The sequence below is a fragment of the Nelumbo nucifera genome, chromosome 6 (assembly GCF_055504915.1).
Source record: "Nelumbo nucifera cultivar China Antique chromosome 6, China Antique-T2T, whole genome shotgun sequence".
Classification (NCBI taxonomy): Eukaryota; Viridiplantae; Streptophyta; class Magnoliopsida; order Proteales; family Nelumbonaceae; genus Nelumbo; species Nelumbo nucifera.
Genome location: NC_142654.1, coordinates 67,940,819 through 68,084,997, shown reverse-complemented (window position 1 = coordinate 68,084,997; position 144,179 = coordinate 67,940,819). Strand labels below are relative to the sequence as shown.

Here is a 144,179-nt window from a genome sequence, read left to right as displayed (position 1 = left end):
AATCTAGACACATGGTCATTTATAGAAAAAGATTATATATTATAAAGGATTTAGGGTTCATATTGTCTTTGTAACTTAATTTCCTAATTTAAATAAAAAAGTCATTATAAAGACTTCTGAATTAAAAATTAAGCATAACTTAATTATTTAAATAAAATAAGAAATTCAAATTAGATACATAGGTGTAGCTGCCCATATTTAGTAGGGGGGGGGGTCATTTTCTAGTATATATTAAAACAAAGCCCTCACACACACAGGTTTCTCCTTTAGACAAATGGCATCATATTTTTTCAAGAAAGAGTATCAAAATAGTGGTTATTTCCAATCTCAAATAATAAAAGCATTCTTTTCATATTGTGCTTACCCACTTTCAAAACAAGTATGAGTTTTAAATGGTAGTTACTTTCACTTTCAAAAAGGTTAGTGATAATTAACTCCACTAAAAATTAGAAAAAAAACCAAACTCATTTCAAATGATGTATAATACATAAAAGTGGGTTATTGTTTAGAAATAAGAAAAATCTATTATGATGGAAATACATGATACTAGAAAGGCATTGACCAATCAAAATCCCTTATAAATTTTGATGAAAACCCACTTGATTGGTTATCACTTTTATGCCGCTGGTTGATTGGTTATAATTTTTCCAGTCTCATGTCTTTTCAGCATCATAGTCGAACCCTTATAAATAAAGCTTAATTTAATCTCTTAAATTAAATAACTAATCTATATATCAAAAATATCAAATAAAAATAATCTAAATTTACAAGATAAGTAATGTATATCAAATAAAATTTATCAGAATATTGGTCTCGTATTTAATATAGGATAGTCATTCTGTAGTTGGTTATTAAATTATTGACTGGATTAATAGTTTAGACAAACATAATGTATAATTATGTTTTAGATATGTTATATGTATTTTTATATTTAATTTATGTTTTTATTTCAGTTTTAATATTTTTGTAAAATTGGAACTTCAGGCCAAAAAGAGGTTTTTTCGTGCAAATAGTGAGGCAAGGCACCTATCGCTCCTTGGGACGCATAAGTCTTGAAAAGTTACTCAAAATAAAAAAAAGATCACCCCAATCGAACATCGGAGTGCAAAGTTATGACCTCCAAAAGTTGCATGCATTGATGGTGCAACCTACGACCCGATGATTGGGTCAAACAAGTCAATAGTTAAACCGGCTGGGACAGAAAATTCTTGACCAAGACAATGATTTTTGACCACCTAATGGGTTTTGACTAAACTAGCCCTGGAATCCTGATTGGGTGACGATTTGAACGGTTCAATCATCTGGATCATCAACGAGTTGAAAACATTAGTTCAAAGTTCTTCCACTATCATACCTTTTTGGTATAAATAGATTTACGCTGAGGATAAAATATTGTTATTGAGTGGCTTGCACATTTGCATGTGCAAGAGAAGAGAGGATGTAGTCAAAAGGATAAATGGAGCAAAGTTATGGTGGTTTGGGCTTTGGACATGAGGTAGGGTAAGTATCGACCCACACAAGTTGAACCGTCATTCTCCTATAACTCATCAATTAAGAAGGAAAATATTTAAAACGAGGAAGGGGATGTGTTGTAAAAGAATAAAGAAGGCAGATGGAACTTATTGGTAATTGCTTTCCAAAACCGGAACTTGAAGGAGTGTGTTGTTGCAAAATTGCGGAACTGAGAAGTTGCAGAGAGAAGGAGGGCTGAGTCATGCCACTTGGTCACTCTCCTTAAAACTGCATTTGCCCCCTACGGTGCAACTAGGTGATCGTAAATCGGTTGCCAAGATAAAACAGTCCACAGGCCATTGGTAGGCGTGCACTCGCTTACTAGACCTCCGCGAACCACAGAAGACTGATGCTCAAATTTATAGAGAAGACAGAGAGTCAAAAATGTTGTGTGTTTAGACTAGTCGACCAACACTCCTTTTATAGAGTGTTCTCAGACCCGAAAGGACATAGAGGTGTCCGTTCAGATAGGGCCTCTTTAGAACAGTGCACTTGTTCGAAGAGACACGGAAAAGAAAGGTGACTCAAATATGTTCGAAGAGACACGAAAGGAAAGAGAAAACGTTTTTAAAGAATTAAATTCAAAATTTGAATAGACATGTTTTAATTCGTTTAATCCAATTAAACCAAAAAACTAATTCGGTGCATCGCATACACACAATCACCCTTGCCCTCACCCACAACATGACCCAACCCGGCTTGGCTAGGCGCGTGTGTGTGAAAAGCACCCGCAACCCCCTCACATGCATGAAATATCTATAGTGCTCTCCTCCTATGGGTCCCTACCCATAAAGAGAACAAAGCTATAAATATATTCTACTTCCACTCCTTTCCCAAACAATGTGGGACAAGGAGTCTTCCCATGCACTCAAGAGTGGAAAGAGGAAAAGACAAAAACAAGAGAGGGAGGAGAGAGATTCTTGAAATTTTGAATCTCCCTCCAACAGGATGTTTGTTATCGGAGCTGCAAGGGCTGGTTCTGGAAACCCATTTTTCTCATTGTAATGGAACGGGTGTTGTTGTCATTTGCCCATTTGCCCAACAAGGGAACTTTCCATACAGACACATGCTGTTGCAAAGGAACTTGAATAGATGCTGTCGCAAAGGTTGGTTCAGAGTCATTTTTTAGAGCGATAGCTGTTCTCTGGTTCGTTAGTCTGTGAAAGAGATTATTATTATCTCTTTGTGTCGCCGAGAAGGGCCTAATGGTGGAATGTTCTCTCTTTGGATCGCCTCCTGCTGGGTGGCTATCTATAAGTTTAGAAAAGGATTTGTGCTCTTGTAGTCCAACCAAGGTGGCCTGTTTAATTAGTTCATTGTTTCGTGTCTGTGTTTTTTGTTTTTCTTGTTTGTTTGCTCTCTGTTTTCCCTCTTGTTAAACTTTCTTGTTACAAAAAAAAAAAATCCTTAATTAGTTTTCAAGATTATCTGTGCCTTTATGCCTCTTCATCAGAGGAAAATGCATGTTTTTGTGCATTTTATTTGGACTAGATTAGACTTGGTTTGTATGGATTTGGTCCAGTCCATTTGAAAATGGACAAATAGACTAATATTGGATTAGACCGGATTGAACCAAATCCAGTCCAATTGACAATCCTACCAGTAAACATCTATGCTGATGATTTTGGAGACCTAGGTCAGTGGTTTATGACTATTAACACATTTTTTTTTAAGACTAAAAATGAGCAAAGTAAGGCACTTGTTAGTTTGAAAAGAATTCATTTTTTAGGAAAAAAGTGTTTGATTCATAGCGATATTTTCTCATTTTACCCATTTTTACCTATTCTTGTCCATTGTAGAATTTTATCTTGAACATGAATGAAAAAAATGAGAGTTGAACCAAACATGGTCTATGTTTTTAGATTTCCAAGAACATCACTTTGGATTGCACAACCTGTCAATGATGAAAAGCAGCAAGGGGAGGGAATCATGAAAATGTTGTCTCACACTATACTATTGGAAGATAACCTTTTATTAACTAAAAAGGTTCCTCTTTGTCGAGTGACACTAAGGCTATGTTTGGTTTGAAGGAAAAGGTAGAGAAAGAAAGGGAAAGGCAGGGAAACCTTTACAAGGTTTGTAAAGGTTTCCCTGTCTTTCCCTACTTTTTCCTTCAAACCAAACATAGTTTAAAGGACTTCCACAAACAATTGCAAGTCAAAATCATAGACTAAGTGTGTATTTAGAACTATGGGCGTTTATTGAATAAACACTACCACATAGGTGCCACTTGAACATTTTCCCATTATGTACAATCCGTACGCATAGAGACTTGCAAAAGCAGGCCTTGATTTATGTGCACGTCTATTGTTGGGGGAAGCTTCATTTTAGCGCTTCCCGCAATGGATAGGCATTTATTCACTGTTTTGCTGATGTGGTGCCTAGTGGCACCTAAGTGTTAATAAATGGGTTCATAATTATTTTTCTCAGTTTTGCAAACAAATCAAGTACAAACGTTTAGTGAATAAACGCCCATGGTTCCAAACACATACTAAGGCAGTGTGATTACAGCATTGTTTTCGAGCGAATTTTAAGGGGATGGCACCATTTCCTCCCCCTCTCCTAGGAACGATAATACATTCCAGCGAATTTTGAGTATGATTCCAATTACCAAATAAGTGAGGGAAATAGATAATTCGGGATACCCGATGGTAAGGAATTGAAACAAATTAGGATCCATTTGGTTTACAGTTGGAATTGGAATTTGAATTAAAATTCTTCGGAATTGGAATCAGAATGGTCTATTCCCATAATCTCTTTGGTTTAGACAAAAATGAGAATAGGAATGAGAATTGGAATCAATAGGAATGAGATTTTATTCCCAAGGAAGGGGGTAGGGCAAGGTTCAAAATTTTGTCACATATCAAGGCATATTGGCCGATATGTATCGTATCGGGGCCCCTTCAATACGCCCCTACACAAGGTGTTTTGGGGTCCCACCTATTGTAGGGGGTAGACGGGCCTTAATCTGACCCCGTGAACAAGTTTCGAAGAAAAAACTAAAAGAAAAAGAAGAGTGAGCCAAGATACAACCCGATACGCCCTTATTGACATATCAGGCTATATTGATATTTTGAACCTTGGGGCAGGGAATGGCCATTCCCTCAAATATGGGAATGCCATTCCATTAGGAATGAGGATGAGACTCCAATTCCACCCAATCAAATAGTTAGAATTGCAATAGCTCATTACAATTCCGATTCTAGACTCCTATTCCTGCGAACCAAATAGGGCCTTCTTACAACAATGTGGGAAATAGAATGCCTCTCCTAAATAAGATCAGGTGTAAATGATCTGGTTTTCATAACACACATGCCATGATGACATACAATTTTTTTGGGAGAATGACAGTTCAGCCCAGGGTCAGAATTCTTAGGCTCAAAGTACAATTGGGGTAGGTGCCAACTTGGAATTGATGTCAATTTACGAGCTATCATTGATGTATAGAATGGGGTATTTGACATTTTGAATTTTTATAGGTCTTCAATGGAATTCAGAAAGAAAAATCAAATATTAATAAAATTAGAAAAATTATGAAGGCTTGCAGTATATATATGTATGAAAAATAGGTAATTAATGATGTTAATAATTATATTACATGATTTTTTTTTTGTGGAGATACATAGAGGAGAGAGGAGAGAGGGAACAAAGGGGCAGAATGAAATTGATAAAGCTAGCTAGCACCAATAAACATATATAGATCCTAGTAAAGGCACACAAATGTCTGAGTAAAGCCAAATAGGTCCGCTCCATACACATATGAAACAATTATATATATATCGCAATGACCAGTACTCCACGAGAAATTAATTATCAATTGATAAACCTATCTCATCTCAACAAATTAATTACCGACCGTTGATCCCTGGAGTCTGAGGGATCAATGCAGTTCCAGGATGATCATCAATGGCATGTACATGTGCTGGAGAATTGCTGTTGGATTCGAGCAGCGATCGATTGTCTGGGCTAGAAGGAAGGTCGGGTTGCTGCGAAACCACAACCACCGCCGGCAATGATGATGTAGCAGCGGCCACAGGCATAGCTGCTGCACCTGTTGATGGTTTATAATTATTTTCTTCTTCCATCATCATCATCTTACCCTGAGAAGAAGCCTCTTGCAGCTGTAATGCGTACTCCAAATTCCAAAGCACGTCTCCCATGGTAGGCCTATCAACGCCGTGGTCGGCCAAACACTTCTCTGCAGCTTCGGAAAACTTCTTCATGGATTCAGGATTGATTACTCCGACTAAACTTGGATCAATAATCTTGTCAAGCAATCCCTTCCTCTTCCACTGCAAACCCCACTCCGCCAGATTCACTTGATCTCTTGGAAGAGCAGGGTCAATGGCTGGCCTTGCGCACAGAACCTCCAATAGCACTACACCGAAAGAGTAGACATCCGACTTATCAGTTAGCTGCTGCCTTCTGAAATATTCAGGATCCAAATATCCAAAGCTCCCTTTCACTGCTGTACTTACATGGTTCTGCTCCATGGCATTAGGCGCATTCTTTGATAACCCGAAATCTGCCATTTTTGCAATGAAGTTGTCATCCAATAATATATTGGTGGTCTTCACGTCCCTATGTATGATCCCTTGGGCCGCACCTGTGTGCAAGTAATGTAGCCCACGAGCTGCACCTATACAGATCTCTAGCCTTTGCTTCCACGACAATGGTGGCAAGTTCTTCCCATACAGATGGTCTCTCAAGGGTCCATTTGACATGTACTCGTACACCAAGATCATCTCTGAGTTCTCTTCACAGTATCCGATTAGAGAGACTAGATGTCTGTGCCGAAGCTTGGACAGTATCTGGATTTCCGTCTGAAACTCGTTGATACCTTGTTCAGATTGTGGGTTCCCTCGCTTTACCGCCACCTTGGTCCCATCGTCGAGATTCCCAAGATAGACATTGCCGAACCCTCCCACCCCAATCACCGCATTTTGATCGAAATTCCCTGTTGCCTCCTGCAACTCCGACAACGAGAAGTACCGACCCAACCCAAGTGTCGATGAGTTGAAGTTGCTCCTGTGAGACCCTAACTTGCTCCCCATGATGGTAGATTGTCCTGCATGAAGAGGGAGCAACCACGAAGAGAAGCTGTTCTTCTTCTCCCAGTCTTGTGGCCTCTTATACCACTTAATCACCATTGCACCAAGACCCACAAAGGCTCCGAACATCATAGCGAATCCCACAGCTGCAACAGCCCCTTTGCTAGATGCGTCATCCGCTTTGGTTCCATCAACACCAAATTCTCCGTCCAAACTCCCAACCGAGTTGCTCATCTTCAACACCTCCAAACCATTGAGGATTGCATTAACTGTACCTGTGTTGTGATCATTCAGAGGGCCTATTTGGACTATGAGTGTCTCGGGCGATAGCATGGAAGCATTGAAAACAAAATCTCTGTAGTAAGGTACCGCCAAATTCGATGTAATGGCCGACAGATCCAGCCCGGAGATGGCCGCTTTTTCATTAAGGTACACATTAAAGTAGAGATCATTCAGTGATTTGCTCACGATATCACAGAAATGCATCCGGATGAGGTATCCATATGCCGGGTCGATGTCAAGTTTCCATGTTACATTGAAATTAGGCTTTGAAACACTCGAATCGGCCATCTCAACAGCGGACGCATAGACCCAGTTGGGTGCGATCAAGGGTGACAGGCCTTCAGCGGGATAGTTGATGATGCTGGGAGAGACGGACACGCTTTTCGCCAAGTCTTTGGGATTCAGATATTTCTGGTCGGAATCCCAAGTTCGCCCAAGGGTGTCGTTCTGAGGGGTGATGATGGGTCCACCCATGTTGAGTCGATACAAGGTCTGGTACGACTTATTAGACAGGCCGGAGAATTCACCGGCAGGGAGGATGGAACCCACGTCGGAAATCAAGATGTCCGGAGCCGATACCACCTCAATAGCATTGATAAAGGCAACGGAGTTCTTCATGGGAAGGAAATTGATGCTAAGACGCTCAGTGGTGACATTAAGTAGGTATTCCTTCATGACCCAGCCAGTATCGTCGTTGACACTAAAGCTGTGGAGGAGGACAACATCATCGGTGGAGACAGAAAAGGCTGAGTTTCGGAGGTTGAATTCGGTGTTGTTGACGGGGAAGAAATGGAGACGGATCCAAGTCCAGCCGGGCCTGGACATACGAAAAGCATAGGTGGCTTTCTGGACAAAGATCCTGGCCGTGAAATAAAGAGAGGAAGGGACGCCATCAACAGAAATGACGGAAACTTGGATGTCGTCTTTGGAAGAAAGATAGCTGGCTGACCGTTGGTCGGAGAGGAAGACTCGACCGTCGGGGAGGGTGGTCGTGGTGGAGGAGCCGCAGTCGATAAGGTAGTTGTCGGGGGGAGTGAACTGGACGGGGGCAGAGGAGACAAAGAAGGTTGTGGTAATGCTGGAGATGAAGATGAAGAAAAGAAGCAGGAGGAACTCCATGAACGACTCGATGTGGGGAGGGGAGGGGGTCCTCTCGATTTCTTTTCGGTTTGCAGAGTCTAGCCCCCTCCCTTGTATGGGGGAGGAACCGAAGAAAAAAAGTAGAAAAAAGTGAAAGGAAGGCTAATAAGGATTTAAAAACGGTCACTGAATCAATGGATAAATTTACATAGTTGCCCTCACTTCCATTAATTTGGCTGGTCCTCCTCCTGTAGGCTTGTAAAGTAGAAACGTAACAACTAACAACGCTAGCTATTGGTTTTTTCCTTTTTAATTTAATTTTAATGATTTTACCGAAGAGGAAAAACAAAGGTTATTATCGCAATTTTCAAGCCAATTCGTCTGTGGGTAACTCTGATTTGGGGTAATCTGGTCATTTGGAAGAGATAAAAAATTCAAAATGGAGAAAGTGTAAACAATGAGTAAATGAGCTAGGGTCATTTCTGGTATTACAAGAGAAATGGATGGCGTTGTGAACAACTGCCGCGGACGCGGAGAGTCCCCAGTTTTAACGGGAGTTTTGGTCGGAATTTAGTAAGTTTTTGGTATCTGGTTACCTTGTAAACTATGGAGTTGTTACTTTTTACCGTTGAGAGTTGAAAGAATTGGTCAACCGCCAATCTCCCGGTGTTGATCAACATCTGCCGGAATCTCCTACCCACTGTAACCCGAGTCCGGATTTGCTCCTCACCTCCCCCTTCAATCGGTCATTTGGATTCACACCAACCTCACAGAATTCGAAGCCGCACTGAAACATCACCTATTAATTCCTATGCAGGGCTGTGTGGTTGGTGCGAGGCGTGATTTGTGGGGATCAAATTCGAAGAATAAACATGGACCATTGGATTGGAGAGTGTAGGAGGAAAAAAATATACATGAAAAGTGGAGATTTCGCCGTCATAGGGGGCTATTGGCTCTCTTGGGTCCCCTGGATGCTCCCAATGTGCGACCAATCCAGACCTCTTACCACAAGACACTACGGCTGTATCTTGAGAATATCTCTCCATAAATGGTAATATGCAAATATAGGGTATATTCTCAATGTACATCTAGCCATGTGGATATAGATGTGGGTAGAGTTCTCATGGGCAGGAGATTCTAACAGTGCAACCGTAGTATCTTGGATGAATGTAGGAGATCCAAGCGCATTTGCTATATTGCTTTTCTTCAATGTTTAGATTGATAATGACAAATTAATGGGTTCCACTATGATATGGAAAAGATAGCATATCCTAAAAACAACTGACCAATAAATTGGAATTATAAAGGTGGTAAAGAATAAGGTATTATTTATTAAAATTGGATGAATTTTGATTGGCCAAAATTCTTTCCATACCATATCTTTTCTGCATCATGGATTTTCCCCAAATTAAGTGACTGTACATTGAAAATAGGGTAAAAGATTTATACCTCCCTTCAAAATGGACCAAGTCCTCCCCTATCAAGTGATGTCAATGGATAAAGACCTCTCCCTTCTGTTATCAATCCATTTGAATTTGGCTTTGTGTGCGTGTGAACTTTTTTGGAAAACCTAACCTTGCCCCCTTCCTCTAAACGCATGGTAAAAATTTCCACCAAACATTTCTCAGTTCACTTGGCAAATCGTGAAATGCCTTCTACACTTTTTGCCAAACCTTGGGTCTTCTTTTTTCTGTCATTCTCATCCAAAATTTATTCATGAAATTTACAATTCAGAAAACAAAGTGACGAGACAAAAAAGAGCTATTTTTACTCAAGGGAGGAGGAAGAAAGAACACAACCATGGAGGATCTTCCTGCCTTTTGTTTTTACCCAAGGAAGGAAGAACCCGGTTTATTTTCATCTGTATAACAAGCTTGAATGGATTGGGAAGCTCTAGTTTTACTTAATGGAGGAGGAAGAAAGAGCGCAACCATGGATGATCTTTCACCTAGTTTTCGTTTCTACTCAATGGAGGATGAACTGGTTTCGTTTTATATGTATAGCAAGATTGAAGGGATAGAACCAGATTTGGAATGTGTTAACATTTCAGTCTTCAACATTAACGATCTTGATCCATGAAAACTCCCACATTAAGGCGGAAGAATTTCACTCTGTTTTGTTTAAGAATTGGTTTCGCTTTCTTTGCTGTTTATTTCAAAGACAGATTTCATTCACCTCCTTTGCATCTTAACAAACTAGAATCTTCTATTTTGTTTTTCATGTATCGCCTATTCTTTCAACCATCTAAATAGCGAATCGATGCAGAAGTCGGAGAAGAGGATGAAGGGAGGGTCAAGGTCAAATCAATCCAGAAGTGAGTGTTGTTCTGTTCATCAAACAAGGGTATATTAGAAATTTTAACTCCTTTTTAGAAATAACAACTAATCCATCTAGTAGGGAGGTCTTACTCCATTTTAAACATAGAGGGAAGGTTTCAGTATTTACAACAAACTTCAAGGGAGGTTTAAGCCTTTTTACCCTTGAAAATATCTCTCGATTCTCAAACATCTATATTAGCTACAAAGAGAATGCACATTTTGATATCATTTTGTGTTTGAGATATGGTATATAATCTATCAAAAAAAAAAACATTTTATGTTTGAGATTTGCTATTTATATAATCTGAATTTTTAGTTTTAAAAAATTAAATCAAGTTTAATTTGCAATTGATAACCTATCTCATCTAAAAAATGAGACCCATTCGATTGAAATAATTTATAATGAATGAAATTGAATCACATATTAATATGAGTCCGGGGTCCCACATCTTTTGAAATGGATATTGTTTTGATAATCACATTTTTTCCCTAAAATTAAACTCAATTACTTTCACCACCTTTTATGAGTGGAGGCAATTCACTTCTTTGATGCTCTTTCTTAAGAAAATAGAATGACATTTGTTTGAAGGAAGAGTTCTCTGGTCTGGCTGGATATACACTAGTAGAGATTCATGGCGATGCATGGGCTGGTGTTAAAAAGATGCCCCATGTTACATTCAATTTCTTAATTTAATTGCTTGTGGATGAATTTAAATAGTCTCATATTTTAATTTTTTTATTTTTAGAATTAAAAAAACCCACAAAATTCTATAATTGGATCCTATGCTTGTAGAGTGGTGAGAGCTATTACTTTGAGGAGATGGATATCCCATCTTAGCTACTCAGCTACACTTTTTAAATTGAGGCAATTTCTATGTGAAGTGCCGTTCTTCAAAAAGGCACATATCCTTTTAGAAGCATGGCAACCTTACAGGGATCCTTTGTGTCTTCCCACTCTTTGCTTTATCAAGTTGATTTCACATTTGTCCCCCACAAGCGCCTCATAACACATCCCAATTGTGTATTTGGGAACATCTTCCATTGACAAGTACAGAAAATGTTTCAAATGCACACTAAGATGTACATGGGCACAAGTGTGATCTCATTGGTGACATTGCAGTCCAAACTCTGGTCAATAAAGGCTCCTTACAAATGCCAGCTCTTTGGGTGGAAATTAATAAATGGAATTAAAACAATACAAGCAAATTGGTGCTTAAGACGTAAAGGAGATATTTGCTCTACCTTCTGTAATAATGCCCTAGAAACTCAGCATAATCTTTTCTTTGAATGCAGCCTGGTGAGGGCAATTTGGTTGGAAGCCCAAGTAGGTTTTAGGCCAGAGGATTTTATTTCATCAGGCTTAGTTGTCTTCCTGGATTGGTGGTCGCGTGAAGAGATATTTGGGAACAAAGGAGATGAAAGGTTATTTCATGTCTAGGATTTTATCCATCTTGAGTAGTCTTTGGAATCACAGAAATGATGTGATCTTTAGGGGGTGTTCTTTTATTGGATTTTGAGAGGGGGGAAAGTTGGTCAATGGGATTTTGGTTCTCATTGACCAAGAAAGTTTATTTTCCTAGGTATCACTTACCCGGGTAAGTGATACTCATCTCCTAGGTGGGTAAATAATTTTCCCACCGAGGGGGACAAAAATGCCCCTTTTAAAAATGGATTTTTATGGCTAAAATGGTCATATTACCTTATTTGCCTAACATGGGTAAATGAACTTACTCGGGTAAGTGTTTCCCAGGAAAAAATACCCAACCCAAGTAATTGTATTTACTTGGGTAAGTAGCTTACCGAAAAGCAAACAGAGCCTTAGAGGAAAAACACCAAATCCTCTTGGCATTGCCTTACTAGCAGATAGATATGTTCCACAAATAGGAAATCTTCAATTCGTTGGAATTTATAATCAACAAAATTTTGTAGATTCTCTCTCACCCATTGGTTTTCTTTCAATACCCACTCCCTGGCTATTGTGGATGGATCTTGGGACATTAACACTCACCTAGCTTCTACAAGTCTCTATTTGTTATCTTACTCCTACAATGTTTGCATTGCAGAATAACAGCCATGCAAAGCAATTGACTCCTCAGAAGCTAAACTCTAGGCAATCATCTGAGGTTTAAGAAGATTAGCCCTTCTGGGAATTCTGAAAGCTACTCTAACATCCATGCAAAGGAAGTCTTGTTGAAGCTAAAAGGAACAACTGAAAGCATTGGATGGAATGGACAAGTTCTACTGGATCATACTAAGTATCCTCAGACTTTTTTTTATAGTCCCCAAACATCTGAGTAGATGATCTCAAATGGTTGTGAAGTTGAAGTAGAGCCAATAGGGAATGGAAGCCGGTGGCTTTTCTCTAGCTGACAAGAGTTGTAGAAGTCCTTGTGTTTATTAGAAACTGGTAGCTGAAACTTGTTGAGAATGTGGTTTGTGATCTTGGAACTCGGATAGCTGAGTCTTTGGTACTAAACTGAAGTTGTGGTGCGTTCCCCAACCAGTGCACAACTTTCTTTATTTGAAGATGAACTGGAAAGTGAAAGTTGATAGAGGCCATTTTTAAGTGAGCCTTGAAAGAGTATCTTCCCCGTGAGAGTCTTTGGTACTAAACTGAAGTTGTGGTGCATTCCCCAACCAATGCACAACTATCTTTATTTGAAGATGAACTGGAAAGTGAAAGTTGACAGAGGCCATTTTTAAGTGAGCCTTGAAAGAGTATCTTCCTCGTGAGAGTGTCCTTAACAAGAAAACCACGAGTATTAAACTCAAAGACTGCATTATTGTCATGACAAAACTGACTTACAGAGATAAGGTTCTTGGTAATGTTGGGAACATGAAAAATATTTTGGAGGGGGAATGATCCATTTGAAGTATTTAACACACAAGAGCCAACATGAGAGATATGAAAACCTTCCCCATTTCCTACAACAATTTGATCAGAACCTTGGTATTCATCATAAATCGAGAGATTCTTCATATCATGAATAAGGTGGTTGGTAGCACCAGAATCAGGGTTCCAGTTTAAGTCATTTCTTGATGATTGTGTAGAAGCCATAAATGCAGATCCTTATTGTTGAGATGAAGCATCAGTAAGACTGAGATATTTGCGACAGGTTGCAGCAATATGACTAGTATACCTACAGAGTTGACAGGTAAAACCAGTTTTGCGATATCCCTCCTTATTGTTTGGATGTCACCCATTATTGTTATAGTGGAAGTTAAGTTGTTGCTGTTGTTGTTTTGGGCAAGCATTGCTATTGGTAGGTTGCTTTGATCGGTTTGAAGTGAATCCAAAGTAAGAGGGTCCAAAATAAGAGTCTTTATCTTTATTGTGATTTGCCACATTGGTTAAAAGGGTGAAGGAGGTACTTTGTTCTAGCCGCTTTTCATAAGTAAGAAGAAGACTTTGAATATCATTTGCTGTCAATTCATCTAATTTAGTAGTTACAGTGAGAACAAATGGATCATATTCAGAGGGTAGTCCACCAAGGAGATAATGAGCAAGATCAGAGTCAAAAACAAAATAATTTGAAGTTGTGAGGGAGTCAGAAATACCTTTAATGTGATGAATATATTCAGTCATAGATAAGTTATCCTTCTTTGCATGTACAAGTTCAACTTTAAGATCATGGATTCGGGCTCAGTTTGAAGATGAGAAAAGACGATGAAGCGTCTCCCATAGTGATTGTGACGAAGAGCAACCAACAACTTGAGCCAGTACGGATTCAGAAAGAGAGGATAACAATCAGCTTAAGATTAACTGGTTGTTGGGGAAGTTACACTATAGTAGCAGAAATGAGTGTAAAACCAATCACAGGACAACAAGAACTTTTCCCCTAAGTTTGTGTGTGAAAATGGATATGCCAACAACAATGATAACAAGTAAACAATTCAGCCAAGTAACAGAAAAATAGATAACAATCACCACACAATAGAAAACTAGAATTTTTATGTGGAAAACCCAAAAATCGGGGATAAACCACGGGACCTATGGTCCATAAAAATCTTCCACTAATTCAGAAATTAATGGCTACAATAGTCTTCTCTAGTTGCAATTAGAGGCTTACAAACATCAAGGAAATAATCCTTGGCTCATAAGAACAACATTAACATCACCAAATGCAAGGTGGATACAACACAAACAGATGTTTAGATCTCACTAAGTTGCTGTAAATCTGATTTGAGAAGAAGAAGAATGAAGAATCAAGAAATTTGAATTGGAGAAGGATTCTTAACTCCATCACTTAACCTCATCAAGAACGGGCTTGAAAGACACCTCTGAATTTGGTTTTGAATGGAATAAGAACCAACTTTTCTTCTCTTCTTCACAAAACTCAAAAAACTAGAAAACCCTCGAATATCCTCTATTTGCTTCTCCTTCGCATCTTACAATTAGTGGTTTCAATCCATACAAGCTTTTCTTTAATCTGCACACCAGATGTTCTTTTCCTTTTTCTTTGAATCCCTCTAGTTGCTCCATATAGATTTCTTCTTCCAAATCACCATGAAGGAAGGCAGTCTTCACATCAAGCTGTTCAACTTCCAAATTTAGACTTGTAGCTAGTCCAAGCACAACTTGAATAGAAGACATTTTCACCACAGGAGAGAATATTTTTTCAAAATCAACACCATTTTTCTGACTGAAACCTTTCACAACCAGCCTTGTATTTTAGTTGTGATTCATTCTCATCAGATTTCAATTTATAAACCCATTTGTTTTTGAGTACCCTTTCTCCTTTGGTAATTTCACCAAATCACAGGTGTGATTCTCATGTAAGGATTTTAATTCCTCTTGCATTGCTTTCAGCCACTCATCTTTTTTGTCATGTGACATAGCCTCTTGATAAGTCTCTGGCTCTCCCCCATCTGTCAGCATCACATACTCATGTGGAGGAGACCTAGTGGAAGGTCTTCTCTCTCTAGTTGATCTTCTAAGCTGAACTTGTGGTGAAGGAACTGGAGGTACTTGTTCATTCTGTACTTTCTCTGTATTTTCATTTATAGGAGTTTCATCACTAACTGTATCATCCTGTTCATTTGGTACAGCTCCCCCGTGATCACCATCAATTGTAGGTGGGAAAACCGAATCCAAGTTAATTAGAACATCAACAGAGAATTTTGGCTTCTCAATTTTCTCTATATCTTTAATTGTTTGATCCTCAAGAAATAAAACATCTCTACTTCTGATCACTTTCTTGTCCACTGGATCCCATAACCTATACCTAAACTCTTCGTGCCCATAGCCTAAGAAGAAACACTATTTAGCCTTGTCATCAAGCTTGGATCTTTCATCTCTAGGAATATGAACAAATGCCCTATAGCTAAACACTTTCAAATGACTGTATGATATGACTTTTCCTATCCAAACTCTTTCAGGAGTATCTCTATTCAAAGGAACTGAAGGAGAAATGTTGATGAGGTCAATTGCAATTCTCATAGCCTCACCCCAAAAAGATTTAGGTAACTTAGCATGAGAGAGCATGCATCTGATTCTGTTAGTAATTGTTCTGTTCATTCTCTCTGCTACTCTATTGTGTTGAGGAGTCTTAGGAATACTTTTCTCAAGTCTGATACCACGTATCCTACAATATTCTTCAAAAATACCCCTATATTCACCACCATTATCAGCTCGGATGCACTTCAACTTATTCATTGTTTCTCTCTCAACCTTGGCATGAAAATACTTGAAAACATCTAACACCTGATCCTTAGATTTCAAGGCAAATGTCCACACTTTTTTGAAGCGGTCATCAATAAATGTTACAAAATATAATGCACCCCCAAGAAATCTATCTTTCATGTAACAAACATCAGTGTGAACTAAATCTAAAACATGAGGCTTTCTAGATGGAGGAAAATTATGAAATGCAACTCTACTCTGTTTGCCAGCTAAGCAATGTACACATGTTTCAAGAGGCATACCTTTCACATCAAGAAGAAGATTTTCTCTAGAAAGTATCTGAAACCCTTTTTCACTCAAATGTCCAAGCCTCCGGTGCCAAAGCTCAATGGATGAATCATGAACTGCATTCATCTCTCCTTTGCTCAACCTTGCTTGTATCACATAAAGGATATTGTGCTTCTTTCCCTTTGCCACAATGAGTGAACCCCGACTGAGCTTCCATTTTCCATCACTGAAGGTTTTTGCATTACCTTCATCATCTAACATGCTAGTGGAAATCAGATTTAGGCGGATATCAGGAACATGTCTAACATTCTTCAAAATTAATTTGCAACCAGTATTGCTATCTAGACAAATGTCTCCCATGCCAATAATCTTGGATGCACCAGCATTCCCCATACGAACATGTCCAAAATCACCAGTAGTGTAAGTTGTGAAAAATTCACCATGGGGAGTAACATGAAAAGAAGCACCCGAATCTATGACCCAATCAGTGTCTGGGCATGCAAAGTTGACATAATTATCATTACAAACAATAACAACATCATCATCGACTTTAACAACTGTAGTATCTTTTTGTTTTTCTTGCCTTCACCTTTCCCTTTGGCTTGTTCTCTTTTCTAGATCCTGCATTCATTTTTGTAATGCCCCAGTTTATTACAGTGATGACAAATGATATTTTTCTTGGACCTAAACCTTCCTCTGGATTTATCATATTTGTTACAGGGACCTCTGTTCTTACATTTCCCAGTCTTTCTTTCTTTTCTGCCATAAGAGTTTGAGATTCTGAATAAGTCTCTTGTTCTTTCCTCCTGAACTCTTCATTCAACAAAGCATCTTTGATTGTGTCAATGGTTACTATACCATTAGGGGCTGAATTACTGACTAAAACCACCAAGGTTTCCCAACTGTCAGGCAAGGAACTAAGTAACAACAAGGCCTACACTTCATCATCCAGATTCAATTTCATAGTAGTCAATTGATTTATCAAAGCTTGAAAGTCATTCAAATGTTCAAACATGTTAGTCCCATCTTTATATCTCAAGTGTGCTAGTTTTCTAATCAAGGCAAGATTGTTTAAACCCGTTTTCCTTTCATACATAGATTCTAATTTTTTTCACAAAACATCAACCCTAGTTTCTTGTGCAACATGGTGAAAAATATTGTGGTTGATCCACTATCGAATTTGACCTACAGTTTTCCTATGCATGATTCCCCATTCATCACTTGACTTTGCTTCATCACCTCTTATGGGTAGGTACAAATCTTTGCAATAAAAAATGTCCTCCATTCTAGGTTCCCAAATGTCATAATTCGATGAAGTCAATTTTATCATAACACCCAAGGATTCCTCCATTTGTATCAACACAAAAAATTAATTTCAGCCAACCTGGCTCTGATACCACTATTGGGGAAGTTACACTATAGTAGCAAAAATAAGTGTAAAACCAATCTCAGGACAGCAAGAACTTTTCCCCTAAGTTTGTGTGTGAAAATGGGTATGCCAACAACAATGATAACAAGTAAACAATTCAGCCAAGTAACAGATAACAATCACCACACAATAGCACACCAGAATTTTTACGTGGAAAACCTCAAATTCGAGGAAAAACCACAAGACCTATGGTCCATAAAAGTCTTTCACTAATTCAGAAATTAATAAGTACAACAGTCTTCTCTAATTGCAACTAGAGGCTTACAAACACTAAGGAAATAATTCTTGGCTCATAAGAACAACATTAACATCACCAAATGCAAGGTGAATACAACACAAATAGAGGTTTAGATTTTCACCAAGTTGTTGTAAATCTGAACTGAGAAGAAGAAGAATGAAGAATCAAGAAATTTGAATTGGATAAGGATTCTTAACTCTAACACTTAACCTCATCAAGAACAGGCTTGAAAGACACCTCCGAACTTGGTCTTGAATGGAATAAGAACCAGCTTTTCTTCTTTTTTTCACAAAACTCAAAAAACCAGAAAACCCTCGGATATCCTCTGTTTTCTTCTCCTTCGCGTCTTACAACCGGCGGTTATGAATAGATGATGCCCAAATCAAAAAAGAGGTGGAAGCCTTTTTTTTTTTTGCTTTCACTATGTGACTCATTTTGGGAGCAAATAAAAGTGGGTGGGCCCCTCATATGGGCTGGACCCACACCCAACACTGGTCTTGTTCTTGCGAGAGATCATAAGAGGGATTGATAGTGCACTAGTCATTGTCATCAGTGATATATCGAGCTGGACAAACAAAGGAACCATCAACATACCCAAAAATCCGACGTCCTTTCAACGCATGAATTGTTTGAATGAGTCAAAGCAAAAAATTTGTTCTGTCAAATTTGACGGAGATTAAATTTGTGAGATGAGAAAGTGAGATTCTAGGAAGAGAGGAAGAAGAATTAGGGCTGGAATCATCGTGAGATGAGATAACTTGAGGGAGGGTAGCATCTAAGTTTTAAGAGTTTGCCATGGAGAAGGAGAGAGGACCAAGAAAGGGACGATGGTCTCAAATAGGCTCTAATGCCATGAAAGAAGAGAGTGAAAGAATGGGAAATTCTTTCGAATGGATGGTACATATATAGATACAAAGTTTGATTGTAATAAATATACAAAGATTTTGAATTTTAAATCTTCCATCAATTGTAATAAATATTTTGAACAACTGAGCAAGACCTATATTCTCGAGCATGAAATCTTCCATCAGCAACTGTTACGTGAATTCCAGATTTGACGTTGTTGTTGACTTAACAATAGTGGAGTCTCTATCACTATGTAAATAGAAAAGATGTAGCTATTGCTCATAGTTTAGCAAAAAAAGCTAATGTAAATGGAACTAAGACTTTTTGTACTGGTATACTCCAGTTAACTTCCAATCTTCTTTCTTCCAAAAGGTGGCTTCTTTTGTATCCTTGATGTTTTTAAGTGTATCCTTTTACCAAAAAAAAATAAAAATTCCTGGATTGATATAACTATTAGGTGATAATGCCTATCACATTATCTTTCTGGATTACATATCTTATCTGTACAGTCACAGTATAAATAGAACATGTAACAGCTGATCTAAGTGAGCTGTTACATGTTGATGTGGTTCCGATATCGATGAAAAATATACGTTTCTTGTCAAACTAAAATTAAGGTTGTATTTGGATGTGATGTAAATCAAGAATCGAAGTAAATTTTATATCGGTTCGGTTTTGTATGTGTTTAGAAAGAAGGTGTAATTGTTATCGATGTAAAACTATACTTCAGTTCAGTTTTGTATGCATTTGGAAGGAGTATAGTTTTACATCAATAATAAATGTAAAACTTCATCAGCTTTAAAGTTTTACATCGATAACCAATGTAAGAACTACATTGATTTTATCGATGTAAAACTTTACACTATTCCACCCATCATTATTTTTCAAAAAAACAACAGTCACTTTCTGGTTCAGTGTAAAACGTCATCAGTGTATTTTACATAGGTGACGTTTTACATTGATTCCAAATGCAGCCTAAGTATCCTGATTTCTACATCTATTTACATGGTAAAAAAAGATGAACTGAAAAGAGGATAAAAAAACTACAGAAAAGTACGGACATACCCAATGCAGACTCTATGTACCAATGCCCGCCCATGAATTAACATTAATTCCGATCTGGCACCTACCCCAACAGTACTTTGGGCCTACAAATTCTGACCCTGGGCTGAACTGTCATTCTCCCTAAAAACTATTAATATGATTAATTTAGTGAAATTGCTTGATCCAATAGTAGGGCTTTGTTACTTTATTCAAAGGGCCTATCAGTTGCTTAGAGTTAGAATAAACTATATATGAGTTTGAGAAGAAGCTGCTTCTAGGCCAAAAGTTAAGGCCCGTATTTTGGTATCATAGCATCCCTTTGCTTAGTATGCATGGACTTCCTTGAATTGTAAAGACGCTACAATCTACATGCTGGAGGAGGAGTACTCGTCTTGCAAGAGTTGTGTTTAGGTTATAAGAGCCATCAATCCATAACTGATTACAAATTGAGAATTGGTAATTGACTCATGGTGATTATTAGAATTTAGGCCTCGTTTGTTTGGTGGTAAATTATTTATCCAGGTAAATGCATTTATTGGGATACATATATTTATCCATGTTTTTTTGTCAGATGGGTGGTTGAATTTCCTAAAGCTCAGTTTGAAAAGAGTATGAATACAAATATATATAATACAAATACAAATACATATAAAATAATACAAAATACAAGGTTTTGCACTCTAAAAATTCGTATTTGCACTCATTCCAAATGGAGCCTAAAGGATCACTATTTTTTTTTTGTTCTAACAGGGATATTTTAGTCTTATAACCAAATTCCCCCTATATGGATAAATAAACTATATACTTCCTAGTGTGTAAAAAAAATTTTAGGTAAGTTGCCAAAAACATATATAGGAAAAAGTTTTATTTGTATGGTAAAATTGGTCAAATTTCCCATTGACCAAACCAACTCCCCCCTCCCAAACTTACCCCCAAAGGAATGGGGCCTTAGTTGCATACTATGGATGCTGCTGCTAGGTGACAAGTAAGTCATTGGTTTATGAATTAAGTCTATTGGCATCAATTGAGTCAAGGATCAATTTAGTTCATGCCTTCTAAATTAAATATAATAGAAGGCAGAACTAACCGAAAAAATTTGTATCTCTTGCATGCTACATGCTATGATTCCAGCAGAGGAGTTCAGCCAATCTCGAAGAATTGGATACAGGTTTGTAGTGTTAAGTTGTTAGGGTTAAACTCAATCTGAGTTTCACACACCAAAATTGCTCTAGTAAAATGGCATTTGAAGGATAAATGAAAAAAAAAAATTCTGTTTCTTGCTTACAAAAACAAGAAAGCTAATCCATTTGAAAGAGCCATTTTTTACACTTTCTCTTGTTAAGCATGCGTTTCCAGAGCTTTCCATGTAACGATTAAAAAAAAAAAAAGAGTTAAAGATGTTGATGATTGAATGCTTAGGAAAGACCTATAAGCACATGTTTTTACCTTGCTCCCAGGTTCATGATTTTATCTCTTGCGTCTGTTTGGCATCGATGCTGTTGCTCCAGAAAATGGTGAAACATCAGTGTCATGTTGGAAAAAATGATGCTCTAGAAAATGCCAGTTTGTTTGAAATCATTTTTCTAAAAATGATGCTCTAAGCCACGCCATGGAAATTGGGAAGGTGTGGCTTGAAGCAATGCTGAATTTGGCATTTCCTGGAGCTGAAACTTGTTACTGCCAACAGGGACATGAGGAGGCAGTGACAGGGACATGACGTGGCACTGGATAATAGGACCAGTACTGAAAACATTTCCTAGAGCATTGGTACCAAAAGAAAACGTTGCTGTTACTCCAAAAAACGTCCTACCTGGCAGCAACGTTTTCAAACAAAAAAAAGACACCGTATTCTGAGAAAGTGGTACTTCAAACCCACACACCAGCAGCATGATTTTCTAAGAAAATGGTGCTATATCTGCAGCATCAATGCCAGACATATACAAAAACAATTGTCATGTCGGTAAAATCACCCCCTTAAGTTTGCTTATTGGCATATGAATTTTGAGTCTATTTGGATAATCGTTTGTTAATATGGAGCTTAGGCTGTCATGATGATAGACGTTGACAAAGTATATGTTTGGCATTGATGCTGCAAATACAGCACCGTTTTCTTGCTGATGTGTGGGTCAGAAAACAGTCTTTTTTTTTTTGTTTGGAAACGTTGATGCCAGATAGGACGTTTCCTGGAGCAACAACAACGTTTTCTGTTTGGTACCAGTGCTCTAGGAAATGTTTTCAGCACTGGTACCTATTATCCAGTGCCACATCATGTCCCTGTCACTGTCACCTCATGTCCCTGTTGGCAGCATCAAGCTGTAACTCCAAGAAACGCCAAATTCGACGTTGCTTCAAGCCACACCTTCCTGATTTCCAAGGCATGGCTTGGAGCACCATTTTTTATGGAAAAATGGTTCCAAATAGGCGTTTCCTGTAACATTGTTTTTTTCGACGTAACGCTGATGTATCGCCATTTTCTGGAGCAACGACATTGATAACAAACAAACACAAAGACAGTAAGTTATTAAACAAGGTATTTAGGTTTTTAATGCCTTTAGAAAGTGTTTGGTTACGGTTGGAATCATAATCTGCAGAATTGGAATGATCTATTCCTTTCACCTATTTGATTCAGATTGAAGCGGGAATAAATCAGAATCAGTTGCAATGGATTTTCATTTCCAAAGGGAAGGGGAAAAAATGACCATTCTACCAGAAATGAATGGGATTATGATTCTGCCCAACCAAATGATTAATCCATTCCAGTTCTGATTCCTGTGAACCAAATGGGCTCAACCCGTCCGGTCTGAACTCTTCCCAGTCCCACCAATTGGGCTGACCACGTTAAACCCAAGCCTTCAAGTTGAACCACCGCATTTTTTTTTTATACATAAAAAGAAGAAGAAGAAAAAAAAAAACACTGGTTTACGAATGGTTACATGCATTTTCATTTCTTTTTTATATATAGCAAATATGAATTTCCTTTTCAAGGTCAATCCTCTTGGGACCAGCTTATTGTCAATACATTAATTGCATATAAGGTTACACTGTTTGATCAACCAAATTAACCAAATCATAGCAAAAGCTGCCTTACATAAAATGCATTAGAAAATTTGAGATTGTTATTCCACCCGGCCGGTCAAACACAGTCATTTCATGAATTAGGTAGATATGACGCATATAATTAATATTTCAGGTTGATGATGTTGAAGGTGCAAGACTCAGATGGTACTGATCGACTTAGCTAGCCTTAGCCTGCGTTCACCGGAGAGAAGCTTGGCGAAACGAGTCAAAGATTCTTCATTTGTACCCTCTCCTTTCACCTCTTCATTCAATCCAGTCTCCACGTTGACTCTATACACCGGTTTCTTGAGAAGTTCTTTACCCATCTTGATCAAATTCTCCATATTGTCCTTTGTTGAAATATCTACTGAAACAGCATCTCCAACTAAACTGTCATCCTGACCATCACATTCATATCCATTATCATCATCGTTGTCATGATTATATTGTTGTTGGTTTTTGTTGTAACCGTAGAAAATTAAGCCAAAAGCTGAGACCGTAACCTGTTTGGGACTTTTTTTTTTGTTATTTTATTTTATTTTTGGTGTTGAACCTGTTTATTGTGCCTGGCCTGATCCATGGTATAAAGAATCAATTGGTCGGATATTAGTTGACCCGCTTCCAAACCCGATAAAAACACCCGGGCCCAGTTCTGACACAGATACTATAGGGGTTATAAGAAATATACCTAGCACTGACAATTTGAATTTGAGTAAGAGGCCTTAGGTAAACCGTGTGAAACATAAAATGTTAGAAGGTTTTGTGTGTAAGTGGTGATATATCACATGGTTATATATATCTGTATACACACACATCACAAATGAGATTAAGCATCCGATCTTTCTCTCTCTCTCTCAACTTTTCTAATTTCTGAATTTCTTCCCACTTTTCTATCCCACTTCAAAACTGTATTTCCTTAAAATTATCTTTCCTCCTAATTTCTCTCATTCCATAAATCAGTTCTCTTATATTAATTGCATTTTTCTTAATTAAACTTATGCAACTGCACCAGCTCTGCTACTAGTATATTTACTAAAACAAAGTCCTCAAACAAGAGGTCTTCTTGTTTAGACATGACTGGCCTCAGTGGCAGAGCCAAGAATTTCCTTTTGTTTTTAGAGGTGGGGGAAATAGAGATGACAATTTGATCCGTTCATGTGGGAGCCCACCTTGCCCTGTCCCCGTTGGTGCATTTTTTTCTGAATTTGGGGAAACCCAAAACTCTGGAGATCGGGGATGGGGCGGGGATGAAATTTGTCCACCCGCCCCGACCCCAGCCCTGAACCGGCCCCAATTATATTATATTACATAATATATATAAATATATTAATATATGTTAATACATGCTATATTACATTATATTATTATATTACTTGAGAGTAGTCCTTAGCATTTAAATGGGAATTTCAGTTATTTTTTTGGTTGGGGGGCACCCACTTTATTACATGTCTACCCTTCTTCCACATACTATCCATATATAAGGAATGATGGTTTCTCTGCCCCTGAGTAGCCTCTCACTTAGAAAAGAGTAAATGAATTTTAATTTACATTAAAAATGTCTTTTAGTAACCAACAAAAAGAGGCCATTATCGGTGTTGGTCCTAGCAATTTAGGGTCTTGGAAAGGGTGGACTGGATATAAATCTAATCTTTGACATTTTTGCACAAAATAGCTACTCTTAAACTTGACCTTGTGTTCTCACACTTGTTATTTTGAAATTCTACTATTTTTTTTAGTAACCAATCAAATCTAATTTCATCATCATCATCATCATAGCATTATTCCAATTATATGGGGTTAGAGGTGTAAATCGGGCTGTGCTGCTTGTAGCCCAGCACGAATTTGGACCGGTTTGGCATGATGGTCCGTGTGCTATGACAGGCCCGATACGATCATATGGGCTGTGCTGGGTTTGGGGTTTTAGGTCCACGGGCCAGGCCAATACGGTACGACCGAGCAGGTCGTGCCACCCGCAACCTGCGTGCCGGCACGACTGCATATATATCATTTATACATATTATATATATTTATATATATAATATAATATATTATATAAATTATAATTATATAATAATATATAGTATATAATATATTAATAAAATAAACAATTATTTTCAATTTTATTATACTAATTTATTTAATTATTTATTTAATTATTGTATATATAAGCAATCATGTATACATCAAAATTCATATAAAACTAAAATTTTAAGTTTTTTTTTTCAATTTTTTAAATAAATAGCTTTGACCCAATCCACAGCCTGGCCTGGTCCAAGGCTTGGCCCATGGCACGGGCTCGCATGGGCTTGGGCCAAAGGCCATGTCGGGCTGACCCCCAAGTTATCCTAGGGGAAGGCGGCACGGCCCAAGACGACTTGTGGGCCGACATGACATGGTCTGCACTTTGCGTGGGCTGCCCACAGGGCACAACCCGTTTTACACCTCTATGTAGGGTTAGTTACATGCACGAATCCTATTTTGCCATTTTGTTTTGTTCAAAATTAATTTAGTTTAATTTCTAAAATAAAAAACATAGAACAAATGCTTTCATTCAATATGTTATATTTACTAAAGAATGACCATTTACCAAGTGGGGGGCAACTATACCTCTATATCATTTTATTCTTTTCTGTTTATTTGTAATAATATCATTTTTATTTAAGATCCACTATTTATGTAGTATTTTATCTAATTTGAATTCTTTATTTAATTTAAAATTAAACAAGATTTAATTTGTAATTAAGAATCCTTACAATGAGTCTTTTAAATGAAATAGGAGATTAATTGCAAAGATAATATAGCTACACATCTTTTGAAGTGAAATTAACTATTCTCACTTTTCTATTTCATTTTTTTAACTTGGACTATTTCATTTGACACCCATTATCTATATTGTAAATTTAGGTTATTTTATTTTATTTTTTGATTTTCTGATAGATATATTTTTATTTGATTTAAAAGATTAAATCTGGTAATATTTATAATTAATGCCCCACTTTATTTAGAAGAATGGGTCCCACATATCTTCTCATGGGCTGAGCTCGGGCTTGACTTTTGCCAAATTTCTAATGGGCCCAGCCCGAAGCTTGAGCCCAAGATAGTGTAAAGTTGGGTCCCAAGCCCGACCCATGAACAAGTCTAGTCCCACACCATATAAGTAAGGGGTAAATTACACCTATCATTTTTGTTTGGCATTCATAGTACTATTTGTCTAATATATCTAATTTGAGTTATCTAAAAGAATGTGACACACCATTGAAAGTCTTTATAATGAATATTTCATTTGAATTAGGAAACTTAATTAGAAAGACCAATATGAGTCCCACATCTTTTGAAGTGGGTTCCTTTAGGGGTAGCCACATGTTTTAACTTGACACATTCTAAGATTGGAATTAACTACTATTGTTTCTTTCAGAATGGATAGACACATGTATGAGGAAGAAATTAAGTTTATTTTTATATATAAATATGACTTCGTTCCTCTAAATCTTATATATTTATTTTTGTCAAAGCTATCTAACATGAATTAGAAATCCATTTTCTATCCATGGTTGTTGGCTCCTAAACTCTTCTCTCTTGAAAAGATGCAGGAGAGAAACGGAGTTAAGGAGAATTTTGTCCATGTTAGATAAAATAAATGAAAATGGAGAGGAGAAGATAAAAAACAAACAAAACAAACAAGGCGAACAAGGCTTTCATGTTAGGTCATTGTATTGCTGACCAAATCAACGTTGTTTCTTAATATTCTTCTTTCTCCTTTTTATTACGGATGAAACCTATCCTATTAGAATCATGTTGTCCAAAACTCAAATGAATAGATGATTAATTAAATAAGGTAATTAAAGATGAAGAATGGAATAGAAGAAAAAGAAAATGCATTTTACCTTTCATTTTAGAAACTGACCACTTATAACTGTTCATAAACTGTTCATTTATAACTATTAAAAAATTATCCATGAATTATAAATAGTTTTATCTCAGAGATACTGTCAAATGAAAATGCACATACATATTTATGTATATATTTAAAGATATATTTGTATTTAAAAAAAAAGCATACATGCACTCTTGCCAGAGGGAGCCTAAGATGAAAAGAAATGAAAAGCAAGGAAAAGAAAAGGATGAAAAACGAACCTCGATTCGAAGGTAATTGTTTTGAGAACGGAGTGCTTGGAAAAGAACGGAAGCATGGAGATCAACCAAATCAGCACTTCCGCGGGCATAACAATCAATGAGAGGTTTGGCCCTATGACCATGGTACATCCATCCCACCAATCCCCATTTAGAGGCTACCACAGCGTTATACTTGCCTTCCAGCTTGGGTGCTCCTGTGCCCAGAGAGATGACTAGATATTTTCCATGGTAAGCCAATGGGTTTATGGGGAAGAAATCACGGTTTCCCATAATTATCTCTTTTGTGATTTCACTCATTGCGACTAATGCCTACATATATCATAATAATGGGATACAATTTTAATTAGCATCTTCCTATATAATCAAACATATATGGAATTTGCACATATATATATATTGCAAAGTGGATTGGAACCAGTGAGCAAAATTTGAGTGGTTAGAGTACTTTCTGGCCTATATGGGGAAAGACAGGGATAAATATATGATGTTTGAAAAGATACGATACTAGAAACGATTTGACCAATCAAAAATTCCGTGAATTTTGATGAAAATCTACCTAATTGGTTATCACTTTTATGATACCCTTTAACTGGCTATACATTTTTTAGATATCATGTCTTTTGGTCATCATAGTTGAATCTAAAAGACAGACCACAGAGTATTCAAAACCATGGTCTTACAAATAAAATAACTAGTTCACTGGCCGAGTAGCCCAATTGGATAAAACTTTAGGCCCATAGGCTTGGGGCTTTAAACACCCAGTCCGATTATTTTTTTTTAGGCCAGGTTTAGCCCTTTTTAAACAAGTCTGATCCGAATTCAAGTTTGGCCGATAATATTATATAGGGAAAATTCTTGATTAATACCTTATACTTTGGGCTTAGTGTCACTTTGGTCCCCTAACTTTAAAATAAGACAATTTAGCACCCGAAGTTTTAAAACATAACAATCCAGTACCTACTGTTAACTAGCTGTTAACCAGCCATTAAGTGACATTTGAAAAAGAAACAGATGCCCTTCGAGTGTCATTTAATTTTCTTTTTCAACCATCCAAGCATTTAAAAAAATTAACAGGCTCAAATCCTTGCTTCTTCTATTTAAGAAAGTTGGGGTCACCAAAATATCCATTCAAACATGACCCCAACTTTTTTGAATAGAAAAAGGCAAAGATTTGGGACTGTTAAGTTTTTATCAACGTTTAGATGGTTGTTAAAGAAAATTAAATAACACTTGAAGGGCCTTTGTGTCTTTTTCAAATGCCACTTAACGACTGGCTAACAGCTAGTGGCACTAGATCCAAAATACAAGGTACTAATCCGGAATTTTCCCTATTATATATTAATAATATATAATATATATTAATTTATTAATTATTACTAAATTAATATAATATTAACATATTAAATTACATCATAAATAAGAATTTTTATATCCAAACGGAGCTTTGAGTTTTAAGATCTAAAAGAATAAACTGAATCAATGGGAGTGTAGAATTAATTACGAACAGGGTTATTAGCAGCAACGCCACCGTCGATGAGGTTGAAACTTTTGGTTTTGGCCTGGGCATCCTTTGTTTTGAAGTGGTGAGCGGGGAAATATGTCGGAGCTGCTGATGTGCCTATGCAGATGTCAGAAAGAAGAGCGTCCTTCCCAACATCCCTTTTCGCCTGTGTACAACAAATTATCAAACCCACTCTGCTTGTGTTAGAGTTCAACATACTTTCTCTCTCTGTTTCTGTAATTAAAATTTCGACTTCTCTACATGCAGGTGGAGGATGTGTTTGTCAAGAAAGATCATCAAATTACACAACAATGAGCAATTGTGAACGAGGATAGTAGTTGAAGCATGGCCGCGTATGTACGTACCTCATAGGTGGAAAATATGACAGGCCGAAGAAGCTTGAGGTCGAAAGTAGGAATAACAACGGTAGATAACGTTTGGTGTAGCCTTGTCTCCCCAAGGGTCTCTTGTAACAGAGAACGCAAATATACTCCATCGAACTTGGGTCCCATAACTGCACCCATTAAGCTCATTGCCGAACCCAACGAACCCCTGTTGCCATGTATCATCCACTTCAGCTATCCCCTTTTAATTTGTAATATATATATACTTTGTTTGGACTCGGCCTTTGAAAAGAATTTTATGTTAAGCTCCGTCTTTTCTACGGTTAATGGTTTTTAAAGGCTGTGGCTGCACCATCAAACTGATGGTTAATTAAACTATCAAAACCTTGATCCAATGATCCTAACTGTTTTAGTATATGTTTGGCATCGATGCTGTATATTCAGTACGGTGTTGTTAATGTGTGGGTCAGAAAACAATGTCTTTTGGAAATGTTGCTGTCAGGTAGGACATTTCTTGAAGCAACAACAGCACTGCACTTTCTGTTTGGTAGAAGTGATACATTTCCGTTTTCAGCACAGGTATCATTATAGGAAGTCCACGTCACTGCCGCATCACGTTTTCGTTCTAAATTCGACATTGCTCCAAACCATACATTTTCGATTTCCAAGACATGACTTAAAGCACTGTTTCTTATAGAAAAACGATTCCAAACAGACATTTTCTAGAGCATCGTTTTTCTTATTGAAAAACGATTCCAAACAATGGCATCGATGTCAAACAGACGCTAATATGGTATTTCTTTCATTTTCCAGACATACTGTGCGCAGATAGAATTAATAAAAAAAACTTGCAATTAGTGGGTCCCACGTAAAAAAAAAAAATGCATGGTGAAAAATCATTATCATGCTCCTTGTTCCAAGAAACTTCCTCTTCCAATATGCATCCAAATGAAGACATTGGCACTTCTATGCAGGACAGGAGGGATACGGTTGCACTTTCATTGACACATTTTAGACTTTTATTGGCCATACGATTGCACTTTCTACATGCAGGTAGAGATAATATCTCATTGGCCATAGTAGTATTGATCAATTTATTCGTGTTCTCACTGTTATCATGGGTCTTATGCAAAATGATTTTTTGCATGTGGAGAGTATCTGACTGCTGTTATAATCAATACTCCCTTGAAGGGTGGATAAATTGCTTATCCACCCACCAAAAATGTACTCAGTTCCTTCCTGCATATACCCGAGTAAGTGAGTGATGGCACATTAAGAATACTTGATTTAAAAGCTACTTGGATAATTTTTTCCTGGGAGCCGGAAAAATACATTACCCAGGTATGGAAAAACGAACAAGGCCTCTGAGTCATGAGAAGATCTATGATGTCCAAAAGATATGATATCAGAAAGGCTGTAACCAATCACAATTCCCTGTAAATTTTGATGAAAATCTACATGATTGATTGTAAATATTTCTGCTATCATGTCTTTCCGACATCATGTTGAACCCCTGAATTGGTTAGTCAATAACCTATGATGATTTATGACTGCATGCAGCTATAACCTTTGATTATTCATGATAATATGAAAAACGAAAAAGGTGCCGGAGGACACACCGGCCAGGGTCGGGAGTCAGAGCTCAGAAGGACGTAATTGGCCACTCGGAGGACAAAACTAACCTGTTACGCGGGAATATCTTGGGACAGTGTTGAAGGTAAAAGGCATTGATATCTTTGGCAGCATAGAGGGGCCTGTTGTTGCTGTTAGGAGCTGTAAGCATGGAGGTAATTAGGCCGCCGGTACTCGTTCCTGCTATCACGTCGAAATAATCGGCCAATCTGGCCTCCGCCCCGTCCAGTTTCTATACAAACAACACCAATTAACACAAGTAAGACATACATATATGTAGTATCAGCAGATTGCTACCATTATTTCTTCCTTTTTTTTATTTCACATTTCTTCTTCTTCTTCTTCATTTTCTTCCTTGTTAATAACAAGTGTCGATTGTTCAATCAATTAAGTAATATTCATGACATTCAAAATTAAGGAGTTTGAAAGACCCCCCTCCCCCAACAAATGAAAATAAAAAGAAAAATGAAAAATCAGCTCCTTTAATTTTCACTGTTTTTTCTTTTTATGGTTCATCACTTTACCTGCAACTGGGATTCCAGGAAGGCGAGGATGGTTCCTGGTATTAGGCCTCTCACACCACCTCCATCAATGCTCAGTACTGTAACCATCTTCCCTAGAGAAGGTGGGGGCTTGATTATCCTTGCCATCTCTCTCTCTCTCTCTCTCCTCTCTATCATATTCAATTTATGAAACGAAGTGCATTATAATAGCTATAGATAGGGGCTTGTTGTGAAGCAAGATCAACTGGTGCATTTGGTTTCTTTTGGTTACAGGTTAATGTCATACTATGGTACCTTGATAAGCACATATTACATTTATAATAATCTCAACGAAAACAACAATCAAGGAACATGAGCTTATAATGGACAAATATCCACTGATGATGCTGACTTTATTGTTAGGTTGGGAACTTGGGAGAAAGGTTTGATAATCCGGGTCAGTTGGGGTTCTTTTCAATGCCCTATATTCTATTTTTTCCTGGTGGAAGATTGATGTGGTTGATAAGAAATGTTCATTCAATAAAGGACTGTTGTGATTTTAATAAAGCAGGAATGAAATAAATGGTGCAGTTGGTTAGTAGAGAAACTTTAAAAACACAAAAAACAACAGAGCACACACTCAGATTAATGTGGTTCAGTTTATAGCCTATATTCAGGGGCATAAGAAGAGAAGAAATCCACTATCTAGCTCCCAAAATACCTAACGTTTTGACTCCTCTATTTCTCTCAATCACTCTTGTTGTACTCTTCTCTTGTACCCTAAGATATATGATACAAGATTGATTGCTTTTAGGGTAAGATACAAGGCTATTTATACGAGAAAACCCTAAACCACGGTTGTTCCCACAAAACTGTTATGAATCAGATCTTGAAAATCCTATGAGATCCCGTTAATTACGAGTCTAGATTGCGTACCAGACTACTGTGATCTACGATATCAAGCTACTTTAATATGCGATATCACCCTAATGCGATCTGCGGTACCAACCTAGCTATTGCACATCCATCTGCAATGCGATATCCAAATGTGACTGACTTGGCTACGATTTCCCTGCACTATGAATCCATATCAAGGGGGCTCCGCCCACGTACCCTTGAGGGTGGTTAGCAGTGGGCAACAAGCACATACTACTATGGAATTTTGCCGCCAGCCATTTTTATTTGTAAAATATCCACTCTTAAGGCACCAAATAGGCCTGACAATTTTCTCCATCCCCATTGGGTATCCAACTTCTTCAGGGATGAGATTGCCTTGGTGAGGATGGGACAAGATGAGGGATGGAAATGAATTCGCTGCCCTTACATTGATTATATATATATATATATATATATATTATTTATATCAAAATATATTTAAAACATTTTTATATTTTAAAATTCCCTTATTTTAATTAAAAATATTTTTAAAAGTAATTTTAGTTTTAAAATTTTGAGGATTCAGTTTCTTGATGGAGAACTCGTCTTTGTGGGAAACTGGGGATGGAGAGTCATTTTTATCTTGGATGGGGATAAGGGTCAGAAATAGGGATTTGTTTCAAGCTTGGGATTGGGGACGGGGAATATAGACCCTAACCTGATCTCACCCCGTTGCCAATCCTAACAAGTACCATCTCCATTCGTAAGATATCCGTTATCACTGAGGGGCAAAATGGAATCTTACTGTAGACTAAGGGTGAGCAAAAAAACCGAAAAACCGAACCGAAAAATTGGTTAATCAAACCGGTCAGTTCAATGCTTTCAAAAAATCAAAAGTTTCGATTAACCATTTAAAAAACCGGTAGTTAACCAAACCGACCGAGATATATTTTTATACAATATTATATTTTATTTTTTAAAAAATCTAATAAAAACGTTCGACAGTGTGAGTGTTCAGACTGCCGAACTGAGAGCCTGAGACTTTCAGGTTCGCCAGTCTGGGAGACTGGCGAACAACTTGTCTAACACTAACAGTCTCAGTCGTCTAACTCCCATTGCGCAGATCCCTTTCTTTCCCTCTCTCTCTCTCTCTCTCTCTCGGACTCTCACTCTCTCATACTCCCTCTCTCTCTCGCCTCTCAATCTCTCTAGCTCTCTCTCTCTCTATCTGTCTCGCCTCTCAGTCTCTCTCTGAGCTCTCTCTCTCTCTCGCCTCTTAGTCTCTCTTTGAACTCACTCTCTCTCGCCTCTCAGTCTCTCTCTAGCTCTCTCTTTCTCTCTCTCTCTCTCTCTCTTTCTCTCTCGCCTCTTAGTCTCTCTCTGAACTCACACTCTCTCGCCTCTCAGTCTCTCTCTAGCTCTCTTTCTCTCCCTCTGAACTCTCTCTTTCTCTCGCCTCTCGGATTCTCTCTCTGGGTTCTAGCCTTTGGCGCTCCACCCTTCGACCGATTCATCGGCGGCCTCAGACATTGGCGATCCCTCCTGCTTTGGCGACACTAGAGGCTCGACTACGGGTTAGAGGCTACTACATCTCGGCAACACTGGCGATCCAAGTTCTCTTTGACTGTGTTTTTTCTTTTTTTTTTCTTTTTAATTTTAAGGGCACAAAAAACCCAAAAAACCGAACCGCGGTTAACTGGTCCACCGGTTAACCGGTTGTATCGATTCGGTCCAGAAAATTCCCCCTCGGTTCGGTTTAGCATCCCTACTGTAGACCAGAGCTTCTCCATTGCATGATATCACACGTGTTCATACTTTATATTTTTTCATTGCATAAGGTGACACTTGTCCATACTCCATATTTCTTCCGATTCTTCTTCCTCTTTCCCTCTCTATCTTCCGCCTATCCTCTCTCTTTTTTCCCCTCAATGCGTTGCTGTCGAAGATAGGAGAAACACAGAATGCATCATCAGTCCCAGATTCCGATCCTTTGCCACAATGGCGGGTTGGGACGAAGAATCGCTCCTAATCGCCAGTTTCATCGTCGAAGATACGCCAGAATGAGAACCCAAAGAGAAGAAGCATGGCCATTTTCAGTTTAAGTCCCCAAAAACCAGTTCGAGAAGGTAATCCAATTCTTCTTCCCCTTTTTTTTCCAATTCTCTCATGTGATATTTTCCTTTCAACTTTTGATACATCAGTTGTTCTTTTCATCTTCCCAGAAAGTACATAGCACAGAGACGGAGTCCTGCTTCAATTCCTATTGCTGTCTTTAACCTTGATGATGAAGAGACTGCTGGAGAGGGTAACGTTTCTTATTCTTTTTTGTTCCTCCCCTTTCAATGTTTCTCCTCCATTATAATCTAAACTTTGTTTCTTTTGAAATGGGGACTCCGTTTTCTATTTGGTGTCATATCTAGATGTTGGATTGCTTATTTGCTCGAGGTTCTCTTTTCTTTATGATTATCTGCAGAGAAGAAGATGGATTAAAAAAGTAAAGTTATCGAAGAGAAGCAGAGAAAAGAAGGCAAAGCTTCTTTGCCAGAGGAATTTTCTGATGTTTCTCATTCGGGTTCATCTTTCCCTTGCATGGATAAACTAAGGGAAGAGCTCTCTTGCGCGGTAAGGAACTTCTAAGCTTAATATTGGTTGCCCAGTTTGTAATCTGGACATACAGATTTGTCTTGAGATTTGCTTCAAACAATACATGATTTTCTTGCTCTTCAGTGGATTAATTCCCTCCTTTTGAGTATTTCTTTTGAATTTATTGTCCTGATAGAGATTTTCGTCTCGCAGCTTTTGCAAGAAATGCCTGCAATTGGCTGCTGATAAATGTGGAAAGCGATGCCCAAAATGCAGGCAGCTAATTAGGTGTGACGCTTGTAAGAAATTAGAGATTTGAAGAATTTTCTTTTATTAGGAGTTGTATGGGCTTTAAAAGTAATCTTCCTTTGAGTTTGCAGCAATGGGCGATCTTGCACAGTGAACATAGTTCTTTGGAACACGGTGCAACTTCTGTTTCCAAAAGAAGTTAAAGCAAGAAAGGCATCGGGAATGCTGAATAGCCATGAAGCTGAGCGTCGGAGCCCTGAAGAGGCAAGTCGAAATACCCCAGTTCCCAGAAGAATAGGAACAGTAGTTAGAAGAAGAGAAACATCTACTGAGGTGGAGGAGGAGGAAGAGGAGACATTGGGTTCAAGTTGGAGGAGAAGAGGAGTGAGCAGTCAAGAGCAGAGTGTGAGAAGAGGAAGACGAGTTCCCAGTCAAAAGGAAGATGTCGCATTGGCTTTTAGATTGCAGAGGGAAGAATTCATGGGGGCTCTTGGGGGGGGGGAGCTCATCATGTGCAACCAAGGACAAGGACCTCTTTTTCCTCGGCCAGGGAAGCCTTGAGAGCCATGGCATCCAGAGCCACTGACCTTCGCATCAGAGGCCGCCCTATATAGTCTAATTTTCAGGATTTTTGTTAATCATTCATATTCTGTGAACTGAAATTTATTGTTTCAGATTTCCAGCTACTGGGTTGTTCCAGAATGGATCTATATCTCATACCAATAATAAACAATTCAACCACTAATACAGTCTTACAATGGAATCCACCACCGTTTTTGCTGTAGATGGGTCGTGTGCATATGGAAGACCATCAACAGAAACAACCCGTAAGAGAAATTGATTTGTTAAAGTTGAAGGGAGTAGAAAGATAAGGAAATTAAATGCCATATCAGCAATAGCAACAGCATGTCAGCTTAGTTTTTAGTTTGGGGACTGATATCAGTCCAAGGGATCTCCCAAGATACAATCCAATTTTTGCACCGGCTGCATTCGGGGCTGACCAGTTTTAAATGAGCGAAATCCTGTTTCTTTGTAATAAGCGAAATCTTGTTTGTTTTTAAACTATCTTTGTTTTTTTCTTCTTAATTTTTTACAATTGCAGTAATTCGATATTCATTGCCGGTGCTTAGCACGGGCGCCGCTAATAATACACTAATACAAAATGGGGATGTGTGGATATTCAAGGCGGATGGAGAGTGGGTATAGAATAGTGGACAGGAAATCCGATTTGAAATAATAGTCTCATCCTTACTTTCCTCACGACATTAGTTGTAGATGGTAATAATCTATTCTTATTATTTCAGACATGCTGAACTTTAATAAAATCATTAGACTCAAAGAAGGCATAATTCAGGTTTTGAAAAATATGGGTTTGGAAACTTTTTTATATGTTTTTAAATTTTTAAACATTTATTTATATTATACAAATTAATTTTTAGATACATATTTACATTATAATATGCATTTTTTTTTATTTTATGTATTAAAAACATGTATATTTAACCAATCTTTACTACAGGAAAAAACTATGCTGCCTAAAAGACATGATGACCTTATTGATCCAAAGCGAAAATGCTATATTACTTAAAAGACATGACATCTTGAAAGAGTTTTGACCAATTAAAACCCCATGAATTTGATAAATAATTATTTTGTATTATTTTGTAGAGTGCAAAACTGTATTTTGTATTATTTTGTATGTATTTATATTCCTTCCAAACTGAGCCTTTATTATACCAGTTGGTCACTTGGTTGATTTCCAGTTTTTTCCACTATCACTATCAAGTCTTACTGGTATCATAGTCGAAGTAAGAAAACTATGCTGCGGGAAGGAAAGACATCATCATATCGATCGGAAGGGCTCTGACCAATAAACACCTTCCAAATTGGCAACAATGATCCTCATATCACTATTTATGCCGTAGCACAGGCTGGCCGCCGGCGTAACGATCATTAGATAGAGGTTTTAACTCTTACATACTGTAGTCAGTCAAAGAAACTCACTGACCTCTTTGTGTCAAGCCCAAGTGCCCAACAGCCTCGGTCTGTAATTTGTTATGAAAAAGCGATATTAGGCGATTGATTTTTTCCCCCTGATACAGGCTGTGGAAAACCCTTTGCTTGTGGCCCATTTGGTTGTTAGATCCAAAGGTTTTGCGCCAATGTGGTTGACTGGGTTTGGATCAGTGCCAGAGATGTTAATCTCCTTTCGTCCACCTTTTGCAACTTCACGTTTTAGGTCCTGCGGTGGAGATCAATGGTGTCAAAGGCTATCTGGCAACCTATGCCCTCATCTAGGCCACCGCTTCTAGTAACCGATAGGGTTGGCTCGCCTGAAACCAGAGCTCACTTGAAACAGGGTTGGCAGCATGCATCTCAGACCAAAACTCGCCTGAAACTCACCTAAAACCAGAGCTCACTTGAAACAGGGTTGGCAGCATGCGTCTCAGACCAAAACTCGCCTGAAACTCACCTAAAACCAGCGCTCACTTGAAACAGGGTTCCAAAGCTCGCCTGAAATAGGGTTGGCTGCATGCATCTCGAACCAAAGCTCACCTGAAACTAGAAGCCACGTTGAGATCCAAATTAGCAAGCAGTGATTCCTCCTCCAAGTGCTACCAAAGAGGCTTTGATGGAGAATTGGAAACCTCCGTCTGTGCCACTGCTGACGGCGGGGACTTGTATGTATTACAATTCAATTTCTTCACCTCCGTATCAACCAATATAGGATTATTGTTCATCGGTGACGATTTTGATGACTCAAACGAACCACACATTCTCTTCACAAACCCATCTTGGGCCAGACACAGGTAAGGCTTCTTAGGGGAATCATGCAAATTAGTGGTGCCAGATATAGCTACCGTGAAAATCCCTGGTTATGGCATTCTATCCTCTATACTTGTTGAAACTTTTAGCCACATTGCTGAGGAGAAAATCATCTTCCAAAGGACTTTCTAACTCAACCATGGACCAATCAGTGTTGCATTTCACAACCACCGGCATTCCTTGGTGACTCTACTTGGACCATCCGTTGAACGACGATACCATTTTTCTTTAATTTTGGAGAAAGTGTATTACTGTCATTTTCTCAAAATATAACAGCCACATGGTAACGGAACCCTAACTATAAGGGAGTAATTAGTCAATTGTAACTCAGGCTCGGTTTGGAAGGAGTACAAATGCAAATATGTAAAGTATGCACTTTAAAATAATAGTAAACAATAAGGATAGAATTAATCAATTAACTAAACCATAAAGATAGTTTATAAATTACCCTTTATAGAATTCACTTTTGCTACGATACTGTAGTAATACAGGGCTAAAACAGAAAATCATTGCCTTTGATACAATGACCCCATCAAGAAGTAACTTATCTAATTCAAAGTGGGGCCATGATAACAAATCAAAAGCTTTGATTTACCTGTTTCAGCTTAAGGATATGACACTGTCATAGCAAATGTGGTTGGGCATTTATATAGCCACGGATAAGATTACGTGGGCAATGTGGCCTTCTCTGAAACCCCTTTTTGATATAAATTCAGACATGTTCCCAACACTGTCCCAACAAACCCTTATAATACATGGGGAACATCTCACATGAATGACAAGAGAGGAAGGCAGGAAGCTGCAGTGAACTTCAGATTAGCACCCCACAAAGCACACCCCACAGGTGCCGCACATAAATATGTAAGCGAACATCTTCCATACTTGTCAATGGGAGATAAGAAGTCCCAATATATCGTTCGGATGTGCTGTGCTTGTGGGACACGCTCTGTGCAACACCCACACGAATTTGCAACAGTGGCCTATTGGAACAGTATTGAGAGCATTTTTGTTGGTAACATATCCCTACCCTTTTGGTTTGGCCTTTGGAGGAACTCGGATTATGTCCTCACAGCTACTTGCAAAGAGAATATCTCCCATGAATAAAAAAACACAGAAGTACGAAGATATTTCCAGTATAGGTTGTGAGTTAAGTGTGAGCACGGTCTGAAAATCAACCAATAGCACTTAGGCAAATATAAGAGCAACAGAAAAATTTTGACCGCTTTAAGAACAGAGAATCAGAGGACATCAAACCCTGAACAATCGGAGTGAAAAAAAAAATAGTATCTACTAATACAGTTTCACTGTACGAGGGACAACTGCCTGTTCCAGCCAAAGAATCTGGATTGGACCTCTTCTTAATTCTGGCATTTATCCAGCCACATATTCTGAATAGGATCTCTTTTTATACTCTCTTTGGTGAAATGCTACTTTTAATTCCATGTCTTATTTGGTACATAACCAAAAAAAAAAAGGAAAACAAAGGAAAAGAAAAATATATGGTTAAGGTAAAGGGCTTACTTGGTCGGATAATATTCCTTGCGGACTATATTGCTTTTGAAAGAATAGATTTCGTCAAACAAAAAAACTTTTTAACTTGAAAACAATATGATATTAACAGTTTTGTAGCTCCCATTAGGCGTCCCTGATGATTTCCCCTCTCCACCATGTTCAGAGAATTCCTGCAATTTTAATCGCTTTTACCAAAATGAAAAATAGCTACTACTAATTAAATCAGTCGATAGAATGCATAAATGCAGGCATGCAATGTATAGATGCCATCCCTTTTTCTTTCTTTTTTTTTTTTCAAATTTCTTTTCTTATATAGGCTCACTTTGGAAAGATTGCAAATACAAATATGTACAGTGCAAAACCTTATGTATAGTATTTCTAAACCTTGTATCTGTACGGTACATATTTGTATTTACACTCCTCCCAAACGGAGCCATAAGAACATTAAGTGAAACTCCAACCGAACTCAAATTAGAAAGCTTTGTCACATCTTACTGCCAAAATTTTGAAAATTTCTCAACACAAGTTAGAGGGTTCCACGGGAAGTAAGGAGAAGCCAACGAGAATATCAATTTAGGTATTGAAAAAAAAAATGACCTATAGACCTTTATTTAACAGAGAAGTGAGAGTTTATGAAAAAAATCAACTCAAAATAATTGAAATAATAATATTAAGTTTCCATATATAAACAAGCAAAATAATTATTTGTAACATAATTCAACTTTTATAAATTTAAATTATGAAAAATTCGGAAGCTTATTTTGGCCTAGAATGTCCAACCCTCATTTGGAACAGACAATCAGGTTTCATGCCTCTGTTAATTAAAATAGAAAAGAAGGTGGTGATTTAGTATAAACTGTGCATGTCCCTAAACAAAAAGTTAAAGGTGGTTTACCTTCATTAGGAGTGCGTCCCATTTTATCAAAATTGCTTCTCAAATCACCATGTACACGACCTCCTAGTTTCAAATTAAAGGCAAATGAAAAGAGGGTGATGTAACTGCAATCTTAAAAACTCCATCTATGTGTTCATATATCTCTACCAAGGAAGCCCGCAAGACACATACCTCCTATTGCTCAAGATCCCTTTACTATGGAAGACGACAAGATCACATTAGTTCGAGCTCCAAGAAGATCATGTTGTTGGCCGTGTCATTGTTGATAGACCACGTCCAATGGGGATAACCCCCTGATGCCCTGTATCTAATTCTTCCTCTTCTAAGGATGCTGGAAAGTAGAAACAATTAAGAGAAAAGAAGAATTTATTCAAGGACAGAAGGAATAATTTTGAACGAAAGACATTATAAATCACAGAAAAAAGATCTGGAAGCCATCAGAAAATCTATATCATATCAAAGATTGATGTTGATATTTCAATTCTGAAGCCAAACCAAATAATTCAAGTTTGAAAAAGTTTAAGGCTATCACAAACCACACTAAAAGGTCCTATGAACCAAAGAAAAGATCATGAGAACCATTAATGACTTATCATTAGGTTTAGGGTTTAAGAGTTAAAATTATGATATGCAGCAGAACTATAATACATGTGTACATTAGTAATGGTAGAGTCAGGTTTGCATGAAGGATCAACCCTAACCCAACCCAAAGTGAAGTCAGGTTGCCAAAGGTCAAAGCTAGCCCTACCTGAACATCAACCTGACCCAACCCAACCAGACCTTTTCATGTTGGGTTTGGGCTAACCTGGCCCAAGTTGCAGCCCTGGACCAGAGTATGCTTAAAAGTCAGTGCCAATCGACATAGAATTACTAATGTCTTTATCTTAAGCAGCAACATAGGAGTCTTGAATCAAATTTTACCACATGTTCTGCATGCTACTTTTACTACTGGTTCTTTTCTGAGTATTCGTTTTAGAGAAAGTTCTCACATTCTAAAACAGCTCTTTATCAGCATTACCACATAGGATTATTAACACATGCTTGTACAACAGGTTTTTGAGCATTAAGCAGCCAATAATCTGTAATCCATGGGTGTTTGCCAGTATGAGTCATTCTGATTTCAGCATTTTGAGAAGTCAGAGTCACTCAAGAAAGGCTCAAATGCATTCTCAGGTGATGATTTTAATTTCTCATTGAATGAGTTACAGATTCCTGGAATGTTCACAGATATTCCAAGTTACTTTTTGAAGATTTTTAACTCAGAAAATGATATCAATCTTTGTGGTATTACTAACAAAAGTAAAAATGTTTTGACATTGTTGGGACCCCTTTGCCAGGAGTCACAATGACAAAAACTGATGAGTACAAACATTGACGTAAACACGTGGCATGGGCATATCACTCCATTTCTTGAGAATAAGGACAATGATATGTATACAAGTGTTCGATTTAATATGCTAATACTATGCTTTAAAAGCTTGGTGTTTTAAAGATAAGTACTACCCAATGTTGACCCCAGCCATCTGGAGTCTTGGGATGGGCAGACTGGATACAAACCTAACCTTCAGCATTTTCTTGCACAAATTGGCTGCTCTCAGACTTGAACCCATGTTCTCATGCTTGTTAACCCAAGATTTTACCACTATACCAGGCAGTGGTGCCTTGCTACTATTACTACAAAAACAAGAACAATAATGGTAAAAATGTCTTACCAGAGAGCTCTTCACCAGCCTGAGCCCCAGAAATTCCAATGCATGAAAATAAAGAATGCTCATCCACCTTCAAATGTTTATATGCAAGGTATATGTCCTCAATAGTGGCAGCTTCATACAACAGAGAGAGGTCTTTGATGCAAGATATATCCTGAACTCCAGAATCATAACAGGGCAAATGCCTTATCCAACAATGCTGAATTAAGTAAAAGAAGAATGGTAGCACTATGGTAAGCTTGTTACTGTAGCTGTTATGATGTCACATATAGCACGAACATGATGTGGTGTCTAGTGTGCTATTAATTTTGTTTTGAGCTGTGGACCCAACACAATGTTCCTGTTTAAGGCATTCATAGCAGCTACAGAGAGAAGCTCCACTGTAGCTTTAGCATTCCCCTAAACAAAATGACTAGTGTAACAATTATGACATTGTATTTAAAAAAATGTTCATGGTAATCTAGCATCTGCTATATTCCTGTATTTAAAAAGGAAATATGTATAACTCTCTATACAAAACAGTTGTAAGGCCAGCTATTCTGTATGGAGATTGTTGGGCAACTAAGGACATGTAAAAAAATTGAATGTGGCAGAAATGTGTATGCTCAGATGGATGAGTGGTAAAACTATAAAGGATAGGATCAGAAAATAGACAGGTGGTTTGGTCATGTGCATATTAAGTCATCTATAGAACCCATTAGAAAAAGTGATCTGCTACAAATTTAGGGGGCTAGAAGAGCTAGGGCAGACTGAAAAGGACTTGGGTGGAAGTAGGATTTAAGCGCCCATAATTTGACAATGGATATGGCAAAAGAGTGGCAAAACAGGATTCATGTAGCTAGCCATATAGTTGGGACAGGCTTAGATGATGAAATAGCTTTCTATGTATAAATTCCATATTCATTCAGGAGATTATACTAAGGTTGAGAATATAGTCTCTTCCCAATTTACCTTCCTTGGAACAGAATGAGCTTGCAAGTGAGCAAGTAATCCAAGCCAATATGCATTTGACTTGGTTTCAGCTTCATGCCTCATCAGCAATGTACGTTTTGCCTGCAATAGTTAAATTGTTGCAGTCAATGAACTTAATTACATCCACGTGTGCAGACATAAACCTTTTTTTGCTCTAGAATTGTAGATAATCAATTTCCTGTGAACCTTAACACCAATTATTTAGGTCAACTACATAAGACCTAATTAATTCCATGATATCAAAAAACACATATTCCACCAATTGTCTTCTCACTATCACATTCTTTGAAGCCTTATGCCTGTGTTTAGGGACTTTGATCTGCATCAAACGAATATGAAGCACAAGTCTGCAAAACTAAATGAAGCAAAAGTCTGCAAGAATTTTTAATTTATCCTTCTTATCTGGTCAATCACCCATCTTAACATTTCCCTTTTCTATCTATTCTCTAACATTCTCCTCCATAAAGCATGAATGTTTTCATATCCATCATAAATTTTATAAGATGGCTGTAAGATCAATCCATGCTTTCTGGAGCAACATGGTGGACAAAGGAAAAATAAGACCAACAAGCACATGTCAAGTGAATGTATGTCCACACTGTGAAAGCTAAAAATAAAAACAAAAAACTACTACAGCAGAAAATTGAAAATAGAAAAATTAATTTATCTTTCACAAAATAAAGCTATTGAGCAATTTGTTAAGATGAAATTCTGACCCTTAAACAGCTAAGTTTGGATTCCATTCATCACATAATTCTTCAAAAGAAAGCTTTAGTTTGTACAAATGAACAGGGACAGTACAAAAGAATGAGGTAAGCATTATAGGAATAAAGTGAAGTACTAACCCTGTCCAGTTCTCTTTGGGCAATTCTGTTGTTCTCTAAACCTCTAAGAACACTCTTGCATGCATCAACAGCCTTATAAACCTAAAATTCAGTTTGATATCAGACTAGTTAAGTTAAATAATGGAATCAGAAACTAAGGATAAAATATACAAAGAAATGAACAGAATGCACACCTTGCCAGGAGTTGATGTTACTGATATCACGTACCATCCAAACTTCAGCCGATCAAAAAGGCTTAATTCAAAGGATACATCATACGTTAATCCTAACGAGTCCCTCACCGTTGTAAAAAGCCTGCAGCAAGATAGCAAACCAAAATCCTCAAAGCTGTCATAACCACTTTAACCACTTCACCTTTTGCAGGATGTTAGAAACGTTATAACCATATATCATAGAAATCACAAGGTGAGACCTACACAACCCTAGTGATTACTTGTAGTTATCTTATTAGGACATGTGATGCAGGTGAAAAAGAAGAAAAAAAGGAGACAAGGGGCAATCTGCAATTTAGAGAAGTTAGCAGGAGATTCCAAGTTTTGAATGTGTTGCTCATAGGTCTTCAATGGGTCCCCCAAGTTCAGTGGTCCATAAATGAAAGTTATTAGGGTGGGGGTAGCTGATTGTAGAGCTAAATTTCAGCCCAGTGGAAATTCTTATGTTTAGTAAAATTCGACTCTATTATTTCCAGACTTAACACCAGTGGTAGATCCTAGTCCCCCAAAAATTATCTTTTATTTTTTGATTCTAATGTGAATACAATTAGATGAATACCCTTAGTAGGGCTGCCAGCACTAAATACAATAAGAAAAAGAAGAAAACAGGCCCATAACTAAGGCCCACTACTCACAAACACAAAGCATAAACAGAACTGAATAAAAGAAGGAAACTATGGCACATTCAGCCCATCATCTCTATAACAACAATCTCTTTCCTGTTATAAGAAATGGTATATGTTGTTAGAATTAGTTTTTTTATTTCTGCTGTTAGGGTGCTGTCAGCATGTTCTTTTCTTTGTTTAAGTTCTTATTATTAGGGTGAGCCACTAGGGGCATGCTTGTAATTTCTGTTTCTTTTATTTTACATCATGTTAATACAAATAGGAGGCTGGGAGCTGCCAGCTTCAGTTTTTGACTCTCAAATACTTTTCTCTTCTCTTCTCTTTGTATCTCTCTTCTCTCTTCTCTCCTCTCTCTCCTCTCTCTTCTAGAAAGAAAAGATGGTATCAGAGCATAACTCTGGGGAGTAAAGAGTTGCCTTTAGTTCAAGAAGTTTATGCCCTGGTTCAATCTGAGGAAAGTAGGAGTGTGATGGTTACAACTGAGGGGGAGAAACAGGTGGCATTAGCTGTAATGGGTGGTAACAATATGGGAAAGAAAAATGACTCCAAGAAAACTGGTAATAAGGATAAGTTGTTCTGTAGCCACTGCCGACGTTCAAGACATACACGGGACACATGTTGGGAGCTCCATGGGAGGCCAAAGTGGGCTGTAAAGAACCAAGAACAAGGTAAGGTGTAGGGTTAGAAGAAGCCTAATACAGTACATAATGTGGCAACCCATGATACTCAGTCTGGTGGAGTGTTGACTGGTATTGCTCGGGAGTACTTCACTGGTTCTGATCCCAAGAAAGATATCATGAATTCCTTCCGAAATCACTTGGAATCATAGGGTAGGGCCTTGCGCCAGATGGACAGTTTAGTCACTGGTACCCCTTCTACTTCATTTGCATCTACATCAGGTAATGCAGCCTCTGCCTTCCATGTATCCATTGCCCCTGATTCCCCCTGGATCATTGACTCAGGGGCCTCCAACCACATGACTGGTAAGCCAAACCTTTTCCAATCTTATAACCTTTTGTTAGAAAGGGATAAGATGAGACTTGCAGATGGATCATTCTCCTCCATTGTAGGCCAAGGATCAATATCCCTTCCTCATGGACTTAACTTGAATAATGTTTTGCATGATCCTCAACTTCCCATCAATCTGCTTTCCATTAGTAGTATCACAAACTCTTTAAATTGCAGTGTGACCTTTTTTTCTGGTTCATGTGTTTTTCAGGATCTAACTTCTGGGAGGACGATTGGTAGAGGAAGCTTAGTGGATGGTCTCTACACTCTCGATAACAAGGCTAGTTTCTTGGTGTCATTTTCAGAGTCGCTTAGTCAGTCAAATAAGAGTCATTTTTTTTTTGTGGCATAACCGGTTAGGTCATGTGTCTTTTGAAATAATGAAGTCTTTGTTTCCGCATTTATTTAAGTCATGTTCAGTATTAGATTTCCAGTGTCAAATATGTCAGTTGAGGAAGCGATGTAGAACAACATTTCATTCAAGTAATAAAAGATCAAATTTCCCTTTCCATATTGTGTATTCTGATATGTGGGGGCCTGATAACTCTATATTTTGATGCCTTAAGGGATCATTTTAGGGGTATTTTTGACCTTAGACTGAATAATCTGTACCCTTTTTCCGGTTAAATTCAATGTTGTGACCTCTAAGGGTCCCTTTGCAAATTCTGGGTAAAAACTGGGAAATTTATAGAGTTTTCTACAGATTTTGGGAAGCTGGTGAGAATTCCAGCTGAGAGAGAGGGTGTTTCTATGAAAAACTGAGCACAGAAGGGCGCCTCCTATCTGCTAAACCTAGAAAGGTGCCCCTCCTACTATATTAGCATACTCCCCTCTCCTTAGCAAACCCTAGGGCACCTCCCCACTCATTCTTTTCGCCTCTAACAAACCCTAGCCGCCCCTAACTGCTAAATCTTCACCTTCCACTCCTCCTTAACATCTAATCTCAACCATCCAAGCCTTAGCAACCTCTCATACCCTTAGATCTTCACCTTGCAATCTCCACCCTCCATCCCAGGGCGCCACCTAACTCCTAATCCCCACCATTCAGCCTTTAGCCACTAGATCTCAGCCCTCTATTTCACTCTCTATCTCAGCCACTCACCCTAGGGCACCACCCACTCCTTTTAATCTCCACCTTTTGGCCCTAGGCGCCCAAATCTCCACCATTCAATCCTAGGAGCTTAAATCCCAGCCCTCCATAATTATAGGCGCCCATTTTCTGCATAAACCCACTAGCCACCCCTCTCTTTCTCTCTAATCTCAGTTTTGTCCACCCTTCTCTATAAAAAGGACCCCAAGGGCCTTGGAGAAGGGGTTGGTTAGCCCAGTTCACAAGGCCAAGGCTTCTTGAGGGATTCAAGGGTTACAGGAAGGAGAACACCCAATTCTTGTCAGGAGGGGTTCCTGCAACCAGTTCGTTCAACCTGCAACTACCGCCACTGGAGTTGATCCACCATTTTTATTTTGTTTTATTTTCTTTCTTTTTGTTATTCAGTTTTTCTAGCAATTTAATTTCTACAATTTTCGATTTTGGTTTGATTTAATTTCTGTTTTTCTTTGTCTTTTGCAGATCTGAATTTGCCCAGTTCAAGGCTAAGGTGTTTCGAGGGGTTCGAGGGCTGAACGGAGGAGGGCTTGCAATTTGTCTTCCCAGAAAGCTACCGCCACTGGACCCGAATTTCAGCATATTTTTATTTATTTTCTTGTTAATTTCAGTTTTATTTAATTTTTGAATTTAATTTCGTGTCTTTTTCAATTCTGAATATTTAATTTCAGTTTTAATAAATTTTATTTTCTACAAATCCCAAATCTGTTTTCTTTTTCTTATTTGTCCGGAACAAAATAATAATTTTTAACCTTGCTTCCCTGAGGATTCGACCCCTTCCTCACCACTAAACTACGTTCTTTATTTAGTTTTGAGGATTGGAAAAATATAAATTATTAAACTGGTGTCTCGGGTGTTTGATGACGCATCTCGGGCGCACTAGGGCCTAACTACTATAACTTCGAAGGGCGGGTATAAGTACTTTATCACAATGATTGATGATTTCTCTCGTTATACATGGGTGTTTCCCATGCGTAGTAGAGACAAAGTTCCAAAGGTTTTGCGGGATTTCCAGAGGATGGTGTTTATACAATTTCATGTTGAAATTCAAAATTTTCAATTAGATAATGCAAAGGAGTATTTCCATGGTGAGCTCAATGAGTTCTTTGCTTCCCATGGATCCATTCATAGGAGCTCATGTGCAAGAACACCACAACAAAATGGTGTTGCAGAGAGAAAGAACAGACACCTCCTTGAGGTTGCACGAGGGATGATGTTACAGATAAATGTACCAAAACGTTTTTGGATAGATGTTGTGTTAACTACTGCTTATGTCATCAATCGCATACCTTCCAAAGTGCTGAACTACAAGGCCTCTCATCAGTTGTTGTTTCCCCAATCTCCTTTGTTTTCCATTCCCATGAGAGTTTTAGGTTGTCGTGCTTTTGTCCACGATTTATCTCCGTCTCATGGCAAGTTAGACCCTCGTTCTATTCCATGTATCTTTCTGGGGTATCCCTCTACTCAAAAGGGTTACTGGTGCTTTAATCCCATTGATCATAAGTTCTTTGTCTCTATGGATGTCTCCTTTTTTGAGTTTGAACCATTCTTCCCTGATTCCCCTCAGGGGGAGAGTAGTGTGGAAGAGGAGAAGCATGTCCAGGTCGGTCAAGTCTTTCTTCCTTCTATTCCGGATCCTACTCCTTTTCGTGTCTTCCAACGTATACGCCGTAGAGATCAGCAATGTGACAAAGATGTGGAGCCAGCAAACACTGAGCAACCGACACCTTCAGACTCCTAGGAGGTAAGTCCAAATGAACTAGGTACTATCCCACCTGTTGATACCCCAGCTCCCTCCTTAGTTGTGGATGACCTTGACATCCCTATTGCTCAAAGAAAGGGAGTTAGGATCATGCACTACCAAATACCCCATTACCCAGTATGTCTCCTATGACCACATTTCCCCCTCTTATCGTGCTTTCCTATCTGCAGTTGATAACATACTTATACCCAAAAATGTTGCAAAGGCTTTAAAATACCCTAAATGGACAAATGCTATGAAGGAGGAGATTAATGCTCTCCATAAGAACCAGATTTGGGAGTTGGTAGATCTTCTAAGGGGGAAGGACCTAGTAAGGTGCAAGTGGGTGTTTACAGTGAAACACAAGGCGAACGGAACAGTTGAAAGGTACAAAGCAAGGTTGGTAGCAAAAGGGTACAATCAAGTCTTGACTATGATGAGACACTTGCTCCAGTAGCTAAGATGAACTCAATTCGGGTTCTTCTATCATTGGCTGCAAACCTTGATTGGGAACTAGTTGGATATAAAGAATGCCTTCTTAAATGGTGACTTGGAGGAGGAGGTGTACATGGTTCAACCCCCAGGGTTCTGTGCCAAAGGGAGTGAAAATAAGGTGTGCAAGCTAAGAAAGTCTCTCTATGGTTTAAAACAATCTCCCAGGGCATGGTTCAGTAAATTCCATATGGTGGTCCAACAAATAGGGTTCAAACAATGTCAGTCTGATCACACTCTCTTTGTGAAGAGATGTCAAGAACAGGTTGTTGTATTAATAGTGTATGTGGATGATATCATCATTATAGGAAACTGGAGCTCAAAATACAAAGGTTGAAAACGTCTCTAGCCTCCAAATTTGAAGTGAAAGATCTGGGTCCACTAAAGTACTTTCTTGGAATTGAAGTTTCCCGCTCAAAAAGGGGCATCTTTATTTCTCAAAGTATGTCCTTGATCTGTTACAAGACACAGGCAAGTTAGGAGCAAAGCCAGCAGATACTCCTATGGATGTAGATCATAAACTGGGTGATTGTGATGGTGAACCTCTGAAAGATGTGAAACAGTTTCAAAGGTTAGTGGGAAGGTTACTCTATTTGTTCATGACACGTCCAGACATTGCTTATTCAGTTGGGGTCCTAAGCCAGTTCATGCATTCCCCAAGAGACCACACATGGAGGCAGCAGAGAGGATTCTTAGGTATTTGAAGTATCCAGGAACAAGGTTGCTATTCAATAAACATAATCATCTGAAGGTGGAAGTCTATATAGATGCTGATTGGTTAGGTGTTGTGGATGATAGAAAGTCCACAAGTTGATACTGTACATTTGTGGGAGGAAATCTAGTGACATGGAGAAGCAAAAAACAAAGTGTAGTTGCAAGGTCAACTGCTGAAGCAGAGTATAGGGCTATGGCACATGGGGTCGCTGAAGTACTTTGTCTGAAGAATCTTCTAGGGGAACTTGGGATAACTATTCACAATCCTATGTCTCTTTACTGTGACAACAAGGCAGCTATAAATATTGCTAGCAATCCTATCCTACACGATAGGACCAAGCATATTGAAGTGGACAAGCACTTCATAAGAGAAAAACTGGAGAAGGGAGAAATTTGTACTCCTTATGTCAACTCCAAGGAGCAACTAGCTGATGTTCTCACAAAAGGGCTTCCATACTTGCGGCATAATGAGTTGTGTGACAAGTTGGGCATGATAGATATATTCAGCTCAACTTGAGGGGGAGTGTTGTTAGAATTAGTTTTTTTATTTCTGCTGTTAAGGTGCTGTCAATCTAGGATGCTGTCAGCATGTTCTTTTCTTTGTTTAAGTTCTTATTATTAGAGTGGGTCACTAGGGGCATGCTTGTAATTTCTGTTTCTTTTATTTTACATCGTGTTAATACAAATAGGGGGCTGGGAGCCGCCAGCTTCAGTTTTTGACTCTCAAATACTTTTTCTCCTCATATCTCTCTTCTCTCTCTTCTGGAAAGAAAAGAGTATATTAATGATACACAGGTCCTGTCCCCAAAATGGGGAAACTGACTCCCTAAATGATTATTTAGTTCAGCAATCAGTCAACGCAGAAGGAAGAGAGTGAGAGAAGAGAGAAGGTAAAAGAAATTGGGAGGCAAAAGATTCGGCTGGTGGTGTCCCATATTATATTTATATTAGGGTACAAGTACAACGAGATAAAAGGACACAAATACCCTTACACAGAACAGCCACACATGACAACACTCGCCCTCAAGTTGGGTCATATATATCAAACAAGTCCAACTTGCATCATAACTCATCATGGCAATGAGAATTATGAGTCTTAGTAAGAACATCTGCTAATTGGTCTTTGGTGCCAATATAGGGTGTTCTCAAGTTTCTCTTGAATGAAGTGCTTGTCGATTTCAATATGTTTAGTTTGATTTTGTTAAAAGTCTGTTATTCTTTAAGTTTTGTACTTTCCACATCTTTTATTTTATTTTGTGTCACCCTAGTATAAATACAAAAAAGCTGGCACTGCCAGCGGCTCTTTTGACTCTCAATCTCTCTTCTCTCCTCTCTTCTCTATTCCTTTCTTCTTCTCTTCTGGATACATGGTATCAGAGCGGGACTGTCAGATTTGAAAGGAGAGATCGAGCAAGCTTATTTTCTCTCTTCTCCCTTCGCCAGATACAGTTTGGTTTATTGAAGACCCAGAATACTTTTTCTTCTGCATCGGACTGAAGTACCCTCTCTCCCTTCCTCCTTTTTTCCCTTTTTTGTGGTCGTGTGCCAGGACAGAACCTGTAGTAGATTCACTTGTTTGATATGAGGTGATCAGCACCTCTTTCTTTCCTTTTTTGTGGTATTGGCTGATCCCTGTCATGGACTGTAGGTCGGTGATGACCTTTATATGCTGCGACAGCAGCCTTATGATGGATTTGTAGGTCAGGGGATGACCTGTATATGCTACGACAACAGCCATATCCGATTTGTAGGTTAAGAGATGACTTGTATGTGTTGCGACAGCAGCCATATCTGATTTATTGTAGGCCAGTGATGACCTGTTAGTGCTGTAACAGCAACTATTTTTTGCTTGAAGAACTGAGTTTCAAAAAAGAAAAGGAGGGGAGTGGTTGTCTCTAGTCTCCTGGGGCAAAGAGTTTTTTTTTTTTTTGGGGGGGGGGTGTTAGACTGCTCCTTTTAAGGTTTTTTGTGCTCACTTTGAGTGTAACCTGAAGCTGTGATTATGAGTGGTGAAGATTCTGCCACATCTGGTGTTTCCTCAATGCAGAATGGAATGAGTGAGGGTATGGATTTATCCTTCCCTATGGCTGTCATATCCCTGGATGGCTTAAATTATTTAGAATGGTCGAAGGGGATCAGGTTATACATTACTGCAAGGAGAATTAAAGAACCTAATTCTGGGAGTGCTGTGTATGACAGATGGAACCAGGAAAACAACATAGTTATGTCTTGGCTTTTAGTGTCTATACAACCCCAAATGAGAAGGAACTTTATGTGGGCTGAAACGGCTTATGAGATTTGGGAACAGGCAAAATCGACCTATTCTGAACTGCATCACTAGGCAAAAATCTATCAATTACGGGCGGAATCATCCACTTATGAACAGGGGGATAGGAATCTTTCTATGTACTATTCAGACATGACCTCTGTCTGGAAGGAGTTAAATCACTATCAAAGTTTGGACTTGAAGTGTGATGAAGATGCAAAAGCCTACAAGAAACTTGTTTTTGAACAAAGAGTATTTGCATTTCTCCATGGCTTGAACCCTGTGTATGAATCCATCAGAGTCCAGATCCTAGGCAGCGAGGATCTTCCATCTGTCTAAGAGGTTTATGCATTAGTACAGTTAGAGGAAAGTAGAAGAAATTTAATGAATAGTTCTGGAGGGGATACGGTTGTGTTGGCAGCGAAAGTGAATGTTACTACAAGTGGGGGAAATCTCTTTAAGAAGGGGGGCTTTCAAAAAAGGGTGGATGACAAAGACAAACTATGGTGCACCCATTAACAAAAACCTCGACACACCCGTGATACATGCTTGGAACTTCATGGGAAGCCAAAATGGGCTCAGGAATTGAGTAAGAAGCAAGGTTCAGATCTGAATAAGAAGTCAGGACAGCAAGGTCCAAGAAAGCTTACTATAGCAAACATGGCAACTTAGGAGAATCAACCCCCTACTACTACTGTGACTTAGACACACACCTCTGGTTTTGACCCAAGGGAGGATGTTATTAATTACTTCTGTGACCATTTAGAACTCTATGGTAGAGCAATTCGTCAGATGGATGCTTCTTCTCACTCAATTTCATTCGCGTGTATATTAGATAATTCTGCCACAGCTTTCCATGTATTGTTTCATTCCCCTGACTCTCCTTCGATAGTTGATTCTGGAGCGTCAAAACATGACTGGTAAGTCCACTTATTTTCAGACCTATCACCTCCTCTCTGGAAGAGACAAGGTGAGACTAGCTGATGGTTCATACTCTACCATAGCTGGTCAAGGAACCATTTCTCTTCCCTTTGGCCTTACCCTGTTTAATGTTTTACATGTTCCAAAATTCCCTATTAATTTGTTCTCTGATAGTAGTATCACTAATTCTTTAAATTGCTCAGTGACCTTTTTCCCTTCTTATTGTGTGATCCAGGATTTGGCCTCAGGGAAGACGATTAATAGAGGATGTATGGTGGATGGGCTCTACATGCTGGAGAATAAGGTTAGTCTTACAGTCACAGAGTCTAAGAGTTAGTCTAGTAAGAGTCAAGTCTATTTATGGCACAATCATCTTAGTCAATTGAGTAAGCATTGTAGAACTTGTCAATTGAGTAAGCATTATAGAACTCATTTTTCTTCAAAGAATAATAAATCTGAATTTCATTTCTATATTGTTCATTCTGATGTTTGGGGCCCTGTTACTTTACCATCTGAGAGTGGCTACAAGTATTTTATCACCTATATTGATGATTGCTCCAGATACACATGGGTATATCCCATACGAACCAGGGATGAAGTATTAAAACTTATCCAAGATTTCAACCGAATGATCTTCACCCAATTTCAAACTGAAATCCAAGTTTTTCAATCCGATAATGCCAAAGAGTATTTTCATAATGATCTTATGGAGTTCTTTGCTTCGCGTGGATCACTTCACCGTAGCTCATGTGCCCGAACACCAAAACAAAATGGTGTTGCTGAAAGAAAGAATCGACACCTTCTTGAAGTGGCTCGGGGGTTACTAATTCATATGAATGTCCCGAAACAATTTTGGCTTGAGGTTGTCCTCTGTGCTACTTATCTCATTAATCGTATGCCCTCTCGCTGGTTAGAGTGTAAAGGCCCACATCAACTTCTATTTCCTAAGGCTCCTCTTCTTTCTATTCCTCTTCATGTGTTTGGTTGTCGTTGTTTTGTTCAAAACCTATCACCCACCCATGGAAAATTGGATCCTCGTGCTATTCCTTGCATCTTCTTGGGGTACTTCATCACTTAGAAGGGATACTGGTGCTTTGGTCCCGTCTCTCGGAGGTATTGTGTTTCTATGGATGTCTCTTTCTTTGAGAGTGGGCCTTTCTTCCCTGTTTCTCCTCAGGGGGAGTGTAGGAATGAGGAAAAACCAGTTTGACTCCCTCCTCTTCCTTATCCTCCTCCCTTTCGTGTTTTCTTTCGTCGTCACAAAGGCCATCCATGTTCAAGAGCTATGGAGCACCTAGAAGTTGTACTACCAATGCCATCAAACTCTCCGGGGGTGGATCCTACCCAACCAGGTACCTTGGTTCCCATTGATGTTCCTGACCCTATTGCCATTGATAACTCTATTGCTGGTGACCTTGATCTTCCTATTGCTCATCGAAAGGGTGCTTGGTCTTGCACCACTAAACATCCCATTTCCCATTTTGTTTCCGATGAGAACATTTCACCTTCCTTTTGGGCCTTCCTTTCTTCCATTGACAGTGTTCCCATTCCTAAGAATGTGGCAGAAGCTCTGTTGGTGCCTGAATGGACAAATGATATGAAGGAAGAGATTAATGCTTTGCATAAAAGTGGCACATGGGAATTGGTAGATCTTCCTAAGGGGAAGGAACCAATTGGATGTAAATGGGTTTTCATAGTAAAACATAGGGCTGATGGCACAATGGAGCGGTATAAAGCTCGTTTAGTGGCAAAAGGGTTTACACATGTATGGAGTGGATTATGTAGAAACTTTGCACTTGTTGCTAAGATGAACTCCATTAGAGTCCTTTTCTCTTTAGCAGCTAATCTTGATTTGGACCTTCATCAACTACATATCAAGAATGCCTTTCTAAATGGTGACGTTGAAGAGGAAGTGTACATGGTACAATCCCCTGGTTTCCAAGCTCAAGGTAATGAACAAAAATTGTGCAGGTTAAAAAATCATTATATGGCCTGAAACAATCACCGTGAGCCTAGTTCAATAGGTTTCATGTAGCTATTCAGAAAAAGAGGATACAAGCAGTGTCAATCTAATCACACATTATTTGTGAAAAGAGGGGAAGGGAAAATTGCAACCCTGATAGTATATGTTGATGATATAGTTATCACTGGTGATTAGAAAGATGAAATTCAAAAGTTGAAGAGATTTCCTACTACCCAGTTTGAAGTGAAAGATCTAGGTCCTTTAAGGTACTTCCTTGGGATTGAAGTTGCCCGCTCACAAAAGGGTATCTTCATTTCCTAGAGAAAGTATGTCTAGATCTGCTCCAAGATACGGGAAAATTGGGAGTGAAGCCTGTTGATTCTCCTATTGATCCTAATCACAAATTAGGTGACTGTCAAGGTGAATTAATCAAGGATGTAAAACAATTTCAGAGACTTGTAGGAAGATTGTTATATCTTTCTATGACCCGACCAGACATTGCTTATGCAGTGGGTGTTCTTAGCCAATTCATGCATGCCCCTAAGACCACCCACCTTGAAGCAGCTGAAAGAGCTCTTAGATATATTAAGAAGTTTCCAGGTGCAGGTTTATTGTTTCAAAAGCACGGGCATTTGAAAGTTGAAGTGTATACCAGTGCAGATTGGGTAGGATCCCTGAGTAATAGGAAGTTGACCAGCGGCTGTTGTACCTTTGTGGGAGGGAACCTAGTTACTTGGAGAAGCAAAAAGCATAATGTGGTGGCTAGATCTAGTGCTGAAGCTGAAAATAGGGCAATGTCTTATGGAGTGGCTGAAATTATGTGGCTAAAAAAATTGTTGAGTGAGTTGGGATTTACAGTTGATGGACCTATAACTCTATACTGTGATAACAAAGCAGCCATAAACATTACTGCTAATCCAATGCTGCATGATAGAACTAACTTGCAAACATCTTCACAAGGGAAGTGTGTACTCCCTCCCTATGTCAGATCTAAAGACCAACTTGCAGACATCTTCACAAAAGGTTTACATCACTTGCGACATTATGATTTATGTGGCAAGTTGGGCATGATTGACATCTATGTCCCAACTTGAGGGGGAGTGTTAAAAGTCTGTTATTCTTTAAGTTTAGTATCCACATCTTTCATTTTATGTTGTGTCGCCCTAGTATAAATACAAAAAAGCTGGTGCCGCCAGCAGCTCTTTTGACTCTCAATCTCTCTTCTCTCTTCCTTTCTTCTTCTCTTCTGGATAACAATTATGGAGGAGTGGATTTGCAGCAATATATTTTTTTTGATAAATGAGTGGAATTTTATTAATTATAGAAAAAGTGTACAATCAGCCTAAGAGGAAGCACGAGTTGTTACTGTTAGAATGTTAGAGTGATGTTCGGCTGATAAGAGTTCTTATTAGCCCATTCTTATGTTTAACTTATCTTGTAACTGGGCTTGTGTTAATGGGCCTAATCCTGTTTAATGATTTAAGTCATCTGGGTGTCCCATCACTAATCAGGGGCATCCCAGTAATTTCTTGTACCTTGTACTATATTCATCTATAAATAAAGAACTGGTCGACTGGCTAGTACAGTTCGACATTTTCAGCATCTCTTCTTCTTCTCCTCTTCTCTGCTACTTCGACTACAGTGGTTCAGCTTTCATGGTATCAGAGCATTGAGCACTTTCCTGGTTACTGCCGACGCCATCTCATCTTTCTTGCTGTAGTTCACCTTTTTTTTATCTGGGTTGCTGCTGTGAAACCCTAGGGTTGCAGGAGAACAACACAAGGTTCGACCTAGGGTTTCCCTTGGTTGTAGGGCGCAAGGGAGGTAAGACCCTGAAGCTGGAGTCCTACTAGTTTCTAGTAGTTAGCAGCTATTCGGCTGCTAAGAAGAGGTCTGTATAGGACAGACCTAGTTGAGGACTGATTTCAGCAGTCCTAGTGTTGTCTGTAAGGAGGGGAACTCCCTTTACAGTAGCAGTACTCGAAGTGCAAAGTGGAGTCTACATAGCACAGGTCAGTTACCAGCCCAGAACACTTTTTGCTGCTGTAACAGAGCTGCTTCAGAACTGTGACAGTCTCGGCAAGTCTGAAACTGTGTTGCGAGCTGTCAGGACCTGCTGAGGTTACTTCAGCTAATCAGAACCTGCATCAGAACTGGTTCAGAAAAACCTTTACAAGACTGTGGCGACTTCAGTTACTGATCATTTCCAGGTCGGTTACCAGCCCTACTCCAGCTCTGTGAACTGGTTCAGTTACAGAATTTTTTTCTTGCTGCTGTACCCGAACTGGTTTAGTCCAAGTGAAGCCTATCCGGTGTGCTACCAGCACTGTGAACTCTGAGGTGAAGCCTATCTGTGTGCTATCAGCACTGTGAACTCTGTGACTACTTCGGCCAGCCCTAACCAGAACCACCAACAGTACTGTAAACAACTCCTTGACCGAAGTTAGGATGTCATCACTATCCAGTGAAGTTTCTTCTAAAGATAACAGACCTCTTATAAGGTCTTCAAACCTGGAGAACCCTAATCTGCATAGCTTGTAGATTACAAGTGTGCTATTGGATGAGTATAACTTTAGAGAGTGGTCTGTCTCAGCAAGACTGTTTATTACCTCTCGTGACCTCACTGGCTATTTGGATGGAGACAAGAAACAACCAGAAATTGGCAGTCCTGAATACACCGTGTGGCGTAAGGAAAATGCCACAGTCATGTCTTGGTTGCTGGCCTCTATGACTCCTAGGGTGGCCAGAACTGTTCATCACTTCCCCACAGCTGCTAAAATTTGGGAGAAAGTATCTAAGACATATGGCCAGAAAAAGAACAATGCTAGAATCTACAGGCTGAACCAAAACATTGCAGCCCTAAGGCAAGGAGACATGTCCGTGGCAACCTACTTTGCAACACTGGAAGGCCTCTGGGAAGAGCTTGACCACCATTTGATTTTGGATTGGGAAAATGCTAATGATAAGGGGAGGCATGATAAGCAGATTGAGGAGGGCAGAGCCTTCAAGTTTCTGGCGGGTCTTGACCCTGTATATGAAGGTATAAGGTCACAGATTCTAGGGAGAGATGAATTACCTGAGCTTCACCATGTCTACTACCTGGTGAGGAATGAAGAAGTAAGGAGAAAGGAGATGCAAGTTGACTCCCAGACACAGTCAACAGAACAACCTGGAGAGCATTCAGCCTTAGTCTCCACTAAGGGGAATAGATTTTCAGACAAGAAGTCCCTCAAGTGTACACATTGTGGTGGTGAGAAACACACAAAGGAGAAATGTTGGGTCCTGTACCCTCATCTGAAGCCAGCTGCTCTGAGAAAGGACAAAAGGCAACAGAAGGGCCACACAGCAAGTGGGAATCTTGCCACCAACAACAGTAGTGACAACTCACAGAGTATTCAGACAGTGTCATCTTCCACCGCAAGGCAGGCTGCCGACTCCTCTGGACCAAGTACTTTGGGCTTCACAGCTAGTGAGGTAGAGATTCTCAGTCGGGCATTAGCCCGTCTAAAGAACAATTCTTTAGCTTCCACCTCTCTTGCCAAATCAGGTACAGCCTCTGCATTTAGTGCATCTAGTTCCATTAATTCTACCTCTTGGGTGATTGATTCCGGAGCCACTGACCATATGACACATATGTCCTCCTTATTCTCCACATATCATTTGTTGTCTGGCCAGGATAAGATGAGAGTAGCTGATGGGTCCCTCTCCACCATCTCTGGAAAGGGGGTGGTTGACCTAAGCAAGGATCTCTCTCTTAAATCAGTCCTACGTGTTCCTAGTCTTACCTCAAATCTGTTGTCTGTTTCAAAGCTTACAAAAAACTTGAACTACAGTATAACTTTCTTTCCTTCTCATTGTGTCTTCCAGGACAGATTGACGAGGAGAACGATTGGGAGTGGTCATGAGTATGGGGGCCTCTACTACTTTGATGAAGATGTCAGCTCAGCCATGCAAGCTTCTACTACTAGTCCGGAGAGTGTGGAGTCAATAGCTAGGCTGCACTTGTGGCATGCTAGGCTAGGTCATTTGTCTTTTTCTTCCTTAGCAATGTTGTTTCCCGAATTATGTAATGGCATTTCGAGTCAAAGTTTAATTTGTGATGTGTGTCAAATGTCAAAACAATGTAGATCAATGTATCTAATTTCTAGTAATGAAATTCAAGCCCTTTTTGACTTGGTTCATTCTGATGTTTGGGGTCCTTCACCCATTGTTTCCATTGATGGCTTCCGTTACTTCATCAGTTTTATTGACCATTATTCTCGGTGCACTTGGATTTATCTATTGAAAGGACGTGAAGAAGTTCCCCGGATAACTATGATGTTTTGCAAGATGGTTGAAACACAATTTGATAAAAAGATCAAGCAATTCCGTTCAGACAATGCAGCTGAATACTTTGAAAGATCCCTGAACTCATTCATGGAAGATGCAGGCATGTTACATCAATCATCATGTGCTTACACCCCTCAGCAAAATGGGGTCGCTGAGCGCAAGAACAGACATCTATTGGAGACAGCTCGAGCCCTTCTTTTCCAGCACAATGTGCCCAAGCAATATTGGTCTCAAGTTGTTCGCACTGCATCATACCTGATAAATCGGATGCCATCTAAGGTACTGGGTATGAAGACCCCTTTCTCTGTTTTGTCTCCCACTCTTCCAGAATTTCCTCTTCCCCCGCGGGTTTTTGGTTGTACATGCTTCATACATGTGAAAGATCCAAAGAAGACCAAGCTGGATCCTAAGGCTACAAAGGGAATATTTTTGGGGTACTCTCCTACGCAGAAGGGGTATAAGTGTTATGATCCTGTCTCCAAGAAAAAATATGTCACCAGGGATGTAGTCTTTTTTGAGTTTCAACCCTATTTCGAGTCTTCTCAGAATCCTCTTCAGGGGGAGAGTAGTGGGTTGGAAGAGGATTCTCATTCTCCCTTCCTTTTTGTTCCCATTTCAGCACCTTCCACTACTACTAGCTATAACATTCCGGGTCAACCTAGTGAGACTTCCACTGTGCCAGTTGCTTCTCCAGATTCGGCTGATACTTCTGAAGGTTCCAGTAAACAAGAGAAAGAGATACTTACATACAGTAGAAGGAAGAAGGCCCCTCAACCTCATGATTGCAACCAGTTGAACTCAGATCAATCTGTCTCTGCAATCCAAGGTAATTCTGATTCACTCAATTCAGATTTGGATCTTCCTATTGCTCTCCGTAAGCCTGTTCGTTCTTGTACCACTCGGCATCCCATAGCCGATTATGTTTTTTACTCACACTTATCCCCTGCCTATCATTCCTTTGTGTCTGCTCTTTCCTCTGTATGTGTCCCTTCCAGGTATTCAGAGGCGGCATCTGATCCAAGGTGGAAAGAAGCCATGAATGAGGAGATGAAAGCCCTAATGAAAGCAAGGACATGGGAATTGGTGGACCTGCCAGAAGGGAAAGGCACTGTTGGGTGCAAGTGGGTATTCACAGTAAAGCACAGGGAAGATGGGTCAGTTGAGAGGTACAAGGCCAGACTCGTGGCAAAGGGGTTTACACAAAAGGAAGGAATTGACTACAAGGAAACCTTTGCCCCAGTAGCAAAGCTCAACACAATCAGGGTTCTACTGTCACTAGCAGCAAAATTCTCTTGGGAACTTCATCAGCTGGATGTGAAGAATGCCTTCCTAAATGGTGATCTTCATGAAGAGGTATTCATGGAACCCCCACCTGGATATGATGTTGGAAAGAAGGTATGTAAACTAAGGAAAGCATTATATGGTTTGAAGCAATCTCCCCGGGCATGGTTTGAGAGACTTTGTTTGGCCATGAAGAAAGTAGGGTACACTCAGAGCAGTGCAGATCATACATTGTTTACAAGGAGACAGGATGACAAACTTACAGCACTCATTGTGTATGTGGATGATATGGTGATTACTGGAAATGATGTGAGAGAGATGAAGAGGCTGAAGGAGTTCTTAGCTTCAGAGTTTGAGATCAAAGACCTGGGAAATCTAAGATACTTTCTTGGAATTGAAGTTGCTAGATCAAGAGAGGGAATCTACATATGTCAAAGAAAGTATGTGCTAGATCTCCTAGAGGAAACAGGCATGATGGGGTGTAGGCCAGCAGACACTCCAATAGAACCAAGCCATGGATTACAAGAATCAATGGGTGAGGAATACTGTGATAAAGAAAGGTACCAAAAGTTGGTAGGAAAACTGATATACTTATCCCTTACTCGGCCAGACATTGCCTATGCAGTGCATGTTGTCAGTCAATTCATGCACTCACCAAAGACTCCTCATATGAGAGCAGTGGAAAGAATCCTCAGATACTTGAAGACTTGCCCAGGGAAAGGAATTTTATTCAGAAAAAACAACAGACTTGAAATTGAAGCCTACACTGATGCTGATTGGGCTGGGTCTGTTGGAGACAGACAATCAACCTCAGGTTACTGTACATTCTTGGGAGGAAACCTAGTCACATGGCGTAGTAAGAAGCAGAATGTTGTGGCTAGATCAAGTGCAGAAGCAGAATACCGGGCTATGGCACACGGGGTTGCTGAACTCTTATGGCTCAGGACTCTCCTTAATGAGCTTGGTATCAAGACAGAGGGTCCTCTCAAGCTGTATTGTGATAATAAAGCTGCTATCAACATTGCCAACAATCCTGTGTAGCATGACAGGACAAAACATATTGAAATTGATCGACACTTTGTCAGAGAGAGAATTATTTCAGGAGAACTCTGTGTGCCTTATACTCCATCAGAGATTCAAATTGCAGATGTATTAACTAAAGGGCTGGCATCAACGAAGTTTAGGGACATACTTGGCAAGCTAAACATGATTGATATCTATGCTTAGCTTGAGGGGGAGTGTTAGAATGTTAGAGTGATGTTCGGCTGATAAGAGTTCTTATTAGCCCATTCTTATGTTTAACTTATCTTGTAACTGGGCTTGTGTTAATGGGCCTAATCCTGTTTAATGATTTAAGTCATCTGGGTGTCCCATCACTAATCAGGGGCATCCCAGTAATTTCTTGTACCTTGTACTATATTCATCTATAAATAAAGAACTGGTCGACTGGCTAGTACAGTTCGACATTTTCAGCATCTCTTCTTCTTCTCCTCTTCTCTGCTACTTCGACTACAGTGGTTCAGCTTTCAGTTACCTCCCCTTGGAGATGAGCACTAAAAGCAAATAAACACACACTATAAACAGTTATAGAGTAGTCCACAACAGATCACTCCTTGATATTAGTCAAAGAATCAGCCATGGCATTTGCCGATCTGCTGACCCACTGAAACCTAACTACCATATTTCTTGTCAGCCAGTTAACTTTCTTCAAAGATCCCTGTGACCCAAAAAGACTGTTTCTGAATTTGTCAGCCAACCCACTACTACCTTGGAGTCCCCCTCAGCTATCAAGTTTTCCACTCCAAGTTGACTAGCAACCTGAATACCTTGTAACGCTGCTAGTATCTCAGCCTTATAGAATCGCCAACACCCCTGAGAATAAAGATAGGATGTTGCTGTCTTTATCTCTCAGAATCCCTCCTATATCCGAGGGCCCTAGATTACCTTGACTGCTTCTGTCAAAACTCAGTTTTACCATTCCTTCCAGAGAGGGTTTCCATTCTGTTTGTAGTCTGTTCTTTGTGGAGGCTGTGGATGCCATAGCTGCCCAATTTTTCCTTAAATCATCATAAGAATAATTCACAAACAAGTCTGAAGTTTTCAGCCAAGAAGTTGTCCTTGTCATTATACACTCCTTTACTTCAGCTAGGCTTCTTTCCTTTTCTTGAAATATTCTAGCATTCCTCTCATCCCATAAAGTCTACAAGCTGGCTGCTCTGATACACTTCCACAATAGCTTCCCTCTCTATCAATCTCCCAAAGGCGGACAGAGGAAAAAGGCAGATTTATATTAGAGGGCAAGTCTCACCTGCACCCAAATAATAATAAAACCCAGTTCCAAATATTGGCAGCAAAAGAGCAAGATATCGGCAAATGGTGACAGTCCTCACTCTTCACTTTACACAAAATGTACCAGTTGGGAGACAAGCACAAATAAGGTTTCTTCTTTTGCAAGTTTTCCACAGTATTGATCTTGCCATGAAACCCTTCCCAACAAAATACAGCTATTTTAGGAGGATTTGCAGCAATGTTGATAACAGCTTTATTATCATAATAAAGAGACATTGGTTTGTTGACAACAAATCCAAGCTCCCCTAGAAGACTCTTCATCCACAGAACCTCTGCAACTCCATGAAGAAGAGAAGAGATAGGAGAAAAAAACAAGGGTTGAAGAGCAGAGAGATTTAACTTAGTGTTGACCTCAACTTCCACCCTCTTTAGTGTTTAAAATTACACTTATAACCCTACTTAAATGATAAGAGAAATAAAATAACGATTACAAACATATGTCGACCATAACATTAAATAGAAAATACAACTTCTAACAATTATAACCATCCTAAAACAATTCTCAACTATTTTTCACATCTACATCCCACTATAATCTACAAATTTCATTGTTTTTCCATTCAACCCATCACAAATTTGTAGGATGGTCATTATCCATCCTACATGGACATGATTCAATAAGGCTATGTTTGTTTTGAAGGAAAAGGTAGGGATAGGTAGAGAAACCTATACAAGGTTTGTAAAGGTTTCATTAACTTTCCCTTCCTTTCCCTACTTTTTCCTTCAAACCAAACACAGCTCAATAGAAAAACTAAAGTGCAACATAATGCAGATTCCATCCTAACAACTTGTAGCAACTAATGTCAATAAACAAAGATTTGGTAGTTTAGTACTTGGAAAACAAAGAATACATCCCAAGGAAACACAGACAAAGAATTCCATTCTAAAGTGAAGTCAAAAAAGGCATAATGATATGACTACTGCATTACACCTAACATAAAGTAGTACAAATTGAATAGGTGCAGTAAATGAGAAGCAACTCATAATTTAAAGCCATTTCACAATCAGTGACTTGAACAACAGATATGGAAGAAGGAATGTGAAGGTGAATATCAATTTCATACCACACTCATTTCAATATGTATAATTATAAAATCTTAACAGTTGAATAAGTAAACTCACCTAGAGTTTATGATCTCAGCCAATAGCCCTAGTGTGATGCCAAAGAATAGGGGATGACCTTGGAGTTTTCTTTGTGGATCCTTTTCAGAATTCTTCCACTCCTGGAGTGATTCCTCGGAGTTAGATTCTTCATCTGCAAAGAAACACACACTTTTGAAACCTTAACTGCATAAAAGTATCATTTTGTATCTAGTCCTATGTCCAACATAACCAAAAGCCTGTTACTTTATTTCTTTCCAATTTTTCGTGGATAAGTTAGGATGGAACCTGTGGTGTCATGGTCCATGGTGTTTACCATTTCAACTCACCAAACTTTTCAAGTTATGGAAAACAATAAACTTTGCTATGAATAGTAAAAACGAAATTTATATTTAAGCTAGTGCCTCATAAAAACTGGATCTTGTGCATCCCTTTATCTTCAATTTCTTACAAAAATTGAGATTTTGACACAATTGTCTAGTATCTCCTGCCTTGAATCTCTACTATACAGGGTCTGAGGAGGGATAGGTGTACGCAGTCTTACCCCTGCACACACAGAGAGACTGTTTCCATTTTTTGGTTAGGTTGAAATTCAATTAGCTAGATTATGACGTCTGCTTTGCTTTCCTACATAATTCTCCTCCAGTCTCAAAAACTAATATTTTAAGTACAACCATTGCCATATGTATCATTGAAGTCATATTAGGATAGCTATAATATGAGAGGCATAGGAAAACAATTTAAGAAGTATTAAAAGCTTTAAAGTACACTAAGAAAAATTATTAATAACTTTATGTATAAAATACTTTATAAAGTTATTTAAAATAATTGATTGATTTCATAAAATAATCAACACTAAAAAATAACCAAGCTATGTTAGTAGTTATCATGAGATAACTGAGTCTAGTTGTTTTTGTTGAGGTTTTAGACAAATTGTGTAGTCTATAGTGGCAGCTTTTGATAATTTATTGTTTAGATGGGAAGTGGGGACCATAACACTCTTGTTGGGTCCTTTTTGAGTAGCTATTTTAAATGTTTTATGCTGCTTTAAGTGTTAGCCGCCCTATAAGGGCATATTGGTCTTTGCACTCTTTATTTTTTAGACTATAAATAATAGTGAAGAGGGCAGTCAGCATTATTGCTCTCTTTTCTCTCAAACCTCTTCTCTTCTCTTTCTCCTTTCTTCTCTTCTTTTTTTTTTTTTGATCAATAACACATTTCATTAATTATCAACAATTAGAATTACAAGGAGGAAGACAAGACTTTCTTATCTTCCAATTTCAGCTTAATCCCCAAGAATTACAAGGAGGAGAGAAGGAAAAAAGGAAAAGAGAAAAAAGGAGAATTCAAATTTAAACTACAACTGAGCCCAGAACATTGACTCCCTGTCCACCCCTTGTTTTGCTAACCCATCAGCAAAAGAATTAGCTGATCTTTTAACCCAACTGATTTTAACTTCCATTTCTCGAACCAGCCATATGAGTTTCCTTCTCATATTGCTATATCTCCATAAACCACTCTCGTCTTTCTTCAGCCACCCTACCACCACCTCTGAGTCCCCTTCAATTATGAGTTTTCTGAGATATATCTCCCTAGCTTTTTGGACTCCTTCCAAGACTGAATGGATCTCAGCTCTAAGGGAGTCTCCCACTCCAATGGGCCCAAAAACATGGCAGAAACAGCCCCATTCTCATCCCTAAAGACACCCCCAATCCCTGATTGTGCAGGATTCCCTTTGCTACTTCCATCAAAGTTTAGTTTTATGAACCTCGCAGGTGGGGGAGTCCAAGACACACTCATAACTGCTTTAATCTGGGTACAACTAGCAATCTCACCCCACTTCCTCAGCATGCCATCCACTGTATAGTCTGTAAATAGCTCTAAGGATTTCAACCACTGTACAACCCTTATGTGGATCAGGGCCTTCAGATCTTCAGCACTTCTTTCTTCTTCAGAGAAGATTTCAACCAAGAAATACTCTTTTCTTTTACAGATTTTTTATTTCAGCACTTTTCTACTTGGCATTACAGCTTGGCTAGGGTTTCTTGGAGTTTTTTCCATCCAGTCCTAGATCAGCCGACTGCACGAGGAGATAAAGAGGTGATTGATCTACTTCAGATTGCCCAGTTCTTGGATTTTTTGGTGTGATCTAGTCATTAGGAGGGTGATCTATGTTTTGGTATCAAAATCAGGAAGAACTGGAGTGCGGGGAAGAGTCCTAGTCAAGTTGGACTCTTCAATTTTGATCTGATCTTGGGCGCTCAGGTATTGTTGGACTTCTCTAGGTATTCTATAGGGGGCGGAAAGGTTTCTGGAATTTTTTGGGCCTTCTAGAGTGGCCAATTCACTTTTATCTCCGGTGGGAGACAGTGAGAGGAGAGAGCTTTCTCTCCGGATAGGGTTTTCTTCTTCCAAAAAGATCTGTTACCTTTGTGTGTGATATCGATATAATCTTAGGGGCTCTCTACCTAATTATCCTCTATCTTACATGTCCCTAAACTCCACACTAATCTTCTTTCAGTAAGCTCTCTGATAAAAAATATGAACTATTTAGTGACCTTTCTTCCTGGTAATTGTGTTTTGTAGGACCTAGAATCAAAGAGGACGATTGGGAGTATTCGTGAGGTGTATGGAGTCTACTTTCTGGATGAGATTCCGAGACATCAAGCCATCATGTTAGTAGTAGCAGTAGTAGTGGATCATAGTCAATGAGTCAAACTATGCTCTAGTTGTTAGTTGGGAAAGCATTAGACATTCTTTTAAACCAGGTAATAAAAGAAATTCCTTTGCTTTTGATATTGTTCACACTGATGTATGGGGTCCTTACCACATTTCTTCCATGGGTGGTTACTTTATTTGTGGATGATCATACACAGTATTCTTGGATATATTTGATGAGATTACATGATGAAGTACCCATTTTGGTGCGACAATTCTACCAGATGGTTCTCACACAATTTGGAGTGAGAACTAAAGTCTTCAGATCAGATAATGTTAGAGAATACAGTAGTCGTACAAGACTATAGAGACTCTTTAGGTTTTGAACAGAAAATAAAAGAGAAGGAGAAAAGGAGAAGAGAAGAAGAGAGATAAAGAAGAAGCACTCGTGGGAGAAGCTTTGAAAGAAGAGAATGGTTGGAGTGCTTAAAATAGCCGCCCCACTTCTTAATTTATATACATGGTTTCCTAATTGTAAAAGAACTTTAATGCTTACATGGCAATAAAAGATAAGATTAAAATAAAACTAATCCTAGATAAGATAGAATAACTAATCCTAGATAAGATAGAATAAAACTTATCCTTATCCTACTAGGAAAGCTGATCCTAATCAATTAAATCTAAGTACATCTCAGGGTGTCACACGAATACTCTCAATGTGGGGTCCATAGTTTCCTACACTCCATCTCAAGTTGGGTAGTAGATATTTGTCATTCCCAACTTGCATAGATCTTCTTCTAACTTCTTTCTTGAAACAGCCTTGGTGAGAAGGTCTGCAAGCTGCATGTCGGAGGTGATGTAAGGAAGGCATACTTCTTGAGATGTAACCCTTTCTCTGATAAAATGCTGGTCCACTTCGATATGCTTAGTTCTGTCGTGTTGTACTGGATTATGGGCTATATTGATGGTAGCCTGATTATCACAGTACAACATTAGGGGTTTCTCATAAGCAATACCTAATTCCTCTAGTAATGACCTCAATCATAGAATCTCAGCCACACCATTTGCCATGGACCTATATTCAGCTTCAGCACTTGAACGAGAAACAACACTTTGTTTCTTATTCTTCCAAGAGACCGAATTACCTCCAACAAAGGCACAATATCCAGAGGTAGATCTTCGGTCATCAACACACCAGCCCAATCAGCATCTGTGTAGACTTCTATCTTCATGTGGTCATTTTTCTTGAACAAAATGCCTCTGCTTGGGGACCTCTTCAAATATGCTAGTATCCTTTCAACCGCAAGGAGGTGAGTAGTTCTAGGAGAGTGCATATACTGACTAACTACACTGACTGCACAACTGATGTCAAGACTTGTGAGGCAAAGATAGAGAAGCTTTCCAACTAACCGTTGAAACATAGCTTTATCTTCAATAGGTTCTCCACCCTCTGCACTAATCCTGTGGTTCTGTTCAATATGTGTGTCCGTAAGCTTAACTCCCAACTTTCCTGTTTCTTCTAGCAGATCAAGAACATACTTTCGTTGAGAGACAAAAATCCCATGCTTGGATTTAGCTACCTCAATGCCCAAGAAGTATCGTAGTTCCCCTAGATCTTTTACCTCAAACTCTTGATGAAGGAGCTGCTTAAGAGACTCAATTTCACTAGTATCACTCCCGATTACTACAATATCGTCCACATACACGGCAAGCAAGGTTACGGAGGAACCCACTCTCTTAATAAACAAGGTGTGGTCTAACTGAGCCTACACATATCCGAACCTATCGAGGGTTCGTCTGAATTTATCAAACCATGCTTTGGGGGACTGTTTTAGTCCATATAAAGCTTTGTTCAATCGACAAACCTTTCCTGTCTCCGTACCATAAAATCCTGGAGGCAACTGCATGTAAACTTCTTCCTGCAAGTCTCATTGAGAAAGGCATTTTTAACATCCATCTGATACAACGACCAAGAGTAACTAGCTACAAGAGATAATAGTACTCTGATAGAGGTCATCTTTGCTACTGGTGCAAAAGTTTCTAAGTAGTCAATACCATATGTCTGAGTAAATCATTTTGCAACTAATCAGGCCTTATATCTTTCAATAGAACCATCAGCATTATGTTTCACAGTGAATACCCATTTACATCCAACCGGTTTCTTTCCTTTAGGTTAATCAACTATCTCCCAGGTATTGTTTCTGATGAGGGCATCCATTGCATCTTTCCATTCTAGTACTTCCAATGATTCCTGTATTGTTCTAGGAATGGGAATATCAGCAATGGATGCGAGAAAAGACTTGTAGGAGGGAGACAAATGATCATAGGATAGAAATTGAGAAATGCAGTGAGTTGTGGTGCAACGACGTTTGCCTTTACGGACTGCTATGGGGAGATCAAGGTCACTGAATGAAGGTGAAGGCTCCATGGTTGAATGTCTCTCATTTGTAGTATCTATGGTACCTAGATCTGGATCTGCAGAAGGAACTGGGGCTACTGTGGTACCGGGATCTGGATCTGTAGTGGGGACTGTGACTGGCCTGCATTGCTGGTGTCCAAAATTGACCTGTCTCCATCGTCTGTGATAGACTCTCACATCCTTGCACCTTTGACATCCTTCCCCATTACATCCTTCTTCACTTAATGGGATTGGAAAAGGAACTTCCGATGAGCTACTCCCGGCTTCACTATTCTCCCCCTGAGGAGAAACCCTTGGATAATAGGGTTTATCCTCAAAGAAGGTGACATCCATTGAGACAAATCTTTTTTCAGAAGTCGGTTCATAACAACAATATCCCTTTTGAGTTTGGGCATAACCAAGGAAAATGCATTTGGAGGCCTTGGGATCAAATTTGGAACGATGAGGGCCTAGGATTTGAACAAAACAAGTGCACCCAAAGGTTTTGAGGGGAATGGTAAATAATTCTTTATCAGGGTATAAAAGGGTAAATGGAGTTTTCATGTTAAGAACCTGTACGGGAATCTGATTGATGAGATAAACAGTTGTATGAATAGCATCCCCCCAGAAAAGTATAGGCACATTTGAGGTAAACATAATGCCTCTAGCTACCTCCAATATGTGTCTATTCTTTCTTTCAACAACCCTGTTTTTCATGAGTCTATCTTATGCACTCTCGAGATGAGGTCCCCTCTCTGACCCAAGCTTTCCATCAGATGTTCCTAATTCAATTTGAAACCAAGATCAAGATTCTTAGATTTGATAATGCCAAGGAATACTTTGCAAAACCCTTGGCATCCTATCTCCTTGATCATGGGATCATTCATCAGAGCACCTGTTCTCACACACCTCAGCAAAACGGGATTGCTAAGAGAAAAAATAGACATATTTTAGAGGTAGCCAAAAGCATCATGCTCAACTCCAATGTTCCCATACGCTTCTGGGGAGATGCAATCCGTACAGCCATATACCTCATTAACAGGGTTCCTTCACGAGTCTTAAACATGCAAACCCCGTTCAGTCTTCTATATCTAGATAAGGACTTATTCACTATCACCCTCAAAACTTTTGGGTGTACTTGTTTTGTTCAAATCCTTGGACCTCATCGCTCCAAGTTTGATCCCAAAGCCATTAAGTGTATTTTCCTTGGGTATGCACAAAATCAAAAGGGATATTGCTGTTATGAGCCAGTTTCAGGGAAGCGCTTTGTGTCCATGGATGTCACCTTCTTTGAGGATATGCCCTACTATCATAAGGCTTCTCCTCAAGGGGAGAATAGTGAGGAAGGGATTTCAGTTTCAGCTCCAAGAGTTCCTTTACCTGTCCCAGTTACTGAAGAGGGGAGTTGTGAAGAAGGTTGTCAAAAATGCAAGGAGTTAAGGGTGTATCACAGAAAGTTGTGGAGGCGGGTTGATTCTCGTACTCAACAGTAATCCAGGCTAGTTCCAACATCTTCTACAGCTCCAAATCCAAACACTACTACTGCTCCCACTGTTGATCCCACTATTACAGAGGTTCAGCCTTCACTGACAGATGACCTTGATCTTCGAATTGCTATTCGTAAAGGGAAGCGTCGTTGCACCTCATCCACTGGCCATTGCATCTCCAAGTTCCTTTCCTATAATTGTCTTTCAGAATACTACAGATCTTACTTGGCATCTATTTCTTCTATTCCTATACCCAAAAAAGTGCAAGAAGCTCTTTTGATACCTGAATGGAAGGAAGCAATGCAAGTAGAGATGGATGCTCTTGTCAAGAACAACACATGGGAACTAGTTAACCAGCCTGAAGGGATGAAATCAGTTGGATGCAGATGGGTGTTTACTGTGAAATATAATGCTGATGGTACTATAGAGAGGTATAAGGCCAGATTGGTTGCAAAGGGATTCACACAAACTTATGGCATAGACTATATAGAAACCTTTGCACCAGTTGCAAAAATGAACACTATCAGAGTTCTTCTATCCATTGCTGCAAACTTCTCATGGCCACTATTTCAGCTGGATGTTAAGAATGCCTTCCTCAACGGAGACTTGCAAGAGGAAGTATGCATGGAGTTACCCCCTGGTTTTTATAGTATAGAAGCAGGATAGAAAGTTCGCCTTTTGAAGAAGGCCTTGTACAGGCTAAAACAATCCTCGAAAGCTTGGTTTGATAGGTCTAGACTGGCTTTGGACAAATTCGGATACATACAGGCTCAGTCAAATCACACCCTCTTCTTTAAGAAGACAGGTCATTCCCTGACTCTACCTGCAGTCTATGTAGATGACATTGTGATAACAGGAATTGACACTAGTAAAATTAAAACCCTTAAACAACACCTTCACAAGGAATTTGAAGTGATAGTCCTAGGAAAGTTACACATTTCCTAGGAATTCAGGTAGCTCGATCTAAGCATGGCATTTTCATCTCCCAAAGGAAGTATGTTCTGAACTTATTGAAAGAAATTGGAAAGTTAGGAGTGAAACCTGCTGATACTCCCATTGAGCCTAACCATAAAATAAGTGTAGAAAGTGGAGAACTCCTTGAGGACAGGGCTATGTACCAAAGGCTGGTTGGGAAACTTCTTTATCTCTGTCTAACCCGACCAGATATTTCTTATGCCATTAGTGTTGTCAGTCAATACATGAATTCTCCTAGGACCACCCATCTCCTTGCCTACTTAAAGAGATGTCTAGGGAGAGGTATACTCTTCAAGAATAATGGTCATATGAAAATAGAAGTGTATACAGATGTGGATTGGGCGGGATGTGTTGATGATAGGAGGTCCACCTCTAGATATTGTGCATTTGTGGGGGGAAATCTTGTTTCCTGGAGAAGCAAGAAACAAAATGTTGTTGCTTGCTCCAGTGCAGAAGCGGAATACAGATCCATGGCCAATGGTGTTGCAGAAGTGCTATGGCTGAGATCCTTGCTTAATGAGTTGGAAGTCTAATGTTGTATTGTGATAATCAAGCTGCAATTAATATTGCCCACAACCCAATACAGCGTGACAGGACTAAGCATATCGAGGTTGACAGACATTTTATCCGAGAGCAAGTCGCATCTCAAGAAGTATGCCTTCCTTACATTGCCTCAGACATTTAGTTAGCTGATCTCTTCACCAAAGCAATCACAAAAGGCAAATTGGAGACAGATCTACGCAAGTTGGGCATGACAAATATCTACTCCCAACTTAAGGGGGAGTGAAGAAATAGTTGGTTAGCCACAAGTGTGGGGTTCCATACCCACACTCAAGCTCTAGTGTGTGTGGTTTCATACCCACGCCTAGTTGTTTCTAATTTCTTTTATTAGTAGTTTCTAATTTCTTTTTAGTAGTTCTAATTTCTTTAGTTTCTAGTTCTATTATTAGAAGTTTCTAATTTCTGCTAAGTTGGGCTGGCTGGCCTTATTGTTTCTAATTTTTGTTTATTTCCTATTTTTGTAAGGATCCTAAAAGCTATAAATAAAGGAGTGTATGGGGCAGCAGATCATTCACCACTGAACCCCTTCTTTCTTTTCTCCTCTCTTCACTCTTTTTCTCTCTATTCTTCTCTCTCTTTTTTTTTTTGATCAATAACAGAAACTTTTATTAATTAAAAGGATATGGAAAAGATACAAAAAGAAGGGGGGGGGGGGTAAAATCTCTTACCCCACCCCAAAAAACATCACATTACAATACAGCCCAAAAGAAACTAGTTCTTCCCACCCCTTGTTTAGCTAGATAATCTGCAAAAGAATTGGCACTCCTCTTGGACCACTGAAACTGAATTTGCATGTCTTGAGTGAGCTGAAAAATTTTCTTTTTTTCATTCGAGAACTTCCATAAACTAGCCTCTTCCTTCTGCAGCCAGTTAATAGCCAGTTTAGAATCACCCTCCACCAACAGCTTCCTAATATTCAGTTGTTTGGCTCCTTTAATTCCTTCTAATATTGCTGAAATTTCAACTCTCAGAGAATCCCCCAGCCTATAGGCCTTGAAAACATAGTCATAATTCGACTTTCTTCATCCCTGAACACTCCTCCAATACCTGAATGGCCTGGGCTCCCTTCACTGCTACCATCAAAATTCAATTTAGTGAACCCCATAATTGGAGGAGACCAAGTTGGAACAGTAGCATTAAACAGCCGAGTAGACCAGGCAACTTCTTTCCAATTTCTAATGATGTCTCCTGCTGAGATACCTTCAAAAAGCTCCGTAGACTTGACCCGATGAATCACCCTAATGTAGATTAAATCAATGATGGCTTCTTTGTTCCTTTTTTCCTGGAAGGTTCGTTGATTTCTTTCCTCCCACACTGACCTACATACAGCTGCTCTTACACATCTCCACAAGATCTTACCTCTCTTTTTTAAACCCCTCACTGGAACAGAGTTAAACAAGCTTAGTACACTTGTGGGAGTGGGCCACTTACAACCAAAAAAAGAGAAAAACCAACACCAGATTTCTGAAACAAAAGGACAGGAAACAAATAAGTGATAACAGCTCTCACCATTCCTCTTACATAAGATACACCAGTACGGGGATAAACACCATCTTGGCCTTTTCTTTTAAAGTAAGTCACAAGTGTTAAACTTTCCTAGGATAGCTTCGCAGCATAAAGCACCTACTCTGGGAGGAATTAGTCTACCCCAAATTTCCGGAGCCGGGAAAGGAAGATCAAGGGCCGAATGGGAATGGGTTAATTCCTTGAAGAAGGAAGAGCATGAAAAAATACCCGAAGGAGTAGGAGCCCAAATCCTACTATCCAATCTAGAGGGGTCAACAACTACCTCCTCCAAAATCTTAATCAAATTAGAAATGGAATCCAATTCAGAGTCTCTAAGAGGCCTCCGGAAGCCCAAGTTCCAAACAGGGCCAGAAGTAGAATAGGTTAGGAAAGTAGCAACAGGCTCATTTTTAAACCTTGAGAGAGAGAACAAAGAAGGAAACTGCTCTTTCAAAGGTGAGTTACCCACCCAGATGTGTTTCCAAAATCTTACAGAATTACCAGAGCAAAGGTCATACTTGATAAAAGGAAGGAAGGATAGAAGAATAGTATGAATCGACTTCCAGGGAGAAACTCTTGTAGCCCTAGATGAAACACCTGTGTCCCAGCCATTTGCCTTTTGCCCATGAATACTTAGGACTATTTTAGCCCACGAATTACCCTTTTCCTTCGCCAGTCTCCATAACCATTTCCCCAACAAGGCTTCATTCTTCTTCTGCAAGTTACCTAAGCCAAGACCACCATCCTTTTTAGCTCTATTTACCAAATCCCGCCTAACTCTATGATCCCTTTTCTCCTCCCCAAGTTCCCATCGGAAATCTCTCATGAATTTCTCCAACACCCTACACACTCCCTCAGGAATCTTAAACACAGATAGAAAATATATCGGGAGGTTCGCCAAGGTTGTTTTAATCAATGTTATCCTACCACCCAAAGATAGATAGTTTTTCTTCCATGAAGCTAGCCTTTTTGTGAATTTCTCAATCAATGGATTCCAAAAGTCCCTTCTACTAGGATTATCCCCTAAGGGAAGTCCCAGATATTTCAGAGGCCACTATGCAATCTTGCATCCCAATATTTGGACCCTTTCTTCCACCTCTTCGGCCCTCATATTAACACCAATCACACAACTCCTATCAAAGTTGACTTTGAGGTTGGTCACATGTTCAAAGACATTAATCACCCATTTTAAGTTTCTAACCCACCTTATCTCCTCCCCTCCATAAAACAGAATCGTGTCATCCGCAAACTGTAAATGAGTGATCGGAATTCCATCCCTCCCAACTTTTCAACCACTTACCAGACCCCTAGAATCTGCCCTCTCCATAATCCTCCCCAAAACTTCAGCAACCAGGGTAAAAAGAAAGAGGGATAGGGGGTCCCCTTGCCTAATACCCCGAGTAGCAGGGAAATGGTCCACCACCTTGAGTTAGTGAAGGGATGAGAGATCCATCCCATGGACGCCCAAAGATTGCGGAATAAGGGGCGAATTTCAAAAATTTTTCTCTCCCTTCAATTGGGAATCGCATTCCCTATTTTAGAAAATCATATTTTCAAGGATCATCCTTGAACCATGAACTGAACCAGAAGGAGTAGGAGAGGATTATACCTGATACGGAGAAGTAGTATCTCCCAACGAAGGTGTTCACGCCCAAGGAAGGATCCAAAAACTGCTCCCACTGAAGATGGCGCAGTGCAGGATGGAGCAGAATCAAAAGGATGGCACGTGAGCACAGCTTCCTTTCAATCCTTTCTCAAAGAACTGATGTCAAGATCCAATCTTGACTTCTCCCACAACTGGAGATCGAACTGGCAAAACAGGGCGGCAAGAACAAGGAGGTGGCAAGAAAGAATTCGCAGGGTGCAGAATTCTCTCTTCTTGTGATTTCAGCACTGAAGAAAATTTGATTGTGTATCCTAAAGGCTGCCGCCCCCTCCTTTTGTTAACCTAAAAGATGAGCTCCTAATCCAATTAGGAGTTGTTTATCCAAATCATATTTGGATAAGACCCCTTTTAGGTGATAGGGATAAACCCTTATCTTATCTACAGATTAGATTAGCTTTTTCCTAATCTCATTAGGAGGTTTCTATATCTGAATCACATTCAGATCTGGACTCTATGAGTGGATAGGGTCAAGACCCTATCCTATCTGCTAATCCATCTCAGAATTCGCCCCATTATTAACTAATAAAATAGCCCAATTCGAAATGGGCTTTAGGCTCATTAAGCTTATGTGCTCACTTAACCTTCCTAACTGCTGCCCAGTTGGGCTTCCTTGTATGGCGTGGGACCCAAGCATTGATCTACACATCAGCCACATGGGTTCGGCCCAGCCTTTGTTACAAGGCCTGGCCGAATACACTGTTATGGACAGCGCACCCCCTGAAACCCATCAAATGGGCTCTATGGGCCCAACACATACCCTAAGTGGTCCTTGGGCCAAGCCACCTTGTAACACCCAGGGACTGCGGGCAGATGCAAGATTAGCCCATCAGGTATTATCCTCAATGGTCTTACACTTAACCTCTTAGCCCATAATGATCATACACTGCCCGACAAGAGAGGACCTCTCCCTCGGCTGCAAGGAACAGTGTTGCACTCTCTACTTGTATGGATCCCAGGAATTAAAACCTTCTTGCAAACATTTTAGAAACCATAATATATATACTTTTATATCTCATATAAAATATACTTTGCAAAACAAATCTCAACGATTGAAATCGGCTGTCGGCTGTCTTGGTTTCCATTAGTGAGAGTGCATCCCCGATCATTACCTTTGTCCGACAAAGGGGCTGATCCTGTCACTATGATCACCCACTCAGATGAATTCTCAGACTGTCCCAACATACCCAGGTTTTGACCCCCGCTAAGGATCTCACTGAATGGTACATCAAAGACAACCCAATCCGACACCTAGTGCAGTATCATAATCGAGTCTAGGGGTCGGGTGTAACTTTCCAGTTTTGCCCATCAATCTCCAAGGTCCAGGGCAATATTGGAAATCTAGTACAGTTCAAAGATTCAATTAATCCTACACTGTATGTGCCTAGGGTCTCACCTTGGCAGCTGAGACAGGCCACCCCAACCGACTTGGTGGCACCACAGTGTCAACCTTGTCAGGATAGGTCTCCCCAGACCGATCCACTGGCTGTGAACATTCTAAACTAACACGAGTCTCATTAAGTGTCCAGTTTAAGGGTATTACACAGAAATATACCAAGGGAACATGAATCAAATATGCACTTTTATTCATTTACAATAAACTCATAAAGTACATCATTCTGATTGAAGCTAAGGGCATACAAAACTGTCTAACAGTTAGAACACTTGAAAGAAGAAGAAGAACTGTTTACTGTATTATAGGGGGTCCCCTTCAGGTATTGGAGTGTTCAAGGATGAAGAAGGACAAAATTATTGCCATGTATTCTGGTCCTATTGGATGGGGGATTCTCTAAGAGCTGAAATATTGGCGGTTTGCAAGGGGTAAAGAGAGCCCAGTAACTGAATATCAGAAAACTGATGGTGGAAGGTGATTCTAGGCTTAGTTGGCTACAAGCGAGAGCTCGGTTTGTAGAAGTACTTAAATGAGAAAAAGAAAGTTAAGCAGATATTCTAAAACATGGAAATCAAGTTTCAGTAGACTAAGAGCAGTGCCAATTCTTTGGCAGACTCACTGGCCAAACAACAGGTGAGAAGAGTTAGCCTTTTTTGGGCAATGTTGTAATTTGAAGTTTACTCTTAGGGAGGATTAAGAGATTATACCCCTCCTTTCTCTTATATCTTATTCTCTTATTTTTAATAAAAGTTCCTGTTAATTATCAATAAATAAACGAATATGTAAAGAGGTGAATTTAAATGAGATATAACATCAATGCCCAGGACAGCATATAACATTGAATACACCCTATCCCCTCCATGATGGCATTGCACACAGATGCTTTTGCACATCATACCATACGAAGAAGTTTTACTTGACAAGAAATCATGAACTATAAACAAAGAAATTATATTTTGAAGCTTAGTAGGTATGTGGAATATGTTTCTCAATATATCAATATTGAAGATAATGTTTGCATGTGCAGTCTAAGCAACATGACAAAATATATTCAATACCAAAGGGTTCATGATATGGTACAAAACTTACCATTTGTATTTGAGCTCTCATTAATAGACTCAAAGAGATCTTGCCCCTCAATGGTAAAACCCCAGCGATTTGGTGCTGGGCCTGCAATATATGCACATGCTCTCTCATCAGTGTCTTTCAAGAATACCTGCCAGTAAGCAAATATAAACCTGAGAATTCTGCATTAAACACAAGAAATTATTCTACTTCTGAAATTTTCCTATCCTTTTGGAAGTAAAACATAAGAAAACACAAAATGAACTTGGGCAGCTTAACAAAAGTCCCTTTCCAACGTGGATCTCAAGAAGGTAGGAGGTGGCTCATTCACATTAACACATTATTTAATGCAATATTACAAATGGTAAAACCCCATGACTTGTTTTCATAACCCCTCTTATCACCTATTAATATTATGTATATTGTACATTACAGATCAAATAAAAAGTGTATTGTATATTGTTGTCAAGACTTAAAGTATCTGCAATCATTACAAAGAATCTGTGCATTCCATAACATTTAGCCAGTTATTTAGGAAAAAAAGCACTTGTATGAAATTCCAAGCAAGAGACAATCAAGTTACCATTTGAAATGTAGGGATGAGATTCCAAAGATGCTAATAAATACATTTGATGGTAGAGAATTAACTAGATTTGGTTTCTTACCTGTTGAAACTGCAAATCAGATGGGGATGGTCGAAACATAATTGCGTTAAATCTATGCTCTACTTCAGCACTCCTTGTTGCCCCAACTGTCCCCAAGTAATCAAGAATACAAGACTCGATCTCATCCTTAGTGAAATCCCCAACAATACTAACCTAAGAAGGATTTAAAATCCCCAAATTGGAACAAAAAAAAAACATTAGGATGCAAAACTGAAAGATTAAATTTTTATGGTGTTCATAAGTATCTACTAGCAGGAATATTCACAAACCTCCATATTATCACCAACGAACTGATTCATCACTGCATCCTTTACAGATTGCAATGTCAACTTTTGCAATGAATTTGGTGTAGGTTCAACAAACCTCTCATCTCCATTTAACATTGCTAACATGAGCTTGTGGGCAGTTGACCGTTCTAAGCTTTTAGGAATTGACCTATAATATGACAAGTACAGTTGCTTGGCTCTATCAAAAGCATCCTCTAGCCAGACGCTATGCTGCATACCACAATCAACCATCATTAACTAGGACTCAAAATGAAACATTGAGAATTCCAGCACAAAGTCAAGATATTGAAAATAATATACAAGGTAGGGGTAAGAACATGGAATTACCTCTAGTACCATATGGAGTAACTGAAAAGCTGCACGCATCCCATCATCTCTTAAAGTAAAGCGAAATTCCATACAGATGAACTCCTCTATTGACTCCAAAGAGCAATTTATCAAGTGATTCACACAAAAAAGCTCAACCTGGAATGTGTATCAAGTATACTTAAGAAATCTTAGCACTTGTTTATATGAGATTTAAAATAACCAATCTAGATAGCTGTAACATAAACAGTTCCTAGAAGTGAGAATAATTTTTACAAACTCATTACCAGCTATATTGAAGAATATGCCAAGTAATTTATCATGTTCTTGATTGTTATGTGTCATAAAGATAATAACTGCAATGAAGGTAAAGTTCAATAGTAAATCCATAAATGATAGAAACACCATAATACATGTATTGATACAAAAAGGCATATGAGAGAGAGAGAGAGAGAGCAAAGGCAACAAATAATTAACAATGTATGCTAGCAAAGCTTTTAACAGGGGTAAAGAGTCAGTTCTTAGTTGTCACATTGATTTAAAGTACCTTTCAGTAACCCCAAAAAGCTGGCTGGGTGGTGGACACATGGAGGGCAGAGGTTGGGAGATGAAAAGGTGGAGCAGATGAAAGATATTTTTGGGGTTACTGAGCCGGTTGGGGAAAACCAAACGACAAGCAACCTAATTAAGGAAACTAATTCAAATGGATTTGAATTAAACAAATTAATGGCGGGCTCTTCTTCTTATGCTGATGTGGCAAAGAGGCAAGATGGGTTGGGGAGCCGAAAGGTTTGGTCCGAGCCGTTGAAGGTGGCGGGTGGGTCAGGCAGGGCGAAGGTTGAGCCGGGACAGTGTTGGAAGGGCCCACGTGACAACTTAAAAGGTCACGCGGTCGGGTGGGTGTAACACCGAAAGGAGGCTCCACTTGAAGGACCCACGTGATAACTTAAAATGTCACGTGGGTCGGGGTATGGGGACTCTTCTTGGGTCGCTGATAGACGATGTTAATGGTCTATCATCGTCCCAAGTCGCGAGAAAGGGAGGGGAATGCACGCAGCGGCAGAAAATGGAGAAGAAGCTGGATTTGCAGTGGGTTTCCCGACAAAGTCTGGAGGAGCTTAGCCCCCTGCGACACTCCTCAGAGAGGCCGAATCCAAGATACGCTAGGGAAAGAACTGAAGAGAGGGAAGAGAAGGATGAAGGCTGGGTGCAATGCAGTGAAGGAGATGAAGAATCGGAGGACTTTTCTGTTGATGGTACTAGCGTGGGCAGTGTAAATGACGAAGGTAGTTGTGCTGGAGGTGACATGGATGGGTGGAATATTGCAAGCTTATTTCAGGGTGAAGATTGCAATCGGTTTAACTCATTCCCAAGACTACATAGTGTGCAAGGATTATCAGAAAGGGCAAACCGGGAGAACCGGAAGCAGAGCAGGAACACACCATCTAGGGGTGAACCAGGGGTAGAGTGGAAAGATCACCAGGATGACCAAAGGACAAGAGTACTTCCCAACCAACTCAGGGAGATAGATGGTTACCAACCTCTGGAACAAGAGAGGGAGGCCGGGAGCAGTCCTTTTCTAGCTTGTCCATCAGTCCCAGGTAACCAAGTGATTTCGGTTTGTGCTACTAATGTGTCTCTTGTGTCTTTGGTTCCAGATTCCGTTTCTGTTCTCGGTCCTGTAGCCCATGAATATGCAACCGAGCTAGTAGGCAGGCTCTCCGAGGAGGGGGAGAGGGGAAGGAAGGAAAGTGGGAAGGTGTAAGAAGGAAGGTATAGGAGTGAAAAAGTGTGGGAAATCATTGAAAGAGTGTTTAAGGAAGTGAAAGGAAAGTTGATCTAGAGGAGGGAAGGGGAGGAAGGAAGAGGGGAGGGGTTAGTGGAGAGGAGGGAAAGGAATGAGGGTAAAGATGGAGAGGATTACGGGGAGAGAACAGGGAAGAAGGGAGGTAACAGGAGAGGGAGGATGGATGGAGAGAAAAGAACAGAGGTGGGACCAGAGGAGAGGAAGAAAGGGAAGGTGGACAGAGATGGAGGGGATTCTGTAGGAAGGGTAGGGGTGGAGGACCCGGTGAGAGAAGACATGATAGCAGAATTTATAGGGAAGTTGGGTTGTAGGTTGGAAGATTTGAATGTGTTGAAAGAAAGCTTACAGAAGAGGAAGAAGGAGATTAGAACAAAGAAGAGGAGATTGAGTGAAGTAGAGAGATTGAAGAGAGATGTAGAAGGAGACAAGAAGCTCGGGGTAAAAGGAGATAGAAGGAAAGGGGGAAAGTAGTGGGTAGGTGGCAAGGGGTTTAAAAAAGAAGCGGAATGAAGATTCTTAGTTGGAATGTGAGGGGAATTGGGAGTGCAAGGAAGAGAGCGACAATAAAAGAGGTAATAAGACGGTATGACCCAAACATTGTGCTGTTGCAAGAGTCTAAGAGAATGGAGTTTAATAACAAATGGGCAAGGAGTGTATGGAAAGCCAGGGGAATTAGCTGGGTGGTTGCTCCCTCATGGGGTGCTTCCGGGGGGATTGAAACAATGTGGAAGAGGGATGTGGTTGAAGGTTTGGAGGAGTTGATCGGAAAGTACTCGGTTTCCATGAAGTTTAAGCAGCAAGAGGATGATTATATGTGGGTGCTCACAAATGTTTACGGACCGAATGACTACAGAGAGAGGAAGGTGTTGTGGGAGGAATTGGTTGATGTTAGAGGGTTGTGGGATGGGCCCTGGTGCATGGGTGGGGATTTCAATGTGATCGGATTCTCGGAGGAATCCAATAAGGTTAAACAGAGGGTGACAAAAAGCATGAGGAAGTTTAATAGTTTTGTGGATGCCTTTGATCTTAAAGAGATTCCCCTAGCCCATAAGACATTTACATGGTCAAATCTCCAATCTAGACTCGTTTGCTCTAAGCTGGATAGATTCCTGTTCTCTTTGGATTGGGAAGAACATTGGGGAACCTTGGCTTCTAGAGCTCTCCCAAGGGTGACCTCGGATCACTGGCCCATAGTGTTATGTAAGGAGGAAAGAAGGTGTGGAGGTGCTACCCCCTTTAGATTTGAAAATATGTGGTTACTTCATCCAGGGTTTACTAACAAAGTGAGGGAGTGGTGGTATGAGTGTAACCCACTGGTGGAATGGGAGGGGATGAGATTCCATAAGAAACTACAATTCTTGAAAGCAAAAATCAAGGAGTTGAATTTGGTGGAGTTTGGGAGGATAGAAGAAAGAAAGGGAGATCCGATGGATAAGATTGAAAGCCTTGACTCTAAAGAAGAAAGGGGAGAATTTGGAGAGGAAGACAATGATCTCAGGAGAGATTTGAGAAGACAGTTAGAGGACTGCCTGCACAAGGAGGAAATTAGCTGGAGGCAAAAATCTCGATGTAAATGGTTGCAAGAGGGAGATAGAAACACTAGGTATTTCCACTCTCTAGCAGATGGTAGGATAAGGAAGAACTTTATCTCCAAATTAGTAGTAGATGGATTTGAGTTAGTACAACAAGAGGAGATTGTCGGGGCCTGTGTGGAGCACTTCAAATCTATTCTAAGAAGGCCTGTGAGAAGAAGGGTGTGGGTAGAAGGATTGGATTGGCCAGATGTAAGGGTGGAGAACAAGAGAAGGTTGGAAAGAAGCTTTAATTTAGAAGAGATCAAGGAGGTTGTGTTTTCTATGGATAGAACAAAAGCTCCAGGGCCAGATGGGTTCACAATGGCTTTTTATTAGGACTGTTGGGATATCTTGAAAGATGATCTTTTGCGGGTGTTTGAGGAGTTTTTCAGGAGAGGAATTGTCAATCCGGGTGTGAACACTACATTTATAGCCTTAATTCCAAAAAAGAAAGATGCATCCCACCCAAAGGATTTTAGGCCAATTAGCTTGGTTAATAGCTTGTATAAGATCATTGCAAAAGGGTTGTCTTTGAGGCTGAAGAAGGTATTGCCAGATATCATTGCACACTATCAAGGAGCTTTTGTGAGTGGAAAACAAATTATTGATAGATTCTAATTGCTAATGAGAGTGTGGAGAACTTTAAGAGGGATAAGAAGAAAGGAGTGGTCTGTAAGTTGGACTTGGAAAAGGCTTATGACTTGGTGGACTGGGATTTCTTGAGGAAAGTTTTGACTAAATTTGGGTTTAGGGCTAGATGGTGTAAGTGGATCATGGGTTGTGTCCAGAATTGTCATTATTCAGTGCTAGTGAATGGGACAGTGGTAGATTTCTTTCCAGCCAGTAGGGGAATAAGACAAGGAGACCCCCTTTCTCCTTTCTTGTTCATTCTAATTGAGGATGTTTTGGGGAAACTGATTCACAGAGCAGATTCTAGGGGGCTCATTAAAGGTTGGAGAGTTGGGAGGGTGGAAACCCCCCTCACTCACTTACAGTTTGCTAATGACACGATTCTGTTTTGTGAAAGCGGTAATGTGAGCTTTATCAGGAACTTGAAGTCGGTGATACAACTGTTTGAGCAAATGTCCAACTTGAAGGTTAACCTTGGGAAAAGCTGTGTAGTGGGAGTGAATTTGGAGGAGGGAGAGATCAGGGAGAGTGCTGAAGTGCTAGGGTGTGAAGTCTCAGGGTGGCCTTTGAACTACTTAGGGTTGCCATTAGGTGATAATCCTACGAGAGAGAGCTTTTGGAACCTAGTGGTGGAAAGGTTTGAAAAAAGACCGGTATCCTGGAAAAAGAACTACCTCTCTCTTGGTAGGAGAATTACACTAATTAAGGCCACGCTTGCTAACTTACCCATCTTTTTCCTGTCAATGTTTAAAATCCCAGTGAAGGTTGCTAACAGATTGGAGAAGCTAATGAGAGATTTCCTGTGGGAGCCGGGAGAGGAGAAGAGGGATCATAGAGTTAGTTGGGAGATAGTGTGTAGGAGTAAGACTTGTGGTGGTTTGGGGCTTGGGAGTATTAGGAGAAAGAATATGATTCTGTTGGGGAAGTGGTTGTGGATGTTACCTATGGAAAAGGATAAGCTATGGGCTAGAATAGTGGCAAGTATACATGGGCTGGAGAAAAATGGATGGGACGCTGGAATCAGAACTAGGACCACAAGCAATTCTCCTTGGAAAGCCATTCATGACCTGCTACCTGTTTTCTCCCCTAATATCAAGTATGATTTGAATTCCGGTAACTCCATAAAATTTTGGGAACAAACCAAGGTGGGGAGTGCCGCTCTAAAGGATTAGTTTCCTTCTTTGTATGCTCTTTCTGATTTGAAAAATGAGTCAATCTCGTCTTTCACCACCCCGTCCTCTTCCACTTATGGGATTGGGTGGAACTTGGGACTAAGAAGGGATTTGAGGGACTCAGACTTCGACAGTATTTCGACCCTTATTGCACTTCTTGATAACGTTGTCTTAGACCCCACTAGGGCGGATTCTAGAATTTGGACACCTACCCCTAATGGCATCTTTTCTTGTGCTTCTTTCTTCAAAGTCTTAAGTCAGTCCACCAGTCCTACTTTCCCCCCCCCCCCTTTCCCTGTTGATGAGGTTTGGTGCAGAGCAATACCTCCTAGGGTTGGTAGTTTTTGTTGGGAAGCCTATCTGGAAAGAATCAACATTGGTGATCTACTCCAAAAGAAGAGACCCAATACTTGCTTGTCACCTCAGTGGTGTGTTCTTTGTAAAGCGGATGGGGAGACTGGTTTTCACCTACTGGTGTCTTGCCATTTTGCGAGGTCAATTTGGGATTGGGCTTTCTCCCTATTTGGATGTAGCTGGAATCCTCCATCAAACTTGCAGGGCCTTTTTTCCCCTTCTTTTTTCAGGTGGCGGATTAAAAGGGGAAGGACTATGTGGAGAGGACTAAGGGCTGCAGTATGTTGGACACTTTGGGAAGAAAGAAATTCCAGGATATTCTCAGAAACTGAGAGAGGAGCAGCAGATCTGAGGGCTATCATACATATTAGGGCGGTATAGTGGCTGAAATCTTTGGAGCTATTCACAGATTACACTGTGGATGACATGTTGAGGAAGTGGGGTGAAATTGCAAATTGCACATAGACCAAGTCAGTAATGAGTGTGGCTTGGACCTCCACCTGGTGGATTCTTGTAATTAAACTTTGATGGGTGTAGTAGGGGAAATCCGGGACAATCGGGGATTGGGGGTGTTTTTAGGGATGAAAATGGGGTCATTTCTGCCATTTTCTCAGGCCCAATTGGAGTGGGTGACTCCCTTAGAGCTGAGATCTTTGCAGTTATGGAAGGAGTCCGGAAAGCTAAGGAGTTGAACATCAGGAAACTCATAATTGAAGGGGATTCAGAGGTGGTGATAGGGTGGCTGACTAAAGATCACAATGGCTTATGGAAGTACAACAATGAGAGGAGGAAATTCAAGTGGCTGGTGCGGGAGATGGAAGTTAAGACATGTTGGGTTAAAAGATCGGCTAATTCCCTAGCTGACGGTTTAGCTAAACAAGGGGCAGAAAGGGATTCACTATTTTGGGCTAAACTGTAACTTTAGTGTTTTTTTCTTTTTCTTTTTTCCTTTTCTTGAGGTTCTTTGTTGCTCTTGGAAGATAAGTGTGTTTGTCTTCCTCTTGTAAATCTTCTATTGATGATTTAATGAAAGTGTTATTGATCAAAAAAAAAAAGACAGTCATTTAGAACTACATTTTCAAACCCTAATCAGCTTGCTGTTTTCTACAAGGAATATTTTTTTGGCATACTGTTCTGAAGGTAAAATATAGTCAACTCCATAAAGATGCAACCTTGCAACCAGCTAACCGCGAATCATAACTCATGAATGGTAATGCTCTACACAGAAATTAGGTTTGGAGCCTCAAGGGAATCAACTCAAGAAATTGCAGGTTTCCAGCACAAACCAAATAACTAATCAAGACCTAGGGTGGGACCCATGTAACACATCTAGAGTTCCTAGATGGTGTGGCAGCCCAATAGACTTCTAGCTGCATGCCCAAAAAGGTATCCAACTCTCAAATTTTTGAAATGACGAAGATGAGAATTTGTTCCTAAGGCTTTCGTCCATTATATCTCCATCTGGGAAAAGTCAACCCAAATAAATTTATGTGGAGGTTACTTCTCTAAGAAAACTCTCAAATCAATTGAAGCTTCTGGACTCATGTCTGGTTGGTCATTTTGTTAACTCCAAGTCAGAGGACTTGGAGAGATGGGTGACTTCAGTCTGGAAAACTAATAAAAAATCCAAGTTAGAAAACTAAATTCTGGACATTTTATTTTCATTTCAAGTTGTAAAGAAGAGGCAGAAAAGGTGCTTATATGGGAATTGAACCAAGTTGGAGAACCAGAGCTTCACTTTGGCCGCTGGAATCCACTGGTGGGGTCATTAAGAAATGTCAGTGGAAATTGATTAGTCTAAATAAATGTATTTGGTATCCCACTTCACGCATGGTGTATGCAAATCATATAAATCAATTGATGATACATGTGGCATATTTGGAAAAATTGATTTCTACATTCAGACATGGATGGACTTGGTGGTGGCAAGAATCCTTATTGAGGTGAAGCCGGTAATTCAAATTCCAGTGTCAGTGAAGCTTTACTTTGTGGGTGAATGGTATGAGCTGAGGATCGTTGTTGGTGATATCCCACGTGGGTGGACAGTGGAGCAGATGAATAGCAGGGACAACTATGCAGATATAAAAAAGGTGGAAGGTGAAAAGTCAGGCTTATGGTATTGCTTCAGATAGTGAACACAAGGACTTTTTTGGAAATTTGAACAAAGTTGCCTCTGAGGTGGAGGCCACTTCACTTCATTCCCGGGTTTCTTCTTCATTGTTATTGCTTTGAAATGTCATCACGGGGCCTAATAATGGGATGGAAGTGTGCTTAGCTGTAAAAACCAAAACTGTTTGCATCATTGTTGTTGTAATTCTTAGTGTATTGATTAGCACTCTCATTCTCTTATTGCTGTAAAAACCAAAACTATTTGTTTTCTCGTCTCTCTACATACTACAATTCATCTCACTGATTTATTGCAGAAAACATGGAATCAGAGAATAAGTTAGATTAGTTTAATTCTCCTTTCTCCTGTATTTCCTTCATTTTATATCATTTAAATTGAAAGAAGAAAGAAGAACCACTCCTGGGCTGATCACTCTCTACAGAAATTTCTTTTATCTTTTATTGGTCATGTGACCAAAACCTTTTTATTTTGAGGAGATGGACACTCTGGTGAATTGATCTGATGTGCGCATATCAAGAAGTCTATAGATCAATTCGTTGATCTCTGCTGCAGGTTAGTTTTTGGTAATAGGAAGAGTTTCTAGATGTGTGTAGCAGGTCTGTATGTCCTATTTCTGATTTGTGTGAACCATCAATGGCATATGGGGGGTTTATCAGGCTTGCTCTTCTGATTTCTTGGTTCATGTGGACCAGAAAGTGATCATCATAACCATCATCTAAGTCTTATCCCAACCATATGGGGTTGGCCACATGAATCCTGTTTTGCCATTAATTAATTGATTAGTTTATTAATTCATCATCGCCATCCATGCCTTATCCCAACTTAATGGGGTCAGCTACATGAATCCTGTTTTGCCAATCCGTTCTATTTAAAACCATATCCACTGTTAAATTATTAGTGCTTGATTAATTTATTAATTGTTAATTAATAAATTAATTTATTGATAATTAATTAATAATTTTAATTTTCTTAACCATTTTCTATTATTTGCTAGTCAAATTACCAAACATTTTCCTACTCAAGGGTAAAATTTGTCATTTCACAGAAACCAAGATTCAGATTTCAAAACAACATTCTCTGCATTCAGATGCCAGAAAAGGCAGAAAATCACAAATTCTTTTAGCATTTTTGTCAAAAGTATTTTGTTTTTCAGACGTTAGATGTCAGTGCAACCAAACAGAACCTAAGTCTACAAATTCTGAGCAACAGCATTTTACTCATGTGTATGCATTGTAGGTTGAGTCATTATCTTCTCAACAAGAAGAGATGAGTCTATCTACCTATTACTCCACTATTCAATGTGGAAAGAATTTGACTACTATCAGACATTCAACTAGAAAAGTGAGAAAGACACATCAGCAGCTCAGCCTACAAAAAGCTTGTTCCTCAACAGAGTATAACCAATCTGGGTTCACATTTAGGGAACTAGAGATCTACACACAGTTTAGTAGATTGCTCTACTATAGTCATTAGAGAGCAGACATATGACAGTGATTCCTACAAAGGGGGAGCCAGTTGCCTTTGCTACAAGAAGTGGAAATAAGATGGAGCTCAATAAGAAACAAGACGAAGATGATAAAGATCAATTCTGTTGTACGCATTGTGAGAGACCAAGGTACACAAAAGAACATGTTGGGATTTGGCTGAAAATCCAAAGAAGTGGAGAAACTAACCAGGGGGAAATTCAACACAGTAGCTAACACCTCTATTCAAGATAACTAGTTTCAGTTTCAGGAACAATGTCTTGTGATAATAAGGCAGCAATTAATATTGCTCATAACCCAGTTTAGCATGATCACACAAAACTTATTTAAGTTGATACATGATGAGGGCAGATTTGGCCCTCCAGTGAAATTGCGACACGTGGCACCTCGTGACAACTAGGCAAGCGCCCAGGCAACAACCAAGTTGGTCTCCCCCCGGGCACCGGTCTGGCTGGCCTGGCGCGACCTGCGCGCGGCGAGTGCTCCACCATCCTCTGAGTTGCAGACCGCCTAGGAGCAAGTCAAGTGACGAGTTCGCCATCAGGCAGTTCGCCATCAGGCAGTTCGCCACCAGGCAGTTCGCCATCAGGGAGCACTGCCGGGCAGTTCGCCACCAGGCAGTTCGCCATCAGGCAGTTCGTCACCAGGCAGTTCGCCACCAGGCAGTTCGCCACCAGGCAGTTTGCCATCAGGCAGTTCGCCGCCAGGGAGCACTACCAGGCAGTTCGCCACCGGGCAATTCGCCACCAGGCAGTTCGCCCCTAGGCAGTTCGCCACCAGGGAGCATCACCAGGCAGTTCGTCACCAAGTAGTTCTCCCCCAGGGAGTTCGCCACTAAGTAGCTCATCACCAAGGCACGTCACCACCAGGTCAAACACGAGGTACTTAGCCAAAAAATTTATACATCACAAAAAATGGTACGTGACCAAAAAACGGTTACATCAATACACTTAATTTCTGAGAAGATTGAAAGGACTTACCCTATACAACCAAGGACTTGCCAGGAAGTAATATATAGAGAGAAAATATCGAGTTTAAGCTATGTCATAGAAAATGTTATTTTAACAACACAACGCACCTTCACAGACTGCAACACTATAATGTCATACCTGCTCCCTTGAAAAATTCCCAACACGACCACCTTCACTGAGAGTTCGAACACCAACAACAACAGCTCCCCTAGACTCAGAAGTTTCAGCTGCTCTTCCACCACCAACTATCAGCCGCATGACTCCAGTCCTAGCTTCATTTTTTGTTATCTGAAAATATTATAAAATCAAATAAGAAAACAATATGACAAAAGAAAATTCAAGAAATCATCACCATCATCCAAGGCTTATCCCAACTATATGAAGGTGGCTACATGAATCCTGTTTTGTCATTCCATTCTATCTAACATCATATCCATTGTTAAATTATTGGCACCTAATCATTTCTTACTACTATCCAAGGTTTAAAATGTCGATGTCGATGGAAATGTCACTTACCAAAATATAGGACATATGTCGGAAATATCAAGGGGAAATATTGTAAAAATTAGAGACATTGTGGAAATATGCAATGATATTTTGTAAAATGATAAAAGAAGCATCAATACATATTTCTAGACTATTATCTTATTCCCAACCATCATATAAAGCTAAGAAACTAAGATCAATAGAAAATTAGTAAATGACTATTTACTGATTTATTATGCATTTTGATGTTTTTACAAGGTTATCTGATATTTTCTTTTCTTATTTTTAATTCTGATTTATTATAAATTCTAATATATTTATTTCACACTAGTACATAGAAATACATTTAGTCTGATTTTTTAAATATTAAAGTTATAATACATTATGTTTTATTATAAATTTAATAAACTGATTCTCCTTTTTGTAGTATTAAGATTATGATAAATTCTGATTTCTTATAAAACTTAATGAATTTATTATGATTTTTAATACTACATTTATAATAAATTATGATTTAGTATAAAACTTAATAAATTTATTCTGATTTTTTATATTAAATGTAGAATATGATTTATTATAAAATTTAATAAACATTTTCTGATTTTAATAAATATTTTAAAAATACTAACTAGTTAATATTTTATTACTTGAAAAATATTGTATGTTTTATATTATAAAGTAATTAATTTATTCTTTTGTTTTTATATTTTGTTAATTCTTTTTTATAAATATTTTATTTGAAATATTAAATAGAAATTATTGATGGAGTAATTTATATTAATATACTGTATTATATTAATATAATATACTAATATATTATATTATTAATGTACATTAGTCGACATCCTGTCGACATAATAGGAAAAACTGTCTTTTTTTTGTTATTTGGACCTATTTGATCGACATAAAAGGAAATGTCGACTGAAATAATGTAATTTTTATATTACCATCCATTTTCATGTCAGTGAGCCTCGACATCAACATATGTCGGGCAACATTAGCGAAATGTCGCAACATTTGAAACCATGCTACTATCCATGTCCTTTTTGGTCTACCCCTTGCCCTTCTGGACCTTTAAACTTGTAACAAATCACTTCTTACAGGTGCTATTGATGGTCTTCTATGCACATGACCAAACCATCTTCATCTAATTTCTCTCATAAATGATTTTAATTTCTGATCCTATCGCTACTTTTTCCTCTCATCCATCTCGACATACGCATTTCTGCCACACTCATTTTCTGGAGGGAATTTCACAAAAGTTTTACTGCCAACTGCCAACCAGATGCAACCCTCCTTTATCTGGGCTTGGGACCAGTGATGTAAGACAAGCTCACACTCATTCCAAAAATACCTTTAAATTATGCATGCACAATGAAAATCATACACCCTACCAATTCATAAAACAGACCGATAAGATAAGCAATAGGGTAGTGTCATTATCAAATTTGAGATCCAATCTATTGTGTAATATAAATTGAAAGGAGACCCATCAACATCATCAAGTTTGCTTAACGGCTCACCTATTAGACAGACAAGCATTTATGAGTTTGATACACCAGTTGATATTACGAAAAATAAATCAATATAATGTGCACTTGTACAGAAATGGATCTTAAGTCTCCGTAAAATTAATAAGTGTATCTCACAAGTTATACTATCTATAAGCAGTTCCATAAAAAAATATTTGTTTTTTTCACGGGAGGAGTGAAGATGGGGAGAGACCACCATGTATACCTTGTAATTTACAGGTATCCCATTGGAAAGGCGGCGCTGTGTGATGCCTATTTCCTCATCAAACGCAATTGTAGTGTCTCCATCTTGATTTAACTGAATAAAGGATGGCTTCCGTTGCAACCTTAATTCTTGCAGCTGTGATGATGATATCAACTCTTTTGGAACCTCTAGCTGTATTAACAAGCAAATGAATGAACTTAGCAATAGAACTTACTTTCTTCCAAATGGAAAATGCCAATGACCCTAATGGTAAATAGCCTAAATAAGCTCATTAGAAAGAAAATAGGGCAAATTTTTTAAACATCCTTACATGAAGCATCTAATTCAACTTCAAGACCAGAATAGGAAATTAGAAATACAGGATGCCAATCTGTTATCACTTATCAGATAACCAGCATACACTAATGAGACAAAAAGAAAGTTTTTAAAGATGGATTTAGACCAGCAACTTTATATGGAACAGAATGTTGGCGGTCAAGAAAAAATACAACCAGAAATAGGCATAGCTAAGATGATTGTGCTGGGGTGGATGAGTGGAAACATTAAGAAGAATAGAAACAGAGGATTTATAAATAGCTCCAATAGTTGACAAGGGAAAGTTGACTAAGATGGTTCCTCCATGTACATTGACAACCAATAACTACACAATTGAGGAGATCTAAAAGAGAAAAGACAAGGTCAAAGAGGACATGAATTTTAAGATGGTTTCTCCATGTACATTGCCAAGCAATAACGACACAATTGAGGAGATCTAAAACAGCAAAGAGAAGGCCAAAGAAGACATGGATATAAGTCATATGAATTGATCTAATGACTTACCAGTTATAATCTGGCAAAAGACATGACTTTTAATAGAGAAAAATGGAAGAATAGGATTCACATAGCTGACCATAAACATTTGAAATTAAGGCTTTGTTGACTTCAGTAGGTAATCATTCAGTAATTCCCGAAAGAGCATACCTCTGGTTCAGCCTCTATGGGTTCCTCCAAACCAGATTTTATAGCAGCTGTAATTTCACTTTGAGAAATCTTGAACTCGGTTTCGCCTACTCCATCTATATGCACTTTCTTAGGAACACATGCAACAATTGCTGCTGGAAGTGGTGCAGTAGGCTTCCCAAAGTCCGAGATAAACTCTAGCATAGTTGCACCAACAGAATTTACCTAAACACAAAAACCACTTTGAGATTGAAGACAATGAAAATTGCAAAATAATTTCATCAAGAAAACTGCAACTCCAAGATCAAAATGCAGAATACAAGTCACACAGTTACCTGGAAATAGACTTAATTGTGATTCTAAATAGAACCAAATACCAAAGTCCAGTTGTGTTCTACATTTACCTGAATTGCCTTGGCAATCATGTATATTAGCCAAAGCATTGATTGCTTGGTTGTTACTAATTCAGTACAGAAAGTCTTTCTGAACTTTTATGGGTTCTATTCAAAAATTTTGTTAGCCAAGTTTTGGTACAAAAATTTTGAGGAAATCTTCATAGAAACATAATTCACTCAGTGAAATGAATGAGTTTTTTTTATTTTGGGTAAGGGCCATTCAGGGTAAATTTCCTCAATTACATCATTACAGGAAGCAAGGAAGACCCTTTGATTTTAACGTGAGAAAATAGATAAATAAAACAAATATTTGTACAATTCCAATGAGAATTCTGATTTCACCCTTTTATAAAATATTTCCAACATCATAGAGTTCTAGTTATTAGAATTTAGAATTCTGGTTTCATGCCTTTGTAGCATCCCCTGAACCTTTGAGAGAGAAGAAATCTTAAAATAAATTTCACAAAATGAATATATTTTGATGGCAGCCATAGAAATCAGTCCATTATCTAATGGGCTTTATGTCTTCCAACATTTTCAGTGAACCTGCAGTCAGCCAAGTCAAATAACTAGGTTTTTCATGGTTTTCACTCAGTTTCCTGTCTTTCCCTTTTTATTTTTTTGATAAATAGTTTCCTGTCTTTCCCTTATACTTTCACTTTTGTTTTCTTCTTTCTTGCTGTCACAATATAACAGAAAATAATCTGCTCTATAAAAATGAATGAAAGAGGCACACAAGGAAGAAACTTTTCTAGTACTATTTTCTTCTCCCTACCTAGAATTCTTCTTGGACGAGTAAGGAAATAAATTTTTCTTCTTGCATTTTTCAGAAAATATCCGGATCTATGTGGGCATTTCTCTTTCTTTTCCTCCTTTCTTCCTTTCTCCATGCCTTAGACTCTCCTTTCACTCTCTGATCAATAACTGAAACTTTTGTTAATTTGTGAAAGTTAAGCATCACCATTTTCTAATAGCATTTTCATTCATCCTCCCTAGGGATGAGCCCCAAATACATTTGTATTCTGTTGGCCCTTTTCTTGGCAAGTGCATCTGCCAAAGAATTGCATGATCTTTGAATCTGCTGAATGTTGATTTTTCTTACCTCTACCAATAAAACTACAGTCCCACACAATCTTTTCTCTCTTCTTCTCTAGAACTGATCTTACTTTAAAAGACTTTTTTTTTTTGGTGGTGGGGGGTAAGTAACCACCCTGCAAGGATAAATCAACCCATTAACATTCTTTTAGATCAGCGCTCTAAATGTGTTGACCAACTTATTTTATTCAAAAGACATGTACCAAGTGGGCTTTAAAATAGGCCCAAGTGACTGATCTTTAATTAAGAGGTCTGAATCACCTTGATTCTTAGTTCATCCAAGCCATTCAGTGACCCCCAAAGTTCAAAGTATTTAAGACGCATGATCCACAAGTTTTGCTTATGGTGTGTTTTCCAGCTTCAATACTCAGTGTTTATCTTATTTGTTTTTCTTGATAATTTCACCAAAGGTATGATATGACTGTTACTTTTGTTTAAAAGAATTAAAGTCATCAAACAATATATGTTTTGAGTATCGGTGGGTTCAAAAATCAATCTGTATTGTACAATACTCACCAATACGTTGCGATATTTTAAACCTTGGTGCCCCATCTGTGAAACTCATGTGATTACCACATAAGTTAGATTTAAAATTTCTAATTTAGAACCAAGCTACCATAAGTATAACATGCAAAATCTCAGCATCATCAAAAGTGTCAATGTGCAAATCTTACTTCTTCAAGTGTAACTGTTTCAGCAACAGCAACCAAACTTTCATGTCCTTGTCTTTGATCCATAACTGTATGGCCTAGAGCATCACTCTCCATGATAAAATCTAAATTATCCACAGATGGTACATTATCAATCATCGTGGCTAATTGTTCACTATCTTTCAATAGTGCATCCATGTAGCGAGCCAATTCACCTCTTGTAACTCCAAACTCTTTAAGCCTTCGAACCTGCACCAAAGAAGCATAGATACTGGAATCTGAACAAATGAGGATGACAAGAATTGTTAAAAGGAATTGGGAGTCATTTCAAACAAAATTTTGAGTACGGTCTTGTTTTCTTTCTTTGTTTGGTTACAGGTGGACTCCCCCACCAAATGTGCAAAGCTTGCTTGATTCTTCAATCTTTACTTGGTCAAAGAAAAGGGAAAGGGTATTGTGGAGATGTACAAGAGCTACTATTTACTGGACTATTTGAGAGGAGGGAAATTCAAGGTTATTTTCAGACAAGGAGAGAAGTACAGAAGCAGTTTTTGAAGCAATTAACATAAGAGTGGTCCATTGGATAAAAACTCTAGACTTATGTAATGATATTCCTATGGATGTTTTGTTTAGAAATTGGAAGGAAGTGGTAAAATTTCCACTAAATACAAAACAATACAACTAAGATCATATTCCTAATCCTAAAATAGAATGAACTGTGACTAAAATCACAAAACCAATTTCTGTATATATAAGGACCAAAATTTTATGTTGGGGGCATTGCCCCAAACCCCAGCATAGACTTGTTTAGGCAGGAGGCTTTAGTTTGGCAGAGGATCGATCTCCTAGGATTAGGAACACAAAATATTTAACATCACACTAGTTACTTTTAAGTAATGAAACTAGGAGATAAACAAACAGATTGAAAGTTTCATATGCTTGAATTTTTAAGTGCTTAAATATGTCACTCTTTTTTTCAACTTTAAAAAAAAAAAAAAAACTGTACCTTGCGTTGCAAATTATAGGGAGGCAATGAAGCAAGCTCAGTCTTTCATCCCCCAACAGATGAAGGAACATCAGGAAAGCGAGCTGAGTGGGGTCAAGCCTGACTCTGCTGCAAACAGGTTGCCACAAAGTAGTGATATTATTGAAGGAGATTCAGGTGGTGTAGCTCCCCAGAAATTAGTGGAGAGAGAGGTTACGTTTGGGAAAAGTCTGGGTCCGTGTTTCTTAGGGGGTGAGGGGTTTGCAAGGAGGGCTTTCAAGGAATTCGAAAAAAGAAAAAAGGAAGAGAAATTGAAGAGAAAAATTCATCCGGAAGGAAACAAGGGATAGAATGAGGATGTCTCAGATGAGGAGGATATTCTCACGGATGAAGATTGAAGGGGGGCGATTCAGGAAGGGGTTTTTGATGTGGGTCAGTTGTCAGTTTGGTGATCCTTGTTTCTTTGGGGATGTTCAGGGTAATTTGCTCAGTTTTGGTTGGGGGTTTTCTTGTTTGTAAGCTGTGGGTTCTTTGGCTTATTTTGGGTGTATGAGGGTGTTATTGCTCTTTGGTGATATCTTATCACCTCTGTTGTATTTCATCTCCTTTTTATTTTAATAAACTTTTTTCTTTATTTTTCAAAAAAAAAAAGTTGCATTCCTCACCTAGAGGCTTGGGCCTCAAGCACAAAAGGCCCTTCTACCCTAGTTGCTTCATGCTTCTGTATTTACCCTGATACCCTAGAATCCAGACTATGATTCATTGAAGTATAAACAATTTGGCAAAATTCAGTTTCCAATTTTAGTGATGGAATAAGCAATGAAAATGATGCTGAGAATGCTAGGCTCATAAGTGCTTCATATATGTTTCTACAAAGGAATTTGTGCAAGTGATGGTAGATACCATCCCTTAACAATGGGATACCATAGGGAGGCCTAGATATATATTTTTCAACTTACTTTTGCTTGGTTTTGTATATAGAGGGAAGGAAGCTTCTAAAACAAAAATTATATTTTATCTAAGAGAAGGACTAGATATTAAAGCAACTTAAAGAGATTGCCCCTATGAAGACTTTGTTGGCTCATCCAACCACCCAGTATTAGTGTAGAAAGCAAAGAGTACGGACCTCTTGAACAGCAACTTTAATTGCACTCTGCCAGTTTTTAGGCTCTGCAGTAACTGTAAGTGTAGTGACAGTGCACCCTTCTCTTCCAGAATCACTGTGATCCAATTCAATTGATGTGAAAGGAGGATTTGAGCTCTGCAGAATCAATTACACAAATTAATACAAAACAATTACAAATTTTTCCTGTATGGAACTGCTAGGTATCCAAGTAAAGCATATGAATAAGAGATATGCAACAGGTGCCCAGTGTATGTGCATACTTGGGATGAACCCAGTACCCTTCTTTTTCAGGCATGTAGAGAGGTAGGTTGCCCATCAATCAGTCTCTCTGAGAGACATTCCCCTGGATTCACCACATGTACTGTAACCATTGTCAATGTCATGCATGTACTACTGCCAGTAGATAATACCTTGCCCAAGAGTTATCCATGCTGTGTCTATGAGGATATCCGATTTTAGAAGACAACCTACAATAGATTGAGTTCTTTGGTTTTCAAAAGCTACAAAAGGAATCCAATTTGGATACTGTAGGAGCTATGGAAAATGAGCAATAAAGGCATTCACGATGTGAAATATAGGAAGCAGGGAGTGATTGACACTGAGACTGTGAGGCAGTGCCAGCAAGATGATGATGATGATGATATTTGACAGTTCCAATAGTCCTTGATCTCTGTGTGACCACATTGGAGGGGCTAGATATTTGATGTCGTTTGAGATTGGTGTATGGTTTTGGTTCTAGGTCAAGTAATATGAGTTGTCTATTTTTTGGGTCGATTATTCTAGGTTGTTGAAGGAGATTGTCAAGCTGTGTATCTGCTGGCTGCTATCAAAAGTTGAAGGATCTTGGTGTTTAAGACATCAAATCAGAGAAGCTTTGGCATTATCTAACAATCCGAGTTGTTCATTCAACTAGATCTAGGTGGGCAAACAGCTTAGCAGATACCTAGCTAGATTTGGGGTCAACAAGAATGGAATTGGAGAGAGGAATACCAAGCCCAAGGGAAAAATCTAAAATATAACTGTAGCTTGAGCCTTTGATGTTTTGTCAGCCTATTGTTGTAGAGGTCCTGAGTTACCCATCTATCTAACTAATTGACAAATAAGTGTCCATGTATTCTCCTTATGTTCTACAATAGAATAAATTGATAATGATAAAAAAATCTAGGTTTTTTGCCCTTTGTGTTATGACTGGGCATGATTCACAATCTTGATACCATGGGCATTTTGCATGTATAAATGGGGAAATTTCAGGGACATATTGTTAAGAGACTTAAATAGGCATCTCTCTCTATCTCCCTTTTAGGCTTATAGTCATCTTCTCTTCTATATAATTGACATTTTGACTTCTATCATTTCGGTTAGATTGAAAATCCTCTTTATAAACCTAGTAAATGAATTGCATTTACAATAGTTAGACAATAAAATCACAGAATCACCATTTTTTTTTATCAAAAATGCTTCTATTTGTGTTGTTTCCCCTAATATTAACTCTCTGGAGTTTGTGTTATGTGTGTGTATGAGAGTGATATGTTTTATTTTCCAATATAGTGGAATTATGGTTCTCTCCTGTGGATACTGAAGTTAAACCACATTAAATTGTCTGATCCCTATTTTTCTCGTTACTGTTTTCTTCTCTGCAAATTGGCATGGTATCAAATCCATGGTTCAGACATTATCTAATCTGGAAGAGTGTTAACAATGCTTTAGGAAGAATATTTTGAGTAACAGGCCTATGATTCTCAGAGTTATGAGAGGTTGAAACTCTAGTATTTAATTCATTAGCTTCAAAGTTTTCTTATGCTTCTTTGGGTTTTATTGCACCCTTAAGGCTGTGCAACTTTGTGATTTGTGCTAGGTTTTTAGCGCTAGCACTGTAACGATTAGTTGAAGAGTTGTCTGGTTTCCTGAAACTTTTCAGCTTCATATCTAGAGTCAACCATTCATCCAAAGATATCTAATGTTCTTAGTTGGATCCTAAAACTAATATATCATCCAAAAGAGCCAAAAGAACCAGGAAAGGTCTGATTTGAATTTAGATATTAGAACATACTACATGAGGGGCTCATGGCTGGGTAGATGTGATACATTTTGATGATGTATTTGAAATTTTTTCATTGAAATTTATCCAGTCTTCTGATATCTTCTGCCGGTGATTATTCCAGTAATCTGTCATCCTTGGGTGTCTTTGACAGTTGTAACAAAATTATCTTCTAATAAAAAGTTACTGTTTCCAATAAAAAACATATGTTACATATTATAAAAGTGTTAGTTCTATAATATATACTCCAGTAAGTCTCATGCAATATCTAGGCTTTGTAGAATGAAAACAATTTGGATAATTAATGATGAAGGATAGAGATAAAGATACAAGTAGACAGCTTCCAGCCCACCAAAAATGAGCAGGAGGTTAGCAAGAAAGAAGAAAACTTACTTTTAGAGCAAATACAAAAGAGATAGGTTGCTTAGTAGAACAATATTCATCAAATAAAATCTCCTTGTTTCAATAACAATGACTCTATATATAAACTCAACATACAGGTTTAAGATCTCTATTTACAAACTTCACACTCAACCAGGAACTAACTCAAAGCAACTTCTAATTACTTCAAAAGTAAGTCAAACTCATGGGTAACTCATACAGGCACTCAAATTAGGACTCTTGACTCCTAAAATAACTTTAATAACCCATTATAAATCTACTTCAATAATAAAACCAAGAACAATTCCAAGACAAGGGCTATAATCCAATGGTGGTCCCAGATATCTAGGGTCTTGGAAGAGGAGGACTGGATATGGACCTAATCTTTGGAATTTCTTGAACAAAGTGGCCTTTCTAAGACTTGAATATGTGACCATATACTTGTCGACAAGAGATTTTATTCCCCTAAAATTATAGTACAACTCAAATCCCATCAATAGACTAACACCCTATCAGCAAATCAGTCATAATTCTCTCAAAACACATCAGATTTATAATGCTCTCATTGGATAGATAGTTCAATAACCTATATGATTACACCAACATCATGTAAATTAAAACACTTGAAAAATAGAGTGAAGTAAAATTGACATGATTGCAACTTTTCAAAATTCAAAAAAAACTCTCTAAAAACCTTATTAGGATACTAAAAAATTACAACTCAAAATGACAACATTCAAATAATCCAAAAACTACACAAAGTTTCCATTGGTGTAGGAAGTTGAAGAAACTTGATTTTTTTTTTGATGAATTTGAAGAAACTTGATTTTCCTTCCATTGTTTCTTTCCTTTTTTCCACATCTGCATCAATAAAACTTCTCAAGAATCTCAGTGCCTGAACAGGCCATGCATTTTATCTTTTCTATCTCAAACAGACAAATCACCGGAGCTCATAATGTGTAGTATGGCTCCCCAGATAGAGCAAATAAAGGAGGAGAACAAAAAAGGAAAGCAAGGAGAATCCTATTTCCTAAGGCTGACAGTTTTTCCAAAGGGGGCAATCCAATCTATACACAAGGACCAAGAGTTGCAAACAAATAAAAGAATAGTTTATTAGCTCATCCATTAATTTTAAAAGTGAGAAAGAAAATAACTACATATTGAGAGAGGTAGTAAACTTAATACCCAAGCAATCTAATAAAACAACAACAAAGAGAAAAACAAAAAATAAAAACAAGATATCCCCACAGTATCTTCTTGCAATATTCCCCTTCCAAACATTTCTAACTTGGACATGCAAGAGTGGCTACACACATGGTCTCATTTGTCAGTTTAAACTAAGAAAAGCAATAAACTTTAGGTAGCAGGATTTTCACAAAAGTGAGGATTGTCCTACCCATTAAGAATGGGCTTGCAAATTTGTACTGAACAGTCTGAACTTATGACCCATTCGTAATAGTTTTCTGCATCATTGAAAAACTTGACCCCAAGTTAAAGTGTGCGATAGGAGAGGTATGTCAAGGCTTTTAATGGTTACCAATCACTCTGAGGAAATGGCAAAGATCACTTACACCAGATACATTCATTAGTTATTGGAGGAGATATTTAGGAGTTCAGTGGACTCCCTTATTAGGGAGTGTCATACAGTGGAAAAATCCCCTCTGACTAGAATGTTTCAAGATGGATCCCTTCCCTAAGGATATTGCCAAGCTAAATTTCAATGGGTGCTCAGTGCTCTATTGGTAATCCTAGGCAATGTGGAATTGGAATGAAAATGTGATTCAACAAAAGCAGACTTCTATAATGCTTCAAGGGATCAAACTATGTTTCTCCATAGGTCTTAAGCCTCTGATCATTGAGAGTGATTCAAGGTTTTAATTAGCTCAATACCTGGTAAAGTCCCATGCTCTGGAAGGCTTATCCATCCATTAGAGAGGTGTAGTCAGCAGTGGGGGAAGCTCAACCCTCATACCATTGATCTCCAAGATCAGTTAACTATGCAGCTGATTTACTAGTGATGGAAGGTGCTTGGAGATAGATTTTGTATTGGGGCTATTCCATTCTGAATTTCTGATTTAGCTCTTTCCTTTGTTTTCATTCTTGTAGGGATTTTACCCTTGTGGTGTATTTTCAATTTTGTGGGTAGGTCTCCTCTCTTTACAGATACCTTTTCTATGTAATGCAGCTAATGCTGCTATTTCAATCATTAATAACTTTTAGTTATTGATTAAAAACAAGGCAAAAGGAGACCTTGCTTCTTTTGGTGAGGGAAGTTTTGACTTCTTATGCCTTAGTAGAAAATATGGGCTTGGGTAATGCAGAATGGATGAACAACATTCACATAGTCAATCCCAAAAATAACATGTTGTGGTTATGCATAAAGTTGTCATTGATAATCCAAAGTTGAGCTATGGCCAAAAAGAGAACAGGTAAGTGTCAGTGGTAAAGAGGGAAAAAGGGAAAGTTTCAAATCACAAACATAATTATAAATTGTACCTTGTATCTTGTGTTGATCCGAAAATGCAAAGCTGACAAAAATATTCTCTTCATCAGAACATTGCGCAAGTCACCATATGTTCTAACCTTGTTCACAGGAATCTGCAACAAACTCACAATGGAGAAAAATTATTAAAAGAAAACCCTAAAATCCAGTAGTTTGAACTAGCAATTCCCAATCAAAAGAAATGAACTAAAGAACAAATATTATTTATATAGGGTAGGTCATTTCACTTCAACTATTACAAGTTAATAGATATGAATAACCAAAATCAATGATATCCAGATACATTTGCTTGCCTAAAGTACTATTGCTGGACATGCTACATGCCAGATATGGCACAGGATACCACATTGACACTTCTAGGTATGCTTTATAACATTAGTACTATAAAATATGTAGCATGGCCATCATCATCATCATCATTTTTTAAGATAAATAAAGAAGAAAATTTTATTACTGTGAATAAAAAGATACAACTAACACAGGTGACAAGGAGTCATCCAACAAAAATGCCAACAAGCAGAAACTGTTGAAATCCACTAGTTCTCCTAGCAGTTTTTTATATTTCTGTTCTTTAGTGCCGCAGGGGCAATCTTATAATTTCACACCTCTTTTATTTTAAGTTGGGTCACCCTAATATAAAAAGTAAAGAGAGCTGGAGCCACCAGCTCCTAGTTTTGAATCTAAACATTCTTCTCTCTTCTCTCTTCCTCTTCTTCCTCCTTCCTCTCTTCCTCTCCTTCTCTGATATCTCAGTCCTGAAAACATGGTATCAGAGCTGGCCTTCTGAGATCAGAAAAAGTGCGATAAGGTTTCTTTTTTTTGGACTCTTCTTGCTGTGGATTGAATCTGATCAAGAAGCAGATCGGACTGATCTGAAGGGGGTTCTGTTTATCTTCTCTTCTTCCTTGGCCCTGTGCCAAGAAACCCTTAAAAGGAAGGAAGAATCTGATGCTGCGAAGATAAATCTATCTTCTGAGGATCGAGTGATCCTCTCTTGTACCCAGGTAAGTGCTTTTTTGGAGGTCTAGATGACCTGAAACTGCTAAGTTCCCTTGAACTTTGGATCATGTGATCCTGTTTTTTCTACCTAGTCAACTGGGCAGTGTAGGTCTAAATGACCTGTAACTATAAGACAGTGGTCGGCTACCTTGACTGAACTGTAACAGTGGCTGTGACTGAACTGTAGAATTGGGGACTTAACTGTAACTGTGGCTGAACTGAATTAGGGTTTGAACTTTAACTGAACTGTGACTGAACTGAATTATAGTTTGAACTTCGACTGAACTGGGGACTGAACTGACTGAACTGACTGAACTGAAATTGAACAGTGGCTGAACGGTAACCTTCTATGAACAGACCTGATCTGGAAACCTAAATCTTATAATAAGTCTTCTGAAGATTCTATTGTCTAGTGGGTCCCAAAGTCAAGGTGAAGTGAGTGGGGGATTTGACATGAGTTTTCCCATGGCTGTGATACCATTTAATGGTCTTAACTACCAAGAATGGTCAAGGGGAATCAAACTATACATAACAGCCAGGGGAAAGGTAGGCAACATTAATGGTAAAACTAAAGAACCAAAGTCTCAGGGGGCAGAACATGATAAGTGGGATTAGGAAAACAGCATGGTGATGTCATGGCTGTTACTATCTATGTTGCCTCCAGCCAGGAAGACTTCCATGTGGGTTGAAACAGCTGTTGAGATTTGGGAGCAGGCAAAATCTACCTATTCAGAGCAACGCCACTATGCCAAAATATACCAATTGCAAGCTGCCTCATCTACTTGTAAGCAGGAGGAGAGGACCCTCTCAGCCTACCATTCAGATTTGACCTCAATCTCTAAGGAACTAGATCACTATCAGAACATTGATTGGAAGTGTGATGCTGATGCTAAAGCCTACAAGGCTCTGGTTTCCCAACAACGGGTCTTTGCCTTCCTTTAGGGGCTGAACCCCATATATGAGTCCCTCAAAGTTCAGATATTAGGAAGTAAAGATCTTCCTCCAGTGCAAGAAGTGTATGCTCTAGTACAGTCTAAAGAGAGTAGGCGCATTGTGATGAATAGCTCTAAAGAGGAGCAGATTGCCTTAGTGGCTAAAGGGAGTATAGGTGCAGGAAGCAATAATTCCTTTAAGAAGGGCGACTCCCAAAAGAGAGTGGATGATAAGGATAAGTTGTGGTGTACTCATTGCCAGAAGGCCAGACATACTCGAGATACTTGCTGGGACCTCCATGGAAAGCCAAAGTGGGCCCAAGAGCTGAGTAAGAAATCAGATCAGAATAAGAAGCCAGGACAGCAAAGTCAAAAACGGTTTAATATAGCAAACTTGGCTTCTCAGGAGCCTCTACCATTTACTGCTATTCACCAGAACTGCCCATCCGTTGCCAATCCCCGAGAAGATATCATTAATTCTTTCTGTAACCGCTTGAATATGTATGGGAGAGCAATCTGTCAGATGGATTCTGCTCCTCCTGCCTCGACTTCTTTTGCATCTACTTCAAGTAATGGTAATCTTGCCACAACCTTCCATGTGTCTTCCCGTTCACCTGACTCCCCTTGGATAATTGACTCTGGAGCCTCAAACCATATGACGGGTAAGTCAAATTGTTTTCAGTCGTATCAACTTTTATCCGGTAGGGACAAAGTGAGATTAGTTGATGGTTCTTTTTCCACCATAGCTAGTCAAGGAACCATAACCCTTCCTTTTGGACTTACCCTTTCTAATGCATTACATGTCCCGGAATTACCTACAAACTTGTTTTCTGTCAGTAGCATTACAAATTCTTTAAATTGTTTAGTGACCTTTTTCCTTTCTTCTTGTGTTGTACAAGATTTGGACTCGGGGAAGATGATTGGTAGAGGTTGTATGGTGGATGGCCTCTACATGCTGGAGAACAAAGCTAGTCTTACGGCCATTGAGTTTTGAGTCGCTAAAAATCTTACTTCCGGATTTATTTAAATCAGTGTCGGCGTCTAAGTTCAAATGTCAAACTTTTCAATTGAGCAAACATTGTAGAAATCATTTTTCTTCAAGAAATAATAAATCTGATTTTCCTTTCCATATTGTTTATTCTGATGTTTGGGGCCCTGTTACTTTACCATTTGAGCTTGGCTATAAATATTTCATTACTTTTATTGATGACTATTCTCGATATGCATGGGTGCACCCCATGCGGTCCAGGGATGAAGTACCAAAAATTGTAAAAGACTTCCAACACATGATATTCACCCAATTTCAGACAGAGATCCAAATTTTCCAGTCTGACAATGCCAAAGAATACTTCCACAGTGATCTCACGGAGTTCTTTGCTTCGTGTTGATCTATCCACTGTAGCTCTTGTGCCAAAACTCCTCAACAAAATGGTGTTGCAGAAAGAAAAAACCACCATCTACTTGAAGTGGCTAGTGGGTTATCCGTTTTTGGTTGGATGTTGTATTATGTGCTACCTATCTCATCAACTGTATGCCATCTCGGGTGTTAGAGTACAAGGCCCCACATCAGCTGCTATTCCCTAAAGCCCCCCTTTTCTCTATTCCCATTCAGGTGTTTGGTTGTCGTTGCTTTGTCCAAAATTTGTGTCCTACCCATGGTAAGCATGACCCTCGTGCTCTCCCTTGTATCTTCTTGGGCTATCCGTCTTCTCAAAAGGGTTATCGTTGTTTCGATCCTATTTCTCGAAAATACTATGTTTCTATGGATGTGTCTTTCTTTAAGAGTGATCCTTTCTATCTGGTTTCTCCTCAGAGGGAGAATAGGGTAGAGGAGAAACAACTTCAAGTGCTACCTCCTCTACCCGACCCTCCTTCGTTCCGTGTCTTCCTCCATCGCAGCAAGGGCCAGTCGGGTTCAAAAGTTGTGGATCAACTTGAAACTGTACCGCCAACATCATCAGATTCATCGAGGACAGATCCCATCCCACCAGGTACCATTATTCCTGTTGACATTTCTGATCCTATTGCCATTGATTCTTCTTCTGCCAATGACCTTGACATCCCTATTGCACAAAGGAAGGGAGTTAGGTCTTGTACCACCAAACATCCTATCTCCCACTTTATCTCATATGAGAACATCTCATACTCTTTTCGAGCTTTTCTCTCTTCCATTAACAGTGTTCCTATCCCCAAAAATGTGGCAGAAGCTCTTTTAGTACCTGAATGGACAGATGCAATGAAAGAAGAAATGGATGCATTACATAAAAATGGTACATGGGAATTAGTGGATCTTCCTATGGGAAAGAAACCGGTAGGGTGCAAGTAGGTTTTTGTAGTAAAGCATAGGGCTGATGGTATGGTAGAAAGGTATAAAGCTCAGTTGGTGGCGAAAGAGTTTACTCAGGTGTATGGAGTAGACTATGCAAAGACATTTGCTCCGGTTGCTAAGATGTTCCATCAGAGTTCTTTTTTCTCTTGCTGCTAATCTTGATTGGGATCTCCACCAGTTAGATATTAAAAATGCCTTCCTGAATGGTGATCTTTAACAGGAGGTGTACATGGTGCAATCTCCTGGTTTTTATGCTCAAGACCAAGAAAAAAAGGTGTGTAGGTTAAAGAAGTCCTTGTACGGACTAAAACAATCACTAAGAGCTTGGTTCAACAAGTTTCATCTAGTCGTTCAGCAGATTGGTTATAAACAGTGTCAGACTGATCATACATTATTTGTGAAAAAAGGAGAGGGAAAAATTGCAGCCTTGATAGTGTATGTTGACGACATAATGATCACAGGCGACTAGAAGGTGAAAATTTAGAGACTAAAGGAGTTCCTATCCAGTCAGTTTGAGGTGAAAGATCTAGGTCCCTTGAAGTATTTTCTTGGAATTGAAGTGGCCCGTTCAAAAAGGGGGATCTTCATTTCTCAAAGAAAATACATCCTAGATTTATTATAGGATATAGGAAAACTTGGAGTCAAGAATGCTGACTCCCCCTTTCATCCAAACCACAGATTGGATGATTGTCAGGGTGAGACTATCAAAGGATGTGAAATAATTCCAGAGACTTGTAGGCAGACTATTATATTTGTCTATGACACGGCTGGACATTGCTTATGTTGTGGGTGTTCTTAGCCAATTTATGCATGCTCCTAAGACTACACACTTAGAGGCAGCAGATAAAATCCTCAGGTACCTAAAGAAGTTCCCAGGGGCTGGTTTACTTTTCCAGAAGAATGGTCACTTGAAGGTTGAGGTGTATACTGATGCTGACTGGGCCAAATCAATTGATGACAGAAAGTCTACTAGTGGGTATTGTACCCTTCTGGGAGGAAACCTAGTCACGTGGAGAAGCAAGAAGCAGAATGTTGTGGCAAGGTCTAGTGTTGAAGCTGAATATAGAGCTATGTCCCATGGAGTGGCTGAAGTTAATGTGGATAAAGAACTTGTTGAATGAGTTGGGGCTTCCTGTTGATGGCCCCATATCCTTGTATTGTGATAACAAAGCTGCTATCAACATTGCTGCCAACCCAATACTTCATGATAGAACTAAACATATTGTGGTTGACAAGCACTTTATAAGGGAAAAAATTGTAAATGGGGAAGTGTGCACTCCACATGTCAGCTCCACAAATCAACTTGCAGACATCTTTACCAAGGGGTTACATCATCCGCAGCACAATGATTTATGTGACAAGTTGGGCATGATTGATATCTATGTCCCAACTTGAGGGGGAGTGTTGAAATCCACTAGTTCTCCTAGCAGTTTTTTATATTTTTCTGTTCTTTAGTGCCACGGGGGCAATCTTGTAATTTTGCACCTCTTTTATTTTAAGTTGGGTCGCCCTAATATAAAAAGTAAAGAGAACTGGAGCCGCCAGCTCCTAGTTTTGAATCAAAACGTTCTTCTCTCTTCCCTCTTCTCTCTTCCTCTTCTTCCTCCTTCCTCTCTTCCTCTCCTCTGATATCTCAGGCCTGAAAACAGAAACTAAGTCTCATAAAACAAAAGGACAGAGTGCAGAGTACAAGAGCCAAGCCAAAATTCTTAATCCCTCAAAGTATGCCAAAAGTCAGAACCAAAATCTTCTTTCTTTAGTCCTTCAAATTCTCGAAGCACCAACACCCAGCCAACAGTTAATGAATAGATTGCCGCCCCAACCTTTACCAAGTTTTTCATTTTCCCTTCAAAGATCCTCTTGTTCCTCTCCCTCCAAAGCTCCCAGCAGACAGCAAACAGAATGCATCTCCATATTACTTTTGCTTTAGGACTTCCAAAAACTCTTGGACAGCCACCAAAGATTCCAGCAGAGTCCATTGGCACCCAACCAGTCACCTTAAAGAGCTTGAAGTAGGACCAGATCCCTTTCACGAAATTGCATTTTAACATCAAGTGCAAAATATTCTCCTCTTCAGAAAACATAACACACATCTGTTTGGGAGATGATAGCCTCTTTTCTTCAACATATCCTGTGTAAGAATACAGCCCATTGAAATCAGCCATCATCATCATCATCCGAACTTTATCCCAAGATTCCAGCAGAGTCCATTGGCGCCCAACCAGTCATCTTAAAGAGATTGAACAAGTTGGACCAGATCCCTTTAACGAAATTGCATTGCAACATCAAGTGCATAATATTCTCCTCTTCAGAAAACACAACACACATCTGTTAGGGAGATCATAGCCTCTTTTCTTCAACATATCCTGTGTAAGAATACAGCTCATTGAAATCAGCCATGATGGCATCATCATCATCACCCAAACCTTAACCCAACTATATGGGGTCAGCTACATGAATCCTCTTTCACCAATCCGTTTTATTTAAAGTCATATCCACTGTCAAATTATTAGTGCTTAAACCATTTCTTACTACTTCTACCCATGTCCTTTCTGGTCTACCCTGAGCTCTTCTAGCTCCTTCGATGTGTAACAAATCACTTCTTCTAACTGGTGCAATTGGGGGTCTTCTATGGACGTGCTCAAACCATCTTAATCTACTCTCTCTCTCTCTCTCTCTCTCTCTCTCATTTTATCACTTATTGGAGCTACTCCTAAGTTCCTACAGATAACATCATTGCTAATCTTTTGATAGGTAACAGTAATTTTATTAATTAGAATAAAAACACAGTATACATTATACAACTCCCCACAAAGAGGCGTGAGGTGCAGCCTCTAAACTACAACATAAAGCTTACAAGTGAGCCCAAAACAGCTAATTCCTATGTGCTCCTTGTTTGGCTAGGAAATCTGCCAGCCCTTTTGCCGATCTTCTTTCCCATTAAACTGTGACGGAGATATTTGACATTAGCCACTTAAATCTTCTCAATGCCCCCCTGTAGGGCCAGGCTGCCATCTCCAGCTTTTTTGGCCATCCAATAACCAATTTGGAGTCACCTTCAATCATTAAATGCTCCACTTCCAACTCTTTTGCAATTTCTGATCCTTGTAGTGCAGTTTGGAATTCTGCATTAACTGAATCTCTCATCCCTATAGGACCGGAAAATAGATCTACAATCTGGCCTGCAGCATTTCTGAAGACTCCCCTTTTCCAGATGGTCCCAGGTTACCCAAACTGCTGCCATCAAAATTTAATTTAATCACACCTACATCAAGAGGCTTCCATTCCACCAAAGGATTGCTTCTGTCTTCAGAACTTTTGGCTACATGTGCCTAATTCCTCCTTATACCATCAAAAAAGTAGGGTGAGAACAGGTCCAAGGATTTTACCCAGCTTATGGCCCTACATAAAATACTTTCCAGCATACAAGTCTGATCCCTCTCCCTCTCCTTATCATTAAAAAATCTGACATTTTGTTTCTCTAAAACATTCCTCACCAAAGTAGTTCTAGCACATCTTCACAAGACTCTTCCTCTTCTCTTTGGCCACCTGAAAGTTGTAGGGTCAAAAAGACTGCAAATCTGCTCCGGTTCTGTCCACCTACACCCCAAAAGACCAAAAAGCTTCTCCCATAGGCCTACAACAAAGGGGCAAGTGATTGGTATATGGTAATAACTTTCTTCAATTGCTTTGCATAGGGTACACCAGTTAGGAGAGATACAAAGACCAGTCTTCTTTTTTGCAAAACATCCAAGATGTTTATTGTAATCATTCATGGAGAGAGAGAGACGAGAGAGAGAAAGAGAAGAAGAGGAAGATATGATTGAGAGAAAAAGAAAATCCCTATTCTGGCTGCCGCCAGTTCATTATTTATATTAACTTAATATAAAAAGAATGGAAATTACAAGTATGCCCCTGGTGGCACTCCCTAGAAACAAACTAATAAGAAAGAAAGAAAATAACTAACTGACAGCATCTTAAGAGGACAACCCACTAACAGCAACTATAAAATAACAATTAAATAATCCTCACAACACTCCCCCTCAAGTTGGGCTGAATATGTCTATCATGCCCAACTTGTCACATAACTCATTGTGCCGCGAGTATGGAAGCCCTTTTGTGAGAACATCAGCGAGTTGTTCCTTGGAGTTGACATAAGGAATGTAGATTTCCCTTTTTTCCAATTTTTCCCTTACGAAGTGTTTGTCCACCTCAATGTCCACCTCCCCTAGAAGATTTTTTAGCCAAAGGACTTCAGCCGCCCCATGTGCCATAGCTCTATATTCAGCTTCAACACTTGACCTTGCTACCACACTTTGCTTCTTGCTTTTCCGGGTCACTAGGTTTCCTCCCACAAATGTGCAATACCCACTTGTGGACTTTCTGTCATCCACAGCACCTGCCCAATCAGCATCTGTAAAGACTTCCACCTTTAGGTGATTATGTTTACTGAATAGTAGACCTGTTCCGGGATACTTTTTCAAGTATCTAAGAACTCTCTTTGCTGCCTCCATGTGTGGTTTCTTAGGGGAGTGCATGAATTGACTTAGAACCCCAACTAAATAGGCAATGTCTGGACGGGTCATGGACAAATAAATCAGCTATCCCACTAACCTTTGGAACTGTTTCACATCTTTCAGAGGTTCACCATCACAGTCACCCAACTTGTGGTCAACATCCATGGGAGTATCTATTGGCCTTGCACCTAATTTGCCTGTGTCCTGTAATAGATCAAGGGTGTATTTCCTTTGAGAAATGAAGATACCCTTTTCTGAGCGGGCGACTTCAATTCCAAGGAAATACTTCAGGGGACCTAAATCTTTCACTTCAAATTTAGATGCAGGGAATTGTTTCAATTTTTGTATTTTTGAACTCCAACTTCCTGTAATGATGATATCATCCACATACACTATCAATACAGCAACCTGTTCCTGACATCTCTTCACAAAGAGTGTATGATCAGACTGACATTGTTTGAAGCCCACCTGCTGAACTGCCATGTGAAACTTACTGAACCAAGCTCTGGGAGATTGTTTTAAACCATAAAGAGGCTTTCTCAGTTTGCACACCTTATTTTCACTTCCCTTGGCACAGAATCCAGGGGGTTGAACCATGTATACTTCCTCCTCTAAGTCACCATTCAAAAAAGCATTATTTATGTCCAGTTTATGCAATTCCCAATCAAAATTAGCAACTAATGACAGGAGAACCCCTAATTGAGTTCATCTTAGCTACTGGAGCAAAAGTCTCATCATAGTCAACCCCGTACACTTGAGTGTACCCTTTGGCTACTAATCTTGCTTTGTACTTTTCAATTGTCCCGTCTGCCTTGTGTTTAACTGTAAACACCCACTTACACCCCACGGGGTCTTTCCCCTTTGGAAGATCCACCAATTCCCAAGTTTGATTTTTATGAAGAGCATTAATCTCCTCCTTCATGGCATCTGTCCATTCGGGGCATTTTAAGGCTTCTGCAACATTTCTGGGAACAGGGATGCAATCAACTGCGGATAGAAAGGCTCGGTATAAGGGGGAAATGTGATCATAGGAGACAAACTGGGTAATGGGGTGTTTGGTAGTGCATGACCCGACTCCCTTTCTTTGAGCAATAGGAATGTCAAGGTCATCCACAGTAGGAGTAGGGGTATCAATAGGTGCAACAGGGATTGGACTTACCTCCTGGGAGTCTAACGGTGTCGGTTGCTCAATGTTTGGCTGCTCCACATCTCTATCACATTGTTGATCTCTACGACGTGTACGTTGGAAGACACGAAAGGGAGTAAGGTCCGGAATAGAAGGAAGAGAGACTTGGCGGACCTAAACCTGCTTCTCCTCTTCCACACTACTACTCTCCCCCTGAGGAGAAGCAAGAAAGAATGGCTCAAACTCAAAGAAGGACACATCCATAGACACAAAAAACTTATGATTAACGGGATCAAAGTACCGATACCCTTTTTGAGAGGAGGGATACCCCAGAAAGATACAAGGAATGGACCGAGGGTCTAACTTACCTCAAGACGGAGACAAATCATGGACAAAGGCACGACAACCAAAAACTCTCATGGGAATGGAAAATAAAGGGGACTAAGGGAACAACAACTGATGAGGGGCCATATAGTTCAGCACTTTAGAGGGCATGCAATTGATGACATAAGCAGCTGCAAGTATAGCATCCATCCAAAACCTTTTTGGAACACTCATGTGTAACATCATCCCGCGAGCTACCTCAAGGAGGTGTCTGTTTTTTCTTTCTGCAACACCATTTTGTTGTGGTGTTCTAGCGCATGAGCTCCTATGAATAGACCGTGGGAGGCAAAGAACTCATTGAGCTCACATGGAAGTATTCTTTTGCATTGTCGGATTGGAAGATCTGTATTTCAACATGGAATTGCATAAATACCATCCTCTGGAAATCTTTCACAATCTTGGGAACTTCGTCTCTACTACGCATAGGGAATACCCATGTATAGCGAGAGATAGGATACAATTGTCGGATTGGAAGATCTGTATTTCAACATGGAATTCCTTAGCCACACTACTTGTGAATTAGTGTGGCTAAGGAACCTTCTACAGGAGATAGGATACAATGTTAACACTCCAATGAAGCTCTACTGTGACAATCAGGCTGCAGTTCATATTTCTTCTAATCCGATGTTTCATGAAAGAACCAAGCACGTAGAGGTTGACTGTCACTTTGTGAGAGAGAAGGTGCTGAGTGGAGTGATAGACACTGCATATGTTAACACAGGGAACCAGTGGGTAGACTTATTTACTAAAGGGTTGAGTCGGGGAAGAGTGGACTACATATGTAACAAGCTGGGATTATATGATATATACTCACCAGCTTGAGGGGGAGTGTTAGTGTGGAGTATGTAGGGGTATTTCTATCTTTATACTTATGTTGAGGTTGCTGATGTGTAATATTATGTTAGAACTAGTGTCCCTCACTTAAGTAGGGGCACATGTGTCTTTTCCATTATGTTAGCAATATAAAACATATCTGGCCGAATGGGAGAGGTAATTTTTTCTCTCATTCGATCCAGACTTTTCTTCTCTCCTTTTCTCCTCCTTTCTCTCTCTCTTTCTTTCTTCTTTCTTCTTCTCTCTTCTTGGCTATTATCAGAGAAAGGGCAAGCCGAATCATAATAGTAAATTTTGAGTTCTTTTTTCGTGGGTGTTTTACTTATCTTTTCCCTCTTTTTATGGAAGGGTATAATTTTGTCTATACATTTCAAATACTGTCAAGTTAATACAACCTTATCCAACTGCTCATGCTTCAACAATAAGATTAATAAAATTGAGCCATTGCTTACCTTGCAGAACAAATTTATAGAGAAATTTTGAAGTAGCTCGTGCTGAAAAATCTGGGGGGGCTTAGCATCCTCACCACTTCCTGGTAGAGACCATATATGTTTGACAGGAGGACGAAATGCATGCCTTTCCTTTTTAATAGATTTGGATTGATCCAAGGGAAGAACCGACTTCTCATTAGACAAAGCCCCACCAAGACCAACTGGCAGCTTTGGAACAAGAAAACTTGTCATTGCACTGAATGCACTAGAAGTTGGTGCTGCAGTTGTTTCATTTTCAACACCTGTTCTTCCAAAGACAGCCTGCAAGATACTAAAATTGTAAGTTAAACAACATATTGAAACTTAAAAAAAGGATTACCACACTGGAATAGACAAATAAGTCATAAATTGTTCCTAGATGCACACTTCCACGTTCTTGCATTATAAACAAATCTAAAGTAGAGGTGAAACATACTTCAATCTGATAAATTGTCTTGGAAATGTTTTCGATATCCCCCACTATGTACAAGGTTGCATTTGCAGGGAAGTACCATCGCTCATGAAACTTCCTAATTTTATCTGCATCCCACTTCTTAATCTGATCTTCCAATCCAATTGGAAATCTTTTGCTCAGCTTGTTTTCTGAATGCAGGTGTTGTAACAACTGTATACAAAAAATCAATAAAAACAATTAACATATTGGCCAAGATATGCACAATATACAAAAGCAACGGAATGTTATAAGCATAAATTAGATTTCACTACTTGCCTGACAATCAACACGGTATTCTATTGTATTCATCATTTGTAGTTCTGACAGAATTGCTCGTCTTTCTTTCTCAATCCGAGAAGCAAGGAATTTTGGGTGGAAAGCTATCTACATTAAAGAGACCAACTATTAAACACCCATATATATCATATCCTATTATATATTTTCTATGAAAAGAACTTCAGTGTGTATCAGAGATGCAAATGCTAATTTAATAGAAAAAAGTAATCAATTCAGAAATAACAAAGAACATGGTTGGTGCATGGATTAGCAAACTCTCTTACTGACTCCTTAGCAAAAGAACGAGGCAAATAGGGATTAGTTGTATTGGGGAATGGTCAACTGATGGATTGTAAATGTAATCCATCGGTCAGGTGGTAATGCCAGCCTGTGTTGTCTTCCTTTGTACATAAAAATCAATGTTCAGAGAACCAAACCAGGCATAGAACTGGAGAAGGGAGAGAGGTTCACGGGTCAGATGTTCAACCAGGGTTGAACCAGAGGTCGACCCGTGATGACGTGGCTTACACATATATATATATATGTTACAGGTCATATAAATATTGTATATAATATATTTTACAACTTTTAATACACTTAAATATGGTGTATGGATGGCAAGTTCCTTAATTTTTAAACAACTAAAGTTCAAGACTCTTAATTTACATTTTCTTTAAAATAGATGCATAATAAAGTAATATGTACAATAAAGAGTCACTAATTAACATAAGCTAAGAGGTGGACTAATGGTATTTAAGCAATATATGAAAATAAGAGGTCATGAGTTCAAATCTTATTCAACACATTTTAAAAATTCAATTGGTTAAAGACCGGGCGGTTTCACGAAACCGGGACCAGTTCACCAGTTTACACTGGTTTTTTAGCAAAAGCAGTTATTGGGGTAAAACCAAACCGGCCAAGGTCCCAGGTCATGGTTCAACTGGTCCTACCGGACGGTCCGGTATAGTTTTCTAAGCACTGATAAAAATTATTTTATTTAATCAATAAAGGTTACAAGTTACCTATTAACAAAGTAATAAAGAAAATCGAACAAGGAAATTCAAATCAGATTTTGGAAGCTTTTTTCGTCAGTTACCAGAACCAGAAGCCAGTTTCACATTAGATACCATACCTCATTCAGTGCATCCAATACAAACGGAAGTAGATCCCCATCAGAATCCTGAAAAAAAAGAGAAATTCCAGTTTAATGTCAAAACATGTATATGAGGTTGTTTTAAGTGTGAAGACAACTTTTTAAGCAACAACCAGGAACCAGTATTTCTTTTTTTTTTTGATATCTTCTGAAGGGCTATACAACGGGGGAGCAGCCCATCCCCCAACCCATAACCCCCCACCCCCCACCCAGGTGCAGGCAGGACTCGATCCCAAGTCTCTGCTACGACCAGTATTGCATATACCAAATAGAATCATGATGCACATGTCAAAGTGAACAATCTCCACTGTTTGAAATTAATTAGCTCTTATTTGTATTATGAAGCAGGATATAAAGGTCTTTTTACCACTCTTCATTTCTCTTCTGTTTATTTCTTAAAGTAAGAGGATTTCAGTCATCGTATCAGACATTATATTTCTAATAAAAGAAGAGGTGGCAATTAGAGAGAGTTTGTTTTCGAACTCCATCACTGCTGCATCCATGTTTCTCTCTTCTTGTACTTCTCTTCTCGTCTTCTCTTGTCTCAAACCTGATCCTCTCTAATTCTTTATTTTTTCTTTGCTTATTTTTCTCACTTTAAGGCAGATCACATCCATCATGAGCAAGACTTTTTCATTTTTTTTATCAATAACTGTGAATTGAATTAAGATTATGAAAAATTACAAAGCAAGGGAGCTAAACAATCTTTACTCCCGAGTACAACCATTGAACACCAAAAAAAGCAATTACAATACAGCCCAAAATATAGAGTTTCTGTTCACCCCTTGCCTAGCTAGACCATCTGCCCAAAATATAGAGTTTTTTGGGGCAGGAAGCAAGCTAGGGTGATTATGGGCCAGGCTGGGCTTAGCACCTATGATAAGGGTTATAGTCCAAGCTTGGGTGCGAAGCTGAGCTTTGGGCCTATGACATCAAATAATAAAAATTTAATTATTTATAATATTTTTTATTATAGGATGTGTAGCACATGAAAAAAAAGTGTTGTGTGGGCCCAGGCTAGGCCAGGTGTGGTTTAGCTTTGCTTTGGGCCTCCAACAAAAATCCTGGCTTGAACATATGGTTGTCTACCATTATATGGATGAAGACAAGGCCTTCATTACAATACTAAGGTGATATGAGACATGGGACAATACTCACCATATCTGCTTTCATCTATATAAGGGCAGACAACTCTAGACAACAAGCTATTTTCTCTTACATGAGTTGACTCAATTGTCAACTCATGAATATATACATAGTTGTCAAGGCTTCATCTAGGCAACTAGGCATCCACCTAGACAACAACAATGACAAGGTGGGTGCCTTATTATAATATCATTTACATTGCTGCATCTTATTAATTGTGTGTGAATACATTCGATTATATACTATATATCATTTATACTTTGTTTTAATGTTTTACTATTGAAATTTAAAAGATCAAAGGGTTTTGAGGAGAGAAAAAGAAAGAATAGAAGTACAGAGAGATTTCTTTTTTTTATTCTCTATTTCTCTCTTCAGTTAAATAAAACAGCAACTGCATCCTTTGTTCTTTTTGTATTTTACTTTCATCTTGATTTTTTACAATTTTATCATATAAAGTTATAACCTTCTTTAGTTGCTTATTGTGAAGTTTATACTTATTATGGAAAACTATGGATAATTATTAAGGAAATATGGTTATTGAACCTAGGGAAGTACCCTACGATATGTGTTTTTTACTTTAAAAAAAGAAATCCATTTGCCTAGGCGACGCCTAGGCACCTGCCTAAGCAGCTAGGCAACAAGGCGCCACCCTATCGCCTATGGATAAATCTATTGCAATTTATTTTTCAACTCTCAAAACCTTGTAGCAGGAGATAGACCTTTTAGAGATTGTGGTTTGGGAGAGTAGTAAAGATGCAGCTACTTACCAAAAGCAAGTAGAAAAGAACAGGGTGTTTAAGTTCTTAGCAAGACTTAATCCTGAATATGACATTGCACAACTGCAAAGTAACTAATTTTCCCCTTTTGCTTACCTTTGACTGCCAACTCCAAAGTAGTTTTTCAAAGGATTTCAGGAAGTATCCTTGGATCCTAAAGATCCCAAGGAGGTTAGTCTACAAAGTTGTAGGGGTAGCACAATAAAACAATTACTAGAGTCTCCGGTATCTCAAGTACAGAATGTAGTCAGTGTTATCTAGACCCAATTCTTTTCTATTGTGTTGTAAATTCTGATGCTATCTGACATGATTAGCCACACCAATAAGGCTGCTTTTCAAGGCACAGAAGAGTATCAGACAAAGTTACTAGGAACGTACATAAGCAATTTTTGGTAATAAATAAAAAAAATATTAAACTATGGAAAGTGATAGAACAAACAGGTGACAAGATATCACCCCCAGAATAGCACCCTAGATCCACCAAAACACAACCCTTCAGCTGTAGTTTTTAATTACAGAATAAAGAAATCAAACCCAAAAACACCAAAAAGGCAAAGCAAAACCCTGAACCCAACCAAGGCCCAAACCCTTTAACAGACCCCAGCCCAATAAAGCATTTGCATTAGCATGCCCCTCAGGAACCTTCTCCAGACCTTTCTTCAATCATCAGATACCTTTTCTCCAGGTCCTTGAACAGCTTCCTTGCCATTTCTTCCCCACCTAATACCCAGAGTCCTAAGGCTTGTTTGCTTGAACTGCATTTTCCACTATCTTGTCCATATCTACTTTCTTTTCTACCATTCTAACTCTATCCAACAACTCTCCCTCCTCCTCTTGCTCCTACTCAGAATTGTCTTCTGATATCTCCTTTTCCCCCATCTGTCCTCTCTTTATCTATGTTGTCTTCCCCTAAACCAGCTTCCTGTTCCCTTCTCTCCATCTCTCTTTGCAAGGGTCTTTCTAATTGAACTGTATGGGGTGATGCGGGAGCTGAAGAGTCAAAATTGGAATTTTATGATATTTTATGTATTTCTGTATTTTTGGACAGTAGGAGTATTTTTGTCATTTTTGCAATTTTCTGTGTGGTCCAATGATAGGGTCTAAATTGTCTAGTTATAGTTTGTTTATGTTTAAAATTTCAGAGTCATTGCATAAGTAGGATTAGAGTTATTGAATCTTCTTTGAATTGAAATAGGATATGACAGCTTAGTTTGAATCCTACTAGGATTATTGAATCTAACAGTTTGACTCCTAAGACTATTATGAGTCTAACAGTTTGACCCCTAGGATTATTATGAGTTCAGAGTCTATAAATATGTATGGACGTTTTACACAAAGGCAATGAATGATTCTAGGCACCCTGTGAGTGATTCCAGGTATTTTCTCTCTTCTTTCTCTCCCTATTTTCTCTCCTATTCCTTCAAGAAGCCATTACAGCCATCGACAGCCGTAAAACTCTGATCAATAAGACCGTTCAACATTCTCTAAGGACTAGAACTGAGCTGGTCCTACATCATGGGAACACCCCGCAGCCTCTTTTCCAAGCTCAAGCTTTGACTTAACAAGGATGCCACTTCTAGCTGAGTTTTTTTCTTTGCTTTTGGTCTTCAAAACCCTTCTCTTATATGTCCTCTTGAATTTACAAGGAAAATTCCCAAAATTTCCTTTGTTCAATCAATGAAAAACTTTTGTTACGTGTACTAATTGTGGTCTATTGTTTTGTTCCCATCTCCTCATCTACCTTTTCCTTCGTCCTGGGCTACATGTCCATCTATGGTCTTACTGCAACCCTTTTGTTACGTTTACTAATTGTCAACCCCTTAGCAAAGGCATCTCCCCACAATAAGAACAGAACTAAAGATTTAGCCACATGAACATCACACTTCACTACTTGATCCCATGATAATATCTTCCCTAGGTGAGTCAGTTGATCCATTTGAAGCTTAATGGGTTAGTCGTGAACTGTATCTGCATACTGAGGGCATTTTGGGTGCCCATTTTTTTCTTTGGTGTGGATATCTCCTTGGTGGTTGGAGAGGCAGAATTGGAGGAAGGCACCCTATTGCATATGAAAAAAGTTGAAACCACAAAACTAAGATTTAACAAACCTTCGTTCTTGTAGGAGAATGGATGTGAAACACTGTATGATGGAAATCTGTGTAAGCATTAGATCGTGCTCCTGTTCCAAGAAGCTTTTCACGCTTCTTACTTCCAAGGAATGCAACATGTTCAATCATATGTGCAATTCCTTGCTCATCTTCTTCTTCATCAATTGATCCCACATGAACTTCCATGTGTGCCTCAAACCTGCATCCAACACAAAGTAGAAGGTCAAAAGATACAACTCGTAGCACACAAGATAGAGCACTGAAGGTAAAATTCTCTTATCTCATAAGGCTACCCAGAATTTTCCAAATCCCATGAGATGAGAGTGGAGTATGTATGATAAGACACTGACGATCTTCAGCCAGGTTTGCAAAGACAAGTTGAAGCTTGAATCCCTTAGGTTGCACAAAAATATTCAAGGGACTAATGCACTATTTATTAACATTTCAGGTTTACTGAGATTATTTCTCCAACTTTCTAAGGTGATTTTGGCAATGTTTATTCCGAAGAATTCTGGTTTTCAGAAATATTCAATATCATCAAAACTCATCTATCACTGATATTTATGGGCAATTCTGCCCTTCCCTCTTTATGTCACAAGCTTTTCTTAACCATCAAAAAAATCATCTCAAATGTTGATATCTTAATGCTTGAATTTGAGTTGGGTTTTCAAGAGAACCTGCCTTCTTATTGATATTTTTGGATCTGAGATCTGTATCTCAGATCCTGACCGACTAAGCATCTCAGCTGGGCTATTTATGGAGATATGCATGTCATTTTTCTGTTTGGGGAATCAATGAGTGTGAGCACTATACAACATGTCTATCTCTCATAGTTTTCTAAAAGACATCTATATAACATAGTTTATCAAAATGAATTAAATTAAGGACTTGATACAGGACAGGGTAGGTGTCCTACAAATTTCAAATCTGGTGGTCGGTTTTGTCGAGTGAGAGAGAAGGAAAAAAATAAAAGAAAGAGAGAAAATTTTCCTAGTAACAACCAAAATCACTAAACTGGGATTTGTTTGGTCAAATCAATTCTTCCTGAATTGCAATTACAATGAATCTATTTATAAACTCTAACAATATAAACTTGGATGTCCCTATACCAATGTTGGTATGAAAATTTTAATAAATTCTCATGCAACATAATTCACTCAATCAAGTGATTGATTTTTTATTATTTTGGGTAAGGCCCATCAGGAAATCATACAGATTGTTCCCCTTAATTGCATCTCCACAAGAAAGTAGAGAACACCTTTTGATTCTGACTTGGAGAAATAAATGCATAGAACAAAAGAAAAGAACAATAGGATACTTAAAAAGAACTTTTCATTTGCATTTCTTTTACATAAAGTGTACAAGAATGAGAAGAAAGAAAAAGAAAATACAATTGAGAAACTATACAACAATACATTTCTCCTTTCTTTTTGATACAAAGAAAATTTCCTTCTCACTCCTTTCTTCACAATAAGCTGTAGTCAATCAGATGAAATTATGACTGTAGACAGCCTTAATCCTTGGATTTTTGCCTACAAAAAGGGAACCGTAGTCAATCAAACTGAATATTTGATTGTAGACGGTTTTTATCCCTCTGCTATTCATTTTCATTTGAAGGGAACCATAATCAACCCTTGAGAATTAAACTGTAGATGGTTTAATCCCTAACTTTGTCTCGAAAGAAGGACCATAATCAACCAAGTAGAGGCACCTGGTTGTAGATGGTTTTTTTTCTTTTGATGAATGTTGTAGATGGTTTATTTCCCTCTATTTTCTTTCTCAAAAGTGAAAATAAAAGAGAGAGAAAGAAGGATACATAGCAGAAGACATATATAGGAAGTATTTACAGAGAGGACTTTCCTTTGTCTACCTGTATTAGTGAGACTTTTCCTTCCCTACCTTCCCTTGAGCACTTCTCTTTTCTTCTCTCTTTATCTTTGTTTTTCTTAAGGATCTCTTGAGATAATTTTCCCCAAAGAGTGTCTCTCCATGCTTCTAGCTTCCACTTACGGAGCTTAAATAGGGAGTGGGGTAGTTTATGTAACTACCTCCTCCTCCTAGGTGAAGGAAACTTGTCCCTCCCACTTAAAGAGAGGGAACTCCCATATGGGATACTTTTATATAGTTTTAATGATTTGGCTAGTAGACTAGCCAACCCACTTATTTGAGTTATAATTTATTTAAATATTATTTGGATTTAAAAAAAAATGCCTTCAACAACCAACTCCAATTTGAACTAGGAAACTGACCCAAATCAATTTCCAATTGCTTTAAGGCCCCATTCGTTAACAAATTTCTTACTTACCCAGGTAAATGTTTCCTGGGTAACACTTAGCCAGGTAAGTTCACCTACCCATGTTCTATTGATTCCCAGGTAAGTAATATAATGACCTCTTTACCCATAAAAAGCCAATGTTAAAAATGGTAAACTTGTTCCATCATGTTTTATAATCTTTTCCCCTAGGCAAGAAAGTTACTTACCCACCTGTGAGATGGGTAAGTTTTACCCAGGTAAATGAATCTCCCTTTACCGTAGGGCCTAGTACTTAATGCAAAAAGAACATTGTAAAGCTGGTCAATGGGAATTGTGGTTAAGTTAGACTTGGAGAAAGCCTAAGATCTTGTGGATTGGTAATTAACATTTTGAGAATTTGTGGTTTTAGGGAGTTGTAGTGTAAATGGGTCAAAGGATGCTTGCAATTAAGTCATTATTCAATACTTGTTAATGGTTCAGTGGTCAATTTTTTTGAAGGTACTAGATGAAGGAAAGGGAGATTCATCATATGGATGGGCGAACCTTGCAAGGAGGTTGGGCGAAATTTCAAAAATTTTCTTTCTCCCTTCCGGGAATCCTATTCCCTAATTTAGAAAACTGCATTTTCAAGGTTCGTTCCTGAAATAAGCCGAACCAGATCTAAAACCAAAAGGAACCAAGTAGGGATATACCTAATACGGAATAACAGTAACTCCCAACATAGGTGTTCACGCCCAAAGAGGTGACCAAAACCCGCCTCCACTGAAAATGACACAGCTTATGGTGAGGCAGGATCAGCAAAGTGGTTCTTCAACAAGAACCCTTCTTCTAGCAAGAAACAATATCAAGAACTATTCTTGATCAGATCCAAAGGTGGAAATCGAACTGGATAGGGGTGGCAAGAACTGGAGGAGAATTCTACAGATTGTTGAGTGTATGAAACTGGTGAATTCGCCCCCTATTTATAGCCTTCTTTGGATTAGCTTCCTAATCCAATTAGGAAAGAGTTTCTTGATCCAAATCTGATATTTGGATCTGGACTCTTAAATGGATAAGACTTATCTTATCCTTTAGCTAATCCTAATCAGAATATAAACCAGAATTCGCTCCTTTTTAATTAACTCACTTAAGCACAGTTCAAAATGGGCTTTAGGCCCATTTAGTCACATAGCTCACTTTCCCTTTAAATGCTAGCTAGCTTGGCTCTCTTTGTATGGCGTGGGACCCTAGCATTGATCTACACATCAGCCACATGGGTTCAGCCCAGCCTTTGTTACAAGGCCTGGCCAAATTCACTGCAGAACACAGTGAACCCCTGAGTCCATCAATATGGGCTCTTAATGGGCCCAACGTTTACACTAAATAGCCCTTGGGTCCAGCCAACTTATGAAGGCCCAAGGACTGTGGGCAGATGCAAGATTAGCCTATTAGGTATAACCCTCAATGGTCTTACACTTAACCTCTCAGTCGTTAATGATCAAACACTGCCCGACAAGAGAGGACCTCTCCCTCAGCTGCAAGGTACAGTGTTGCACTCTCTACTCACATGGATCCCGAGAATTAAAACATTTTGCAAACATTTTGTGAAACCATAATATATATGTATATCCCTATATAAATATATTTTGCAAAACAAATCTCGACATTTTGAAATCAACTGACGGTGGTTTAGGTATCCATCAGAGAGAGTGCATTCCCCAATCATTCACTTTGTCCGACAAAGGGGCTGATCCTATCACTATGATCACCCACTCAGGTGAATTCTCGGACTGCCCCAACATACCCAGGTTTTGACTCAGTCAAGGATCTCACTGATTGGCATATCAAAGACAGTCCAATCCGACACCTAATGCAGTACCATAATCGAGTCTAGGGGTCAAGTGTAACATTCCAATTTTGCCTATCTGTCTCCAAAGTCCAGGGCAATACTAGAATTTGGTCCGGTTCAGGGTTTCAAGAAAACCCACACTGCATGTACCTCAGGTCTCACCCTGGCAGTTGAGACAAGCCACCCCAACCCACTTGGCGGCACATCAGTGTCAGCCTTGACAGGATAAATCTCCCCAGATCTATCCAACGGCTATGAAGATTCTAAACTAACACAAGTCTCATAAGTGTCCAGTTTAAGGGTATTACACAAAAACACACCAAAATAACATGAATCAATTATGCACTTTATTCATTTACAATAAATGTCAATAAGTACATCAATCTGATTGGAGCTAAGGGCGTAACTGTCTAACACTAGAGGTCTTAGGCAAGGTGACCCACTATCACCTTTCCTTTTCACCATGGTAGTTGAGGTTCTGAGCAAATTGATCTCAAGAGACAATAGATTGCAGTTGATTAAAGGATGCTCAGTTGGGAGGGATAGAATTTTGGTCATGCACTTGCAATTTGTTGATGTCAGTAAATCTGCTATGGGGTGGAAATTTTGAAGCTGCTAGTAAATCTCTTTGAGAGGGTATCCAACCTGAAGGTTAATTGGAATAAGAGTTTATTGGTAGGCATTAATATTCATGAGGATGTGTTGGGAGATATGGTTGATTCCTTGGGGTGTGAGAGAGGGTAGTGACCATTCAAATAATTAGGATTACCTCTAGGTGACAACCCCAAGTCACTCAACTTTTGGAGCCCAGTGGTGGAAAGGTTTGAGAAGTGATTAGCCGGTTAGAAACGAAATTATATTTCTCTGGGTGGGAGAATAACTTTGATTAAATCCACCTTAGCTAACCTTCCTGTTTATTATATGTCAATTTTCAGGATGCCCCAAGTTGTGAAAAAAAAATTGAAAAGATTATAAGAGACTTCTTATGGGAACCTAGGCAAGGGAATAAAGATTACTAGCTTAGTTAGGAGAAGGTAATAAAGTTAAAAGCAAATGGGGGTTAGGGATTAGAAACTTGAGATTAAAAAATCAAGCATTGTTGAGTAAATGGCTATGGATATTTCCGAAAGAGGATCAAAGACTTTGACATAAAGTGGTGGCAAGTGTGCATGGGCTGTCAAACAACGATTGGGATGTTGGTTGTCTTCATAGAGCTACCATGGCTACACCTTGGAAACCCATCCATGACTCTCTTCCTAACTTCCTCAGCCATATCAAGTATCTTGGTCTTGGATCAGAAGAAGTATTTTAAAAGCAATCATATCAGGTATCTTGGTCTTGGGTCAGAAGCAGTGTTTTAAAAGCGCAAGGTACAAAAAAGGCGTAGGGGCCAATTTGCACCTAAGGCACAAGGCGCAAGGCGCGTGCCTTTTTGAAGCAAGGCATAAAAATGCAAAAAAAAAACGCTAAAAATCAAAAACAAATGTCAAAAAATCAAAAAAAAAGCCAAAATTGCAAAAAATCAAAAAATATTAAACATAATACTAATAAAAAATGTAAACTTATATTTTAAAATAAATGCTTTAAAAGACCTATTATCTAAAATTAAAATACATAAATATAACATGTAAAGCGTATTCAAATGAAAATTTAAACATAAAATCAAACATATAAAACATTTTCAAGCATATAAAATCCGCAATCTCTTTTTTTCCTCAATTGCATTACTTCAAGTATCTAATGTAATGTAAAACATATTACATTCCTGATTCTACAAGCCGCCTTTGTGCCGCCCCTCAAGGCAAGCCCCAACAAGCCCATGTTAGGGTCTTAAATTCTTAGTTCTCACACAAGAAATAATGATTTTATAATTTTAATTGCTTTTTAAGAAGTTATTTTATTAGGATGAATGAATGAACATTAGAAAATAGGGGGTTCTCAGAGCTTCATACAGGGGGCCGAGGGCTCCACTAGGTTCAAAAAAGGCATGAAATTTTCAAAAGGCACATGTCTAGGCTGACTGCTAAGGTGTAAGGTGCATCAAGCGCACCAAGCATGTGCCTTTTGAAAGGGCTGCACCTAGGACCTAGGCAAGGTGCATACCCTAAAATGTGCCTCGCTTGTGTGCCTCAGGCGCACCTTTTAAATCACTGGTCAAAAGATAAGGTTTTGGGAAGATATTTGGCTCGGGGAGTCCCCTTTGAAGGAGACTTTTCCCTCTCTTTACACTCTTTCCAATCTCAAAGGTAAACCAATGTCAGAATTTATTAGTCCCCCTCTCTCCCCTCTTCAGCTGAACTGGAACTTGGGCTTCACTAGAAACCTTAGAGAATCTGAAATTCCTAGTGTGTTTGCTTTGCTTACATTGCTGAATTCTGTGGTTCTTGGGGATGGGGATGGGGATAGTAGGATGTGGACTCTAAATCATGTTTGGCTCTTCACTTGTATATCATTGTTTAATTCACTTGTAGCCTCCTCTTCTTCCCTTTCTCCTTTGTTCCCTGTTAAGGAAATTTGGTGCTCCCCCATTTCTCATAGAGTCCGTGCTTTCTGTTGGGAAGTGTATCACAGCTGCATTAACACATGCAATAAGCTCCAAAGGAAGAGACCTAACTGGTGTTTGTCTCCCAACTGGTGCTGCTTATGTAAGTTAAATGGTGAGACTGCACTTCATCTCTTAATCTGCTTCCCCTTTGTTGGCTTTATTTGGGATTGGTTTGCTTCACTTTTTGGTTGTAGATGGCTCCCTCCTGTCAGCTTGGAAGGATTTCTTACCTCTTCCAATTGCAGATGTACAAATAAAAGAGGCAGGCTAATGTGGAGGTGTACAAGGGCAGCAGTGGTTTGGACAGTCTGGAGGAAAGAAATTCAAGAATATTTGGGGATAAGGAGAGGAAAGGAATAAGGAAGCCTTGATCGAGATCATAACCATGGGTAGCTCATTGGGTTAAAACGTCGGATCTGTTTTCAGACTTTCAGGTTAATGATTTCTTCAGATCTTGGGGAGCAATTGTTGCTTCCTCTTCTAGAAGACAGATAGCATCAGTGGACTGGTCACCTCCATCAAGTGGCTGGCTGAAGCTGAATTTTGATGGGAGTTGCATGGGCAATCCTGGCCCCTCCGGAATTGGAGGAGTTATCAGAGATGGAGAAGAAAATATGTGTGTTCTCTTCTCAGGTCCAATTGAGCAAGGTGATGTGGCATCTGCAGAATTTTGGGCAGCTGTTTTTGGAGTTGAGAAAGCCATATTGAATGACTAATTATGACTCCAAAATAGTGGTTGAATGGCTAAAGAAGGGAGGAGTATCTTGGTATCTACGGAATGTTCTTAGGCGTTTCAAATGGCACTCTAGGGGCACGTCTATTCAGGTTAATTGGGTTAGAAGATCGGCCAACAGTCTGGCAGATGGTCTAGCTAAGCAAGGAGACCGGCTTCAGTCAAGGCAAATCCATGCCCACACCATTCTAACAGCCTTTCTCAATCTTGCATTGGGAATATCTCCCCATGAAATAAAGCATATAAGTATGGAGATATTCTCAATGCAAGGCAGTAAAGGCTGCCCGAACAGAGTTTGCCCTGACTGAAGACGAAGCTTAGGGGTTCAGAGACAGAGTATGTTTTGGGCTCAGCTGTAATATGTTTGGGGGGTCTAGACACTTGGCGTCTGATGTATTTTCGACAATGTCTTGCTTCTCTGCTTTATTTTAAAATTAATAAATTTTAATTTATTAATTGACCAACTTTCCCCCTCTTATTAATAAAATTAATAAATTTTAATTTATTAATATGTTTGGGGGGTCTAGACACTTGGCGTCTGATGTATTTTCGAAAAAAAAAGTTGGTCAATGGGAAACAGATATCCATTGACCAACTTTCCCCCTCTTATTTACGGGTAAACAAACGGAGCCTAAAGTAAGACAAACACATAGAGACACTTATATAAGGAGTCTGACTCCTAAAGAACTCCAAGAACACCTTACATTCCTACTAAAACTAACTTAACATAAAGACACCAGAAATAACTAAAAATAGTAAATCACAATTTTACTATAAATAATTGTTATAATTCAGGTCTGCCTTAGAGTTCAGCCTGACTGAGTTCAGTTATGTAGAAGAAGAAAAAGTGATAGAGAAAGAGAGAAAGGGAGAATGAGAGAATAGAGAATTCTGGTTCGAACTGAAAGAGTCAACTTGACTTCTCCCAGTCGGCCAGTAAGTATTTATATTATTATTAAAACATAACTGAAAAGACCTATGTGCCCTTACTTAAGTTAAGAGCACATGTTTCAACACAACATTACAGATCAGCAACATCAATCAAGGTATAAAGACAGAAATACCCCTACGCTAACACTCCCCCTCAAGCTGGTGAGTATATATCCCAGCTTGTTACATATGTAGTCCACTTTTCCCCGACTCAAGCCTTTTGTAAATAAGTCAGCCCATTGATTTCCTGTATTAACATGTGTAGTGTCTAGCTCTCCATTCAGCACCTTCTCCCTCACAAAGTGACAGTCAACCTCAATGTGCTTGGTTCTTTCATGAAACACTGGATTAGAGGAGATATGAACTGCAGCCTGATTATCACAATAGAGCTTCATTGGAGTGTTAATGTTGTACCCTACTTCCTGTAGAAGGTTCCTTAGCCACACTAATTCACAAGCGGTATGCACCATAGCCCTATATTCTGCTTCTGCACTACTTCTTGCCACAACCGTCTGCTTCTTACTTTTCCATGTCACCAAGTTACCTCCCAGAAACGTGCAATAGCCTGTAGTAGACCGCCTATCAGACATAGAACCGGCCCAATCAGCATCAGAATACCCTTCTATTTCAAGTTTTCCCCCACTCTTGTATATCAGACCGCGACCCGGGGCCCCTTTTAGATACTTCACAATTCTCAGAACCGCATTCCAATGAGGAATCAGAGGTTTTTGCATGAACTGGCTTACCACACTAACAGCAAATGAGATGTCTGGTCTGGTAATGGTTAGGTAGTTCAGTTTGCCCACAAGTCGTCGGTATCTGCCAGGGTCTTCAAACACTTCACCCATATCACTGCTTAGCTTGGTATTTGTGTCCATGGGTGTTTCAGCTGGTTTGGCACCCAACAAGCCTGTTTCTTCCAGCAAATCAAGCACATACTTCCTCTGGCACAGGTTAATCCCATACTTGGATCTCGCTACCTCTATCCCCAAGAAGTATTTCAGTTTACCCAGATCCTTTGTCTGAAAGTGATCCTGCAGATAAGTCTTCAGCCTGTCAATACCAATGTTATCATTCCCAGTAATAACAATATCATCTACATACACTACCAACAGTATTTTTCCTCCCGGAGAGTCATGACTAAATACAGAATGGTCAACTTTGCACTGTTTCATGTCAAACTTCTTTACCACCTCACTGAACCTACCAAACCATGCTCGAGGAGACTGTTTAAGCCCATATATAGCCTTCCTTAGTCTGCACACCTTACCATCCTCCCCCTGAGCAACAAACCCTGGAGGTTGCTCCATGTAGACCTCCTCGAGTAAGTCACCATGCAAAAAGGCATTCTTGATATCAAACTAATATAGTGGCCACTCATACATGGCTGCAAGAGAGATCACAACACGAACTGACCCTATCTTAGCAACCGGTGAGAAGGTCTCTGTGTAGTCAATGCCATAGGTTTGGGAGTACCCTTTTGCAACTAATCGCGCTTTCAAGCGTTCAACACTACCATCAGGCAGATACTTAACCGTATAAACCCACTTACAACCAACAGCTTGCTTCCTAGGAGGAAGAGTAGTGAGGTCCCAAGTATGATTATGATGAAGGGCTGAGAGTTCTTCTTCCATGGCACGGCACCACCCTGGAGAGGCAAGGGCTTCCTGGACATCTTTAGGAACAATAACTGATGATAACAAGGTAACAAACTGGCGATGGGAAGCAGAAAGGTGAGTAAGAGAAACATAATTAGAAATGGGATGAAGGGTGCAAGTACGTTTACCTTTCCGCAAAGCAATGGGTAGATCAATCTCAGATGCTAAGTGGGGGTCTGGAGCCGGATCCGTCGACGGAGATGTAGCTGGAAGAGTAGTAGCTGGTGCACGTGGGCGATGTGTATACACATGACGGATAGGTGGGCGTTCAACAGGCGGTGGCACCAGAGGCAAGGATTTGGTCACGACTGGAACAAAGGGAGGAGGATCAACAACGGGAAGTGGAAGAGGAGGAGGTGATGAGGAGGAGGAAGCATCACCAGACGCCAAAAAGAATGGAGTAGACTCAAAGAAACTGACATCAGCACACATAAAGGACTGTCGAGAACCAAGATGGTAACACCTATACCCTTTCTGGGTCCGAGAATAGCCAAGGAAGATGCACTTGAGAGAACGGGCATCAAACTTGCCGTTCCCGGGACCCAGATTATGGACAAAACAGACACACCCAAAAACTCTCGGCGTAAGAGGGAACGGAGACAAAGTGGGAAACAAGACCTAAAACGAAGACTGACCATCAAGGATGAACGTGAGCATCCGATTAATCAGAAAACAAGAGGTAAGCACTGCATCACTCCAAAAAGGTTTGGGAACATGCATGTGATGCATTAGGGATCTTGCTGTTTCAAGGAGATGGCGATTCTTTCTCTCAGCCACCCCGTTTTGTTGTGGGGTGTAGGTACACAAGGTCTGATGTATAATGCCATGTTGGTCCAGGTATTCCTGAAATGATGAGGATAAATATTCGCGGCCATTATCAGAACGAAAAACTTTGATGTGGGTACCAAATTGGTTACGAATTTCAGCATAAAATTTTTGAAAAATGGTAAACAATTCACTTCTTTCTTTCATTAAATAGAGCCATGTCATCCTTGAAAAATATCTACAAAAATGACAAAATATCTGTATCCATTATATGACATTACTTTATAAGGACCCCAAACATCTGAATGAACTAAAGAAAAAGGACTCGACACACGGTTATCAACCCTAGAACTAAAGGGAACACGATGGTGTTTCCCAAACTGACACGACTCACAATCCAAAATAGAAAGCTGACTCAAGGACGGAACCAAGGACTTCAAGACTTTGAGCGACGGATGACCAAATCGGCAGTGCCACTGGAGAGGAGAAAGAGATGACTGGAGAGCTGTTGAAGTTCTACCACCACCACTGTCAAGATAATACAGTCCACCTGCTTCATACCCTCCACCAATCTTCATCCCCGTCTTGAGATCCTGAAAGACACACATAGAAGGATATAAAAGGTAATGGAGCAGTTAAGTGATTTGGTCAGCTTACTAACAGACATAAGATTAAAAGGCAATTTAGGAACATACAGAACTGATGAGAGGGATACAGAATCTAGGTCAATATTACCAACACCACAAATTGAGGATGTGGAACCATTAGCAAGGGTGACAGATTGTGATGTTGAGCAATGAGATAAGGAGGAAAACACACCTGGAGTTCCAGTCATGTGATCGGAGGCTCCAGAGTCAATGATCCAGGGATTTGGTGTAAATGCCAGACAAGCCATACCTGAGTGAGCAAAAGTCGCCGTGTTCTGCTGTGATTGGATAAACCTCTCATATTCATCACGGAGAACACTCACCATCTCCTTCATGGGACCATCTGTGGATGTAGGAGGCAACTGGTCAGATGAATGATTCTCCTGTCCAAAGCTGGAACTTGAGTCACCGGTCGCGGCATGATTGGCCCAGGTTGAGGGAGGACCATGTAAATCATAACAATAGTTGATGGTATGTCCATCCATACCACAATGAGTGCACTTCCTTGGGCCTGAGCTACGTCCTCTACCACGGGCTCCCCCTGAATCTCTGCTCCCAGTACGACCACCACCACGATTATAAGTAGACCCACCATTGCCACTTCGGCCATATGCAGAACCACTACCAACACCACGGCCAGATTGAGCTCCCCGAGCTCCACCTCTACCACCACGGCCTCTCAATGCAGCAAAGGCAAATCTATCTGAGATATTAGAGTTCTCAGTAGATCCGATAGAAATCCTCCGAAGTCGAGCAAATACCTCTTCTAGGAACGGAAGAGCTGATCCCCCTAATATCTGAGCCCGTATTTGGTTCATATTCAGACTTTAGTCCCACCAAAAATCTAGTCACATCAAGTTGCTCTCTCTGTTGTTGCTGAATCTTGACATCAGAAGTGAGAGGATGATAGACATTCAACTCATTACGTATGTTCCTCATGTTGGCATAGTACTCCTCAAGACTCTGATTGCCCTGTTGCAGATTAAAGTACTCTTGATAAAGCTGATAAACTCTGGTTGTATTGTCTTGCCCCGAATACAATTTCTTCGCATGGTCCCACACATCTTTGGCAGTATCAAAGAACATGAAGTTCACACTAACCCTGGGTTCCATATTGTTCCACAACCATGTGATGATCTGAGCGTCCTCTTGCTCCCAGTCTTCATACTCGTGAAAGTCAGAGGAGGGTTTCTCCTCTCTGATGTGTTTTACCTTCTTCTTTGCCTTCAGAAAGACTTCAACGGATTTAGCCCAAGGCACATAATTCTCTCCATTTAACTTAATGGATGTCATCTGAACATTCAGGTAGTCTGTAGGCACCATCACACTAGGTTTATAATCATTATTGTCTCCCATTATGTTATCACCAATTCTGCACACTTGTTGAATTCTGTCATCACTGAGATCAGCACACTACACACCACTAGGTCACACCTATCACACTGATTGCAGCACTAATTGTTGCTGGAATGTGTGCTCTTTATACCACAAACCCTAAATCACACCTGTCACACTGATTTCAGCACTTGTTGTTTGCTGAAAAGTGTGCTCACACCACAAACCCTACTCCTACAACTACCTGAAATCTCACCATTATATGATCACTTCCTTCAAAATGCACAAAGAAACCAGCATAAACCCTAGCACTTACTGGCCGAAACCCTAGCAAATGGTCTGAAACACACCTCCTATTTAATCCATAACAGATATCATGCACTGAAATCTCTTACCTTATCGCTGAAGTAACACCCATGCGAGCAGGAGAGCAGTCCACACACAACAGCCGCTTCACACACAACAGCCACACACAGTTCGGCCCTCTATTCTTCCTCTACTAGGAGAGGGCGATCTCAGAAATCACAGCAACCGACCACATACGACCTGACTGGAGGCATAGAGACCCCCAAGGGAAGAGGGCGATCACTCCTTTTCAGCCCTTTCCCTTATCTCCAATCGAACACAGAAAAAAAAGGAGGAAAACCCTAGATAGGGTGCGCAGAGAATGAACCCTAGGCAAGCAGAAATCTAGGCAGATTTAACCTAGCTCTGATACCATGTTATAATTCAGGTCTGCCTTAGAGTTCGGCCTGACTGAGTTCAGTTATGTAGAAGAAGAAAAAGTGATAGAGAAAGAGAGAAAGGGAGAAAGAGAGAATAGAGAATTCTGGTTCGAACTGAAAGAGTCAACTTGACTTCTCCCAGTCGGCCAGTAAGTATTTATATTATTATTAAAACATAACTGAAAAGACCTATGTGCCCTTACTTAAGTTAAGAGCACATGTTTCAACACAACATTACAGATCAGCAACATCAATCAAGGTATAAAGACAAAAATACCCCTACGCTAACAATAATAATTACAAGATTTACCATAAATAGTAAGCTCAGTGTTACCATAAATAGTAGTTTTGCAAATAACAGCAAATTTCTAGAAAAATTAGAACCCTATTCTTAAGACACCTAAAACTAGAAAATATAGCTAAAAAACTAAAAAATATTAATATCTCCATCACATAAAGATTCTGAAATTGATCAGTCCAAATTTGCACAGATTTTAAATTGTTGTTTATCCCCAACAGCAATCAACATTCTACTAAGAGTCATGGGTTCAAGTCTCAGATATATTTTTATTTCATTTTAGCCTATGTACCCAATTTTAGATTTAAGTAAGAAGATTGTGCCATCCTCCTATATCAGACCAAGCCCCCCTCAGAATGGTTATAGTGGGATGGATTTTGCCCCTCGATTTAGAGAAATTTGAAGAAACAAGTACAACGGCCAAAGGCTGACGCCTCGTCTCTTCAAAATCCAAAACATATTACTTCCAAGTTAGCCCCTGGGCCTAGTGCCCACTATAAAAGGTTTTTCCTTGTTACCCATCTCTTGCTAAAGCATCAAGAAAATTATTTGTTAATCTTGGTTTCCACCTGAATGAGCATTTATGCTGAAAGCACAAGGCCTTTGCTTCTTTAAGCCAGTGTTTCAAAAGCACAAGAGGCTTTTTGTGCCCAAGGCACAAGGTGCAAGGTGAGGTGCCCACCTTTTAAAAGCAAGACAACTTTAAAAAACAAAAGTTCAAGAAAGAATATTATCCTTTCAAAGCAACGCATGAAATTTTGTTATGTTTCATTTAATATAAAAAAGAAAATATGATTTACAATAGGAACATGCTTCTTATGCTATTATATCCTTTCATAACATAAGAATTTAAAATATTATTTTTATTAACAGTATAATTAAAACAACTTCATAAAGAAAAATGGCAAGGAAAAATCATCTATAATGATTAAAACAATATAAAAGACTTTAAAGTACTAGGGAATATGTAACAATAATATGTGCCAACACCCACATAAATGGAAATATTTCACAGAAATAGTAGGAAATACTCAAACATTTTAAACCATGTCTGCAACCTTGTAAAAGGGAAGCCCTCTTTGCTCTCTTTCTACTCTATGGGAAAAGAATCGATGATTTTTGTACTCCTTTTTTCCTATTACTAATTATTTCTTATTATTGCAAATCCAAAAAATAAAAAATAAATAGTAGTTTCACCTAGGCATAATTAGAAAAGAACCATACCTATCTGCTGGAATTTTATTTGGTAGAATAAGATAGCGCAGTCCATTTTTCAACTGTCCTCTGTACAACTTGGGGTGAGATGGAAGTTGAGAGTTTAAAAATCCTTCGAACTCTGACCGTCCAGTTTCAGGATCCAAGAAATCCGGACCTTGTTTCTCTAGAAGAGCATCTGGCCAGGCTGTACCTGCTACATGAGGCTCATCTGGACCCACAGTTGCACAGGGAACATAAGCTGGCTTGACCTAGAGAACATTCCCACTACAGTCAATCAAATAGAATTGATTCTAATACACCAAGATCTATAACAGCAGTAGACAAGAGAATGGTTCCATTAGAATTCACTCAATGATCTTGCTAAAACTAACATTTAGAAAACAGCCAGGAGGAAATGAGCCAATGGATCTCTACTGGACATCCTTCAAAATTAACAATTAAATATACCACTGGTATTATATTGTGCATTTTCACAATTTTGTTAAAAGAACACACCAAACCAAGAAAAGAATACAATAGAAATCTGTCAACAAATAATGGCATAACATGTACTTGAAAAAAAACACAAGAGTTCATCATTGACAACTTTATTTGCAATTGATTTAACACAAAGCCACTTCTGTTTCAAGATAGAGCTTTCTTTCTGAAACTAAACTATAGGCTAATGGTGATTGTGATACTGGTTCTACTAAGGCCAAGGTAGTGACGACCCTTACAGGTGCCAGTTAATTGGCATCCCTTAAGGATGTTAATTAATGATTTATTGAGGGGCCAGCGGAATGTAGCAGGTTTTTCCATCAAAGGAGAGGAGATTCTTGAAGAATGGAGCGCAATTAAACTTAGAGGCCTCTGGGGCAAGGTAATTCCCTAAGGGTAGAGCCTTGGATACAAGTCTCTAGTCAGAGAAGAAAGAGCAACAGACCGCAGCCTGAACTACTCATTCAGATAGGCTCCAAGAATTGTTAACTACTCGGGGTACTCCTTGTCCTGAGAATTAACTGTAAAGACTTTATGATAAGTTGGCAGCTCGTGTGAGCTTGTTAGAATATTAGTTAGTTAACCAACAACTGAATGTTCTCAAATCTTAGCTGGTCACCATATGTACAAGTTTGTTATACCAGTGTTACTATAAATAAGTCATCTAATCTAATGAAAGTTGCATGCCTTTTTCTCCATGCATTGTGTCTGTTACCATTATCTGCCTCATCACTTTTTTTCTCTGGCAACTCTGTTCAGCAAATCTTTCCTCCACATTCTCATTTGGAAAAGACTTAACTCTTGTCTAGCGATTCTTTTTCTTGTCCAGCGACTCTGTTTGCATTTCTCAATAATCCTTCTTGTTTCTTGCTCTTTGTTCAATTGAAAGCTTGTAATGGCGTTGGAATTTGATGTGAGCTCGCCATATTTTTTGCATTTATCAGATAGTCAAGGAGCCATGCTTGTGTCTTGCCCACTCACCAAAAAAAAATCTCCCAATGTGGCAGCATGTTATGAAAGAGAGTGGATGGATCATTGCCTCACCCAGCGCATTCTGCACTGGAAGAGAGTGCTTTGATTAAATGCAACTCTGTGGTAGTTACATGGATCTTCAATGCATTGTCTAGGGAGCTATACAACAGTCTGGCATTCATTGACTTGGTTGCCGAGATCTGGAAGGAGATTGAAGAGAAATTTTCACAGGGTAACATTCCTCGCGTACATTAGCTTAAACATGACTTAGTTCTTCTTCAGCAAGGTGATCAGACCGTAGCCTCATATTTCACTATGCTCAAAACACTATGGGACAAACTTGGTGCATTGGTCACATTCCTTGACTGCACCTGTGGAACAGAGAAGATCTTTATGGCTAAATAAGAGTGAGAAAAACTTCATCAATTTCTCATGGGATTAAATCAGTCTTATAATGTCATTTCACTCAAACATTCTTGGGTTTGACCCCTATCCATTCCTCAACAAAGCCTACTCCCTAATTGTTCAAGAGGAACGTCACCAGTAAATGAACTCTCTCTGATCACTATGTACTAAAGGCAATCGCTTTGTCTATCATTGCTAATGCTGCTTACTGACCACCACCTCGTCCAACAAATGGAACAACCTCATTGGCATCACATCCAAGATTGTGTTTTGATCATTGCAAATGCACCAGACATTCCAAAGATTGTTGCTGAGTTAGCTGGCTATCCAGCCAATCACTTTGTCTATTATTGCTAACGCTGCTTACTGGCCACCACCTCATCCAACGATTGGGACAACATCATTGACATCACATCCAAGATTGTGTTGTTATCATTGCAAATGCACCGGACATCCCAAAGATCAGTGCTGAGTTAACATCCAACCAACTGGGACAAGAATCGGCACCGTTCTGATAAGAGTGCATCAAAAGACTGATCCGTCTTGTATGCTGCTTCAGTTGGTTCCTATTAGCTTGATCAGCCTACCAACCCTGATGAGCTCAATTCTCTAGTCATGGGCCTCACCATTCAACAATACACTCAACCAAGGATCAAAATTTCAATAAGATACGCCCCATATTGGGTGTATAGTATCGTATCATTGGAGAAGAAATACAGAGTTGTGCCCTCACAGAAAAACCATAAGCCCCAAATACACCCAATGTCTCACTCGTCTCTCACAAGACTAAGGCTCTGGGTACAAGAGAGAAAACCCCTGAAATACATAACTCTCCGTATTTGGTTCGGACTTATAAGATGATTATGGATTGGGTCCCTACCACCGCGGGGGCTGCGCCCCCGCACCCCCCAATGGTGATCTGTCACGGCCCAAGCCCTATGCTTCCACCACAAACCACTATGAAATTTTGCCTTTGGGTTTTTCTCAAATTAATTCGAAGCAAATTCATGAAGCGGGTCGCCACAAAGAATTCAAGGCACAAACATAACAGTTTTTAGTACCAATAGCCTCTGCCGATACACGGGGGTGTATCGATACTTTGAACCATGCACTCAACTCCTGTCTTTTTAAACAACGATTCCCAAGATTTCACCATTACCAACTCCTCTAGTAAGGCCATTAACATTTTCAACTAGATAGTGGATAGTGGCACCTCTATTCACATGTTATCTTCTGTCTTCTTTACACGATTGCACACCTTGCATGGATCTAAACAAATCAACTTACCCAATGGTCTCTCTTCCCATTACACATCATGGTTCATTACAACTAGGAAACTACACTATCTATAATGCTTTGCACATTCTTGCCTTCAATTGCAATTTATTGCCTGTTAGTAAAATCACTCAACAGTCGCATTGTGTGGCTATTTTCTTCCCTTCATTTCGCATACTTAAGGGCTTTCGCTCCAAGATGGTGATTGGCACACAGGTAAACTTCATGATGGACTTTACTACCTCACTTTCCATCCCACCTCCTCCACCAATTAAGTTCACTCCACTACCATAGTTGTCAAGGTGACGCCTAGGCAACAAGGCACCCTCAGAGGCTCGCCTCGCCCAGTCGCTAAGCAATTCTGTGCACTGGGTTATAAAGTACTTATATATTTTTTATTTTTTGACATTATAATTATAAAATAGACATTATTGAACTAGAATATTCATCTTATGTGTTTATATACTAATTTCTTTTTATTATTTTCTTATTTTGTTGGGGTTTAATCAACGCAAACATTGCTAACTGCTGTGTTGAACCCATGGTTCAAAGTATCAATACACCTGTGTATTGGCAGAGGTGTATCGATACTTATAACAATACTCCCCCTATTTTTTATATTTCTTTGGTTTTCAATTTCATCTTTAAATATATATATATATATATATATTATTTAAAAAAATTGGTCCCCAAAAACACCTGTAAACAGGTATCGGGACCCCAAAGATACAATACAATACACCCAATACGGGTGTATCGTATCGAAATTTTGATCCTTGATTGAACCCTCAAAAATTTCAAAACTTGAACCAATAAGCAAGGGAAGAACTTAAAATTTTGTCTAATCAACACATTTTCTTCTTCCATATCTTCTTCTTCTTCCACCTTTTCTTTTCTTCTTTCCTATAACAAAAGTAGGGGTTCAGCTCCTATATTTTTTTGAATTTTCTTTCCTTTGTTCTTTTTCTTCTCATAAATGTTGATTTTCTAGACTTAAACATGAAATTTATACTTCTCTTATGAAAATTATGAATAATTATTAAGGAAAGATGGTTATGGAACCTAGGGAACTACCCTAGGATATATATATATATATGGTTTTACATAAAAAAAAAAAAAAAAAAAATCCATCGCCTAGGCACCCGCCTAGGCAACTAGGCGACAAGGTGCCCCCCTGTCGCCTAGCCTCACCTTGGCGCCTTGAAAACTATGTCCACTACTAATCCTAACCTCTGGCATAGGGCCTTGACCATGTCTCCCAACACTGCATGACACTCATACCACGCATATCTACTTCCATGCTCAATTCTTGCTATGACACCTGTCACCAGGCCAAGCAAACCAGGTTTCCATTTCCTTCAGCACTACACAGCTCTTCTGTATTTTCTCTCATTCACTATGACATTTGGGGTGGTTACAAAACCTCGTCACATTCTGGTGTCTGTTACTTCCTTATTGTAGTAGATGATTATACGCAATGTACATGGACTTTCTTACTTAAAAATAAATCAACGACAAGTGACTTTCCAATGGCTTTTAGTGCAATGGTAAATCAGCAATTTAATTGTCAAGTAAAGCAGGTATACTCAAACAATGGTTCTGAGTTCTCATCAGGATCAGTACGATGTTTCTTTGCTTCTAAAGGGAGTCTACATCAAACATCTTATGTTGATACCCCCAGCAGAACGGCGTTGCTGAAAGGAAGCATTGCCACTTGCCAGAAGTAGTCTGTGGATTGCGGTTCCAATCCTCCCTTCTTTATATCATTTGGGGAGAGTGTCTCCTAACAACAACTTATCTTATTAACTTCTTGCCAACTCCTTTACTATCTGGTAAATCCCTCTATGAGCTTCTCTCTCACAAGAAGCCTGCCTACAACCATTTACATGTTTTCAGATGCCTTTGCTATGCACTAGTGCACCCACAACCATTGGATAAATTTGCTACTAGAGAGCTTTATGCTGCCTTTTTGTGGGCTACCCTCACAGCCAAAAAAGGTACCAAGTTTTTGACCTTGCACCTCAACATATCTTGACGTCCAGAGACATCACCTTTTACGAGCATGAGTTCCCATGTCATACCACAGCTCTGCCATCACAGTTGCCTGAGTCATTAGCCCATTACAGTCATCTACCACTGTTGTCCCCTTGCCACCTCTTCCTATCAACAATGTGGCCTATCCTAGGCCCACAGAAGCTCAACCCAAAGCTTATCCTGAACCTACACCTACCACAGCTTGTCCTAGGCCCACAGCAGCTCAACCCAATGTTCCAGAACCTACACCTACCACAGCTTGTCCTAGATTCGCAGCAGCTCAACCCACAGTTCCTGAACCTACACTTACCACTTCTCAGCCCATAATTTTGCAGCCCATCATACCTCAGCCCACCATATGCCAATCACCTACTCAATCTAACATTGGCACCCTTGTTTCAATCCCACCAATTGATGGTTCACTTACTGGGGAGTCCTATGGACCTATTGGTCCTTGCTCTAACACTGGCTCGCCGACTTTGGATCCACAAGTTGATGTCACCCTTCCAGCTGCTGAGTTGTTATGGCTCAAACATGCTTTATCTAATCTCAACACTCAACTTTCTTCTCCCATGCATCCCCACTGTGACAGCAAGGCCACGTTACACATTGTAGCTAGTCCTGTTTAACACAAATGCATGAAACACATCGAAATTGACTGTGTGTGATCACATTCAGCATAGCAACCTTGTTACTTCTCACATAACCCAGTAATTCTCAACCCGTTGATTTTTTTTCACCAAAGAAGTCATCTCTGACCACTTTCACTACCTCATTCCCAAGTTGGGTCTCACAAATGCTCCAACTTGAGGGAGGTGTTAGAATTTTAGTTAGTTAACCAACAACCGAATGTTCTCAAATCTTATCTGGCCACTTGGCAATGTGTACAAGTTTGTTATACCAGTGTAACTATAAATAAGTCATCTAACTTAATGAAAACTGTGTGATTTTTCCCTTTATACTTAATGTGTTAAAAGAGATGAAAACTATAAACACTCATTATGTAACTTATGTACGCTACTGCAACTCTAAAACAACATTCCTATTCCCATATCAAAATAAATCTATAACATGAATTATATCTCTACTGATTTAAGAAAAGATTCTTGCAACTAACACATTTCCATAGTAATCCTAGGATTTAATATTTTACCAAAAGATAATTGGACAAAGAAGATTAATATGTTTAGAGAAGAATTTTAAACTGAACAAAATGTCCCCACACTGAACCAATATATATCACAAAATCATCTAGTATTTTTTTTTTCTCCTTTTTGGACAAGTCATTCGAACAATAAAAAACTTAGAGTAGCTTACTTACAGAGATGTTTCCAAGTGATTTATTTGACAATGGAAATACTGATTTGTCAAGGAAGATTCTTGATATGTATCTTTTACCACTGGGCTGATATCTGCGGTGATTTTGGAAACAAGAAATGCACCTCTGCTGTTCCTGTGAAGGTATCATAGAGACTCGTTCATCAAGAATGGAAACATATTGCTTCCACATGGCATTCCTTCTCTCATGAGTTCCTGATCTTCCATTTCCTCCACCATATAGACACCTTAGATCCACAAAAAGGTACAAAATTAATTGTTGATCACCAGTCTACTACACATCTTACAAAAAGATACAGAAGAGCACATGCACCCATGCATGCATTCTAACACTTTGCACTAACATGTAAAAGACTGTCTTTGGGTCCACAGCTGGTTCATTAGATGAACCCCAACTAGAAAAACCAAGAATCAATTTGGATCAATTGAACCTGTATTCAATTATTAGGGAGAAAGGTGTGGCCCTTGAAAGAACCTAAAGGGAAAACAAGATTCATGTAGCCAACCCCATATATTTGGGATTAAAGGCTTTGTTGAGTTTGACTTGAGTTTTCTCCTTTTCACTATATTTGCTTGAGTTGCTTTATGGTTGAATTAACTAGAATTTTACAGGAAGAGTATTGATTGATAAGACTATTGTCATGAATAAGACTATTGGTTTATTGGTTGAGCTTCAAGGCTTGAGGGTGGGCCTTGGGGACTTGCCCACTTCCTGAATGAGATCCAAGAGATTTCAGCAAATATTTTTGCTCTTATAAATGGATTTTGTGGTCCCATTTGTTTATCTATTATTGATGTTATTTTTCTGACATTATCTAGCTGTGCCGGTTTTTTTTATATAAATAGCAATCAGTTGGGACAGCAGAACATTACAACCTGCACCCCTTTTCTCATTCTTTATTCTTCTCTTCTTCTTTCTTGTTTCTCGTTTTCTGTTGTTTTCTTATTTAAAAAAGAAATCAGATTATCTGTGGTTTCTGTCAAGTTGGTATCAGAGCCAGGTTCAAGATTGATTAGGGTTCTCATGTAGGCCTTGTCCAGCCGGCTGCATGAGAACTTTTTAGGTTTGACCCCCACCACATAACTCTATCAAAATTATTGGTTTGACATTTTTTCAAAGAGTTGAATCACCAGCTTCAAGTTCCTTACCCAGCTAATCTCCTCACCCTCACAGAACAGTATAGTATCATCAGAAAATTGTAAATGGATGTGTGGAACCCTATCTCTACCCACCCTTGGCCCTCTCACCAGGTTTCTAGAGTCTACCCTTGCTATCAATTTATCCAAGACCTCAGCAATTAAGGTGAACAAGAAGGGAGAAAGGGGGTCCCTTTGTCTAATCCCTCTTACTGCAGGGAAGTGATCTACCACTACCCCATTAATCAAAATAGAGTAATGGCAAGTCTCTAAACAACCCTGAATCCACTTGCACCACTTTGGCCCAAATCCAAAGCTATCCATCACCCGCAGCAAGAAAGACCAGTCCACCAAATCACAAGCCTTTTCCAAGTCAAGCTTACACACCAAACCTTTCCTCCCACTCCTTCTCAAGTCCTCCACATTCTCACTGGCAATTAAAATCTGATCAGTTAGTTATTTGCATAGTTGTCAAGGCGACGCCTAGGCGATAAGGCAACCTTGGAGGCTCGCCTCGTCCAGTCGCCAAGCAGTTTTGTGCACTAGGTTATAAAATACTTTTATATTTTTTACTTTTTGACATTATAATTATAAAATAGACATTATTAAACTAGAATATTCATTTTATGTGTTTATATACTAATTTCTTTTTATTATTTTCTTATTTTGTTAGGGTTTAATCAACGCAAACATTGCTAGCTGCTATATTGAACCCATGGTTCAAAGTATCGATACACCTTTGTGTATTGGCAGAGGTGTATCGGTACTTATAACGATAATCCCCCTATTTTTTTATTTATTTGGTTTTCAATTTCATTTTTAAATATATATATATTATTTAAAAAAATGGGTCCCCGAAAACACCTGTAAACAGGTATCGGGACCCCAAAGATACAATATAATACACCCAATAGGGGCGTATCGTATCGAAATTTCGATCCTTGATTGAACCCTCAAAATTTTCAAAACATGAACCAATAAGCAAGGGAAGAACTTAAAATTTTATCTAATCAATACATTTTCTTCTTCCACATTTTCTTCTTCTTCTTCCACCTTTTCTTTTCTTCTTTCCTATAACAAAAGTAGGGGTTCAGCCCCTATATTTTTTGAGTTTTCTTTCCTTTGTTCTTTTTCTTCTCATAACATGTTGATTTTCTAGACTTAAACATGAAATTTATACTTGTCTTATGAAAATTATGAATAATTATTAAGGAAAGATGGTTATGGAACCTAGGGAACTACCCTAGGATATATGGTTTTACTTAAAAAAAAAAAAAAATCCATCGCCTAGGCGACTAGGCGACAAGGCGCCTCCCTGTTGCCTAGCTTCGCCTTGGCGCCTTGAAAACTATGGTTATTTGCCTATCTCTTACAAAAGATCATTGATTTTGTGAAGTGATGTAAGGGAGCACAACTCTCAACCTTCTCGAAAGCACCTTAGCAATGATTTTGTTAAGCTATTTACCAAGCTAATTGGTCTGAACTCCTTTGGGTGATTAGCACCCTCCTTTGGAACCACATCTATAAAAGTAGAGTTCATCCTCGGATTTATCACCCCCTCCCTCTCAAAGAATTCATTAAAAACCTTCTGAAGATCCTGTTTTAATATGTCCCAACAGTCTTGATAGAAAGCCATTGTAAACCCATCTAGTCCTGGTACTTCAGTTCTATCCATAGAGAAGATTGTTTCCTTAACTTCTTCCAGATCAAAACTCCTTTCAAGCCAAACTTTTAAGTCCTCTGGAACCTAGATCCTTTTTGGTCTACCCCTAGCCCTTCTAGCCCCTTCAACTTGCAACAGATCACTTATTCTTACTGGTGTTGTCAATGGTCTCCTATGCACGTGAACAAACCATCTTGATCTACTTTCTCTCATTCTATCACGTATTGGAGCTACTCCTATTCCTTCGAATGACTTCATTTCTGACCCTCTTCTCTCTAGTTTTTCCATTAATCCATCACAATATATGCATTTTCTGCCATATTCATTTTTTAGACATGTAGCCAATAGCTGACCTTATAACCGTTTTATAGAATTTTCATTTCATCAGTGGTATTTGCCAATCATCTGGATGCAAGCTTCAATCTCTTTTGCAGTTCCTCTGGATTGTTTAAAAAGCAAGAATTAAAAAAACTACTCCACTTGTTTGGAACCAAACAAATAGGTATTCATCAATATTTAGTAAAAATAAATCCACGAATATGGTGGAGTTCATATTTCTTCTAATCTTAAGCAAACCTGAACAACGAAAAATAGAAAAGAGTGCAGATACCAGAATCTAACATTGGAACAGGAGAAAGAAAGGCATTCGCGAAAAATAACGAACATGTAATATTGCCAAAGCAATACACACGGTTGGTCTAGTTTTGTGAATGTTTATGGAAGTTGGGATTTGTTTTTTTCTTTTTTTATTTATTTATTATTATTATTTTTTTTTTTTTTTGGGGGGGGGGGGGGGGGGGTGGGGGGGGAATGAAAATTGGATTTCAAGAGCTGCCCGTTTCAACAGCTTTATTCATGTCTGAAACAAACAGCTCTGGTTACTATGATTGTTGATTAATTATTAACGCATAAACTGATAAACATCCTAAATCCCGAATGCCCATGACAGGAAAAATCGGATTCATGCATAGATAAGCTCGAAACAAGAGAACTATAATCCAATTCTAACATCTTTAATTGCCAAGGGTTCAACCACGCCGAACTTACCTCTGTCTGCGAGAGACCGGCAGACTTTTCGAATCGAATTGGTGTGCATTTCTGCATTTGACAGTAGGAATACGTGGTATGAAGAGGTCTAAACGAGCCCTCGAAGAAGAAAAGGATGAATCATCTCTGAATCTCGATGAGCATGTATGAGGAAGTGTCGCCACTAAAGAAGACCATGAAGCCATTACGAGTACTGCAAAAGATAAGGAGAAGGGACAGGATGGAGCTCGATCAAAGGGAACTTTGGTCTCCTATGCAGCTATGCTCCCCACCAGTTCTGCTGTTTCCTGTTTGCGACTATATTTATTATATGTTAAAAGATTAAGAAGAGAACAAGATAAAACGAGTGGCTTTGGATCCAAGCACGTTTGCTAGCGACGAAACAGAGGCCGAGTCGTCGACTCGTCGTATGATAGATATATTGTATTTGATATCCACGGTCGGTTTCAGGGGGTGTTAAAAAATAAATATTATTAATATTAAAATAATGAAAATAAGAAAAATCAGAAAGATGTGGAAGATATCACATGAAGCAA

The 144,179-nt window shown here is 39.1% G+C and overlaps 2 protein-coding genes, 1 long non-coding RNA gene and 1 pseudogene across 6 annotated transcripts; 1 reads left to right on the top strand and 3 right to left on the bottom strand.

Moving 5' to 3' along the window:
• Positions 1-5,190: 5,190 nt before the first annotated feature.
• LOC104606943 (putative receptor-like protein kinase At4g39110 pseudogene) lies at positions 5,191-8,190 on the bottom strand (annotated as a pseudogene). The gene has a single exon (XR_016077764.1). The product of XR_016077764.1 is annotated as a putative receptor-like protein kinase At4g39110 pseudogene (transcript).
• A 14,447-nt stretch (positions 8,191-22,637) lies between these two features.
• On the bottom strand, positions 22,638-31,145 carry LOC104606918 (patatin-like protein 2). Its single transcript, XM_010272348.3, has 6 exons — positions 30,904-31,145; positions 30,430-30,611; positions 28,769-28,955; positions 28,408-28,569; positions 26,903-27,211; positions 22,638-23,166 (listed from the first exon to the last, which is right to left on the bottom strand). The coding sequence occupies exons 1-6, from the start codon at positions 31,057-31,059 to the stop codon at positions 22,927-22,929; spliced, it is 1,236 nt and encodes a 411-aa protein (XP_010270650.1). The 5' UTR covers positions 31,060-31,145; the 3' UTR covers positions 22,638-22,926.
• Positions 31,146-33,635: 2,490 nt separating this feature from the next.
• On the top strand, positions 33,636-35,302 carry LOC104606917 (uncharacterized). The gene is made up of 5 exons (XR_736864.3): positions 33,636-33,863; positions 33,960-34,042; positions 34,211-34,359; positions 34,534-34,608; positions 34,701-35,302. It is a non-coding gene; the product is annotated as an uncharacterized LOC104606917 (long non-coding RNA).
• A 3,362-nt stretch (positions 35,303-38,664) lies between these two features.
• Positions 38,665-143,948, bottom strand: SPP (Insulinase (Peptidase family M16) family protein). Of its 3 annotated transcripts, none has more exons than XM_010272345.3 (26): positions 143,644-143,948; positions 139,780-140,023; positions 133,302-133,543; positions 118,360-118,558; positions 114,309-114,356; positions 113,177-113,284; positions 112,883-113,071; positions 112,429-112,728; positions 100,849-100,950; positions 95,934-96,068; positions 93,847-94,071; positions 91,704-91,907; positions 90,744-90,914; positions 88,659-88,808; positions 78,422-78,559; positions 78,077-78,304; positions 77,808-77,960; positions 77,167-77,293; positions 63,458-63,590; positions 43,502-43,622; positions 43,329-43,409; positions 42,463-42,564; positions 41,515-41,665; positions 39,974-40,133; positions 39,803-39,865; positions 38,665-39,077 (listed from the first exon to the last, which is right to left on the bottom strand). In XM_010272345.3, the coding sequence occupies exons 1-24, from the start codon at positions 143,826-143,828 to the stop codon at positions 40,042-40,044; spliced, it is 3,828 nt and encodes a 1,275-aa protein (XP_010270647.1). In that variant the 5' UTR covers positions 143,829-143,948; the 3' UTR covers positions 38,665-39,077; positions 39,803-39,865; positions 39,974-40,041. The 3 variants fall into 3 exon arrangements, with proteins under 3 accessions (XP_010270647.1, XP_010270648.1, XP_010270649.1); XM_010272346.3 differs by having other exon boundaries at positions 39,803-39,862; XM_010272347.3 differs by lacking the exons at positions 38,665-39,077; positions 39,803-39,865; positions 41,515-41,665 and having other exon boundaries at positions 39,991-40,133.
• Between the last annotated feature and the right edge of the window lie 231 nt (positions 143,949-144,179).

Bases quoted from the DNA above. Each gene is read 5' to 3' on its own strand.
- SPP (XM_010272345.3), bottom strand. From the start codon at position 143,828: ATGGCTTCATGGTCTTCTTTAGTGGCGACACTTCCTCATACATGCTCA. The intron at 113,072-113,176 runs GCAAGTAGTGAA...TTTTGTATACAG, and splicing joins AATACCGTGTTGATTGTCAG to TTGTTACAACACCTGCATTC. The intron at 96,069-100,848 runs GTACAATTTATA...TTGATTCTGCAG, and splicing joins GGATCAACACAAGATACAAG to AGCTCAAATCCTCCTTTCAC.
- LOC104606918 (XM_010272348.3), bottom strand. From the start codon at position 31,059: ATGATAGAGAGGAGAGAGAGAGAGAGAGAGATGGCAAGGATAATCAAG. The intron at 28,570-28,768 runs GTACGTACATAC...TGTTGTACACAG, and splicing joins TCATATTTTCCACCTATGAG to GCGAAAAGGGATGTTGGGAA. The intron at 27,212-28,407 runs GTTCGTAATTAA...TGATATATGTAG, and splicing joins GCGTTGCTGCTAATAACCCT to GCATTAGTCGCAATGAGTGA.